Source organism: Heterocephalus glaber, unplaced genomic scaffold (assembly GCF_053883595.1).
Source record: "Heterocephalus glaber isolate CG9 unplaced genomic scaffold, H.glaber_assembly_v1.0 deba00001461, whole genome shotgun sequence".
Classification (NCBI taxonomy): Eukaryota; Metazoa; Chordata; class Mammalia; order Rodentia; family Bathyergidae; genus Heterocephalus; species Heterocephalus glaber.
The window spans coordinates 44,464,678-44,572,296 of NW_028258308.1; the positions used below are offsets into that span (position 1 = coordinate 44,464,678).

The 107,619-nt window shown below is 43.6% G+C and overlaps 3 protein-coding genes and 1 pseudogene across 14 annotated transcripts; 3 read left to right on the forward strand and 1 right to left on the reverse strand.

The window, feature by feature from the left end:
* Window positions 1–11,373: 11,373 nt before the first annotated feature.
* Window positions 11,374–59,862, forward strand: Ikbkb (inhibitor of nuclear factor kappa B kinase subunit beta). Of its 8 annotated transcripts, none has more exons than XM_013076063.3 (22): window positions 11,374–11,459; window positions 11,834–11,955; window positions 22,916–23,010; window positions 24,353–24,470; window positions 26,969–27,038; window positions 36,671–36,759; window positions 37,842–37,931; window positions 40,091–40,215; window positions 44,635–44,742; window positions 46,335–46,464; window positions 46,778–46,972; window positions 47,609–47,723; window positions 49,007–49,130; window positions 49,730–49,881; window positions 50,027–50,088; window positions 51,081–51,190; window positions 52,930–52,979; window positions 53,078–53,177; window positions 53,382–53,529; window positions 55,897–56,024; window positions 57,621–57,711; window positions 58,577–59,862. In XM_013076063.3, exons 2-22 carry the CDS (start codon window positions 11,851–11,853, stop codon window positions 58,640–58,642), a joined length of 2,271 nt encoding a protein of 756 aa, XP_012931517.2. In that variant the 5' UTR covers window positions 11,374–11,459; window positions 11,834–11,850; the 3' UTR covers window positions 58,643–59,862. The 8 variants fall into 8 exon arrangements, with proteins under 8 accessions (XP_012931517.2, XP_021092407.2, XP_021092411.2 ...); XM_087180401.1 differs by having other exon boundaries at window positions 11,406–11,511; XM_021236748.2 differs by lacking the exon at window positions 57,621–57,711.
* Polb (DNA polymerase beta) lies at window positions 40,790–97,479 on the forward strand. Of its 4 annotated transcripts, NM_001310265.1 has the most exon segments (17): window positions 40,790–40,825; window positions 57,195–57,200; window positions 64,950–64,957; window positions 67,790–67,968; window positions 68,244–68,301; window positions 78,393–78,459; window positions 79,712–79,786; window positions 80,938–80,996; window positions 82,177–82,226; window positions 83,699–83,750; window positions 85,740–85,794; window positions 85,890–85,962; window positions 92,177–92,247; window positions 93,152–93,238; window positions 95,000–95,064; window positions 95,622–95,761; window positions 97,233–97,476. In NM_001310265.1, coding segments are annotated over 14 exon segments (1,008 nt in total). In that variant the 5' UTR covers window positions 40,790–40,825; window positions 57,195–57,200; window positions 64,950–64,957; window positions 67,790–67,907; the 3' UTR covers window positions 97,328–97,476.
* Window positions 86,294–87,380, forward strand: LOC147826817 (DNA damage-regulated autophagy modulator protein 1 pseudogene; annotated as a pseudogene).
* A 1,498-nt stretch (window positions 97,480–98,977) lies between the features above and the next one.
* Window positions 98,978–102,558, reverse strand: Dkk4 (dickkopf Wnt signaling pathway inhibitor 4). 2 transcript variants are annotated; one of them, XM_021236747.2, is made up of 4 exons: window positions 102,373–102,558; window positions 100,906–101,056; window positions 100,303–100,449; window positions 98,978–99,387 (listed from the first exon to the last, which is right to left on the reverse strand). In XM_021236747.2, the coding sequence occupies exons 1-4, from the start codon at window positions 102,376–102,378 to the stop codon at window positions 99,143–99,145; spliced, it is 549 nt and encodes a 182-aa protein (XP_021092406.1). In that variant the 5' UTR covers window positions 102,379–102,558; the 3' UTR covers window positions 98,978–99,142. The 2 variants fall into 2 exon arrangements, with proteins under 2 accessions (XP_021092406.1, XP_004855503.1); XM_004855446.3 differs by lacking the exon at window positions 102,373–102,558 and adding an exon at window positions 101,987–102,163.
* Window positions 102,559–107,619: the final 5,061 nt, after the last annotated feature.

A 107,619-nucleotide genomic window follows, 5' to 3' on the forward strand; every position in this document is an offset into this window, starting at 1 on the left:
TTGCTCTTAGACATCTCTGAAAATTTTCACTGCTCTAAATCCTGCCTCTTTGATGCCTACAGGCCCAGAAGTTAGCCTCTCTTGTAAACGAGTCATCTCTCAGACCTATGCAAGCAGGCAGGACATCAGTCATCTGACCCTCCAAGACCCTGAGGAAGTGTGGTTCACTGATGGAAGTAGCTTTGTCCCAGAAGGACACTGAAAAGCAGGTTATGCAGTTGTCCATTTTCAAGAAGACATTGAAGCTAAACCTCTTCATCCAGGAACTTCTGCTCAAAAGACAGACTTAATAGCTTTTACTCAGACATTGATAGTAGGAAAAGGCAGTTAAATAGCTACACAGGCTCTAAATATGCCTTTCTGTTTCTACAAGCTCAAGAAGCAACCTGGAAAGAAAAAGACTTACTGAGTAATAAGCAATCATCTATAAAGCACAAGCAGGAAATTCTACAACTCCTAGAGGCAGTGCATTTTCCCAAGCAGATCACAGTCATGCACTATAAAAGGCACCAAAGAGACATGTCTGAAGTCTCCTTGGAAAATCAAACGGCTGATAAGGAAGCAAAAAGGGAAACCTTACAGCCTCTTAAGACTCTAGTTTTATTCCCACTTCCTGAGGAACCATTAAAACTATTCTATCCTCGCCAGGAAGTTAAATGGACTTTAGGACAAGGGGAAATTAAAAAGATGCTCTGGTGGTACTTATAAAATAAACTGGTCCTTCCCCAAGGGACATGGTGGAAGGCTATAAAAGCACTTCATGATGGCTTCCATATGGAAATGGAATTGTACAATGTAGAAATTCCTTCTACACTGGAAATGATCACTCAAGTTTTCACAGGAGTAGGACTAGTGGTAAAAACCCTCTTATTTATCTCAAAGTAACACTGTAATTAAATACTGTAATTAAACCTGAATACTGAGATTTTAGTTTAGAAAAAAACAGCTCATACATTACCATCTTTTGTCTTAAAAGAAAAACACAATAACAGTTTTCAATGATGCAAACAGCCTGCTGTGTGCCATAAGTTTGCCACCACTGACTTAAGGAATGTCTGTATTATAAAGTTTATTAGCCCTAAATTTACCTATCCTATCTCATCCCTCTTCAAGACTGAGGACAACAAGATAAGAGTAACTAATTTTTAGGATTTTCAGAAACATCTAATTTCTAGTTCTTATAATGTCCAGTTCCAGACCCACCTCCCCCTGCAAGGCCTAGAAGTCTCCAGCCATTGTCCTAAACCTGTGATTACCTTGGGATCCAGGAAAAGCAGAGCCTTGCAGACCACCCCATGATTAGATCACTGTTCCAGATGAGAAAAAAAATCACCTAATGGAAACCAAATTTCTCCTTAAGCCATATGGAGTCCTCTGGATCTAAGAAATGAAACCAGGATTGAGCCGATGGATCAACCAGACCAAGACTGTCACAGCACAACATAACGTAAAATTGGTCCCTGCTCTTTTGTTGTCATGCCAGTCTGATCCTCCTCTTCAGACCTGTGTCCCTTTCAGTTCCTCAGACTGAATCCCCTTCCCTATTTTCTTCTACGTTCCTGTTAGTGAGTGGCTTGATCTTTGTCAGAGCTGCCTCCTACCCTTGAACTTCATTTTCCCATTAATGCCTTTTGCTTGCAAATTCATGCCTCAGCTTTAATTTCCATTACCAGTGGGTAAGAACCTGCACCAACCAGTAACAGAGCCAATTGATTATGTTTTGAAACCTCCAAAACTAGAGCCACGTAAACATTTTGTCTTTATAAACTGATTATCTCAGGTATTTAATACAGTATGAGAAAGCTGACTAACATAGTAGTTCAGTCCATTTATACAGTTGCATCTTGGTTTAAGAGATGGTGCTACAGGGCTGGGGATGTAGCTCAGTGGTGCCACACCTGCCTGGCAAGAGGAAGGCCCTGAGATTTTTCCCTGGTACCCCCCCTCCCAAAAAAGAGATGCTGCTGCAGGTGGGCTTCCACTAAGCTAGATTTCTATCTAGAATTATCCATCATTTAACAAGAGGCATTGCTATGAAAAGCAAAAAACAATTGGAACAGAATATAAATCCAGTTTCTGAGTCTGGAGTCTGCCCATCAAAATTTCTAAATGATGAGTTGAAAGCATCTTCTGCAGTTTGAAGTTCCTGGTAATGTCATTGGGTGTTTTGGAAAACTCTCTGGATGGCCCATGCAGAAAGAGCCATATGTGAGCTCTGGTGATTTCTCTGAAGGATATACCAATTTGTTCAGATTCAGCCTCTTGGGCTTAATGAAAAGGATGGGTTTTGTTCTTGGTGATCCCAAGTGAGATTGTTTCAGAATGTTGGAGAGTCATAGCCAAATATGGAAGAAGGCTAGAATAATTAAGGACTCAGCACAGTTTGCAGATAAATAACAAAACTCCGAAGACAACAAACTGACTAGAATCTAATTATAGGTATACTAGAGTTTCCCATTAAAACATAATCTTTCTAAAGTCATCATATTTCTTTTCCTTTCTTTTTTTTTTTTTGGTACCAGAGATCGAACTCGGGTCCTTGCGCTTGCGCAGCAGGCAGCGAAACCACTGAGCTAAATCCCCGGCCCCATCATATTTCTACTAATATAATAGATGTAAGATTAATTTGTTTGCATAAATTTAGACTCATTAAACTAGGCCTGATTACTACGTAAGTTAAACAAGTGATTGACCATATAAGCTCTTTTTAGCGCTGCTGTGTTAGAACTTTAATAAAGAATTTTAGCTTAGACATTAAAAGCCTCTGAAGGGTAGGAAGCTAAGCTGGGAATTTGTCTAGCTTATCCAGTCTTTGCCAGCAATACTTGTAGGTGTAGGTGAATTCCTCTTCTCCCAAGGGCCACAAAATATCCCCAGGTTCCTGGGGCTGCCAGCAAATAACCTTTATTGCTCATTTGTAAGACAATCATGTGAAGGAACAACACACCTAAGCTACCAAGCCCGCCCTCCCTTCCCCCAGTGCTAGGGAGAGAACTCAGGGTCTCATACATGTTAAGCAAGTGCTCTACTACTGAGCTACACTCTCAGCCTTTTTAACTTTATTTTGAGACAGGGTCTCACTAAATTGCCCAGTATACCCCTGAAATTTTGTTTGTTTGTTTTTTGTATTCAGTACTGGGGATTGAACTCAGGACCTTGAGCTGGCATGTCAGGCGGTGGAACCACTGAGCTAAATCTCCGGCCCCCTACCTGAAATTTGAGATATGGTCAGAAAAACTTAGATATGGTCAGAATTTAATTCATTTTCAACTAAAATAATTTTTTAGTTCCTGGAGCAAATCCAGTAAGTAGTTCAACCTCCTGGAGTGTCTTAAACTTCTTCCGGCACTTAGGTTCACTGCCAGAAGCCTTAGAAGGTGTAGGGTGTTTTGGCGGCATGTTAGGGCTCTTAGGGCTTTAAAAAGAACAAACCTGGGAACACTGGAGATAACCTATTTTGACGAGGAAAGGCTGGTGTATCCGCAGCAGATGGGTTACAGGGCAGCAGCCAATCAGCAGCAAGGAGAATTGACTAATGCTCTGGGATTGGCTACTTGCAAACTTCCCATCCAAAAAAAAAAAAAAAATGCGGGGGATAGTTGCGGTTTTCACGTAATTGCAAGGCTTTCCGCGAACAATTATTACTTAAGTTCTAAGGCAAAATCCGCCAATGAGTGAGGCCACGAATTCTGAACCAGGACTTCTCCGGTGCCCTGGAACCTCACTGGCTTTTCCCAAATACTAAAATCTCCCCAAACCGCCTCCCTCAAGTCCTCTGTTTCCCAAATCTTCTGCCCTTCCTCCTTCTTTTGCCGCCTTCTGTCTTCATCTCTCTTGAGTCCTGACTTTGCCCTGTTCAAGCCTCCACTTTCTCCATTGCTCTGCCCACCTAGCCAGGCTTTTCCCTTCTCTCGCCAGTCCCTGAACCCCTTGAACATTGATCGTCCCTGTTCTCAACAGACTCAGATCTCCCAGGAGCAACTACCTGAGGGTAAAAACGACAAGAAGTAATGAGAATTGGGCTGGCATTTTACCCACTCAGAAGTCCTCTGGATACATTGAGTCAGCTGCTCGGAGTCTTCTCAGGCACTGCCTAAGCTCGCCCTTTGATCGTGTGTCCCCAAACTCTTCTTGGGGAAAACATAAGTCCTTTCTCTGTACTTTGAGAAGTCCATTTTCTGAATTGTTTTCTTTCTTTTTTCTTTATCTACCTTGTTTTCTCTGAGATCTGACAGGCATCTCGTTGAAAGGTAAATTTTTGTTTTTTGTTTTGTTGGTACTGGGGATGGAACTCAGGACCTTGCACTTGCGGGATAGGCAGCAGCACCACTGAGCTAAATTCCCGGCCGAAAGGCAAATTTTTATTATAAGGGGGAAAGGCCATTTGAAAACAACAACAACAACAACAATAACAAACAAATATCTTTAGTCATTTCTAAAACATTGGTTTTATTTTTATTTAAGACAGAGTCTCATGAAGTTGCAGGACTGGGTTCAAACTTGCAGTCCTCCTGCTTCAGCCTCCTGAGTATACGGGACCAAAGGTATGTGCCACCATGAGCAGGAAACTTTTTTTCCTTAATGAACTACCGTCTTAGTCTGTTTTTGTTGCTATAAAAAAAATACTGCCAAGTAATTTCTAAAGAATAGACATTTATTTAGCTCATGGCTCTGCAGACTGGAAATTCAAGAGCAGGTCTCCAGCGTCTGGTCAGCTTCCGGTGAGGACCTTCTTGCTGAGCATAACATGGTGGAGCACCTAGCAACAACAGAGAAAGTACTTGTGTGGGTCTCTCTTCCTCCTGCACAGCCCCAGTATACTGCCCCAAAGACCTCACCTCCAAATATTATTAATGCAAACATAATTTGGGAATTAAGTTTCAAATGAATGAGCTTTTGGGGGGTAGAATGTTTGCATTCCCACTAATGGTGGCTGAGAGTTCCTTTTCTGTGTCCTTGGCAGAGCTTTCTGTCTTTTAGATAATAACTATTCTCATTGGGGTAAATGGTATCTCATTGTGGTTTTGATCTGCATTTTTCTATGGATTAGTGATGTTGATTATTTTTTTACATGCTTTTTTGGCCATTTGTATAGCCTCTTTGGAGAAAAGTCTATTCAGGTCAATTTGCACATGTAAAAATTGGATTATTTTGGTGAATGTTTTGTTTTGAAGGTTTTTTTTGTTTTTAAAAATTACCATTATTATTATATTGATTTATTTTTTGCTGTTGAGTTTTCAAGTTCCTTATTTATCCTGGAAATTAATTCCTTGTTGGATGAATAGTTTCAGTGGTTCTTCTCACTCTACAAATGTGGATTGTTTCCTGTGCTGTACAGAAGGTCTTTTTAGTTGAGGCAATCCTGTTTGTCATTTTTTTCTTTTGTTTGCCTGTCTTTTGAGGGTCATATTTTTAAAAAAATCTTTAAAAAAAATCTTTGCCTAGACCAATGTTCTAAAAAATTTCCTTCTTGTTTTCTTTTAGTAATTTCATAGTTTGGGGTCAACATTTAAGTCTTTTATCCACTTTGAATTGTTAAGAATTCCCTTGAATCTGTAGAATGCTTTGGGTAGTATGCACATTTTAACAATAAATGTCTTTTCATTTTTTTCATGTCTTCTTCAATTTCTATCATCAGTATTTTGTAATTTTCATTGTAGAGATCATTCACTTCCTTGACTAAATTTATTCCTAGCTATTTACTAATTTATTTTTTAAATAGATTTTTGTAGAGGATGAGCGATCAGAGACTAGATTCTTTTTTCTGTATATGAATATCCACTTTTCCCAGCACCATTTATTGAAGAGATTTTCCTTTTCCAATGTATATTCTTGCAGTTGCTGTCAAAAATCCATTAGTTGAAAATATGTGGGGTTATTTCCAGGTTTGTTATTCTATTCCATCTATCTATGTCTATTTCCCCCCAATACCATGCTGTTTTGATTACTATAGCTTGGTAGTGTATTTTGAAGTCAGGTACCATCATGCCCCCTGTTTTGTTTATTTTGTTCAAGCTACTAAAATTTTAGTAGTTCTATATAAATTTTAGGAGGTTTTTCCTATTTCCGTGAAGAACATCATTGGGTTTTGACAGGAATTTCAAAGAGTGGTGGCTAGGGCACACAAAGAAACCAGACACTGTCCAGGGCTTTGGTCACAAAAAGGAAAGGTGCTAAAGGAGTACCCAGCTGGTTTGGGGTGGGTTGTATCAGCCTGAGAAGGAGGAGGGGCTTCCTATCCCCTGGGAGGCCAGGACCTTAGCCATCAGCCGATGAACAAGGCCCCTACAGATCAGGCCTGGCATTCTGAACGAATCTGTGGCTGCCGGGCTGCCACCTTAGACCTCAAGGAAGCATGTTCTCAGGGGCTAAGGAGAGCTGGCTGTTCTGCAGGAGAAACAGGAGAGATCTGGTTGCTTATTAAAGTGCAAGTGGCCTGAGTAGCTGGGCAGGAGATGGGAGGGGTGGATGGGGCTGCAGAGGGGCTCATGGGATGGGGACTTGGAAGAGAAGTCATCTGATGTTTAATTTCTGATGGTTTGTAGCACTGTGATGTCAATCCTCCCACCTCTCCACGATGTTATGCGAGTCTGTCAAACACCAAGTCTCATTAGTTGAGATCATGGAAAAGGACTGACTTCTGCCTCTGGGTAGAAGGAGCAGGATCCACCAATCTTAGATAGTAAAATGATCCATTAACAGATCAAATCGCCCCTTAAGTAATTTAGAGCATTGTTAACTTTTCATCACTGTGACAAAATACTTGCAATAAACAACTTACATGAAATGCATTTGCTCTGGTTCATGATTTCAGAGGTGTCCTTGTTGCCCTGGGCCTGGGTGACCTGGCTCACGTGGACGGGAGCTGTGGAAGCAGAGCTGCTCACTTTATGCTGTCCAGGAAGCAAAAAGACAGGAAAAAGCCTAGGTCCCTTCAAGGGCACACCCTGGTGATTGGAAAATCTCTTGTTCCACCCAGCTCTTCGAGGTCCCATGACTACGGACCAGGTCTTTAACCCATGTGCCTTGGAGGACACTTACCAAAACCATAGGAGGCACCTACTATTCAGCAGTGAATATTGTTATTGTGAGAACCAGCATGAAGCAACACTTACACAGTTGGGCACAAAATACACAGCAGGGAGCTGACAGTATTGAGGGAGATGGGCAGTAAACAAGGGACAAATATAGTATTAAAGTTAAGGATAAGAGCTATGAGCCATCAGAACAGAGTGGTGACAAAATAAGCCAGTTGTGGGGAGGAGGATCCATTTAGAAAGGGCAATTAAGAATTTAGCAAAAGAAGGAACTCTGAGTCCGATGTAAGTAAGAAACATACCACTTGTCTCCCTGACAGCAGCTACCCCATCTCAGACTTCAAGCTCCTAGTGAGGTAGGAAAGGTAGAAGTCAGAGACCTTGAACTTCAAGGGAAAGGAGGGGGATACCTGAACACATTTTGCTTCAATCCCAAAGGATGGGGATCTCAGCTGACTATAGGTTTTTGCAGGGCTGGCAGTGTTGCTCAATGGCAGTGTTTCATGCACAAAGCTCTGGGTTCAATCCTTAGTGCCCCTCAGCACCACACACACACTCCCTCTCTCTCAAACTATATAATCATAAGTAGGTTTTATTAGCCTCCATTTTACAGAATCGAAAACTGAGGCTCAGTGAGGTTCAGTAAACTTCTCGGGTTCACAGATCCAAAGAGAGCAGATTCTGGGTTGGATTCCATGTCTTAAACTCAAGAGATCATGTAAAGTATAACCAAAAGCTAGAGTGCAGAACCACCAATCTTTGCATTGGCTAATTCCATCATTCATCCAGTAAAAATGTAATTGAACACTCATGATGTGCTCAGCACTAGAGATGCAGCAGTGCACAGAATCTTTGTTCCCAGGGAGCAAAAGCAAGTGCTCAGAACTGAGCTAAGCTAAGAAATACACCTGCTGAGCAGTATAAACATATATGCCTCCTCCCTCGATAAGGGTTAGGTAGTTGTCCTTTCGTGATTTCTTCCTCTTTGATTTGAATTTACTGGAATAAAAATGTGTAAAAGTAAAGGGAGTTTCTCAAGTGACTTCCTCTCCCAAGCTATCATTCCTCCAAGGAGGGTGACTCAGGGCCCCAAATTCTTGGCTTTCAGTATTTGATCCCATTTGAGACCCAACTCCTCTTGAGGTTTTACTGTTGGCTGAGCACCTCCTTAGAAGCTGGCCACTCTTTCTTTCTTTCCTCTCTGCAGGGCTCGGTGCTGAGTTATGGGCTGAGTCAAGGCTCACTGTCACCACCAGACTCCACCAGCCCACACCTTCTCCCACCAACTCCCAGAAAGAAAGGCAGATTTCTTCATGCCCTCCAACTAAACAAGTTCTTCCAACTTTCCCGGCAGAGGAATATTTGTTGAAGGAGCAAGACCTGACTTGCAGAGTCCTCTCTCTGCAGGCTAGGATAAACATTCTTGGAAGGCTAGTGAAAGAGTTGAAATCACAGAACCACAGCTGACTCTGGGAGCTGGGAAAAGAGTGTTCTATCCTCTTTGCTTCCTGTCTTTGATATGGGTGCAGGAATAACAGTCCTTTCCTCAAGCAGAGCAGCTCAGCACTGCTTTGCTTGGCTGCTATTAGGGGAGACAGAAGATTTAATCAGTTGATGACCTTCAAGACTGAGAAAGAGGATAGTTGTCTCTGACTTCCTCTAGGAACAAGATTTCATTTTAAAATGCATGATGCTTAGGCACTTTATTCTTATCACTGGCGCTGTATTGTCTCTACAACTGAACAAATGGGCACCCAATTTTACATTGCCTGGGCCTTTCTCTCCTGCTCCATGGTCCATGGAATCCCAGTAGGATTCTAAGTGCCTCAATGTTGAGTTGTGTTTCTTGGATGCCAGGAGTCACTGATATGTAGAGTTGCAGCCTGGCGCAACAGTCTGTTGACAGATATTTTTCAGATGCAGGAAAAAAAGTGTTGTTTTCTTCATGCTTTGAGGCTGAGTGTGCTACTGAGCTGTGACCCTCAGGTAATCAAGAAATTTCTGTCAACAGACTGTTCACATATCCAGAACAGGGCAGAGACCAGACGTGGCAGAGATCTGGAAATGTCTTATCTATGGGGAAGGGCTTAAGATGATAAATATCTTGGGTGGAATACCATAAAATCCAGAGGCTTCTTCCCTGAGCCATCATTAATTTTTTAAAAAATAAAGCCTATTAATATACAATCATATCAGAGAGATTTATGATCAGTTGAAAACCAAGTTATTTTGAGCTAAACAAAATGAGAGCTCAAGTTAGAGTGGTGTAGAATTAGCCTCTAGCCTATCGGTGGATGTCTCAGTGTTTTTCAGAATAGTAATTTTGAGAGGCGATAGGATTAAAGAAAAACCTTTGAGGGCATCAAATAGGAAACAGACTCTACAGAGTGCTCAGCACGTACAAGTGCTCAGTAATATTTTAAAATTTATTAAACAAACACAGTGCACTTATACTCTGCCAAGCACTATTCTCAATGTTTTCTGACTATGGACTCCTATTTCTTTTTCCTCATGCTTTGATGCTGAGTGTGCACTTTAGCTGCAACTACAGATTGATCAAGAAATGCTAAGCAGGGGTCAGGGCTGTGGCTCAGTGATAGAGCACAAGCTTAGCATGCACAGGGCCTTGGGTTCAATTCCCAGCAACGCTGGCACACACACAGAACCAGCACCTGCTTCTGACGCATTACTCAGTTAACTTGGGCTGTTTGGGCAGGAGAGCCCCCTGTCCTCCTACCAGCATCCTGCTTGTCCCTCACCACTCTGCTGGTCTCCTTTGATGACTTACCCGCTCTCCTGTCCTGCTGCTGTTAGTTTCACCCAGATAAATTGCTAATCTTTGTTAGACTGTTTTTGATTTCTACAGTAAATGAGAGTTTCATGTAATTCAACCTAATACTGCCCAGATTTTAAGAAGAGGAAATGAATTATTTGAGTGGTTAAGTAACTTGTCCTGACAGGCAGCCCATAATAGGATCTGGATTCAGAAATTACGTTTGTCTCCTTGTGAACTTCTTGGCATGGTACTTTCAACCAAATATTAAGAACCTGGGCCTGGGAATCAGCTCCCTGGGTTTGAAATTCAGCTCATCTACTTAGCAGCTCTGTGACTGAAGGATAAAGGCATTCCCTTGCTCTTCACAATTTTCTCATTAGAAAAATGGAGTAACAATAACGATGGTCTGGTAGTGTTCAATTTGTAGGACTGTCCTGAGGATTGAACCGAGAACTCTGAGTAGAGTTTAGGATAATGCCTGGCACAAAGTAAGCACTTCACAAACAAGTTTTATAATCTCCAGGTTTCTTTTAATACTTTTGTGTGTATACACACACACACACACCCCTGGGAAACTCAGCAGGGAAGCTTTTGCTATTTGTAGCAGAGGTGCAGGAGAGGCATGTGCTTCTCAGATGGGGCTGTCCCATGACTTCCTGCGGGGCTGGAGCTGAGACTCCAGTGTAGCTTGCCATTGCTCCATATGTTTTTTCTTTTTTGCGGGGGGGGCTGCCACTTCTGTGACTGATCTTCTCCGACCCCAAATTATCTTATGCTTCTGTCTGATTCTAAACTTACTTTGAGTCTTGTGATAATCATAGGACCGGTGGTGTGCTTGTGCGCTAGCTTGTAACAATACGGCTGCGTGCTATAAAACTTATCTTGTGAGACCTTTTGAGAAACTAATAAAAATGTTTTCTAAAAATATATATTTATATCACAAAGAAAAATATTTTTACCACCACAGGATTAGCACACATTATTTGTCCGCCACCGTAAGATTGGCACTGGTTTGTATCAAACTCCACGGCATAAAAATCGAAGCCTCTGGGGCTCTGGGCTGGTGGGCTCTTCCCGCCTGCTCCCCGCAGAGCGTCGCGGCTGCCTGTGGAGTCCCTGCGGTCAGATGCGGCTGTCCTGGGCCTGTTCTCACGGTGGCCCCAGTGCCCTCCAGCTTCCTCGCTCGTGCCCTGGAGGGTGCCCCGTGGTCTCCTAGCGAGTGTGATAAATGCCCAATAGACTGCTGACTTCGGGAGATCGCTCCACTCTCCCTCCGGCTCCTCTGCGCCCCAGGCTGGCCTAACCCAGAGGACCCGTGGGCCTCGGCGCACGGGCCCGACACACAGCCTCCCTCCCCGCGGGGAATTCCGCGTCGGGGACAGCGCTGGGCAGGAGGACGTCCCTAGGCCGCCCCGGCAGCCGCGGGCTGGGGTCCGCATGCCTGTGGGGCTCACTCCGGGCGTTCACCTCGATGAGGTGTCTCCGACCCCCGATGCGGGATCCCGGTCGATGGCCGGGAGGTCCCCGCGGGGCGGGCGGTGCCCCTTTAAGAGCCGGGCCGCGCCCATGACGTCAGAGCAGGAAGTGTTCGCGCCCTCGCGGTCCGGTCCGGTCCGGGCGCCGCCGCCAAGGCCCTCCGGCCGCCCGTGAGTGCTCGCGCCCGGCCTGGGCCCTATTTCCTGCGGCGCCCAGAAAAGGGTGCGCTGGAAGTCGGGGCTCCGGGCGCGGACGCGTCCTGCAGGGGCGCAGGAAGCCCCGCCACTGCACGCTGCGGACTTGCGGCCGTGGGCGGGAGCTGGGTGCCCTCCGGGATGGGGGGCGTGGGCTGAGCCCTGGGCGAGACCCTCCCGCCTGCTCTCGCGGCCGCGGGGCAGGGAGGCCGGTCAGCTGCCGGCCTGGCTCGGGATGAGGCCTGTTTCGGTGCTTCCGCTCTCTCGTGAAGAGCAGAGGTTCTGTCGTCCACCTGTGGACCCCACTTGTGTCTCTTAATCTCTTCTCCCCTCTCCCACGTTGCTTGTAGAGTTAGCAGTCGTCAGTATGAGCTGGTCACCTTCCCTGCCGACGCAGACATGTGGGGCCTGGGAAATGAAAGAACGGCTGGGGACAGGGGGATTCGGAAATGTCATCCGCTGGCACAATCAGGTAGGGAGCTCCCCTACCCTGTGGCCTGGGAGGCTTGAGAAAGGAGGCTGGGCAGGGGCTTCAGGCGTGCTAAGCTGACTTTCTAAGCTTTTCTAAGCATGGCACTTAAATAGTAAAAAACCCCAAAAACTCTCAGTCCCAATTACATGTTTTAGATCATAGGATTTTGCTTACATCAGAAGATCACGCACGAATACATTGTATACTGGGATGTGTTATAAAGCCTAGAAAATAAATAGAAAAACGTAAGAGGATGACAGTAATGAATTATCTCACAAAACACTTTTAAACATTTATTTAAAATATTTCATAGTTCGATCCCCGGTACCAAAAAAATAATAATAATTTAAATATCTGCTAATTACGATCCCTCTCAGTATTGTTTGTACTACTGTACTATGCAAAATACACAGATCCTCATGAAAGTGAGAATTATCTATTTTTAAAGATAATGGATGTCGGTTTGTACACACCTGTAATTCCAGCTATTCAGAAGACTGAGGTGGAGGATCCGAAGCTGGAGCCCAGTCTAGGCAATTTAGGGAGATCTTGTCTCAAAAACCAAAGAAGAGTGGGGTTGTAGCTTAGGGAAAAGGCCCCGGGTTAAAAATTCACAGTGTAGGTAATTTTTATAATTTTGAATGATTTGGACTGATTTCTTTTTCCATCTGATTAGAACCTTCCTGTTTGGTCCTTCTGTATCTGATAAAACTTTCTCACATTAGAGGTCTGAGTTCGCCCATATTTGGTTTGCACAGGTGTCAGAGGGTCTAAAACTCTCTGCAGAAATCTCTTTAAGGCACTAGTTCATTGTACAAGTTATTTTACCAAAATTGCATGATCTGATCTATAATCCCACCTATGTAGGCATGTAACCTGGGGCAACTCCAAGCGCCTATCCACCCTCCTCCTTGTGGGATGCCTTTGGGTACCTTGAGTACCAGATGTGCACATTGCCTGTGATGAATGATCAGAGGAGAGTGCCACATGAAAGCTCACTTTTATTTATTATTTTGGATCGCAGCCTGGGGTAATACGTGGAGAACACATACCCAATTTGGAAACTATTGCTCTAGAGACCCCTCACTCATCAAAGAGCTAAAATTAAGTTCCTGATGTGAAATTCAAATCCACCAATTCAAGTCCTTGAAGGAAGCACCAGTTTTAGTCAAGGACTGTTGAGCACCTTCATAGCCTGAGGGGCCGGCAGACTCCTCACCACTGCATGGGAGCAGCAGAGAGGGCCACACAGAGGGCCAGTCCAGTCGCCTCCTATGTCCTTTAGTTGGAAGGTACCTTGGGCCATGCCTCAAGTGCGTGCTGGGACCCCTGGAGGAATGTGGGGACTGGAACTGGCTGGTAGCATATGGCTCCACAGGTAGTAACATTCACACGCCCAACTTGAAAACTGGGATTTCAGCACACCCTAAGAGTGAGAAGGCTTTAGGAGTGTAACTGTCTCAAGTTTGTCCCGATTATAGTATAGTCAGGGTCCTACCAATAAGACAGAAGAGCCAGCTTGATCAATGGCCCCACATAAACCTGGGTGGGGCTGCTTCCAGACAGCCTAGCACTTCTGAAAGTCAGCTTAGCCAGAGACATTCTGGTTTCCTTCAGAAAGATTGTGTCCACGCATGGCCTTTGCCTCCTATCTCTAGCTCAGAGTAGTCTCCGTCTGTTCTATGGGCTTGGAAGGAGATTGCCAGATGGAATTTATGTTTGGCTTTATAGATAGGGATGTGTATGTATGTGTGTGGCTTAGTCCCCAAAATTACTGCTCCCCAGTTCTTTCTCCTTTTCTAAAGCTTTAATTTGTTCTTTACTTTTAAAAGCCAAAATCCAGACTCCTGTCATTTGAGGCCCATCCATGGTTGTCCACACCCTACCTCTGTCCAGTGTTACCTTTCTTGTTGGTCTAGGCAGTTGGGTCCTGACACGGACAGGCCTTTGATGTGTTGTGTAAATTCTGCCCACTCCTTCAGGACCTGGGCCACCTCCTCCCAAGCCCTCCATAGACCATTCCTTCCTTGGGAATTCAGTCTTCTCTTGAACTCCCTGTCTCTTGGCCACCTTCCTCTTGGCTTTGTGTAAGGGTGTTCCATCAGGTCTCTTGGTTCCTGTGAGCCAGGGCTGCATTGGGCTTTGGATTTTTTGATTCCCCAGTAGCAGAGATGTTAAATATGTGTTAGGTGCACACAATCACACAATCCATCCATAAGTAGTTAGTGACTGTATTTTGAAGAAGAGAAAAAACCATTAATTAATTATAAATGGACACTCCCACTTATAAGTGTGACTGAGGAGAGGACCCAGGGCTATGAGATCTTATTCTGGGGTGGAGAGGTGTCCCCAAGAAAGTGGCACTTGAAGGGGCCAGGACTGAAGGGCTGGTGGGACTGGAGGGGGCCAGGGCAGCCGGGTGGCTCAAGATAGAAGGCAAGTCATCTTGCAGGGAGTCATTGGCAGTGTAAGCCGAGGAAGTTTTCCTTTGGTCTAAAGGTAGAGAGGTGATGGAGGCATGAAAGTGTTGAAGGGAGGTTCCTTCTTACTGCAGAAACAGATTAGAAAGGGCCTAAGAACTGAGTGGCATTGCAGAATTTTTGCCAGCTTCTGAAAAACTGGGAATAGTCGAGGTGAGAAACTGGGCTGGAGATGGGGGAAGTGGGAAGACTTAGAGATATTTTTGGGGTAAAATGCACAGGCCTGGGTGGTGGGCTAGAAGCCGAGGAGGGGGAGGGGAAGGGAGGTGTAGAATGTGACAGCTACTCAATGATGCTTGTTGATGAACCTGCTCAGTCCAGGAAGCTCTCTGCCCTCCTCCATTTGGCCATGGGTTCCTTAGTTTGGGAAGCCCTGAAGGCTGACTTGAGGGCTTGGGAATGTCTTTAGTCAGCATCCAAGATCAGAAGGTGAGCAGAAGGCACAGGTTCTATGTAAAGCTTCTTGGATGCAGCTGAGGTATTGGTTACCTAACTCTGGTCAAGAATAAGAGCATATGCAAACACATAAGTACATACTTAATGTACATACTTAATGTGCTTTATCTTGCCTACAAGCGAGAGACTATTTGTAGTTGTCACAGGAGAAATTACTTGGAAGAGCCTATGCATTGGTATCCTCAGTCAGAAAAGTGGGGCCTGACATTCAGACTCATTGTTTATTGAGATTCTTCTCTATACTAGCATTAGACAAAGTATCTTACATGCTTTTTTATCATCCACTGCTGGGAATTGAACCCAGAGCCTCATGCATGCTAGGTAAGCATGGTACTAAGGTATTGCTTGGAAGATGCATCTCTTACGTGCTTTATCTCCAATTTTCACAGTAATTCTCAAAGGAACTATTATTGTCCATTCCCATTTTATAGCTGAGGAAACAGGTGCAGGAAGGTCATGGAATGTACTCAAAGAAGCTAGTAAATAAAGAAGTTGGAATTGGAACGTGCATCTTTTCAAATCCCAAATTCCTCCTTGTGGTTTCTCCAGCTGAGGGACCAAGGTTAGAGACACCCCCAGCACATTCCCAGTGTTTTGTAGGTATTCCTTTGTCCTCTGCAGTCATTCTAAACTGTTTTGAAGTATTGACAGAAAAACCCTTTGGAAGGCAAAATACAAAAGTCTTCTTTGTTAAATAAAGAACTCCAGCATGGAGTTGTGCATTCGTAATCCAGAAATGCTCTAGAATTGGACTGCTCGAGAACCACATGGCACCCCAAGTGGACTGTTCCACACCTGGACTCCTGACGTGTCACAGTCAGAATGCACAAACATTGCAAATATGTATAAAATGATCGTCGGGCTATGTGTGTAAGGTGTTGTGAAACGTAAATGAATTGAGTGCTTAGATCTGGATCCTGTCTCAAGATACTTCACTATGTGTATGCAAATATCCTCAAACCTGAAAAAATCCAAAATCTGAAACTCTTGGTCCCACATAGCTTGGATAAGGGTACTCAGTTTGCATTTCCCAGTGAGGAAGGGTGGTGTAACAACTGCTTGCAACCCCACTTCCCCTGGTCCCTGCCTCCTACACAGTGTGGCTGGGACAGTCCCTCCTAGGTCTGTAAGCTCTCACTCCCTGGCCCAAGCCTCAGCAGTCCATTCCTTGACATAGAAAAGCTGATGTTTTCAATAAGCCCTTGTTATGTATGAAGAAGAAAGGAGATGACTGCAGAAACCCCAGCCTGCAGCAACTTTTAGGAGTGGTGGGGAGAGGGGCTCACCATCACACAGACCTTGGTTCAAATCCCTACTCTGCCACTTGCCGCCTTCTTTGGGTCATAGTTTCCCACATGCATTGTGAGGTTCTAAGATATTGATCCCTTCCACTCTGGAGCCCCAACATAACTGGCAGGACATGGGGCAGCTCCTCTCTGGAAGTGTCTGGAGACTTCCCAGGATACTTCCCAGTGTCTGTTCTCGGTACCTGATAGTGACCAGGAAGTGTTGCCTGAGGCCTGGGGTCGTGCTGAAGGTGGAGGAGCTAATGAATGCACCGGCTGTTACAAGGCAAGGTGCTGTCAGTGCTCTTTCCTGTGAAGCAGTACTGACTTCTCCTGAACATAAACTCACTGCTGCTTATCTGTGTATTTTAAAGTTCAGAGCTCTTTTCCACTCCTAGAGATTATACCTCTTTACATATGAAGCTACATCCCCCACCCTTTTCTACTTTATTTTGAGATAGGGCCTCTCTAAGTTGCTAAGTTGCCCAGACTGGATTCAAATTTGTAATATGCCTACCTCAGCCTCCCAGAGTGCTGGAATTACAGGCATGCACTACCACACTGGTTTACTAATAATTTATTTATTGGTCATGAGCCTGAGCTTTGTTTAGGATACAGGGGGGAAAAGAGAAGACTTTGTCCTTTATGTACTTATGTTCTACTGTGGTGATAAAATGAATGCATAGGAATATAGTGAGTAGGTCTAGATGTAAGCACTAAGTTGTGTGGCAGTAATAACTGCTCATCATTTATGAAGAGGGTGGAGTGCAGATCTGCTAGGTGCTCGTCATGGTCTCTCTGTTGAATGCTCAGAGGCAAGGGACTTCTTGGAGGAAATGGGACTTCAGGATTTTGAAGGGAGTTAGACTTTGGATAACAAGGCAGGAAAGAAAAAGACAAGTCAGGTGGGCAGAGCAACATTTATATTGCAGCAGAGAAAGGAAGTGATAGTTTGTCCAAGGCTCACTGTGGGTGAGGTCATAATTCACTTTAATTGGCATCATTGGAAGGGTTGAGTTGCTTCCATTATGGTGGAACCCAAAGCCTAAGTAGTGTCCCGCACACCTCACATTTGCCAGGCAAGGGAAGAGGGGGTCATACATTTGTCTCAGAGCCATGCTTCTGGCTGCTGTTGGTGAGATCAGAGGCCATTGGGCCTAATGGGTGTCCGGACTGTAGTCAAGAGGGTTGAAATCACAGCCCTCTTACAGTGGACTGGTCAATGCTGAGAGAAAGCGTGTTTTCATTATCTGTCAAGAAAGGGAGGGGCTAGGGATTTAGCTCCGTGGTTCCGCCGCAGCCTGCCTCGCAAGTGCGAGGTCCCGAGTTCAATGCCTGGTACCAAATAATAATAATAATTTTTTAAAAAAGTTTATTTGGGGCCGGGGATTTGGCTCAGTGGTTCCGCCGCCTGCCTTGCAAGTGCAAGGTTCCGAGTTCGATCCCCGGTCCCCCCCCCCCAAAAAAAACTGATTAAGAAAGGGAGGAAGCTACAGCCAGCCTCCCCAGCTGGGCTGTCCCCACAGTCTCTTGGGGGCCAGCTTTGTACCTTCTTTCTTAAACACCCATCCCAGGGATCAGAGTCAGAAGGAATGGAGGGATTATTATTGATTGCTCCTTATACCACTATGGCCTGGATGGATGGTTCCCATAGTAACACAACTGAATTTTCTGGGATAAGGGTCTCGATGGAGCTCTTAGCTTCCTGCGTGTTTCTCTGGGCTACTAAAGCTAACATCAGGGCTGGGCCAGCCCTTTGTTTCCCAGGCACGCTGCATTCTGCTTACCTCTGCCAAAGCACCTCTTGGTAGCTTTCAGGAGTCTGAGGTGTGTGTCCCCTCACTCCCTACCTTTTTTATACCTTATAATACACTTGCATTTATATACAAGTTTTATGTTTTCTTGTATAAAAGGCAAAAAATTGCAAACATTATGACCTTCAAAGTCAGCTACACTTGTACAGATGAGTACTATTGGCTCCCTTCCCTATTTTCTCAAGATACAAACCAATTTTAAATCTTGTCCCACCAGAGTAGCCTGCTTACTAGAAGGCCAGATACTGAGGTGGTGCAGGCCAAGTCTGAGTTTCCACAGAACTGAGCTAAGACTCCCTGGGGTTCTATACAAAATAAAGTCAATCCACTGCTGTTTGAGTTTCTCTCCTGACAATGAACAAACTCCCCAGTGTTCATAATCAGTATTCAGAGGCTATTTTTGTACCATTCAGTTGAATTTTGCTTTTGGAAGCAGGTATGTTTTTAGTAAAAGAAAGTCACTCTATTTCAAATGAACTATTACTCATGGAAGAACTGGAATGTGTTGGAATATTTTCAGAGGCAGATGAGGGCACTGAGTGAAGAAAAGTTTGTGTGTCTTTGTCTCAGCCATCCCAGGCCTAGGAAATCACGGTTTCCTCTCCAGCTGTAGGACCACACTGAGCTCTTCACAGGTTGAAAGTCAGTCTTGGTCTCTGCTCAGTTGTTCTAAGGCTTGTTCAATACACATATTGCTAAATTTATTCAAGTTTGAGTTTGAAGATTTAAGACCAAATTGTCAGTCTTTAATATCAATTTTCTATACAAAAATCTAGTCCTGGCTTCTGAGTGGGGCCAGTGACTGCTGTGTGTTAGGACCAGTATTTGTGTTGGGCAAAAGACTACAGTTATCTTGGGCTGGGAATTTAGCTCAGTGGTTCCGGCACCTGCCACGCAAGTGCAAGGTCCCGAGTTTGATCCCCGGTACCAAAAAAAAAAAAAAGACTACAGTTATCTGATATATAGCCTGACAGATTACCTCAGTCGCTTATGCCCACCTTTTCTGTTATCTGTCATATGTTATGAAGGAGGTGTGTTATTATTTGTGATATACAGAATAGTGGCTCCCCACCAAAGATTTCTGTGTCCTAACTTGGGGATTCCTTGAACCCGTGACAGTGAGGCTGCATGGCAAAGGGAAATCAAGGTTGAAGACTCAAGTTGCTAATCACCTGGTCTTAGACAAGGAGAGTGTCCTGATTGTCTGGTGGGCCTAATGCAATGACTGGGTCCTCAGAAGGGCAAGGGAGAGGCAGGAGAGGCAGAGGCAGAGCAACAAGATGAGAAAGACTCAACTGGCTATTTCTGGAGCCATGAAACATGGGCAGCCTCTTAGCTGCAGAAGGCAAGGAAACATTCTCCCCTGCAGTATCTAGAAAGCAAGCCGCTGTGCTCATGTCAGGTATCTGCTGTAAGGATAAAGTTATGTTGGTTAAGCCATGTTTGTGATGATTTGCTGTCACCATTCTGTGTGTTGAAGTTAGATAAGTACAGATTTTCCAGTATCTTGGTTTAAAACCTCAGAGTGCCAAGGTAGCACATCACAAGTTCCAGTTTCTTACCATTGTTTGTGGTATTGCCATGAAGGCCCTGCCTGAGGGAGGGACACTCTCGCTGTGTCACCTGCCCTGATGGCCTGGTGCTGTAGCCCTCTCCCTGCTTTCCCTGTGTCTGCGTTTCTCTAGGGATCACTCCCAGCTGGCGGCCAGCATCTGGAGCAGTCTGTTCTGTGCTGCTGTAACAGAATTCATGGAGCTAAGGAGGCTGGGAAGGCTCAGACCAAGGCACTGGCATCTGCCCAGGGTCTGCTTACTGCATCATCTCCTGGCAGTGAGGTGACAGGGACCAGCTTTACCTCATATGGTGGCCTACGTCTCACCAGTGGCTGCCCGCGGCCTTGTCACCCTTTTCAAAGGTCCCTCTTTTTACTGCCATTACAAAAGCAGTTAAATTTCAATGTGAGTTTTGTAGGGGATACACATTCCAAGGATAGCAAATATCATTAGTCAGAGCTGCTGTTCATGAAGCTATCATAGAACTGCGTAAAGGTTGGAGTCTGCACACTGGGCATGGTGGTACACACCTGTCACCCCCGTGCTTGGGAGGCTGAGGCAAGAGGACTGCAAATCCAAGGCCAAACTGGACTATGTAGGGAGACCCTATCTCAAATAAATTGGAAGGAAGGAAGGCAGGCAGGCAGGCAGGAAGGAAGGAAGGAAGGAAGGAAGGAAGGAAAGAAAAGTAGAATCTGAACCCTAGTGGGAAGTGAAACTGGAAACCAAATTCCAGTTGCTTGGAGAACAGACAGCATCATTGGGGAAAGTTGCTGATGTTGAGGGTGCAGTATTTTAGGAGTTGGGTCACAGTCTGCATGTTGACTGGGGAAATGCTGTTCTTTTGAAGTGTTCTCTAACTCTGGAAAAGCATCAGGTGAGACTTCTGCCCAGGGTCAATTTAAAACAAGTTGGCTCTTCTTCAGAGAGAACTTCAGAATTCAGGCCAAAGATCAGGGTCCTACTAGACAGAAGGAGAATAATACTGAGGCTGACCTGGTTAGTCACACCTGCTGCTACAGGCTGCACTCTGCACTCTGGAGGCCACTGAGCTCAGAGAAGTGGACATGTGACCACAGCATGAATGGACTTTGAAACACTGTGCTGCATGAGAAAAGCCCGTCTCAAAAGCCCACATCCTCTGGGACTGTATTTACATGAAACTCCCAGAACAGGCAAACCCCTAGACTGGTGGTTGCTGAGGGCTGGAAGAACTCAGGAAGATGAGGAAGTGATTGCTAATGGGATGGAGTTTCTTTGCAGGCTGATGAATGTGGTCTAATACTGTTTGTGGTTTTGGCTACACAACTCTTAAGTATCCCTCACCTTTGAATTGTATATTTTCAATGGATCCAGTAGTTGCATCTTGGAAAGCTTAAAGCAGTATTGAGCTTTGATAAAAGCAGCTTCTGAGAGTTTCAGAGGTACTGTATCTTTTCTGGAACTGGAGCTATCATGGTCAAAAGATGCTACCATCTTCCTTCCTTCCGATGAGTTCTTGAGTATGCTTAGGATTGGTTTATTGATTGGGGAGGCGGTGGTCTTGCTAGACAACTTCTGCTTGTGTTTGGAGATTGCCCTTGTTCCTGGGCTCATGGATGGCCTTGGTCCTCCAGGTCATGGCCAGTTTGGTGACATGAGACTGTGATGCACTTTGCTATAGCTGTATGTATTTTGAGGTATTGTGTGTCCTCTGCATGTCCTTTTAAGTCTCACATTTTCATAAAATGAGAAACCTGGAAAAATGGTCTGACGGGACATCCAATGTGGTTGATTTTGAAGATGCAATTGTTTGCCTTTTGTACATGGGAAGGGAGATCCGTGTTGTGAAATCTGTACAGTTTTGGTAGTTACCTTGCCATCCAGCTGGCTGTGGCACATTCCTAGACCTTTGGTTTGTGTAAGGCTCTAGGGATGAAGATACAGGTCACTTTGCTTGGAGGTGCTGGAATCACCTGTGGCTAGGGGCACTACTGTCCCTCAGCCATCCTAGAGGACCCCACGGGCCTGAGGAGAGGGCAGTGGCTTAGTGGTGGTGGCTAGAGTGCTTGATCCAGAGCCACTCCCTGTGTTGCCTCCAGCACACAGCCTCAGTCCCCAACCTGCTCCAGTGTCCCCTTGGCTTCCTGGTGTACCAACACAGAGAGGCATTAATCCTCAGGAACCAGTTACTCAGCTAATTAGTCATTGCCTTCTTGTCATTCAAGAAACCACAGTGGAAGACATTGTGCTAGTTCCTGGTGTAGACACCAAAGCCCACAGAGATGGACATGTCTATAATTTAACAAAAGAGGAGGAAGGAAACCTGTCACCCAGAAGAACTAACTGTAAGAGTGCAGTGAAGGAACCACCTCTTGCAGGAACACAAAGGAGGTGAGGTCCTGTGCTGTGTGCCCAGAACAGATGGTCTGATCTGGGCGAAGTGGCACAGGCCTGAGCCGTGGGAGACTGGCTAAGAAGGCAGATGGGAGCCAGGCTCCTGAGGATTTTAAGTGCAGGATACCTGCATTGTGACATGGGTCATCCAACACCTGCTAAGGGCTGGACACTGCTGGTGTTCATCTCCATGGCAGCCTGGCGGATGGCTGTCATTGTTACCTTTCTGTAGGAAAGCCAGTGAGACGATGTGATTTACCAAGATATTGTAGCTGATATGAGACAGAGTTGGAATCTGAGCTGGCCTGCATCCTGTCTACTCTGTTATCTTGTATTCTTTCTAGAGACAAAGCTGTTACATGAAACAGTGAAGATGCTCAACATGACATTAGGTTGAGACATATGGAAATGCAATTTTTGTAGGTCAAGATGGCCAGTTCATAGGCATCCAAGCATGGTAGCACATGCAGCAATAATCCTAGCACCCTAGGAGGCTGATGCAGGAGGATCTCAAGTTGGAGCCCCACCTGGGCAACCTAGTGATCTAGCAAGACTCTATTTCAAAATAAACAAATAAAAAAAGGTTGGAAATGCAGCACAGTATGAAGGGCCTGGGTTCAGTCCCCAGTTAAAAAAAAAAAAAAAGGTGGCCAAATATTAGCAGCATCATGTGGTTTAACCTAATACAGAGTGAGATGGGGCTCAGAGAGAGAAATAGAAACCTCTGTGTGCAGGCATGGTTTTGCAGAGGTTTCATGGAGGAAGCAGGGACAGAGCAAGGGTTTCTTGAATGGCAAGAAGGGTTTGAAAGGTTTCTAGACTCCAGTTGGGTAGAAATGGGGCAGGAGAAGCGCAGGCTGAGAGGTGTGTGGTGCAGATACTCCAGGGGCCAGGGGCCAGGAGCCTGGGGCTCTATGTCAGGGAGACCTGTGAGCCCTCCCAGCCTCAAGAGGTGTTCACATGCCCCATTCATTCTGCTGGTCCTCTTCCTGCAGGAGACAGGTGAGCAGATTGCCATCAAGCAGTGCCGGCAGGAGCTCAGCCCACGGAACCGGGAGCGCTGGTGCCTGGAGATCCAGATTATGAGAAGGTAAGGCCTAGGCACAGAACTGCCAGACCCACTTTAGCGGCTTGGGAACATTGAAGTGAGATCTACACTGTCGGGACCCCAGCAGGGCTGTGCAAATACATGGTGTTAGCTGTCCCATCACTGGGACAAAATACTTGATACCTGTAACTTAAAAGAGGAGAGGTTTATTTTGGCGCATGGTTTCAGTGGGTTCAGTCCATGGTAAGCCAACTGCAAGGCAGAAATGGCATGGAGGGAAGGCATGGCAGCCGGAAAGTAGAAGGAGGAGCCAGGGACAAAAATATACCCTTCCACGTCATGCCCCTTGTGACCTGCCCCTTCCGACTAGTCCCAACCTCTGAGCACATGAGACTTTTGGTGGATATTTTAGATTGAAATCGTGACAGATGGTTCTCCCCTTCTGGAGACTCCTGACAGAGTGGCATTTAAAGAGGTCATTGAGCCTAATAGTCACATTTATTTCTTGTAGTAAATAATTTAAACTAGTCATTATAGCTAAGTGCAGCGACACCCACCTGTAGACCCAGCTACTTGGGAGGCTGAGGTGGGAAGATCACTTGATCCCAGGAGTATAAGGCCAGTCCTGGGCACATAGCAAGGCCGCATCTCAAAAATAAATAAATAGGGCCGGGGATTTAGCTCAGTGGTTTCGCCGCCTGCTGCTCAAGCGCAAGGACCCAAGTTTGATCCCCGGTACCAAAAAAAAACCAAAAAACCAAAATAAATAAATAGTTACCGAGGTGAATTTTCCTTTGTCACCAAAAAAATCCTCCCCCTATGTTTCCAGTTCTGGGGTGGTATGTGACTGCTGTCAGCCTATGGCTAGTATTTGTTGCTAATAGAGTGGAGACAGAGTCTGTTGCTTGCCAGGTGGATGCTGTCCTCCTGGGCTTGTGGGGCATGTAGGTGAGCACTGTGCATCCCCTGTAAGACAGCAAGCAGGTGCTCCCTCTGCCAGCTCGTTAAAAGGGTGTGCACATGCACACGCTGACCCTCCTAATCAGCATGAGCTTGGAAGTCCCTCTTGTTTTCTCTGCTTTTAGAAGCAGTTCTGTAGTACAGTGAGGATGTGAGACAGGCACTCTACAGACTCTTAAGTGACACAAGGTGCACTGACAGGGTACCTGAGCTCAGGGTGCTAGAAGTAGAGCTGGCGGCTGCTGCTGACCAAGGTGCAAAGGGAAGCAAGTCACTGGGCTGGGCCCTGCTTTTCTGTGTCCTCCAAGGGCCCTTCCTTGTCCCAGGCCTTGGCTGGAAGGTGAGCTTGGCTGGGACATGAAGCAGGAATAGGTTTGAGCTGAAGCCCAGGTTCTGCTCTTACTGGTTTCTCTTCCCTTCCTAGGCTGAACCACCCCAATGTGGTTGCCGCCCGAGATGTCCCTGAGGGGATGCAGAACTTGGCACCCAATGACCTGCCCCTGCTAGCCATGGAGTATTGCCAAGGAGGAGACCTCCGTAAGGTGAGGTTTCGGGGTCTTGGAGTACTCGGCCTGGATGGGATGCCGGGGATGGAGAGAAGGGGATCTTTGCACCGATGTCATCACCAGCAAGCTCAGGGAGCCATGGTGACTTCAGCAGGCTTATCGTTCTCACACCCCCTCCTCCGTGCTTGCTTTTGGGTGTTTATGCGTGTGAATCAGGAGCCTTGATGAGGAAGCCAGGGAGGAACTCTGTATATCCTGCACCATGATCACTAAGATGACGGGGAAAAACTGTCATCCAAGCTGAGCCACGAGGAGAGACTGGACACGTTCCAACTCAAACTTCCCCTCCTTCAGCTGTCATGGCCACCTTGGGCTTTCAGGGTCAGCCTCACTGCTGTCCTTATGAGGAGGGGCTTTCTGCAGGTGTGACAGTGGGGCGCAGCATAGCAGGAAGGGAGCCGGTTTAGTCATCTGGGAACCAGGCTGTGGTTCAGACCTGGCCCTGACTCACCTGGAGCTCTGCCTTCTTCCTCCTCGCATCACCTCTTCTGTGCGAAACCCAGAGGGTGACAGCAGCCCTCGCTGACCTCAAGGACCGTTCTACGTGCCACCTCCCAGGTGTACTCCACAATCTGCTTTCACCTAGCACCATGGTTGTGGTCTTTAACAGTTGTGGTCTTTAATCTTGGTGCGTAGATGTGATTGTTAGGTTACAGACAGGCACCCGGGCCCAGGAGGGCAGGATGACTGCCGGGCCTCACAGCCCCAGCAGGGCTTGGGTCTGTGATTTTGGATGATGCAGTGTAACATTATGAAAAGACAGCTTTTTGTTTTTCTTTTTTAATCTGTTCTTAGCACAGTTCTTCTCAGCTCTTAATTTCAGAGGGTCTGTGACTTGTGAGGGGCAGGGGTGGTGACTGCCTGGGCATTTGTTCCATCTGGACATGGCAGTTCCCAGGGCACACTGTGTGCTTTTCTCATTGCTCTTATCTTATAAAAGGGAAATTTCCATGAGGGTTGATCTGCATGAGTGACTGTCCCACCATAGGTGGTAGGCATATCCCTGGAAGGATGCAGTGCCGAGCAGGATGTGAACACAGTGGTTGGCATAACCCAGGAGTGGACTGATAACCGATAAGAAATGGGGAACTTGACAGTTCTTTCTGTGTGTTCCTGACCTTGTGGCACTCATCCATCACTGACTGTGCTTGTGTGGAGATAAAGCCTTGGTGTAATAGAGTGACCTGGTCTGTGAGGCAGCAAAGAACCAGTGAGCCAAGGATGAAGATGACGAAATGTCAGCATGACTGCTCTAGCATGGGCTGTAGGCAGGTCTCGGGGAGACCCGAAGAGAGGGCATCCTAAGGGGCCTGTCCTTGAGGTGCAGTGCTGGGGAGGGTGCTGTAGCTCAAAGTTCTTGTGATCTGTGGTGCCCATTGTTCCCCAAATGAGGCAGCCTGTCTTCCTCCTCTAAAACACACAAAATCTGTACCCGTGGGCACAGAGACACACTTGGCCATCACGTAAGCAAATGCCAAGGTCAGAATTGACTTAAAGAATTAAGTCTGGCAAGAGGGAGGATGGCTTGAACCCAAGAGTTCCAGGCCAGCCTGTCAACATAGCAAGAACCAGTCTCAAAAAAGACTGGAAAAAAAGACCCAAAGAGGGCTGGGGATTTAGCTCAGTGGTTCCGCCATCTGCCTCGCAAGCGCAAGAACCTGAGTTCGGTCCCTGGTACCAAAAAAATAAAAAAAGACCCAAAGAGAATGAAGACTTGAGTGCTGTATAGGTTAAACAGGCCCTTAAATGTTCAGGAAGATAAATGTTAACCATGGCTGAGAGCCTCAGTTGGAAAGTTACTTTCTCTGCTGTCTCTGTTTGAGGTCAACTTGCAGCAGCATGCTGAGCCTCTCAGCAAATGGCAGGCCTGGCAGGCCAAGGGCTAAGTGAGGATGTGGATCAGGAGGTCTTGGCTTCTGCTTCCAGCCCTGCCCCTAATCCTGTGTTTGCTGCAGACACTGGACTCTTCTGTTCTCAGCTTCCTCATCCCTGCTCCAGAGAGCCCCGCAGTGCTTAGCTTCGAGGGCACAGGGAGATGTGGGAGGATCCAGAGGTGAGCCCAATGCCGACTCACAGCAAGTGCATACTAGATGCTCCTGCCTGTCACTACCTACATGGCAAGTTATGTCAGGGAAGTGTCAGGGTGGCCGTGGGACTCCCCAGAGCTGACACTCAGTTGCAGCTGAGCTTAGACTCTGTCCTCCTTCTGACCTGTCGTGGCAGGTGAGGCTTGAAAATTCCTCACCCTGGAGTGAGCCAGATGCCACCTGCCAGGGCCCATGCTGTGGACATCTGAGGGCCTCTGGGGACTGCCTCTGCCTCCGCTCTTGTACTTCCCAGGGCATTACAGAATCAAGTCCCCAGGCCTGGGGCCCGGTGCTCACACTCAGGTGGCCTCAGCAGGTGGTGCACTCTGGCAGGTTGACTGGTGACTTGTGACCACTCCCACTGATTTTCTTTCCCTCTCTTGGCAGTACTTGAACCAGTTTGAGAACTGCTGTGGCCTGCGGGAAGGAGCCATCCTCATCTTGCTGAGTGACATTGGTAAGCCCCAGCTCTAGTAGGCAGTTGTCCCCACAGAGAGACCGTGTGGGGCCTTGTGAGCCCCTGCAGAGCACAGAAGGGAGCTGGCCCCATCCTGTGGTCTTTACAGAGAGTGGACAGGGCATGGAGGGCCCAGGGGGCGTGGAGGTCAGCAAGGGGCTGGTCAGGCCGGCCTGGACTCAAGTAGCTCTCCCTTCCTTCCAGATGAAATCATGGAAAGTAACAGATTTCCTTTCCCATTGGGAGCTCTGCTCCCTGCTTTCCTGGAAAGGCCAGTGATGGAGGTGGTTGTCATTTGTGTGAATTCCATCCCTTGGCCATGAATTTTTCCACTCTGTGTTGCCAACTACAGGTATAGGAAAAAACTTTCCCCGTTTAATCCTTTGGTCCTGCCAGCATCCTCAGAAGAGGTTTTGTGGCACTCTGAGAAGGCCAGGTGGCTCTGGGAAGAAGGGCTGTCTCACAGGAGAGTGTCTCCTAGGCCCTGGGGCTGACTCCAGAGGGTGGGGCTTGAAGGTCAATGGCAGCCCTGGCGTGGGGAAGTGGACAGCACAGGTGCTACTAAAACCTGCTCAGGGCTTTTTAAAAAATAATTTCCAGGGATATTGGTGTAGGTTGATAGCTTGGATCTGAGGGTCAGAGTTACCCAGAGTTTATCTTTGAGTATTTGCCCCAGGTTTGAGGATGATACCATTTTCATACCTCTCCATCTCAGCCTTTGAAAGCTCTGTGTACCTTTCATTTGCTCAAATCTTTTTTTTTTTTTTTTTTGTCAAATGGTCAAATATATTGAAAAGTTAAAAGAGTAAAGTGAGCAAACTCAGATACCTCTCAGCTTCTTTACCAGGCATTCACATTTGTCACACATGTAAAGCTGTGCCCTGCGCCTGTAGAGAGGAGAGACCTCTCTTGACACTCATGCCTTGTGAGCATGAGTTGTGTCTTCCTTACTCTGGCGCATTGGCTGGAGGGCAGTGAAAAGGAAATAAGGGGAGAAGTCACAAAATGACATGTATAAGACTGAGCCAAACAGTCTGACATAGAAAACACCCATCTCCCTCTGTATCCTGTCTCTGCCTTTTTGATGGAGCTCATTTGGAGGGCAAAGTGACATAACCCCATTGTGACCTTCCCGGTGTGGCGTTCTCCATAGGCACCTGTGGGAAGATCCCTTACTGCCTTCAGGCCCTTGTGCAGAAGTCAGGAGTCCACCTTGCCTCCTGGCTCCCCAACACATTTTGCTTAGATATTTACTTCATTGTAGCTTTTAAAACAGGTTACTAGGTTGGGGAATATTCTTTTATTCTTCATGGTCAACTTCTGTTAGAATTTATAGGTTTTTGTGTTGTGGCACTGGGGATTGAACCCATGGCCTTCGTGCTGAGTTACAAGTTGCCCAGGCAAGGGTCAAATTTGTGATCCTCCTGATCAGCCTCCCAGAGTGCTGGGATTACAGGTGTGTACCATCGTGCCGGCTAAGAAGTTCTTTAGAGTATTGGCTCAAGTACACAAAACTGTCTACTGCCTCATGATGCTTTACTTCTAGTGATTTTCTACTGGAACTAATCGTGCCTCCACTGACTGCAGATTCTTTTGGTCTGGGTGCATTTTGAATCCATTTAGCTCTTGGCTTATGTGGGAGCTTTTGCATTATCCAAATTGCTATGTGTGTGTGTGTAAGTTATGAGAAAATCAGATAAGGAAGATAGGTGAGCGCTGAAGTGCTAATATGGTACAGCTGTCCTGTGGATAGTGGATATTAAATTCTTTTTTTTTTTTTTTTTTTTTTTGGTATTGGGGATCGAACTCTGGACCTTGCGCTTGCGAGTCAGGCAGCAGAACCACTGATCTAAATCCCTGGCCTAGGATATTAAATTCTTTAGGTCACTGATCCTTTGTTGTTCCTCTCTGTGACCCCAAATTAGAAATAATTAGACTCTGAAGGACTAGCACACTAGAATTTTAAGTTTTGTTTTTATGTTCTGTATCATTGAGCTCCTCCCCCAGCCCTGGATTAAACTTCTTAAAGGCAGAAACTTTGCTTACTCTTTGTCTCCAGTATCTATAGCAATAGTATCTTGTATATATTAGCTTCTCTATAAATATTTATCAAATAAATGAAATAAATCCCAAAGTAAATTAAAATAAGTAAGGACTTATTTTTTTTTCAAATCCAGATGTCCACATATTATTAACACTCCCACCTCACAAAGCCGCACTTCCACTTATTAACAGTATGACCTGGGATGTGTTACTTGATTTTTTGGAATTTATATTTCATTGGCGGTAAAAATGTGAGTGTTGCTCACCTTGTTGGATTATTATGAGGAGAAAATGAGGGAATGTACATGAAGCCCCGGCACAGTGCTCATTCCCTAGCAGAATGGACATGCTGCAAATGATCCTTCCTTGCTCATCGGGTTGTGACCTGAGGTTGATTGGCAGACCTCACACAGGCTATCTCTGGAGGCTCCCTTCCTGGAAGTGGCAGCCTCCCCTTACATTCCCCTCTTCATCACCCACAGATGCAGTCACTTCCTCTGAGTTTGTGGGTGAGGCTCAAGTCCCTGCTCAGTTTGTATGTTACTTTTATTCACATTTCTGGTTTATGTATAGGACCCATCAGATTTATTTCTTTTGAAAGGATTTCATGACTGAGTCAGAGTTCTGCAGCTGTATGGAGCAGTCATCTAAAAACTTTTTTTGTTTTACACATTTCCTGAGCATATTTTGTTCCAGTGCTGGCCCCACGCACCTTTTGTTGGAGCTGGCTGTTGTTCACTGCCCGAGTGGAGTGACTTCAGATAAGGGAAGAGCCACACCCTCAGCCAGTTCATTGCCTTCTCTGCTGGTTTAAACTTGTTTGCCCCTAAGGTGCTCTGTGCCCCTAAGCTTCAGGGATGCCTGCTCAGAGCAGCAGCAGTAGACTCAAGTAGGATTTGTCCAGCAAGTGTAACTTCTAGTGAGATCCTGCAGAGCACCCATGGAAAGTGAGCTGGTGGCTGGCAGGCACAGGTTGTCAGGCCTTGCCCCTACGCCTGCAGGCAGCCAGAGATTATTCAGACTTCCATGTAATGAGACCCGAAAATAGCTCACAGAAGAACCCTATTTAGAATCTTGCTCCTTATCCTTTGGAAAACACTGAGTTGTGTTTCTTTTCCTTCTACCAGTGGAGGGGCAGCTTCTAGGCAGTCAAGGGCAGGGGCAGTGGCAGCTTACCTGTGCTGGAGTGGGGCTGGAGATCCTACTGACTGAGGCTGGCTGGGCAGGTTGGGACCCAGCTGTGTGACCAAGGACCATCAGGTTCTGTGTTACAGTCTCTAGGTCCTGGCTGGCTGTGCTGACTGGCAGTCAGCTTTCTGTTACTCTAACAAATACCTGAGATAAGCAATTTATAAAGAGAAAAGGTTGTTTGGCTCACAGTTTGCAGCTTTAGTGCATGATTGTTCAGCTTATTCAGATTGTTCACCATTGCTTTTGGGCAGAGAGTGTGTTCACTGCAGGACCAGGATGCGAAAGAGATGGAAAGAGTCAAAGGGAAAACAGCTGGGGTCCCACTGTCCCCTCAAGGGCACACACCCAGGAGCTGGAAGACCTCTCACGAGTCCACCTCCCAGGGCTCCACACCTCCCGGTAGTGCTGGGCTGGGGCCCGAGCCTTTACAGGCAGCGCTGGGAGAATCCGAGCCAAGCTGTAGCCCCAGCCTTGTTGCTGTTGAGAGTCCTGTGTCACCATCTCCACTCCTGCTGGGCATCCAGAATGTCAGAAATGAGTGGAGAGGGTGCCAGGAACACACAGCCTGCCTGAGGAAGAGAGCTCCATGCTAGGAACTGGAACATTGGGTGCTCTGTGTAGGGTTTCCCTCCTCCTGGATTTTCCTGCTGATTCTGTTGAACACATTGATCTGACTCCACTGTCGATTATAACCAAAAGATGATTACTTGATCTCAGATCATCTGTCTAGAAAGTGAGTTGGAAAAACATAACCAGATTAACAAATATAATAATAGTAGTAACAAAAGGCAGGATGATGGCTTTTGCTCCTAGCTCTGTAACCTTGGCACAAAACTTTGTGGACTTGGGTGTCCTCATGTTCAGAATGCGATGTCTGGGCCTCTGCGTGATTTCCCGGGTGCCTTCTACCCTACTGCTCTCACTTCACTCAGATAGCTGACCTTTGGGATGATTGCCCGAAGTGTCATTGAGGGCCACTCAGCCGTCCCAGCCCAGCTACTTCCCCCTGACTCGAGCCTTAACTTATGTGTCATTGCCAGGAGCTTTGTCTCCCTAATTTCTGTTCGTTCTTTCTCTATTTTGTTTGGCTTTATCTGCCCTGGACCCCTGGCTCTCTGCTTCCTAGCACTCTCTTTGCCAGGCTGTTCTTGTGATGTCTTTGTCAAATATATCCCTCCTACAATCTGCTCTCTGTCCTGAAGTCTGTATCCATGTCTACAGGATATGTCTTCCAAAGTTAATTCCAGATTGAAGTCCTAGGCATCCTTTTTCTTGTGCCACTAGACCCATCTTTCTGCCAGTCACTCAGATACAAATGTCACAATTTTGCATCTTGTCTCTTACTAGAACCTACCCCTGTTCCTTTTCCATACCCCCCATTCAAAGTGTTTGTGGGAGTCAGGGTGCGCCTCAGTGGTAGAGTGCTTGCCCAGGATGTACAAGGCCCTGAGTGCATCCCCAGCCACACACCCACACAGTTTCCAAATCCAACCCTCCTCCCTTGTTCTATATACCCGCTTCCCTATCTTCTGCTGCTATCTCCGCTAGTTCGGTATAGAGCAGATCACTGCCATGACCTCTTACACTTTATCTGCCTTTTGCTAATACATCTTTCGTGCCTTTGAAAGGACACTTCTTTCATAGTTCACTGCTAGCTAATGGCCAAACCCCTAAATGGTGCATTTCCCCCTGCCCATTGTGGCCCTTGTGTGTGTACCCTACCTGACTCTTGGAACCACTCTCCAACCCTCCAGCGGCCTGCAGGGTTCCAGGGACCTTCAGCCATTCTCCTTTGAGGCACAGCTTTAGATCTGGGCCTTCACGCAGTGACTGTTTCCTGTGATTCTGCTGCTTGGTAAATGGTTACTGAGTGGATGGGAGGAGGACTTTGTACTTTCCCCTTAGGCTTGGTGTTGCTGCCCTGCCACAGTCCTCATTAGTCATGGAGCCTGTTTTAGCCAAGAAGCCTTGCACCAGACTAAGTCTTTCTCCACATGGCTACAGTTGGCCTTCCAGTCTGTTTTGTCTGGCAAGTCCAGTGGCACACAGTAGACACACAGTCAGTTTTGATGAGTGTATGAACATCCTGTTGCCTGTGTACTCAGTGGTGACCTAGACCTCCAGTTGGTGACAACCTTTTCTTCTGATGTCTATCTTGAGTTTTCAGTCCCTCTCTTTCCAGTTCTTCTCAAGGGAATGTATCTCGAACAAGTGTTCTGAAGGGAGCTTAGCAACGCTTTGGTGCCTGTCACATGATGGGTAGGGACTCATGGACACAGCCTTCCAGCACATCTTCTTGCAGGAAGTCCAGGCACTCCATCTGTTCCTAACTTGTGTTTTGTCATCTGAGAAAATACACAAGCTGTTATTTGGAGTTCTGGTTCATCAGGAATAACCACAGGGTGTTCACATTCTTCACTTAGGTGTTCAATCTGCCATAGCAATGAAAGGAGAGCTGGGGCAGCTCCCTGGGGGTCGTTCCTAACTAAGATGACAGCAGCTGTCACTTCCTGTGGTGAATTCTTCACCTCTCCTCTCTGCAGTGTCTGTACTAGGAGATACCATGGTGTCATTGAATCAGCATGGGGCAGCAGTGCTGGAACCCGGACCTCACCCCTTCTAGGCAAGTGTGCTCTACTGAGCTACACCCCCAGCCCGTGTGGTGTAATTGGAACATGAGACGTTAACCATGTGTTGTGATGACATGCTTTTCAACTTTTTTTATAAGTGCATACTATCACTATTACCAGGGGTTTGATTTTTGTATTTTGCAGTCATGCAGATTGAATCCAGGGCCCTCACACTGAGCTATATGCCCAGCTCTCATTGTGTTTTTTAATTTTTACTTGGGTAAGTTGACAAGCTGTCCAAATGGAGCTCAAACTCTCGATCCTCTTGCCTCACCTCCCGGATGTTCATCCCCATATCCAGCCTTGCTAGGAGCTTAGATTTTTTTCATAAACTTCCAGATAGATGCAGCCCTGTTTTTCTTAATCTCAGTATCACATTTTCCATCCAGTTTAAGTTAGTTTCTCTCAGCTTGAGGTAGTTTCCACCATCCCCGATCCAGCTCCACAAGCGCTGTTTTGTGAACTGTAGCACAGTCAGACAGAGGTGCTGTGTGTGAGGGAATCCTCAGGAGGCCTTGGCAGCAGAAGTTCTACTGCTGTGGCTCTGTCCCATCCTCTCAGCTAGGAAACCATGTCTTCCTGTGCCAATCAAACTCTTAAATCTCAACTTTATTAAGCCCACAGGAATATGGAAAATAAATGACTCCCTTGAAATGAGGCTAAGAATTTGTTAAGTACAGTTACTTAAATATCAGAAAAGATGGCTATTGATAGTCCTCAGGGCATAGGGCACCAGCTGCATCCTTCCCTCTGAGATCTGGGGCAGCTCAGCACCATCATCCATGTGCAGTTTTTCCTCCTCACCAGGGGCCGGGTGGATGCCCCACCTGTACCTGCCCCATGGTGTCCCCCTAAGATGACATACTTCTGGCTCCAAGGTCCTTGTCGTAGTCTTGGCCTAGAAACTTGCTCAAATTACAGTAAGTCTCAACTTTCATATATTCTGCTTTGTTCTAACAAACCAACTCACACTTTTGTGCACAGTGGTACCTTGGTTCATGAACTTAATTTGTTCTGTGATTTTGGAAAAGATGGCCATGTTTGTGTTTGTATAGGAAAGATGGCCATGGTCATGTTTGTCACCCGATGCAGAGTTTGCAAGCAAAAACAAAATTTTACCAAATGCTTCTGTTTGTGAACCAAATTGTTTGCAAACAAAAGTGTTCATGAAGCAAAGTACTACTGTATTATATCCTCATCTTCTCTAGCAGTGTGTCATCTACCAAAATGGGTCTTTTGTGCATCCATCACTGAACAGACTGTTGTGTTTTTTGCTTGTTTTAGTGGTACTGGGGGTTGAACTCAGGGCCATCACATTAAGCTATATCCCCAGCATGCCCCCTCCAATTTTAATTCTTTTATTTTAAGACAGGATCTTGCTAAGTTGCACAGGCTGGGCTTGAATTTGTGGTCCTCCTGCCCGAGGCTCCTAGAATCCTGGGATTATAGACATGCGTCACCACTCTTGGCTCTGACAAACTTTTCGAGTTATCACATGGCTCCTTGGTGATCAGTAGCTTAGATTCAGTAGTACTGGCATCCCTATCTGCAGGGTTGTGTAGGTGCAGTTGTTAGAAAAAGTGCTTTGATGAAACATTGGTCTTTAGAAGTTAATAATACAGTTGAGAACAAGATGAAGGTGAGTTCTTCAGGCATAGGGAAAACAGCAAGTCTTTGACTTCTTTGATCAGTACTGGGCTTAAACCAGTTTACTGTGTCACTTAAGAAAGTAAAGAAAATAAAGAATAACTAGGAAATGGAGCTTTGAGGCCAAAGCCTGGGTTTAAAAAGGCAGATGTAATTCAGAGTTTTGTCTTAGGGCTTAATGTCTTGATCTAGAACTCCCCTACTAAGATGCACTTGTATTGTGTAGCTGTCTTTCAGCTGCATTTTTAAGAAACGCTCACCTAAGTCTTCACAGAGCTGCTTGAGCCCTCTCTGTCCATGGGCTGCCAGGCTGCCTTGGCTGCTTCTCAGTCTTGCCGGGGTGTGTGTGTGTGTGTGTGTGTGTGTGTGTGTGTGTGTGTGTGTTTACATGTGTTTTGTGAAGGATATGTATGTGTTTGTGTGTGTGCTTAAGTGTGGGCATGTATTTATGTATGTGTGTTTGTGTGAGGGCTATGTGTATGTGTTTGTGTGGGTGTGTTTATATGTGTGTGTATATGTTTATGTGTGTGAAGTATGTGTCTATGTGGTGGTACAGAGAGGGCTTGTTATTTAGCCTCTCAGTGTTGTTTTTACTTTTGCTTTTTATTTACTTTGTTCCCCCCAAAATAAAAACCGGTAATACCATTTACTTGGTAGTATATCATTGGCATCTTCTGAGTCAGAAACTACAGACCCAAATTATTTTTAAGGAGCTGCCTATTATAATGTGAACCAACCATAATTTGTCCAGTCATTCCGTTATGGTTGACATTCACTTTATTTCTAGTTGGTTTACTTCATGCTGTGCAGAAGGTGTACTATCCTTATACTTGTGTCACAATGCTTTTGATTTTATAAGCTGGAGTCCCAGCGGTGGAAATAATGGTTAGAATAATTTTACAATTTAATAGATGTCTCCATGTTACTGTACTTAAAAAAAAAACACCTCACCCATTTTTACTCCTTCCAGCAATGTAGAATAATGCCTTTTATTTCTCATTTTAAATTCTTAATGGCTGAAAATGAAAACGAAAAAAGGCATTTCATGTTGCTTTCCCTTTGCATTTTCTGACTACTGGTGAGCTTGAGCGACTTTTCAGCTAGATAAGCTGACATAGAGCAAAGCTATTGACTTGTATATGTTTGTTTTGTTTCCAGCCAACTTACTAACACTCCAGTTTTTAGTCTATTGAATTCTCTAGTCACATCCTCTCCCAGTGAGGATAGTTTTCTCTCTTTCTAATAGTGCATTTTTCTCTTCTGCAGTACAGTTATCTGGGACTCCATTGAAGCCATTAAACTGCTCTTAAGTACAGTAACAACCCTGCCTTGTTGCGGTCCAAGCTGCCGATGGACAGATCCCCGTAGCTGTGAGCCAGGCCCTTTCTCTTCTCCCATCTTCACATGGGGACAAGCTGTGGGTGTCAAATGGCTTCACTGAAGGGCAGCACAGAATGCTTCTTTCCCTGGTAGATTCTGAGCTTTCTAGAGCTGGGGACATAGCCCTGTCATATCTGCAGAATCTACCAGGAAACTCAGCGCACTGTAATACACATTGAACTGTCCAAAAAGTTGAAGGTTTCCCTGCTCTGTTTTCATGTTCCCCACTTGTTCCTTGAAGCTAGCACTTACTACTAGAAGTAGTCTCTGCCCAAAGGGCCCTTCTCCCTTGCTCACCTAAAGAATTTAGGCCTTTGTCCCAGGGCAGCTCCCTTCTCAGATTTTATTAGCGTAAGCATCACCTGGAGATTTAGGATCCAGTAGTGAGGCCTGAGAGTTTTGCATTTCTGACTTCAGTTGCTGTGGTCCATGTAGCATGATGTGAGATCACTGCCTTAGACAGTAGCCGGTGACCTCATGGATACAAAGTTAAACGCTTTTGACTTTTTTTTTTTAGGGCACAATAGCATGAAGAAGCCAGAATCTAGTGGTAGTCAAAGTTCTGCTCATCCAGCCAGGTCCCCTTCATTCTGCCCAAGGAGCATCTTCCCAGGCCTCTCCCTCCCCTGGGAGTCTGTGCACCAACAGTCAGAGTGTGCTTCAGGACACATAGTAGGAGATTCTGAAGTGAACGGCATTTCCTAGGCCTAATAAAAACTCACTTCCTTTCCACCCTTCCAGCATCAGCACTTAGATACCTTCATGAAAACAGAATCATCCATCGAGATCTAAAGCCAGAAAACATCGTTCTGCAGCAAGGAGAGCAAAGAGTGAGTGACCCTCAGGAAGTCTTGGGGTGCCTCGGGAGGTGCCTGGTAGAGACGGAACTGTGCTGTAGGTTTGTTTATGTTCACATTTCCTTGAGTCATGGTTTGATTCTCTGGCAGTGCTTTTTGATTTGAAACAAAACTCAGCAAAACAGTTGTTGCTTGAAGACTGAGGCAGGTTTGAATGAATCACATTGTTAGTTCCCTGTGTTGTAGGAATCTGAGAAGGAAAATAATGTTTGTTGTCCTACCTCTACCCTCAGCCTCTGGGATTAGCATTTAGAAACAGACTTTGTTTTCCATTTGTTTTTTGATTCTACAATGGAACCCAGTGTAAGTTGGTTGTAGATGTGGCTGAGAAGAAGCCCTTGGACGTAGTACCTGTTTATCTCGAGCCTGCTCCAGCCTGCAGTTTCCTCAGAGCTCTCTGTGGCCCTCTTGAGAGGCACCCTGCGTAGGCACGGTGGTCGCTGGGGCTCACCCTTGTGTTTGTTACCTCTTTTTTTTTTTTTTTTTGGTACCGGGGATCGAACTTGGGTCCTTGTGCTTGTGAGGCAGGTGGCGGAACCACTGAGCTAAATCCCCGGCCCATCACCCTTGTGTTTGTTCAGCAGGGGTGAGGAGTAAGGCCCAGTGAGTGGAATGGACTAACTCCGAGGCCACTCAGCTCTCCTTGGTAGCACTTTTGTCAGCAACACAGACCCACCCGAGCTATGACTGTGACAGGGTCATCCACTCATTTTTGCTGGTAGTTCCAGAATTTGAGGACTGTTTCCTAAGAAGGGGCTGGGGTCTCTCACATTAGAAATCCAGGCTTGGTGCTCTTGAGGGCTGGTTTATAGCCTGCTAATGTTGGCTTCCCTTTGATGATCAGAGGCAGAGCAAGACAAAACATATACCTAGAATTTTTACAGTGTGCGTTTTCTCTTGCCCTGAATCTGCCATGTTGAGGGCATTCTCCTTTGTTATGTGGTGGCTCTTAGGAATCTAGGATCTCATACCTCCTGGGAATTTAGAAATATCTCTGCTCTAATGGAAAGACAGTGTGTTCTTATAACCCATAGATTTCTACTTCCTTTTTTCAGTTAATACACAAAATTATTGACCTAGGATATGCCAAGGAACTGGATCAGGGCAGTCTTTGTACTTCCTTTGTGGGGACCCTGCAGTACCTGGTAAGAAATGGGATTTATGTGTTTGCTTATCAGTTTCTCTGGTGGCATGTTTGTGGGGCTCCATTCTACCTTATTTTCCCACATCTTGTCGGCTCCTTGGATGTTTCTTAAGTACATAGGAATTGTCACGTGAGCTCATTGTAGAACCATAATCCACTCGAGTCAGCATTCTCTGCCAACAGATGCCCTCTGTCTTCTCTGATGTTGTATGGGCTGTGCTAGTGCCCTTACACAGATCCTGCAGCCTGGCTGTGCCTCAGTATTTTAACTGGAAATACAGAGATTTAACTAGACTCACACTGGTGTAGAGGCTACTGCTTTTATAAGGCTGAGCTTCTCCCTTCCCTCCCTTTATATCGCCTGAGGACCAGGCCTCTTTATGAGTTTCTCATTTATTCCGGAATATGGACTGAGTGTAGTCTGTGTGCCAAGTGCTGGTGAGGCACTGGCAAAGAAAATAAGCATTTCCCAGCTTTGCAGGATCTTAGAGCTTGACTAGAAAACAGGCATTGCCATGATATCCACAAAACTCAGAAAAATCACAGGGCACTCTAGAACTCTGTGTTGGAAGACCTAGCATTACCCACACCCTGCAGGATCAGGAGATGGAAGGGCTGGAGAGTAGAGCAGTTAGTGGTGCTAGAAGAAGAGGGGGTTCTGGGCAGAAGGATGGTGCATGGGAAGATTTGAGTGTGGCCGGGACCTAGAGGAAGGAAAAGAGGGTCTGGAGTTGAAGCTGGGGAGGGAGGCAAGGACGGATTAAGGGTCTTGTAGCTGGATTAAAGCTTTTAGGCTGTATCTTCAAACTTCTGGAGTGACATTGAAGGGCTTTATGTTGGAGAAGGCCCAGGCTGTGAAAAGACCACTCCAGGAAGTATCATGTGAATAGTGAACTTCATGGCACAGGAGTGAGCAGCGGGTGTGCAGGAGGAGGAGGTTGCTGGTGACCCGTGCAGACTGCGGATGACCATGCAAGTGCAGTGATCAGGTACTTAGCAGAGCACACACAAGACTCCACCATAGGCTGCTTGCTGCTGACAGTAGCCAGGCACATTGTGATTGAAAGTAGGGTCTGCAGTTGAAAACAAAGGAGGTTGAGAGCCATGGGCTAGATGGGCTTAGGCATGCCATCTGGCTCTTAAATAAGAAAGGGCATGGTGGCTCTTCGTCTGCAATTGTATTTCCTGCCCGTCCTACCAGCGAGGGGAGTGGGCACCTCCTCTGAGGAATGAAGGCATTCTGGTGTCCAGGTGAGGTGTCACCACATATATCCTTCTGGGCCCCCGGCATCCCAGCAGCTCAGCAGCAGCTGGCTGAAAGTAGCCTCACACTCTGACCAGGATGCTGAGTCAAGTTTTCAAACATCCATCCCTAGCCACACCTCACCAGTGTCTGACCATCCCCACACTTCTCCAGGTTTGGACTCTGTAGCCCTTTTGTAAATGTCAGATTTCCACACCAGCCATCCCAGTCCCATCTCTGTGATGGCCCTCTCTGAAATGTGTCCTCCTGAGCCTGGTCTCCGTCTCACCTGGGCCTTGTCACCATCCTGGGTCACCCCAGGTCCCTCAGCCTTGACAACAAGTTATGCATTTTGCTTTTTTCCTGCCTGATTGTAAATACCTGTGGCATGGATCTATTTAATGCAGCTTAGTAGCATTTTCCCGTGCTGTACTAACCTGTCTTCCCATCTCTACATGGCACCCAGGACTGGGCACTACATTGAGTTAGTTTTCAATACATACCTGAAATGCTGCAGTCCTTCAGCTCGCACACACACTTGTGTGTGTGTACTTGCTCACATGCACACTGGGGATGAAACCCAGGGCCTCATACATGCTAGCCAAGTGCTCTCCCACTGAGCCACGTCCCTAGCCTCTAACCATCATTTTTAAAGGGGACAAACTGAAGCACAGGAAGTCTGTACTGTGTGCTCCTCTACTCTAAAGGGACCCCTGGGGCCCTGACTTATGCTGTCTGCCAGAACTGAGTGAGAATGTGAGGTGTGCAGGAAGCCTTAGGTCACATCAGCTGAACTGACTGGTCACTTCTACCTGAGTGGACACGCTGTGCCAGGATGGAGCCTGGAAAGTGTGGGGCATGGTGAGATGACTACTGCCCTTCCTGACACGACATGTCTCTGCCTTGTGTGGCTGCAGGCCCCTGAGCTGCTGGAGCAGCAGAAGTACACAGTGACTGTGGACTACTGGAGCTTTGGCACCCTAGCCTTCGAGTGCATTACTGGCTTCCGGCCTTTTCTCCCCAACTGGCAGCCAGTGCAATGGTGAGTGAGTGTGGCCTGGTCCTGGGGGCTGCCCGAGGGAGAGGCCCAGCTCTGCTCATCCTTGTATTCCTCCTGGCTCATCCTGTGCCCAAGGCTGCTGAGCTGGTTGTGTTGGGAGGTCCCAGTGGGACCCACATGTGAGCTCCACAAACCCAGGAGAACAGAGCAGTTGTTAAGTAACATCTTTAAATATGTACCAGACCAATATCATCTGCACTGCGTTCAGTAACAAGTTAGGACCTTGTTACTTCCAGCACTTAAACTGGAAATGCTGTGTATTAGTAAACAGAAGTAAAGATGACGTGTGCAGGCAGACCTGGACAAGCTGTTTATGTGAAAACTTAACAATGACCAGTTTGCTACACTTGGATATAAATGTTTTAAAAGCATAAGAAAGTGGCTTAAAATGTGAACCTAAAAAATTATAAAAAGCTGTTTTCTAATTTAAAAATCAACAGATACAATTAAGGTTTTTAAAACCACTTTCTTAACTTTTTTTTTGAGATGAGGTGTCCCTAATTTGCTCCTCTGGCTTCAAACTCACAATCCTCCTGCCTTAGCCTTTCAAGTAGCTGGAATTACAGGCATGCACCACTACACCTGCCTTTTATTTACTAATTATAAAAATAGTGTATTGTTTATAAATATGTTAATCATCACAAAAAATTATAAGTACATGAGGTAATGCATATGTTACTTCATTCTACAATGAGTAGAAAACATGTATACAAATATGTGCAAAGTACGGTGTTGTACATGATAAATACACATGGTTTTTATCAGTTAAAGTACTGGGGGGAAAAGAAAAGAAAAGAAAGTTGACTCTTGCTGAAATGGATAACTTGAAAGCTAACATTCTCTCAAATCAGTTAAATTTCAGTCAAGATTTTTCCTTAAGAAGCCACACTAATTTAAATGAGGCTGATGTTGCTCAAAATTTTTTGGAGCAGTAGTAAGTTTGCATGGTTTACACTTTAGAAGTAGAAAAAAATACGTAGTAAGAAGGAATCTCCTACCAGTCTCCCAACCCTGTGGCCTATTCCCCTTGGGGACTTGACACCCTGGTTTGTGTGACATTTTATACCCATTCAATCAAGTTGCCATATATTTTTCATTTATGGGCTCTCCCTTTTTTTACACCAGTGGTAGCATGGTATGAACATTGTCACGCAGATGTCTTTACAACTTTTTTTTTTTGGTACTGGGGATTGAACTCAGGTCTTCGCGCTTGCGCAGCAGGTGGCAAAACCACTGAGCTAAATCCCCAGCCCTCTTTACAACTTTTTTACAGTGAGAATTTTCTTCAGAGCCAGTTTATAACGCCAAAAAAAAAAAAAACAAAAAACCTTGTCTTGAGCCTAAAAGTATGTGTATTTTATCCTTTTTTAAAAAAAATGTTATTATTTACATTCTGCTATAACCTGCTTTTCAAAGTAGTACTGAACGTTTCTATGTTTTCCATGTCATTTGGAATGTCTGTTAGTAATTCCACTGACTGGCTTGTACCTATGTCCTGTGGCTGGAAGCTTGAGTGGTTTAAACCTTTGGTTTTGAAAAACAAACAGTACTAAGAATAACATCCTGGTAGGGAAATCCTTGCACACCCACAGTTATTTTTCTAGGACAAATTCCTAGGAATGGAATTGGCAGATGAAAGAATATGCATGCTGCAAAGGCTTTGATGTTCATACACTGCCCACCAAAAGCTGGCATAAATATGCTTCTCCCTTTCACCCCACATTGCCCACACTGGCTGTTCTTTCTAAATACCTTTCTGGAAGTGGTAAAAGCATTAACTTTTCAAAGGACAAGTATTTATAGCATGAGAATGTTTATCCAAAAGAATAAAGTGTGAGTGACCTGGGAAATCAGTTCTAGGAGAGTGATTCCCCTATGTGCCTAGACCTGGGGAATGGGAAGGGGCGCCCTGTGAGGCAGAGTGCGCCTCCCTGTGGTGATCACCACAGAGCAGGCACCTGCTTCAGGTGCAGAGATTCTGAACGTAGGGAATTAGGTAATTCATTAATGGTCACACTATTGTAACCATCATAAAAAATAGTTCTGAATTATTTGTACATCGGTAGCGGTTTTAATTAACCAAGGGATTACTGCATTTGTTTAGTACAAATATTAATCTTTTCCATGATTTCTAACAAGATGAGTTAAAATCCGTTAGAACTGCAAGAGCAAATGCTGCTTGGAAATAGTTCGCTAGTGGTTGAGCATCTTCATAGTAAGTCTGCTGTCTGCAGAATCTTCTTTCTAGAACTTCCCTCAGAGGCATGGAAAGCTAGGAGTGCAAGTGGGCTTCTCCAAAACCCAGGAAGAAGCAGTTCTGTGGACTAGTTCATGAGAAGAGCCTCTATCATTGGCTTTTTAATGCTTTAGACAATTTTTTAAAACAATTTCCCTCCCCATCTAAGGAAGCAGGTAGATAGTAATTTCAGGGCAGATGCAACTTGGATTTTATAATTCTATTGCAAACCTACTTTGAAATCCATTTCAGGACTAGCCTAAGCAGCATGTGTTTTATTTTGTATGCCCTTTTATAATTACACACTGCCAGACTAACTTTTCTGTAGCAGAATTGTCCGCTTTAATTAGAAAGCCTTGGGCCCAACTTCCCCATCACAGTTTCCCCTGGAGTTGTACACAGCGGCCTCTGCTGGATGTGGCTCTTCTAGGTCTCTTGTGCGATCGCCATAGACCAGGTCCCCACTTGCCAGTGACTCTTGGTCACTACTGAGAACACTTTTTATTTGAATTTCCCAACTCTTTTGTTGGGAAAAATTTATTTGGACATTAGACAAAAGAGAGAGGTGCTGCGGGCCAAGCCTGAAGATGGTCCTTCGCCTCATCTCTACTTCCTTTCTCCACAGACTAGATTGTAGACCCTGGATGGCACAGCCCCAGCAGACATTACATTATGTATTCTTCCTTGTTGCCTTTCTCTGCATGCCTCGATCATGAGACAGTCATGCTGTGTTCAGCCTAGGCCACATAGCACTATTTACCCTGCCTTCTCTCCTGTTTGTCTTACATTAAACAAAGAGTGCATTGGACTCTAGGCAGCCATTAGCTCCCGACAGGCTATGGCTCCACCTGGTCCCAGCTTTCAAGCATACTCTTTGTGTTTTCATTTTTCTTCATCTCCCACCACTCTCACCTGCTTCAGACCCTATGCAGTGCAGGTTGAAGCAGAGAGGACACTGGATTTTGAATTTAAGTCCCCATTTTTACCACTTGGAGAGATGACCTCATCTTTATTCCCTCACCACTAAGTGGCAGACTACATGGGATTTCATAGTGACTAAAAGAACCAAGCATATAGTTATCTGTGAGGCATTATCCACATTTACATTATTGTCCTTGTTATCAGGAAGGCTGGAAGCCAGTTGGGTTTAAAATTTTTTCCCTTCAAATTCTTTTTTTTCCCCTTCAAATTTTACTTCAGATATATCAAGAAGTCCCTAAGTTGGGAAAAGTAAAAGTTCATTTATCCTTAAAAAAAAGATACTTAGCTGTGTATACTCAGAGGGGAGTTTGTATTGCGTGTGTGTCATACCTATTTCATATGAATATGTCATGCATGTATAATCCTGGTTTGGAATCCCTAATTCTACCCTCTGTCAAAATATGAGCACTTGTATAGAGGAAACGGAAATTAGGGAAAAGGAAAAGCCAAGGATGATGCAGGGGTCAGCAGTACTGTCTACAGAACTCAGGGCATAAAACGGTCAATGGATCTGCTAGGCTGTCCTTCAAACACACACTCAGATGTACTGAGCCTTTGTGTTGTTATTGTTTTGGTGAGTCTGACATAGCCTCCATCACTGAGCTATACCCCTAGCTCCAGTACCCACCATTCTTAAACTCTTAGAAAACCAAGTGTCTCAGTTACTTTCTCACCAGTGAGATTCAATATCTGACACCTACAACTTAAAGGAGAAAAGATTGTGGCTCACAGTTTATAGAGGTTCCAGTCCATAGTTGACTGGCTCCAAGGAAGGTGACATGGCAGAGGGCCACTGCAGAGGGGCAGAGCAGGCAGGAAGCAGAGAGAAGGATCAAGGGAGGCAGGAGGAAGATAGACCTTTTCATGCTACCCCCATCCCCAGTGCCCACTTCCCAAGTCACATTTAGCTGTAAATTCATCAGTGGACTAATTCACTGATGAGTATCATGCCTCATGACCCAGTTACCTCTCAGAAGGCCCACCTATGAGCATATGAGGCTATGGGGGGACATCTAGCTACACTCCGTAACACCAGGCTGTTGACCATTATTCCAGAAGGTTAAATATCCATTGGGAGCAGGGGGGTGGTGTCCTGAGTCTCCTGTAGAGTTGTGATGTCCTGTTACAAATGAAGTGGGCCTTGACCACTGAGTATGCATACTTAACAGATGGCTCATTTGCAGGCATTCAAAAGTCCGGCAGAAGAGTGAGGTAGACATTGTTGTTAGTGAAGACTTGAATGGAACAGTGAAGTTCTCAAGCTCTTTACCTTACCCCAACAATCTGAACAGGTAAAGCCCAGTGGTCTGACTCTTGTACATACTTGCCTTCCTTTTGCAGAAATGCAAATCTGAGGAGACATCTGATAACTTTTAAGACTGAGAATTTGCCATAATCCATCTCAAATTTAGATTCCCTTCCCTCATCTCCCCAGAAATCATCTTTTCACTTCTTTTCTTTTCTTTTTGTGGTGCTGGAGATGAGACCCAGTTCTGGCCTTTTAAGGACAGGAGTTATACTTTATTTGCACTCTTTGGCCTAATACTGTGTCATAGTCAACAAGTAAATCTTCAGTCTAGTCTTAGAGCCAGAATGTAAGCAGATAATTAACATATCAGAATTGGGTCACCTTACAAAGGATATTTTCAAGGCAGTCACACATAACTGCATTGCCTGGGTAATGAGGACCAGGAACATTTGAAGATGGGGAGAGGTTTTATGTGCAATGATGGAACTTTTGGGGAGGCTCTGAAAAGTTGTGTAGAACATGGGCAGATGACAAGGGTAGAGGAAGAAAACGCAAAGGGTAGAGGTTAGGACAAGCTGAGGCTTGCTAGGGAGGCGGTGAGTAGATGTTGAGGCCTCTGGGAAGGGCTTGATGCATCCAGGAGGCAGGCACAGGGCCAGGAGTTTGAAGTTTGTATGTGCGCCCACCAGATGCTCCTGAAGGTTGGATTAATCAGCCCAGCAGCCTGGGGCCTAGATCAGCAGGTCAGCCTTCTGGCAGCAGGGACTGGTTTCATGGAAGACAGTTTTTCCATGCACTGGTTTCAGAGTGGTTTCAGAATGATTGCAGTGCAGCATTTCCTGTGCACTTCATTATTACCCTAGAGTCTCATAAGGAGCTCACCACCTAGGTTGCTCACAGGTGCAGTTCACAATAGGAGTCAGCTCTCTGACCTGACAGGAGGAGGCGCTCAGGCAGTCATTCAAGGAATGGGAGCAGCTGTAAATGCAGATGGAGCTGTGCTTGCTGTCCTCCCAATCACCTGCTCTTTGGCCCTGTTTCTATCAAGCCATAGACTAGTACTGTCAGAGGCCCAGGCCTCAGAGCCCGGGTCTGGATTGTGTGTGTGAAGGGATTGCCTGGACGTTGGGGCAGCTAGGAAGTGCTCCCACCTGCCCTGCGCCACCCCTGGCTCAGTGCTGGGAGTGTAGCCAAGGCTATTCACCTTACATGCTGTGCAGTACTATGTGTACCACTGAGCTGCCTCCCAGCTCCACGGTGCACATTAAAGCCTTCTTGCATGTCATTGCTACACAGCCAGCAGAGGTTATTCTGCTGCTGGTCCATGCTTGGAATCCCTGTGGGGGAGAGCTGTTTTAGTAAAAGGCAAAAGATTTATACGATTTGAAGAGAAACCAGAGTATTGGGAGAGGTGTTTTAGAGGGAGGTTAGAAGAGAGGGATAAGTATCGAATAGTTAATTGGTTGGAAGCATTTCAGCTTTTTCTCTCAGATCTGTCCATTTTCATTTTCAATAATCACTTATGGCTGCCCTGGGTGTCTCAGACAAGACACACCCCAGGCCACACATTCAAATCCCTCTGTGATGTGCCTGAGCCTAGATGGAGGTGTCGCCTTCACTCTGCCCTCTTCCTAGTGTGCTGGCCAAGCGACTGGAGAAGTGGCTGCAGCTGATGCTCATGTGGCACCCCCGGCAGAGGGGCACAGACCCCCAGTATGGACCCAACGGCTGCTTCCGGGCCCTGGATGACATTTTAAACCTGAAGGTAAACATGCAGCCCAGGGAGCCCTAGGAACAGTGGGGCGAGGAGCAGGTTTATAGGACAAGCTCACCATGCCCAGGTCGCTGAGTGGGGAAGTAGAGGGTCCAGGGAGAGTCTGTCTACACGAGTAAAGGATGGGACCACTGAGTAATTAACACTTGGGGACAGGCCATTGCAGTGGACAAACAGGAATATTGAAGCCTGGCTGCTCACACCCTTTCCTTGAGCTAGGCCCTTCGGGGAGTAGTGGAGGATCTCGACAGATAGATGGTGTTGCTGTAAAGACAGTACTTCTAACATCTGCGTTGTGTTGCAGCTGGTTCATGTCTTGAACATGGTCACAGGCACCATTCACACCTATCCTGTAACGGAAGATGAGGGTCTGCAGAGGTTAAAGACCAGAATCCAGGAGGACACAGGAATACCAGAGAAGGACCAGGAGCTGCTGCAGGAGGCAGGTCTGGCCTTGATCCCGGACAAGCCTGCCACTCAGTGCATTTCTGATGGCAAGGTGAGCACTGGCTACTTGCAGGCTTCCCTGCTCTTCGCTGACTTTGTCTCCTAGGGAACAAACCACACAGTCTGATTGCTCCTTTACCATGGGAGCAGTGTGTTATCCCACAGCACAGGTGCCCGCCTGTTACTATGAGATGGAGTGTGGCATCTCCTGTGCACCCCAGACAGACATCACCCCATGCTTGGCTTGTTTCTTCCAGACCATGGAGAGTAGCTTTCATTTGTCATTTTGCAAAAGCAAAAGTCTTTTATGGTTACCCATGGATGGAGTGGTTAAGTCCCTGTGTTGTCTGCGGCAGTGCAGGGCGGAAGAGCTCCTAAGTCAGTGTAATGGATGGAGTTAACATAGCAGAAACAGTCACTGCATAGGGAACTGAGCTGCATGTGAGAGGCATTTAGAATAAAACAGAACGTGAAGCATTGTAAACAAGGTGTAGCTTCAGAAAATCAGCAGAAAAGAAATGGCAGTAAGGAAGTGTGTGTGGGGTCGGGAAGAAAAGCATTGTGCGTGTTCTGTACCTGTTGGCCTAAGATGATTATTTTAGGGAAGTGCTCTGAAGCCTCTTAGGATTAGTTGGAAAAGGGAGGGGTTGGATCCACACAACCTCATTCTGTCCTTGTCTCTTTGCAGCCAAATGAGGGCCGCACATTGGACATGGATCTTGTTTTCCTCTTCGACAACAGTAAAATCACCTATGAGACTCAGATCTCCCCACGACCGCAGCCCGAGAGTGTCAGTTGCATCCGTAAGAGCATCATTTCTTTAAAAATAATCAGTTCTGGGCCGGGGATTTAGCTCAGTGGTTTCGCCACCTGCTGTGCAAGCGCAAGGACCCGAGTTCGATCCCTGGTACCAAAAAAAATAATAATAATAATCAGTTGTGATGCTTGGGACAATGGGGGTGGGTAGGGGAGGGGCCTCCAGGGAAATCTGGGTGCCTAGTCCTCAGGGCACAGAAGGAGTGGCCCAGGCACACAGGAGGAAGGGAGTTTCTCAGTTTATGTCACCCTCAGAGCAGAGAATACTGTCTGCCTGCCTACTAGCCATTTGATTTATTTTTCAAGTTGCATATATATATATATATGTTTTTTGTTTTTTTTTTTTTGGTACCAGGGATCAAACTCGGGTCCTTCTGCTTGCGAGGCAGGCGGCGGAACCACTGAGCTAAATTCCTATTCCAGTTGCATTTATATTTTAATAATTAATGTATGTACATGATATTTTTAAAAACTCAAAAGATACATGAGAATGAATATACAGTGAGAAAGAAGCCAGTCTCTCCCCAGTTCCCCAGCTGGTGAGTTCCTCTCGCAGGAAGAGTGTTGCTGTGAGAATCTTAGGTGTCCTTCCAGTGCACTTTCCCCTTACACAGCTGGTGAAATTCAACATGTAAGGCTCTGTTTCTACTCTTTTGACTTAACGGTGTGTTTTCCAGATGTTTCTGCCATTGGTGCATATAGAACTGCCTTGTTTTAATGGACGATAGTGTTCCATTGCATGAATGTTCCATGAATATTTTAATGCCTCTGCCACTCCTGTGTCCCCAGCCCACCCATACCCACACACTCAGAATAAATAGATCTTAGAGATCTCCAGCTTTGTCTTCAGTACTGCTGACTGATGCCGCCTTTTTATAAAACTCAAATTAAATTCAAATGTCATGAACGTTGAGTTTATGTTGAAAATATATACAGGGAGCCAAGTGTGGTGGTACATACTTGTAATGCTAGCTCTCTAGGAGGCTGAGGCGGGAGGATCAGTTGCAAGTTCAAGCCCAGCCTGGGCAGTTAATCTTAGGAAGATCCATCTCAAAATTAAAAATAAAAATGGGCTGGGAATGTAGCTCAGGCAAAGGCCCTGAATTAAATCTTCAGTGCTGGGCAGGGCGGGGGAGGGGCAAGGCATAACACCTGACAAGTTGTGTGGTAGTGTAGTAGTTAACAGTTTTTTGAGGGCTGGTAAGTGACAAGGGAGGATGTGCCCTTTTGGAGGAGAGTCATTCTAACAGTTGCTTGTCTCCGTGCGCAGTTCAGGAGCCCAAGAGGAATCTCCCCTTCTTCCAGTTGAGGAAAGTGTGGGGCCAGGTGTGGCACAGCGTCCAGGCCCTGAAGGAGGACTGCAACCGGCTGCAGCAGGGACAGCGAGCTGCCATGTACTGTGCCCAATGTTCTTGGCGTGGTTCATTTAGGATTGCTTAGTGGCTTTGGCTCCTGGGAGGTAGCTGAGGCAGGGCCAGAGGCAACTGTTTTGAGAGACAAGAGGGAGACACTGGTTTGGACAGGCGTGAGGTGGGCGGATGGGCCAGCTGGAGGGAGGCCCCTTCTGCCTGCGAAGAGCCTGCGAGGTGAGTGTAGTTAGCACACAGAGCAGGAGTGCAGAACCGAGGGCTGGGTGGGCCAAGCTGTGGGCAGAATTTGGGCCTTGAAGAAGCTCATTGAAATTTGGGTTGGCAAAATTGCCCTGATTATTATTATGCAGGGGACTTGCTACTCTGTCTTCGGTTATGACAAGTTTAGATTATTGACCCTTTATGTAGTACTTTGCCTAATTCCAATTTTGGTGCAGAGCCTCATGAATCACTGAAGCCTGGGAAATTGTCCATACAGTAATAAATAGCTGCTTTGGTAATAGTAATGGTGGGTGTTATTATAGTGAAGACCTCCCTTGACATTTGATGAGGTTTTGTTATTGTAGGAAATGGTATTTGGATCCCAGAGTTCTCCAGGATCCCATTTCTTGTGGTCTCTGCAGGATGAATCTCCTACGGAATAATAGCTGCCTCTCCAAGATGAAGAATTCCATGGCCTCCATGTCTCAGCAGCTCAAGGCCAAGTTGGATTTCTTTAAAACCAGCATCCAAATTGACCTGGAAAAGTACAGTGAGCAGACTGAGTTTGGGATCAGTGCGTATTCCATAATGAGTTTAAGAGACCCTTTCTTTTTTTCTTTTTGAGATTTTTTTTTTCTCCTCTTATAATAGAGTTGCATATTCCTGTTTTGGTTTTGTGGTATTTTCATTTTGTTTTCATCTCCCCAATTTTTTTCCAGCATCAGATAAACTGCTGCTGGCCTGGAAGGAAATGGAACAGGCCGTGGAGCTGTGTGGGCGGGTAGGAAACTCAAATTCAGTCTGTGCTTGTGTGGGTGAGGCTTCGTTCTCTTTCCACTCTCTTGTCAACACTGCCTTGGTCTTCTGTGTCAGAATTCAAGTTTTCCTCACCATCCCCTTTGACTAGAACCAAACTTTCCGGAAACAAACAGAGCATACAGGAGCCCTCCTGTGGCAAGACTCTAGAGCGCTGTCCAGAGGGACAGAGATGTTCCACATTTAAGTAAGGAGCAAATAACCATGTGCCTGAGGAAGGGCCTAGAGCTCTTGCTCTGAGGAAGAGCATTGAATGATGATCAGCGCTCCCTCTTGTCAGAAGTGTTTGCTTAATTTTGTTGGATGTGAAATCCATAAGAAAAAAAACTGAGGCAAAAAGTCTCAGGACACGTAAATCACATGCCCCTGAAATAGTAATCATAAGCTAAGGGAAGTGAGCATGACTCCATGAACCTTGAAGAAAAACAAGACCCCAGGCTCTAAGACTTCCCAACTGCCTTCTCCTGTGCCCTTATGTCCTGGTTGGATGCACACATGCTCTGGGGGGACATCCTATAGATGGTTCCTTAGTTAACCGTAGCATGGGGGTGTGCTTCACCAGAACTTGGCTCTCACATCATTGAAATAAAGGGGTCCAGGCCTCCCAACATGGGTTAGCATTGGGATGGACAAATTAAGAGGGGACAGAGTAATGTGCGTTTGGCATCTTTTCTGTGCCAGATATTTATTTAATCCTTTGGCCCAATTAGAAGCCTATCTCATTGAAGCAGGAAGTGCAGCTCACATGTTAAGTAACTGCCCAAAGGCCCCCCGATTAGAAAGTGGTAGATGCAGGATACAAACTCAACTCTTTCTGATGCTAGAGTTCATATTACTTCTGGCCAGTCAATTGAGAATACCCCGAAGTTAGGAGGGTTTTCTCCTGCTGCCCCTGGTGAATCTTGCATCTTGATGGTCTTCTCACATCAGTTGACATTAGCACAGCCTTTTCATTAGGAGAATGAAGTGAAATACCTGGTGGAGCGGATGATGGCCCTGCAGACCGACATTGTGGACTTGCAGAGGAGCCCAATGGGTCGCAAGCAGGGTGGCACACTGGACGACCTGTGAGTATACCCAGCAGAGATCTGTGTGTGTGTGTTGGCATAGTCCCAGGAGGCGGTGGGACCATCCTCCTGTAGAGCCCATTCCCTGGTCAGTCGTCTGTGCATGTTTCAGAGGTGAGCCAGGGCAAATCACTGTCACTCTGAGCCTTAGTTTTTTGGGGTTTTTTTGGTACCGGGGATCGAACTCAGGTCCTTGTGCTTGCGCAGCAGGCGGCGAAACCACTGAGCTAAATCCCCGGCCCGTGAACCTTAGTTTTCAAAGCTGTTAAGTGACAAAGAAACCCCACTGACCTCACAGAGTTTAAGGATCCATTCACATAATGGATTTGAGAAGCAGTTTATAAAGGCTATAAAATGCAAGTGCCCTTTACCATCCTTGTTGACATCCCTGCTCAGCCTACCTACCCCAATCCAGATTTTGAGGCTCAAAGAGCAGAACTGTTACAGTGAAGGGGAAGCCTGGCAAACCTAGTAGTTTGGACATGGACACTGCTCATTTGAGACTTTTTCAGGTATCTGGCATTGGCTCCATGAGGAGATGTGGCATCAGGCAGACCCACACTGGCTGGAGGAAGTAACTTGTAGCCCCTGGTGTGTGGATAGGCCGAATCAGCTTATTGAGGGCTCTGTCAATTTGAACTCAGCAGTGTTTCCTGATGCCAGGGTTCTTAGGATGATAAATCTGAACAGAAATTTAATTATTTGTTTTATATGTCTTCTAATTCTTTAGCTCTTATTTCCCTAGTTTTCAAATCAGTCATGGAGGATGTTGCCAGTCTCACACGTGTTAGGGGAAAGGCATAGAAGTTTGTACCCCTCTACAGGCGCAGGTTCTCAGGGTGGGCATGTTTTACTGCTCAGGCCCAGGCAGGGTACCTGGAGTTGTATCGTAGAAGCCATTGGAATAGGAATTCAGGATGGCATGGATATTCCTTCCTCATTAAACCTTGAGAGTATTTGAGTTTTGATAATGAGGGCTGTCACTTGGAGTCAGTCTTGATACCAGACCCAGGCTGGCTGCTCACCGCACAGCGTGACAGTAAGTTGAGAGATGAGGTTTTGAGGCAAGAAAGCACCTCCTGGCTGGCCAGGAAGATGGAGAATTCTTGTCCCAGTCCATCATTCAGGAAGCTGACTTAGTGGTGGTTTATATGGGCAGTGGTAGGTGTTGCCAGACTGTTGGGCTCTTGCTTACAGAGAGGGGGCCAGAGGATGCAACTCTGATCTGAATTGTGGGTCACAAGATCGAGAACAAAGGTCCTTATTTTCTTGGTCTGTCCTCCTCTCTGATTAGTGTGCCCATGTACAGTTCCTGGCATATTACACAATGGACAGGGCAGAGGGGCACTGTCCCACTACCCTTATGCTGATCACCAAACTCAAGTAATGAGACATTATTGGCCTGATTGTTGTGGGAGACAAGGTTAAATTAGATTAAATAGATATGCAGTTACAACATCTGGTTTCATTGCTCGGTTTAAGTCTTTTGTCTGGAATTCAGTAATTGTGCTGGCAAGAAGTGACAGTGTTGGGTGGGTGTGGTGGTGCATGCCTATAATCCCAGCACTGGGAAGGCTGAGGGAGGAAGATGACTGTAAGTTCGAGGCCAGCCTGGGCTACATAGGGAGTTCATGGCCAGACTGAACTACATAGTGAGACCCTATCTCAAAAAAAAAAGAATTAGTGCTGTATATTTGCCTATTTGGCCTTGAATCTCCACAAAGCTGCTTGTTTTTCAGAGAGGAGCAAGCGAGGGAGCTCTACAGGAGACTGAGGGAAAAGCCAAGAGGTAGGTGGTCTAGGTTGTCTTTACCACCTTCCCATCTCATTTCTGAAGCACTGGTCCTCCTGCCAGCCTCCCGAAGCAACTGTGCCACTCTCCCCCAGACCAGCGAACAGATGGTGACAGTCAGGAAATGGTGCGGTTGCTACTTCAGGCCATTCAAGGTTTCGAGAAGAAAGTGCGAGTGATTTACACACAGCTGAGGTACGAAGGCCCTTTTCCGCTTGAGGGAAAGAGGTAGAGCAGCAGTTCAGCTACAGGAAGGCCTTTGCTGGCTCTTGCTCTGCTTGGAGCCATAAGTTTCAGGGAACCTGTTGTATCTCTTCAACAGATCCCAAGCTTCTGGGGATGGTGCCATGCGTGCTGCAGCCCAAACTCACGGGAGTGCATCCTGTTTGTTCTTGACAGTAAAACTGTGGTTTGCAAGCAGAAGGCGCTGGAATTGCTGCCGAAGGTGGAAGAGGTGGTGAGTCTGATGAACGAGGATGAGAAGACCGTCGTCCGGCTCCAGGAGAAGCGGCAGAAGGAGCTCTGGAACCTCCTGAAGATCGCGTGTGTGAGTGACAGTGCCCACTGTTAACCCAGGTCCCACCTGTGGGCCACAGGGCCACCCCAGGGCCCTTGGCAGCTGCTGTTCACAGTCACTCCCTGTGGTGTGGAGCGAGGGTTAGGTGAGAGGTTAGAGGAAGGGCTGCACCTGTTTTTATTATTCATGTGGCAGCTGTCATAGTCATAGCCAAATGGCTTCAGCAACAGAGATTATTCTCTCAGAGGTCCTGAGGCCAGAAGTCTGAAATCCAGGTGTCAGCAAGATGGTGCCCCTCTGACTCTGGGGAGAATCCACCCTGGCCTCTTCTGGGTTTTGGGGCACCAGCCTTTCCTTGGCTTCTGGCTGTACTACTGTGATCTGTTTTTGTCTTCCTATGAACTCTCTGTGTCCCTCTGGACACTGTCACCAGACTTGGATCACACTTGAATAGCTCAGGATGATCTCTCAGGATCCTTCACCCAGTTACCTCTGCAAAGACCCTTTTCCTAAATAAGGTCAAGCCTCAGGTCAGGGCAAAGGCCATAGCTGTTTTAGGGCCAATCCTCCCACAGTGTGTGCTGCTCTAGCAGTGTAGCCTGCACCTGCCACACATCTGCCTTAGTGCACCTGTGACCACCCTGACAGTCCCCAGGAGGACATAGAAAGCCAGACAGGCAGAGGAAGGGGCAATAGAAGCTAGAGCTGCTGGAAGGTAGCCCTATTACAAGGGGCTGCAGAGAGGTGGGAGAGGAGGGAAGAGAGCAGTTCTGTTAGCAGAAGCTTCAAGGGCAGAGGGAAGGAAGCTGGGCAGAGGGAAGGAAGTTGGGCAGAGGGCTACTTGTTCAAATTGGCCTGAAGACTGACCCTGTTGGAGAGGGGACAGTTGATGCCCATGGTCCCGACCAGGAGCATGGGTAGTGGATTTGCGTTGCGTAGTGGTATTTCCTCCTATAGGAAGAAAACAGGAGCCACGATGAGGTCTAGAAATTAGAAGTGGAGGTGCATGCAGAGGAGGAGGCTCTACCTCCTGGGGCGCTACCTGTCTCAGAGCTGGTGGGACACAGACAGCATCCATAGCAGAAAGTACTGTAAAGCTGTGTCCACGTGAGCAGTGGAGGCAGGGGAGGGAAGAAGAAAAGTTTCTGAAGGAAGAGTAGGAGTTAGGTGGCAGGATGGCTGGCTGGAAGGACATTCCAGAACAATGACCTTGCTTTATCAAAGGCTTGGAGGCCTGGACAAGCCTGATGTCTTCTGGGTGGTAAGAGTGGCTTGGAATGATCACCGAGGATGAAATGAGAGGGGTCAGAGGTGGCTTAAGAAACACCATCTGGTGAAACTAGGGAGGGTTTCGGATCAAAGGAGCTTATGGGATGCTGCGATCCCATTCGTGTGAGAGATGTCACCTGTGTCAGCTAAAACTGGATTGAGTGAGGGCTACACAGTGGGGGTGCTGGAGTTGCGCGCTCCTGGGTGCACAGAAATTTGGAAAGCAGCTGACCCCAGCTGTTTGGGAACCAGTTAGCACAGGTACGGCCTGGGTCAGAAGTGGAGGAGTGGATGGCTGCATGGCTGTTGTTAAGTGGGGAGGCACAGCAGGTGGAGGGAGGAACAAGCTGGAGTTGATACACTGGAAAGACTGGTTTAGCTGGAGAGGAGGAGATAAGCCCGGTGAGCCCCCAGCTCACGGGCCACAGGCTGGGCTGCACTGAGGGCAAGGACCAGGGACAAGGAGGAATTTATGAGGCAGGCAGGTAACAACTGGCCAGAGGATCAGCAGGGGAGGTGGCTTGAGGTGCTGAGAAATTGGCAGTAGGCCACATTTATGGGCTGAAAGTATGAGGAGGTGCCAGAGTGGGAGCCCAGTAGCTGGAGTGGCCACAGCACCCCCAGAGCTGGAGTATCTCAATTTCTCTTTGCTGTACCAGAGTGGGTGTGAGTCATGTCTCCTCGCCTTTTTGTGTAGCTCAGTCTTCTGCTTGGAAAAGGCTAGAAATTGCTCACCTTGCTTTCTGTGTAAAAGTTTACTAAGGAATCACATGAATGAAATAAAGTCTAGCAGTACAGGTACCCATGCCTCCCAGCATTTAGAATCCTTCCCCAGAAAGCACACCTGTTGCCACAGAAACTCTTTGAGGCTGAATACAAAGTCCCACCGGTTATCACAGACAGATAGGGGCTGGTAGTTGTTTTTTTTTGTACCAGGGATCAAACTCACGACCTTGTGCTTGCGAGGCAGGTGGTGGCATCACTGAGCTAAATTCCCAGCCCTGGGCTGGTAGTTTTGAAGAATATCTGTGGTGTCTTATAGCAGAAATACTCTGGTCTGAGTTTAAAATTCGTTCCATCACTTGGCTTTAAAATTTTGTGGGCTGACTTTCTGGTTTTATGCTTCAGAGCAAGGTCCGTGGTCCTGTCAGCGGAAGCCCAGACAGCATGAACACATCTCGACTTAGTCACTCTGGTCAGCTGATGTCCCAGCCTTCCACTGCCTCTGACAGCTTACCTGAGCCAGCCAAGAAAAGGTAAGCTATAGTTAGCAGTGCATGTTCCAGGGCACATCAGGAGATGCTGGGGCCAGCAGTGTTTGTCGTCATTGATAAACGCTTGTCTGATGATTTTGTGCCTGCTTCTCTATGTTACATATGTGCTATCATTTCTTGGCCTTATAGCTAAGATCAAGCGTAGTGTATGCTAGGCCCTATGGGCACAGAAGTGTTCTAAAACTAGAAACTGAAATGATTGCATACCTTGTACATAGCCTAAGGCCGTATATTTGGCTCCTATGGTCCCTTGTAACTTGCTAACTAAATAGTTTCTTTGTCCAAGGGTTGGGTTACTAATTGCTTAGTGAGGATACTGAAAGTGCTGTCGTTCTCTGTGCTGCAAAACTAATAGCCCTTCAGAATGTGTCCCCTTCTTGAGCCCGAGTCCTCTGGCCTCTGACCTCCTGCCCACCTCCATTTTGAGTTACCAAGCTACATTTTCCTCCCTGGTGCCTTTCATTATCCATTCATCCTTCCACTGCCCACTCTTGCCTGGGCCACTGGCAGAGCAGTGAACAGAACATTCTGGACGCTTCCTGGCTGGGCTTTCTGCCTCCCACGTGTCTGTTCTGCCGCCAAGCCCTAGGTCCTCACAAGATGCCATTCTGACCTAGTGTTACCTGTTCAATGATTAGCGATGGCTTTCCACTCCATTCTAGACTGAGTCTAAGCTTTTCTAGGCATTTGCAGCCACCTCAGTGTGGCCCTGCATATAACCAGGGCTCACACCTCTCTCATTGGCTGGCACCAGGCCTCTAACCTAATAGCAGGTGAGGCTGAGAAAAACATGCTGTAGAGGCCTAGTGCATAGCTCCATGGTGGAACACTTGCCTAGTGTGTGCGAGGCCCTGGGTTCTATGGCCAGCACTGAAAAAAAAAAAAAAACAGCCTTCCCATGTAGAATGTCACATTTTATAGTGACGTGAGTTAAAAGGCACCGACACCCTGTCCTGGGCGTTTTTCCTCCAGTGTTATTCTCAAAGCTCAGAAAAGCCATCCTGGAGCACAGGGCTCTGGTGTCTTTCCATGTCACAGAGCTGAGCTCAGAAAAGGAAGAATAGTTTATTAGATTGTCCTTGTCCCATGGTGGCCCATTCATGATAGGAGACATGTAATTCTTATTATAGAGAAGAGATAGCAGACTGGATTAAATAAGTTCCCAGAACTTTGCCTTTCACATTGGAAAGAACTATGGAAACCTGGTGTATTGCTTGGTCCATTTTCTTTTTCCTGTCTGTTTCAAAAATTGGAAAACAGGTGACTTGGGAAAAAGCTTTAGATTTTTTGGAAGTTTGGAGAGAATCTACTAAGTAAAAAAGAGCTCTTTTGCTTTTTATTCTTAGAGATTTATTACTTTTCTTATTTTGAACAATAATGCTCATGACTGGATTTGGGCTTCTAAGAAGTACTTAACCAGATGAATGACATCACTAGTCACTGATGTGGTGTTTAGGCATTCAGGGCCAGATTAATTGCTACTTTGTTTTAAAAATAATTTCAAAAGCTCTATGGCTTATTTTAAAGCATAGTAATATCTGCAGTGGGTGTGAATGACCACTCAATTGTTGCCCGCAGTGAAGAGCTCGTGGCTGAAGCACACTCCCTCTGCTTCCAGCTGGAAAGTGCCATGCAGGACACGGTGAAGGAGCAGGACAGAAGCCTCATGGTAACTCCCAGGGAATCCCAGCCCTCCTGGGCTCTTTCTTCTGCTGCAAAACAGAAAGAAAACAAAAAGCCAACCAGTGTTAGCCTTAGTCTCTATAGCCTCGGTATATACTTAGGACTTTCTGGTATGTTTTAAATTATGAATAGTAATTATGGCTATTAATTATTGCATGCTATAAGCACATTATGTGTATTATTTTATTTAATTAATCTTTATGAAATTTTAAACCTGGCAAGGAGGCAGCATTACTCCCGTTGTGGCCCCCTGCACCGTGGGTACCACTGCTGCCCATCAGTGTGTGCTGGGTGCTCTGCTGGGCTCCAGCAACAGGAACCTGTCATGGCTCTGCAGCTCAGAGGTGTGGTGCCCAGCAGTGCTCAGTGTTAAACAGAAAGGTACATTAAGGCAAAGTTTAAATTGCTGAGAGGACCCTAAATGGTTCCCTTGACCTTGAGTAAACTGGTCATCTTCTCTATAGTGTGTGGGCTCTCTGTCTCTTGCAGCTCTTCCCCTCCTACTATATTGATCATTTCACTGCTTACTCACATTTTTGCCAGAGGAACAAAAAGTCTTCCATACCCATTTCCTCTGTAAGGCTGGAAATCAGTGGCCGAGCTTAGCTCTCCTGCCTTCAGCAGGACTAAAGTTACCTTCCAGTTTGCACAGTCACAGGACTTCAGTCCACAGGGAACAGCCCACACAGTTCTGCACATGGAGCTCAGCTCAAGGGTGCACTGCAGTGTCAGGCCCACTGTTGATGAATGGTTTAGCCACACTTTCACATTGTGCTGCTTGCCTTCAGGAGAGGAGAGATGAGCTGAGGTTTACAGTGGCCACTGAACATTTAACATGCCTGTCCTTTCAGGCTCTGGACTGGAGTTGGTTACACACAGAAGACGAGGAACAGAGTGGCCTGGAGCCAGCCTCGTGACTGGAGTTCCACACTTGGCCTATGGCCCTCCCACGGTGGCTCCTGCTGCAGTGATGTCCTGGCGCTCTCCAGCACCTGGTTGGAGGTCTCACTTCCCTGCAGCTGCTGTGACATTCACCCTGGCCCAGAGCATGGCCCTCTGCAGGCAGTGCTGGCACTGTGTGTGCAAACTAGAAGGCCTCCATCAGGGCCCAGTGTGTGTCAGTGCCAATCATGAGTGATGGGGAAACAGAGCCTCCACAGCTGCTTCCTCTGCTCTGCATGTGGTTTATCACATGGACTGCCAGACAGAAGTCTGCCTTGAATGTTTCAGGACAGAGCTGAGATGGCATCTGGTGCCAGCCTGTCCTCTCCTGTCCCCTTCTTTCCTCCAGAGAGGCCCTGACTTGTCTGCCTCACTCATCTTAGAGCTAGGGTTTCATCTGGATTAAGCTTCTATTCAACAGATGTTTTTAATCATAGATTTGGCGTGGCCACATCCTCTCTTCTCTTTCACTTCACTGCTGCTAAAGTTTTATTTTTACCTACCGTGTTGGTGGTCATCCTCTTTTGGCAGGGTTGTAGAGTGATGCCAAGCTCCCTACTGCATGCATTCAGCTAGACTGACTTACTAGAGCCAGCCATGGGTCACCTGGGAGTCAGTTGTCACACAGAAGAAGGGAAGAAGCAAAGAGTGCCTGTTGGCCAGCAGCCCGTGCCCCTGCCCACCTGTGCCTGAGTGCCTGGGTGGGATGGGGTGTTCCTGCCTTTCACATCACCCAGCAGTACTGTTAAATTGCCTGTTTTTACAAATAGTTTCTATATATTTTTAACAGGACTCAAGTGTTACTTACATGGGATTCCACAGTCCACTTTTATAACACCTGTGGTTAGGGCTTCTGAACTCAAAATTCAACGAAATGTGAAATTTTGTAAAATTGAGTAGTGCCTGGATTGTAACAGTACAGTAGCACTGCTTCTTCTGTATTTCACAAAACTTTTAAAAACATGGACAGAGCAGGAGAACAAAACTAGTGCTGGTGATCAGAGACAGATAACATATGCTTGGAGAAGAAAGTTGGAGTAGAGAGGTTTCACGAAGTGGCTTTCATGTAGATTGTATGAAGCAGCTGGTGAAGTAAGTTTAGGAAATGCTTCCTGCTTTCATTGCTTTTTGGAGAGTCACAGTGAACACTTATCTGAAGAGGCTTATAATAAAAAACTGGCTTAATTTATATAAATCCATTGTTTTCCTATATCATTGTACCACAGAACTCTGCTGCCCCTTTGTTAACGTTCCAAAGGATCTAGAGCCTGAGAAAGCACGACTTGGGATCCTAGGTAAAGGACATGTAGGAAGTAAGGCTAGGGGCAGACTAGGGAAGCAGTGAGTGCTGGCTAAATTGGGGCTGTGGATGTGGTATTGGCAACGAAGTTATTCGGTTTCTAGCAAGAAAATTACATAACCAAAGCCGTGATTTAAAAAGTTTATTGCTGGACCATTCTGATTAACTGAAAAAGTGGAAACTCAGGAGTTAGGACTTCTTCCTTCCAAACAGATGAAATAGATGTGCTTTTAAATGCTTGGACATTGTATATAAGCAAATATAGTATAAGACTGAAAGGCAGAGAGGAGGTGACTGTCCTGGGACCTTGGGAGCTGAGCAGTGATATGGGCAGTGAGTTTCTGCATTTGTTTTTGTTTTACATAGCCCAGGTTGAATGCTAGAGGAGCCAACTGATGAACGGCCACAGACAAGAGCCAGAAGAAAGCCTGCTCTGTCTGGCTGGTGTGAGTTTCCCCAGCTTAAGACAAGAGTTTATTCTCTCAGCTCTGAAGGCCAGAAACCTGACACCAAGACATCAGCTGGAGGCCAGGAATGTAGCTCAGTGGTGCCCCCCTGCCTGGCAAGTGCGAGGTCCTGAGTAGGATTCCCAGTTAAAAAAAAAAAAAAGACATCATCTGGACCAGGTTCTCTGAGGCTCCAGGGGAGACGCTGTTCCTTGCCTCTGCCCATCTCTAGAGTGCCAGAGTAGCTGACCTCACAGGGTGCACCACAACACCCATCTGTAATAGTTTTCTTGAGGAAATTAGGAGTACTGTTATTTTTTCCCAATTATGGTTAATCAGACTAGCCATAGATTTCAAAATACAGTGTGTTCTTTGGGGCCAGGGATTTGCTCAGTGGTTTCGCTGCCTGCTGAGCAAGCGCAAGGATCTGAGTTTGATCCCCGGTACCAAAAAAAAAACATACAGTGTGTTCTAGATTGTCTCAAGTCCATGCTGATTTTTAATGCACAAGAATTAGATACAAAGCCAGGTATGGTGGCACATATCCATAATCCCAGCACTCAGGCTGAGGCAGCACAGTTGTGAATTTGTGGCCAGCCTGGGCTGCATATCAAGACCTGGTCTCAAAATAAGAAAAAAGGAAAAAGGTATGAACTCTTAAGTTGGAACCCTCAGCAAAATAGAGTATTTATTGTTCAGTATTTCTGTGGAAACATTTCATTGTATTACAGAAATTCTGGGCTTTAGTAAAAAGAAAAAAGTTAAACTTTTTAAAAAAATAGTGTTTCTTACAACCAGTGGATTTTAGGTTGGTAATAGTCTTCTATAAACAATTCTAATGAGACAAGTGCTCTTACCATTATCATAACTTCTTTTTTTGGTACCAGGGATTGAACTCAAGACTTTGCTCAGGACTTTGTGCTTGCAAGGCAGCCTGCGGAACCACTGAGCTAAATCCCCGGCCCTCATTATCATACTTCTATCCATGGAGAGATCCAATAAGGTTAAATGGAATTTGACCTCTGAGGGAGGGCCAGTTGGTCTCAGACGGATGCTCTTCCCCAGTATTCGGCAGTGGGAATGGGGCAGACATCAGATTATCCTAGCACTTAACTGTCCCTTGATTTATGGTCATGAAGGTTGTCATGGCCATGCTGTGCTGTGGCACAGATTACTGCAGGGATATTTGGATATTTTGGGGTTTTCACTTTTTATGATGGAGAATTTGGAAACTATATAAAAACAGGCAAAAGTATGAAGAACTATATTCCATTTTCCTAGATTCAACAGATTTCAACACATGTACTTCTTCACCTTTTATTTTATTTATGAATTAGATCTCAGATATAACACTTAACCTTCATATGTCTGTAATTCCAGCACTTGGGAGGCTGAGGCAGGAGGATCACCATGAGTTCGATGCTAGCCTGGGCTACATAGTGAGTGAGTTCAAGGCCAGCCTGAACTACAAATAGGCAACTGTCTCAAACTACATATAACTACTGTCTCAAAAAAAACAAAATATGTAACACTTCACCCATGTGTATTTCAGTATGTATCTCCAAAAACTTAGTGTGTATGTGCGTGCACGTGCACAAGTGCATGCTGGGGAAGGGACCCTAGGGCCCCCTACATACTGAGCAAATCCTCTACCACTGAGCCATACCCCAGTCTCTACCACTTTTTGTTCTCAACATAACTAGTCCCACCGTCATACTTCTTTTAGTCAAGGTCCAGTCAGGAATATAAAACAGTAACTTTAGTAAAAAATGCTTAATATAAAAAAACCACTTTACAACAGAGAATTGGCTTCTTGTGCATGAATAACACTCTTAAGAATACAACTATACATATATATATATATATATATATATATATATATATATATATATATATATATATATAAAATGTTCTACACCACTGGTCATCTGAGCGATGAGATTCCATCTCATTCCAGAGAGAATGGCTAATGTCAAGAAATCAACCAATAACCAATGCTAGCAGGGCTGTGGGGAGAAAGTAACCCTTCTCCACTGTTGATGGAAGTGTAGACTGGTACAACCATTGTGGAAATCAGTGTGGAGATTACTCAAAAAACTAGGATTAGAGGTTCTATTTGACCATCTATTATTCTTGGTATCTTCTCGAAAGAATTAAAAGCATCATACCACAGCGATATATGCACACCCATGTTTATTTTTTTTATTTTTTGATTTTTGTTAAATTCTTTTATTGGTACATTGTAGGTATACAACACAATTACATTTCTCATTGGGAATTGTACCTTTACATAATGCATCTTGGTTCTTGTTTTTTCCCCATTCCTAGCCCTCCCTTCACCCCCTCCACCCTTCCCTATTTACAAGGACTTTATTTCCATTTTTTCCATTTCTCAGCATTTTTCCTTTCCCTTCTTTCCTTTCCCCAGCCCCTCCCACTACCCCTACCCCTTTGGACCTTTTCTTCCTATTTTTCATTATCGATTATTCATTCTAATCATTGGTACATTTTAGGTATGCAATATAATGACATTCATCATTGGAAATTTGCACCTTTACATAATCTCTCTTGGTTCTTATTTTTCACCCTTGCCCAGCCCTCCCTTCAACCCCTCCATTCCTCCCTATTTACAATGATTTTGTTCCTATTTTTCCATTTTCTCATATTAATCCCTTCCCTTCTTTCCTTTCCCCTACTCCTCCAACTTCCCCTTCCCCTTTGCCCCTTTTCTTCCTATTTCACATTACCTATTATACATTTTAGTCCTTATTTACACTTTCAGTTTCTCACACCAGAGAAACTATTCAGTATTTATACATGTGTGTCCTATTTATTTCACTTAAGAATATTGCCTCAATGTGCATCCACTTAGCTATAAATGTCTCTAATTTCTCATTTTTTATGGCTGAGTAGTACTCCATTTTATAAAAAAACCACATTTTCTTTATCCAGTCCCCAGTTGATGGGCATTTGGGCTGTTTCCAAGTTTTAGCTATCACAAACTGTGCTGCTATGAACATGGGCGCACATATATCACTGTGGTATGATTCTTTTAATTCTTTGGGGAAGATCCCCAGCATGCACACCCATGTTTATAGTGGCACAGTTTGTAATGTCTAAATCTTGGAAACAGCCCAAATGCCCATCAACTGATGAATGGATAATGATGTGGTTTTTCTATACAATGGAGTACTACTCTTCCATAAAAAAGCTTGAGACATTTATAGCTAAATGGATGTTCCTTGAACATCCATTTCTTAAATAAATCGAACACGTAAATATTGCCTCGTCTCTCTGGTATAAGAAACTGAAAATTAAATAGGGACCAAAATACGTAACAGACAATGTGAAATAAAAAATCATTCAATAGAAGGGGGAACTAGAGAGGGGAAGAAGGAAAGGAAGGAAGGAAAAAATTAGAAAAGGAAAATATGGAAATGGGGCTTTGGTAAATAAGGAAGGGGAAGAGGGCTGAAGGAAGGGGAAGGGAATGGGGAAAAAAGGAATCAAGATACATCATGTAGAGGTACAAATTCCCTACAATGGATGTGATCATTATGTAAATCTAAAGTGTACCAAAAAAATTAAAAGTGGAAAAAAAGGAATACAACAATAGCAGAAACAGAGCAGTGGCTACCTCAGTGGCTGAGGCAGAGGATTCTGAAGAAACAGATCTGAAAGAGCTGCTGCTCACATCTGAGATCCAGATATCCCTGGAGAGGGCGTGGCTCTGAGGAGCTGTGCTGGCAGGCAGACTCACAGGAAGTGGCATTCGGTGCAGACCCACAGAGGTATGGCCCATGGGGGAGTGTGTGTGGAAGCCCCCTTTGTGCTGCCAATGTCTCTTCCTGCTGGCTGCAGCACACTCCAGCAGATGGCCTCCCAAACACCCAGGAAGAAGAGACCTGCTTCCTTCCAGGGTCCTCTCTGAAAATGCTTAGCATTGTTCCACTTGGCAGGGGAAAAATGTCCCAGTAGCCAAAGCAAGACAAGGAAGGGTGGATTTTTGGATTTAAGAGACAATAATCAGTGACCAGCACAGTCCACCTTTTTGGCTTCCATATGCGTCTTTCTACACACATTTAAACCAAACTACTGAATGACTATGTTTCCACCTAGCAGTATACAGCCAACTTTCCTAGAAGTTAAAAAACAAATCTCATCCTTTCCCCAAAATGAAAAACAGCACGGACCCAGCAGTCACTGTACCCACTGAGAGCTACATTAATTATTCACAAAATTGAATTATTCAAAATTGTAAGGTTTATCCTTAGCTAGTTGTATATAAAACAATATTGGGAAAGAGAAAGTGGATAACGTACAAATAGGCAGTTACGTATGACAAATAAAATTTTTGAAAAGCTACTTACTGCAGTCCCTGTTTTTGTAATTATCTGTCTTCCATGAAGCTGTAGCTGATAGCTATTGATTTCTTTCCCTTGCCCTCAGCCAATAACCTCAGCTTGTTCGAATTCTTTATCCAGTGCATAATTCAAATTGTCATTCCTAAAAGAATGTGAGTCCATGATCATCCAGCTTTTTATTTTTGCACTTTCCATTATTATTATTATTTTTATTTATTTATTTTTTTTGGTACCACAGATCAAACTCGGGATCTTCTGCTTGTGAGGCAGGCAGTGGGACAACTGAGCTAAATCCCCCCGGCCCCTCTTTCCATTATTCTTAACTATGGCACAGGAGTGTATAAAGAGATGACCCAGATAATCCTCTGGGATCCAGACACAGTCCTCACTGTATCACTGCTCCAACTGTGTAGCAGCAATCCAGTTCCCCTTGGCAACCAAGATCAACCATCCCAAACAAGCATTTTTTTTTTTCTGCCTATTGGCCCCATTGCTGTAGGGGGTCCCAAATGGCATCTCACCTCCCAAGTCAATGGAACTCGCATTGTACTCTTGACCCACCCCTTGAGCACTAGCCTCTCTAGCCAGCAGAGTTCAAGATTGCCAGCATGGGAAATAAAAATTTTCTGAGAGTTTTTGTATATGCAGTGGGTTAAGCCACTCCCACTTTCAGCCTTTGATCCTCAGACCCATGTATTCTGATTGTTGTGTGAGGTGTGGCCATTTGCTTCTTATAATAGTATTAGATCCACTGCACATACTTCATCTTTTAAGACATGGTATGTTCCAGCTGGTGCTGTAACTATCTTCATTAAGCCATCCCAGTTCCAGTTCTCCAGCCACTTCTGGATGGTGGGCACATGTGGTACATACAGTTAACTACCTGAATGTAAGCCAACTTCTGCACTTACTTTGCTCAGAAATGAGATCCTTGATGAGCGGTGGTTTGGGTCCACAGATGTGGTGCTGGGAGAGCAGGAAGAGAAGACAACTCCATATTCAGATTATGTATCTAATCCAACAAAGCATGACAGGGTGAATCTGCCCCTCCCAGATAAGAGAGGTCCAATATACTCAGCCTGCCATCAGATTGCTTCTGGGGGAATTGAGTGCTATATTTGGTAGATTCAGTGTTAGTCTCTATTGGTAGATAACAGCACAAGCAAGATCAGTTTTGTAAGGGGAAGTTCATATTGTTGAACCTGCACATAGCCCCCATTCCTGTGCCCGTGGCCACTTTGTTCATGACCTGTTGAGCAAACCCTGTGGTGGCTGGAGAAAGAGACTGACATCCACTCACCATGTAATGTTGTCAACCTTATTAAGAACCTCCCATGCAGATGTCCCTTGGTGGGTATTCACATAAGATATAAATGTCTTCAATCTATGTCTTTTCTGAGACGTCTACCCATGTCTCTGGTTCATTGTCACCAATCTTTCAATCCCATTACAAAACTATACAAAAGAGTAAGTACTGTAGTAATATATTAAAAAATTTAACAAATGAGTAACAAATGCCCCTATTGTGATTTGGTTCTGAAATGGCCTACTAAAGTCTCATGCACTCAGAGGCAGGCCTGTGGAAGGTGATTAGTGCTAAAGGTGACCCACTTGCTGTTAGGAGGTAGGACTTGGTTTAGAGGCAGGTCCCTGGGGGGGAACCTGGAAGGATGTATCTCCCTCCCTAGCTCCTCCTTCCTCTCTGGCTTCCTGACCTGCATGACTTAAGCAGCTTTATTACCCCGGACCTTTCCACCATGCCCTTTCTGCCTGGAGCTAGTGGACAATGAATTGAAACCTAAAAACCATGAGCCCAGATAAACCTCTCCTCTAAGTTGTGGGTGTTGGGTATCATGTCCCAGCAACGAGTTACTAAGACGACCCCCAAGGAAACTAAGCACAGGATATGAGTAGGAAATTAACAAAAAAGAAATACACATGTTAGTAAGCATTACTTAAGATTTATGCTGATATTGTAAAAAGGCAAAGAACCATAACCAATAAAAGAAACTAATCTGAAGGATTACTTCTTTATTTTGTAAAATAGAAATTTTAAAAGAACTGTATTAGAAACCTAGAAATGTTGCCGGGGATTTAGCTCTGTGGTTTCGCCCCCTGCTTCGCAAGCGCAAAGACCTGAGTTCGATCCGATCCCCGGTACCAAAAAAAAAAAAAGAAACCTAGAAATGTATGCCCCAAAATATAAATAAGACAAGCTGAATGGTAAGACAAATAATCACTAATACCAATTTTCTTCTTTTATATACTTTTCAGATTTTTCAATAGCAACTATGTGTCATTTTGTAATAAAAATTTTAATTTATGCACAAAACAAGTGCCTAGAATTGCAGTAGGGATGAACCCAAGAGTTACACTTATAAAATCAAACAATGCGGATGTCATGTTTCATTCCTCACGTAGACTGTACATTTCTCATACATGGGCCCTCGTGGTATAGTGAGGGCTCGCTACCCGCTGTCCAGGTCACACAGCCCTTTCTTGTGCTCTTTTCATCTGGGACCTGACCACAAGACAGGGGAGTTGACAACACCCTAGCCTTGGGCTGGCAGAAGTGCGGACAACTCTGCCTGGGAGGCTGCCTGGGCTCCGCCCTTTGGGTCCAGCTCCCGCGGCGCCCGAGGCCCGACCCCGACAACACCGCCCCCTAGGGGTGTGGACAGGAACTGAGCTGCCGGCGCGGTCTCCTAACCTTCAAACCACGTCCCACACCCCGCGACTACGGGCACCTACAGGTCGACAAGAGCAGTCTTCAGTCTTCTGGGCCCTGGTCCCCAGGCCTGCCGTCTTACAGATTTAAGAATAAAATCGGACTCCTACAGCATCACCCGCTCGGCAGGGAAGGGAGTCCAGAGAAGCCTGGGAAAGAACCCACAACCCTCCGGCCGTCCCTACCCCGCCCCTTGCGTCTCTGGCCCCGCCCCTTGTCTGGCGCCCTGACGTCACAGCGCGAGCCGAGCCCTGCCTCCTGTCAGAGGCGGCCATTGTTCAGGGTCGCGCTTGCTTCCCTGCCTTGGCTGCTTCCCTGCCCCAAGTCCAGGTCCCTCGGTACGATTGGGAGAGGGGATCGGGCCCAGGTGCTGGACAACTGGGGTCCTCCGTGCAGGCCGCTATGAGTAAACGGAAGGCGCCGCAGGAGACGCTCAACGGGGGAATCACCGACATGCTCATGGGTGAGTCCTGGCCGCCCCACCGGCTTCCTTCACTCTTTCATCCACGGCCAGCCTGCCTTCTGTCCAGACTGCCCAGTGGAAGGTCAGCCCCTTGCAGGAGATTCCGCGGCGTCTTCCTTGGTTGCCTGATCATAGTCCTCTGGGACTCCTGGTCACCGCCGGCGCGGCCTTTGGTCTGGCCTGGGAGAATTGGGTGGGCATCCCCTAGAGGGAACCCAGTTCTTGTGTGTTTACTCGTGGTTCTTGCTCACCCGATCCTCTCGTTGCCTTTTCAGAACTCGCAAACTTTGAGAAGAACGTGAGCCAGGCTATCCACAAGTACAATGCTTACAGGTGGGACAGTGTGGCATTGGCTAGTAGCATGTGTTCTGGCATGCTCTTGTTTTGTGTAGCAGGTAACAGGGTTGAGGGTCCAGTAGATATTTGGGCCATCTTCAAGAGGGAGAAAACAGCTAAAATTTGGTGGTACTATATTTGACATTTTCAGAAGTTTGATAGAGCTCTGTAGGATCAATTCAGATAAGCTGAATCAATGGATATAGCCTACATATTTTTCCCACCATCAAACGTGACTGTCTGGATTTTAAGTGTGATTTTAAGCGAGAATAAAAGACAGATGAGGTCTGTACTGTGAAATAAATGTGGTTCAAGGAAACATCTGGTTGGCCCCTGGTTGATTCTGTCACATTCATGAGATCCCATCCTTGTCCATCACCAAGGTCCTCAGGACGAGGCTTTCCTAGCCATTGTGCCCACATCCACCTGCATCTGCTCCTTAGCCTGTCAAAATATGCTCAGGAGCTCTTTAAAGTAAAACCAAAGCCATTTTAACTTCCTTTAGCTAGATGCTTATCTCTTTCCTTCAGTTTTCTTGGATAATCTGTTTCATGTGTGGACTTTTTCCTCTGTAGTCATTCCTTATGTCATTGTAGTATAATTTTCATCCTACCATCTCTGAAAATATTCTCATCTATATCTGATCTTACTGCACTCTCAGTGGCATTCACCACATCAAAGTCATTATCTTCACTCCTGTGATAGTATTCCTTCTGCCCTCTCTTCATCTGTCTTGTATTCTTGGTATTTCCAGAAGTCTGCCTATAGCCCTCTTCTCTCCCTTTCACTCTCTTTCTTGGCCTACCAGATATCCAAGTGGCTTACAACCTGAATACCACTTCTATCAGTGACTCCAAAGTTGTGTCTCATTGGGCTTCTCTTCACAGATTTTCCCTTCCCACTGAACATATTTCAAAACTTACTACGCTTCCTCCATTCATTACTTCCTATGACTTCCTAAAGTAATTGAACTATCATCCATATATTGGTAATCTGGAAGTTAGGGAGACAGTCAACCCTATATCTGTTTGTGTCATAGCAGTCAACAGGCATAAGGTGTTTAGTCTTGAAAGAGCTCATCATTGGTTAATGAGAGGAAAAGCAACCTAGACAAAGGAAACAAAATATACCAAGGCATTGAGACTTGAAGCCAGTAAATCATTTTGCTTAAAGGGTATGGCATGAATGGAAAATAAGTCCAGAAAAGCAAATAATACTCTACTACCCCTGCATGCTGCTTCCCATACCTATATACATTACTGTTGGTTGTGGCTAAAGCAATCTTTTGACCAATCCTGTCATTCTTCCATTTTAATTAAATATTTTCTCTTTACCTTGATAAAGCCCTAATACATTGTGGCATATGAATCCCCTTCCCTTTAATGTGGTGCTGGGGATTGAACCCAGGGCCTCACACATGCTAGGCAGGTGCTCTGCTGATGAGCTTCAATTTTATTTTGAGACAGGGTTTCACTAAGTTTTCCAGGCTGACCTCTAACTTGTAGTTCTCTTGCCTCAGCGTCCCAAGTAGCTGAGACTGTGGTGTGTACCATCACACTAAGCTCAAAAAGTCTTTCATGATCTAATTTTTCTTCCTTGTCAGGCTCTGTCCCATAGTGCCAATTATCTGAACCAACTTCCTTTTCCTGAAATAACTTTCGTAAACTACCTTCAGCTTGCTTCTTAGCCTATGAATATGTCCTTTCCAAACTCATCATCAGTCATGTACTAACAAAGGAGTTGAAATCCAAATTTATTTGTTTATATGTGCTAGAAATACAATGAAAATCCATGGTTCCAAAGATTACTCAGTGTTTATGTTTTAGACTTACCTGTATTGTTGCTTTTTAAAAAAATCAGTACATGTTTGTAGTACATAATGTTTACATTCATTATGTACATGTACATAACATCTACGTTCATTATGTACATGTACATAACATCTTAATTCTTTTTTTCATCCCCTTTCTCTTCCCTCCCCCACTCCATCCATCTCTTGATACACATCCCCTTTTTTTATTTTGCAGTACATATTTACATTTCTTATGTGGAATTGGTACATGTACATAATACATTTTAGGGTTAGGGGTACCACTCTTCTATGTCTCAGTCCCCTTCTCATTTGAGAAAGGTATATCTCCCTACCTCCTGTTGTCTATCTTGTATTTTGTTCTTTATTTATACGTTGTTTTTCTCATGTAGGAGAAACCATTCAATATTTGAGCATGTATATCTGATTTATTTCACTTAACATTATAGTCTCAAGGTGCATCCATTTTCCTACAAATGATTCAAGTTTATCTTTCTTTATTGCAGTTAGTATACCATGTTTGTAAATACCACATTTTCTTTATCCATTCATCTGTTGATGGACATACAGGCTGCTTCCAAGATTTAGCTGTTTCAGTTGTGCTAGTATAAACCTGAGTATCACTATAATATGATATCTAACTCTTTGGGGAAGATACCTAGAAGGGAATAACTGGGTCAAATGCAATTTCTAGTTTCAGTTTTTTGAGGAAACTCTGCAACACTGATTTCCATAGTGGTTGTAGAAGGGTTCCTTTTACTCCACAGCTTCTCCAGAATTTGTTGGGGTTTTTTTTTTTTAAACAAGAAAATATATCTTTTTGTTTGTTTGTTTTTGTTTTTGTTTTGGTACCAGAGATCGAACTCAGGTCCTTCTGCTTGAGACTCAGGCGGCGGAACCACTGAGCTAAATCCCCGGCCCCAAGAAAATATATCTTTATTAAACCAATAAAATTTATTCTTCCAATAAAATTCTGACATTTCCTCCAAAAATTAATATGGAGTTAGTTACCTTCTGGTCCAATGATTTTACCTTTTGATATGTTTTCAGGTGAAATAAAGTAATGATATTGATTTAGGGGAAAGAGATGTGACTCCCAAACCTACTAGATATCCGAAACACGAGTTTGTGTTCTCTGAAATTGAAGAATGAATTCTAGGAATAATGGAGGTTAAAAGTAGGAAAAATTGGGCCGGGGATTTAGCTCAGTGGTTCTGGCACCTGCCTTGCAAGCGCAATGTCCCAAGTTCGATCCCCGGTACCAAAAAAAAAAAAAAAAAGGAAAAATTTATTGAGAGAAAGCTTCTGTCTAAGAGACAGAAGTGGGATCCAGCATTTGCTATTATTTGATTTCTTGTTGATGTCCGTTCATTCTGGAGTAAGATGAAATCTCAGTGTTGTTTTAATTTCCAGTTCTCAAATGCCAGAGATGATGTGCATTTCTTCATGTATTTACTGGCCATTTGTACTTCTGTGAAGTGTCCATTCATTTTAGTTTCCATTTCTTGATTGGGTCTTTTATTTATGAGGTTTAATTTTTTGTTCGTTCTTCTTATATTCTAGATATGAGTTCTCTTTCTGAGGAATAACTGGCAAAAAGTTTTTCCATTCTGTTGGTTGTCTTTTCACTCTCTTTTTGTTGTTGTTGTTTTGGTACCAGGGATTGAACTCAGGACCTTGCACTTGCAAGGCAGGCGTGGCACTGAGCTAAATCCCTGGCCCATCACTCTCTTGATTATTTCTTTTGCTGTCCAGAAGCTTTTTAATTTGATATAATCCCATTTGTTGATTCATGGTACTATTTCCTGATCAACCAGGGTTCTGTTCAGAAGGTCCTTGTTCAGCTTATGACTTCGAGTTTTATCTACTTTGTCTTCCAACAGGTTGGTTGTATTTCAACATTTAGTTCTTCGATCTATTTTGATTTTAGTTTGGTACATGGTGAGAGACATGGGTATAGATTCAATCTTCTGCATGTGGATAGCTAGCTTTCCCAACACCATTTATTAAAGAGGCTATCTCTCGTCCAGTGTATGTTTTTGGCCTATTTGTCAAAGATCAAATAGTTGAATATGGTTGGGTTGTTTCTTCATCCTCTATTTTGTTTTTTCTTTTTTTCTTTTTTTGGCACTGGGGATCAAACTCGGTCCTTGCACTTGCGGAGCAGGCGGCAGAGCCACTAAGCTAAATCCTCAGCCCACTTCATCCTCTATTTTGTTCCATTGATGCTCATGTCTGTTTTTGTGTCAGTACCCTGCTGTTTTTATTACAGTAGCTTTGTAATACAACTTCAGGTTGGGGATTATGATGCCTTCTGTTTTGCTCTTTTTGCCCAGAATTGCTTTCACTAATGCTGAGTCTCTGCTGGTTTCATACGAATTTTTGGATTGTTTTCTCCAGTTCTGTGAAGAATGCTGTTGAAATTTTGGTTGGGAGATTGAGTTAAATCTGTATGTCAATTTTAGAATTATGTTTGTGCTAGTTCACAGGCAACTGAGGTTTTGTTCATAAAATCTTTTCCTACACCAATGTCTTCAAGAGTTCTACCTAACCTCTGCTCCAGCCTGTTCAGTGTTTCTGTTTTAATATTTAGATCTTTAATCTATTTTGATTTTAGTTTAGTGCATGGTGAGAGATATAGGTCTAGTTTTAATCTTTGGCAAGTTGAAACCCAGTTTTTCCAGCGCCATTTATTAAAGAGGCTATCTTTCCTCCAGTGAGGGTGTTTGGCTTCTTTGTCGAAGATGAGGAGGCTGAGTGTGTCTGGAGTTGTTTCTGCATCTTCTAATCTGTTCCACTGGTCCTCAGGTCTGTTTCTTTGCCAGTACCATGCTGTTTTTATCACAGTAGCTTTGTAGTATAGTTTCAAGTTGGGGATTGTGATACCCTTTGCCATGTCTCTGTTACCTAGAATTGCTTTTGCTATTCTAGGTCTCTTCTTGTTTCGAATGAATTTTTGGATCGTTTTCTCAAGATCCATGAAGTATGCTGCTGGAATTTCAATTGGGATTGCATTGAATCTATATAGCAGTTTTGGACGTATGGCCATTTTCACTATGTTGTTTCTTCCTACCCAGGAGCAAGGGATGTCTGTAGGGAACAGGGAAGGGGGACATTAGTAGGACCTCTGCAGTAAGTCCTAGTCTCCTACGAGCCACAATAGCACAAGGGGAATTGACTTATTATACAGGAAAGGTAGAAAAAAATGAGACTGAGAAGAAGCTGAGCTTTGGGCCTTATCAGTGCTGCTCTGACCCGCAAAGACGAAGGCCCCCAAGCTTGCAGTACCTTTTATTCAGTACATCGGGAGAAACAAATGTAACAGGTAACTCCATTACATCAGGAGAAACAAATGTATGACTGGAGAGCAGGAGAATTCCTAGATCAATGAGGAACTATGCAGATGAAGATTTATTCCTCCCAGAATGTCTTCAGCTGGTGTAATCTTGTCCCGGAGCATCACAGCATCACCGGATCATTGAGGTCTCAATTGTGACCAGAGGCTAAAATGGAATTATGTCTCCAAATGCCATAGCTGGCCTGTGGGCAGGAGAACTAGGCCTAATCAAATGATTTTTCCCCAAAATTATGTAGCTTTGCTCCCGACAAATGTCTTTCCATTTTCTGATATCTTCAGTCTCTTTTCAGAGTGCTGTAGTTTTCAGAGAAGAGGTCTTTGATTTCTTTTGTTGATTCCTAGGTATTTCAGTTTTTTGAATGCTATTGTGAAAGGAATTGTTTGTGCTATTTCTCTCTCAGTGAGTCTGTTGTTCGTGTAGAGGAAAGCTATTGATTTTTGTGTGTTGACCTTGTATCCAGCTACTTTATTGAATTTGGTTAATAAGTCTAGGAGACTTTTGGTGGAGTTCTTGGGGTCTTCTATATAGAGTATCCTATCATCTGCAAATAATGACAATTTGACTTCTTCATTTCCTATCTTTATTCCTTTTATTTCTTTCTCTTGTCTAATTGCCGTGGCTAATGTTTCCAAGACTGTATTGAACAGGAGTGGTGATAGTGGGCATCCTTGTCTTGTTCCTGATTTTAATGTGAAGGATTTCAGTTTTTGACCATTTAGTATGATATTGGCTCTTGGTTTTTCATAGATGGCTTTTATCAGATTGAGGTAGAGACCATCTATTCCAATATTTTGTAGGGTTTTTTTTTATCATAAATGCATGTTGGATTTTGTCAAATGCTTTTTCTGCATCTATTGAGATGATCATATGGTTTTTATCCTTGGCTCTATTGATATAGTGTATTACATTGATCAATTTGCATATGTTGAACCATCCCTTCATTCCTGGGATGAATCCCACTTGGTCAGGGTGTATGATCTTCTTGATGATCTTCTGCATTCTATTTGCCAGTATCTTACTAAGGATTTTTGCATCTATGTTCATTAGTGAGATTGGCCTATAGTTCTCTTTTTCAGTTGGGTCTTTCTCTGCTTTGGGGATCAAGGTGATGCTTGCTTCCAGGAATGAATTCAGGAGTATTGCTTCCCTTTCAATTTCACTGAAGTGTTTAAACAATAGTGCCAGTAGTTACTCTCTAAATGTCTTGTAGAATTCAGCAGTGAAGCCATCAAGACCTAGGCTTTTCTTAGTTGGTAAATGTTTAATTACATTTTCAATTTCATTGGTTGATATTGGGTTGTTTAGAATTTTTAGGTCTTTTTCATTCAACTTTGGTAATTCATATATATCTAGGAATCTGTCCATTTCTTCTGTGTTTTCCATCTTATTGGCGTATAGGTTCTGGAAGTAGGTATTGATGATCCGCTGGATTTCTGCTGGGTCCATTGTAATTTCACCCTTTTCATTCCTATGCATGGATTTGGGCCTTTTCTTTCCTTTTTTTGATAAGGTTGGCTAAGGGTTTGTCAATTTTGTTTACTCTTTCGAAGAATCAGCTCTTGGCTTCGTTGATTTTTTTGTATCATTCTCTTAGTCTCCATGCATTGATTTCTGCTTTGATCTTTATAATTTCCTCCCTTGTATGAGCTTTGGATTTGTCCTGCTCTTCTTTTTTTAGAAGCTTGAGGTTCAGCATCAGGTTGTTTAATTGGGCTCGCTAGCACAATCAACAAGTGGGATCTCTTATTAAAAAGCTTCTGCAAGGGCTGGGGATTTAGCTCAGTGGTTCCACCACCTGCCTTGCAAGCAGAAGGTCCCAAGTTCCATCCTCGGTACAAAAAAAAAAAAATCTTCTGCACAGCAAGAGAAACCACCAACAGTGTGAAGAGACAGCCCACAGTCTGGGAAAAAATTTTCACCTGCTGTTCCTCAGACAAAGGTCTACTATGCAGAACCTACAAAGAACTTTTAAAAACTCAGACATCCCAAATTTAAAGACCCAGTCCAAAAATGGGCATCTGAAATGAACAGACATTTCTCACACAAAGAAGTAGAAATGGCAAATATATGAAAAAATGCTCAACATCAATGGTCATTGGAGAGATGCAAATGAAAACAATGCTGAGATTCCACCCCACCCCATAAAAAATGGCTGCTATCAAGAAATCAACCAACAACAAATGCTGGTGGGGCTGTGGGGAAAGAGAAACCCTGCTCCACTGCTGGTGGGAGTGCAGACTGGTACAACCACTGAGGAAATCGGTAGCAACACACATGTTCATAGCAACACAGTTTGTAATAGCTAAAACTTGGAGGCAGCCCAGTTGCCCGTCAACTGGAGACTGGATAAAGAAAATGTGGTTTTTAAAAAAATAAAATGGAGTACTACTCAGCTATAAAAAATGAGAAATTAGAGACATTTATAGCTAAATGGATGCACATTGAGGCGATACTCTTAAGTGAAATAAATAGGACACACGTGTAAATACCGAATAGTTTCTCTAGTGTGAGAAACTGAAAGTGTAAACAAAGACTAAAAGGTATAATAGATAATGTGAAATAGGAAGAAAAGGAGCAAAGGGGAGGGGGAAGTAGGAGGGGGAGGGGAAAGGAAAGGAAGGAATGGAATTAATATGAGAAAATGAAAAAATGGAAACAAAGTCTTTGTAGATAGGGAGGGATGGAGGGGTTGAAGGGAGGGCAGGGGAAGGGGGAAAAATAAGAACCAAGAGAGATTATGTAAAGGTGCAAATTTCCAATGATGAATGTCATTATATTGTATACCTAAAATGTACCAATAAAATTAATAAAAAAATTTTTTGGAAGTGTGGCCATTTTGACTATATTCTGCCTTTCCAGGAACAGGAGATATCTTTCCATTTTCTGAAGTCCTCTTGGATTTCCTTTTTATAGTACTGTAGTTTTCATTGTAGAGGTATTTTATTTCTTTAATTATGTTAACACCTAAGTATTTAATTTTTCTTGGGTGCTATTGTTAATGGTGTTTCTTCCTAATTTCTTTTTCAGTGGGTTCATTATTAGTGTACAGGAGCACTATTGACCTATTTTTTTTTAGGCAGGGTCTCACTGTGTTGCCCAAGCTGGCCTCAAACTCACAGTGACCCTCTTGCTTCCACTTCCCAAAGCACTATTGATTTTTTTTTTTGGTATCAGGGATCAAACTCGGGACCTTGCACTTGCGAGCCAGGCACTGGAACCACTGAGCTAAATTCCCGGCCCCAGCACTATTGATTTTTGTGCATTGATTTTATATCCTACATTACTGAATTTGGTTGTTAATTTAAGAGGTTTTTTGTTACATTTTTCTCGGTCTTCTACGTGGAAGATCATATCATCTGCAAATATTAATTTGACTTCTTTTCCTGTGCATATCCCTTTTTTTTTCTTTTTCTTCCCTAATTGCTTTTGTTAATGTTTCGACTACTGTGTTGAACAGGTATGGTGATAGTGGGCATCCTTGTCTTGTTCTGATTTTAGAGTGAAAGCTTTCAGTTTTTCCCCATTTAATATGATGTTGGCAGTAGATTGGTCATAAATGGCTTTTATCACATTGAGGTACGGTCCTTCTATACCTATTTATTTTTCATCATGAGAGGATATTGGACTTTGTCAAAAGCTTTTTTGTTTATTGAGATGACTGTATGGTTGGTGTTCTTGCTTCTGTTTATGTGATGTTATGTTTATAGATTTGTGTATGTTGAACCATCCATGCATCCCTGGGATGAAGCCTACCTGGTCATGTATGATGTTTTTGATGATTTATTTCATTCTGTTTGCCAATATCTTGTTGAGGAATTTTGCATCTATATTCATTAAAAAGATTGATGTACAGTTCTCTTTTTCGTATGGTTTTGGAATCAGGGTAATCATAGCTTCCAGGAGTGACTTTAGGAGTCTTCCTTCCTTTTCATTTCATTTAAAAGCTTGGGGAGTATTGGTGCTAGATCTCCTTTGAAATTTCTGTAGAATTCAGCAGTGAATCTGTCTGGACCTGGGCTTTCTTAGTTGACAGGTTGTTTATTACTGCTTCAGTTTCATTGCGTGAATTATTTAGGGTTTTTACATCTTCTTGGTTCAGTTTTAGTAATTCATATATATCTAGAATCCATCCATTTCTTCTGAATTCTCCAATTTATTGGTTTATAGATTTGCAGAGTAATTGTTAATAATCTTTTTTGTTTCGATTTGACCTTTTAATTTCTTTTTGGTTTTTTGAGACAAGGTCTCACTATGTAGTTCAGGTTGGCCTTGAACTCACTATATAGCCCAGACTGGCCTCAAATGCACGGCAGTCCTGCTTCAGCCTCCCTAGTGCTGGGATTAAAGGCATGCAACACCACATCCGGCTACCTTTTTAATTTCTGATTGCTTTGATTCTTGTCTTTTCTCTCCTTTTTTTGTTTAGATTGGCTAAGGATTTGTCTATTTTGTTTATTCTTTTGAAGAACCAACTTTTCAATTCATTGACTCTGTATTTTTTTGTCTCAATTTCATTGATTTATGCTCTGATTTTTATAATTTCCTTCCTTGTAGTTTGTAGTAGCTTTGGGTTTGGATTGTTTTTGTTTTTCTAGGACCTTGAGATGTATCATTAAGTTATTTATTTGTGCTGGCTCTGTTTTTGTGATGTAGGAATTCTCAGCTATAAACTTCCCTTTTAGGACTCCTTTCATTGTGTCCCATAAATTCTAGTACTTGTACTAGCATTATCATTTAGGTATAGAAAGGAACTTCAAGATACTTTTAAAAATTAAAAATATAGTAGCTGGTCTGTCAGCTATCTAAGTTTTAAGTTTTATATGAAGATGGACAATTAGTTATCTTAGAATATAGACATCAATTAAAGAAAAGTAAGGGCTTGTTGGACTTAATTTATTTTGTTTCTTTTTCTCTCATAGAAAAGCAGCATCAGTTATAGCAAAGTACCCACACAAAATCAAGAGTGGAGCAGAAGCCAAGAAATTGGTAGGTTTAGTGAGCACTTTGATGGAAGAGTTCACGTATATACAAATTCTGGGTTTCCACAAAACTAAACTCATCTCTCTGAAGTTGCCTGACTCACAAAGGCAGGGTTTGCTGTTCCTAATGTCTTGGAATAAAATTAATCCTGTATCAAGCATACTTTCTAACTAAAGTGTTTTTTATTTGGAGGGAAGGTGGTTTAATATTTTAAAAAATTTATGTAATTACAGCTTTATTCTCTACTTTGCCCTGTATGCATGTAGTCACTCTCACATTGAATTTCACCTTGAATGTGACTCCTTAAGTAGACCTTGGTGTCCAAAAGTGATATTAGCATATGTGGTTCTTAGCTATTGTTCTTTGATTCCTAGCTGTAAAAACTTATGGGAGTTAGTGTCCCCTAAAAGCTGTCACCTGCTAATAAGCACATGATTAAGCCCTTTCATGTTTTGGCAGTTAGCTCTGTTCTTTGTAATTTCCATGAGGCCCTATTTACTAGTAGTGTCACAGTTTCTAGAGGGCTACATCTCCTGGTAGTTTGTAACAATACCACTAAGAATATCCTGAGAAGGTCTACCTATTAATAGATGTTCTTTAACCTAAATCCTACCAAATGATTTAAAACTCCTCAAATTTATTGCACATAGCCTCCTTATTATAGAAAGATTTCTGAAAAGCTCTGATAATCTTCAAATCTGAGCTCATGGTTTTTCCCTAGTAGTAATACAAAAATATCTGAGACTACTTTTACATTAGATTAGACTGAACATAAAAATTCTTCATTATTCCTTTTCACTATTATTTAAACAATCACAGATGTACTATCTAGCCATATGAGGGCTCTGCAGTAATTCCAGAAATCTGAAAAAAAAAATTTCTAGATATCTGTCTTTTCTTTCTTAATGGTAGGTATAAGAAATAGTTTGGGTCTAAACTGCTTGAGGTCAGTATTTCATGGAGTAAAATTTATTGTAGTGATGCTTGAAGTCAGTATGTTATAGAGTAAAATTACTGTTAGCACTACTATAAATTACCTTTCTTTTTTATCATCTGATACAGGAAGTGAAAAGCTTAAGTAGTTTCCCTTTACTAATCCCTCTAGACCTGTTCATTTCTGCTTGGTCATTGCTCTTTTCAGAACTTGAATATGCACTCAGTATGAACTCATTTGTTTTTCATTTTTCACTTTTTATTTTTTAGTGACTTGGTAAATGTTATATTTATTTGACTTTTATAGTTTTAATTTTCTTTATAGCCTGGAGTAGGAACAAAAATTGCTGAAAAAATTGATGAGTTTTTAGCAACTGGAAAATTGCGTAAACTGGAAAAGGTAAAATTTAACTTGTTTACTTACATGATTACAGTATCTTTCTTTATGACAACTATCATGTGTCAGGGTGTTTGATGTCATTCAATCTAGTGAGACTGAGAAGGAAAAGATATGAATGACCTTTATGGCTTTAAGTATTCTATTTCTAAAAATGTAAATACTGCTATGTAAAATTTTCATATATTAGTCCAGTATAGTGTATATTCCTGAAGTTCCAGATGTATTTAGGAGGCAGAGTGGGAGAATTACTTTAGCTCATGAATTTGAAACCAGGGTTGGCAGTGTGATGAGACACTATCTAAAACAAAAAACTATGCTTATGTACACACACACACACACACCCTTTTTTTCTACTTTATGTTACATTTAAATGACAGCATTGATGGTAGTGTTGGCTCTTCATTTTCAGTACCATTCAGAAAAGAAATTGTAGGAGATTATAACTCTGACTAAAAGATCATTATCATTATCATTTAGAATTTCTATGCTTAAATTCTCCTAAGCGTTTTTATGACTTTATTTCACCCTAATGATTTTCAGTCTTTTACGAATAGGACTTTTAAAAGTATTTGGAAATTGAAAATGCAGAGAGTGGATGTTAAATGTTCTCACCATAAAAATAACTATGAGAGGGGCTGGGGATTTAGCTCACTGGTTCTGCCACCTGCCTCGCAATTGCAAGGTCCCAAGTTCGATCCCCGGTACCAAAAAAATAAATAAATAAATCACTATGAGAGGTGATGTATTTGTTAATTAGCTAAATTTAACCATACTACAACATATGTATACTTCAAAATATCATATTGTAATGATAAATATGTATACATTTTTAATCTGTCAATTTAAAGGAAAAGAAATTTATTTAATTGTTTGGTCCCGGGGATTGAATCCAGGGCCTGATCCATGCTAAGCATGTACTCTATCACTGAGCTACACCCTAGTCAAAAATTTTGGAAAGCATTGACTAAATCAGAGATGGGACACCCTCTGTTACCTGTAACTATCTATGTTAAATATGAATACTTCTGTCTGGGTTATCCAGGCAAATGTAAATGGCTCTTCGCCTCTTGTAGCATACTGGTGTATTCCCAATGAGATCATTTACATTCTCAAGGCATTCTTAAATCATAGTTGACCATTTTTTTCCTTAGATTCGGCAAGATGATATGAGTTCTTCCATCAATTTCTTAACTCGAGTTAGTGGCATTGGGTAAGAACTATTAAGCAGACACAGTTGTAGATTGGTTTTATTTTTTATGTCAGCCAACCAACATTCTGTTTCCCTGTAAAGCCTGTGCTTTTACAAACTTAGATGTTGTTTCCCTTCAAAAACCTGTATTTTATGTTTGTACTATTGCCCATACAATGCATCTTCCAATATGGTCACCCTTCCTTATGGTCCAAGGCTAGTCGCCAGATGCTACCTTCACTGTAAAAGCATGTACCAGGCAAATGTCACCTCCTTCATGAACCACTTTGATTTTCCAGCCAGGAACAATCTCTTCCTCTAAACTCCACTTGCTGAGTATGTCTTACTGCCCACTCCAGGTCCTGCCTCTTCTGCTTCTCTGAGCATGTTTATCTTAAGGGCTTAAGCTTTTATCCATAGCACATTATAATTTAGAACAATCTTTCAGACAATTTTGAATGAAAAAAATGTTTATCTTAAAATTTGAACTAGCAGAAAAGGTAGCTTCTTTGACACTGGACAAAGATTAATATTGAAATATTAAGGCCATAATGCTTTACTTACCTCTCATCTTTATGAAATAAGGCATTCCTTTAGGTATATGATTGTTCCTTTTAAATGGCTGCATTTCTGATGAAAATTATTATTAGGTATTGGTACCAGGGATCGAACTCAGGACCTTGCACTTGCCAGGCAAGTGCATTGCCACTGAGCTACATCCCTTGCCCTGATGAAAGTTATTCTAAAGTGTAATAAATTCTTAAACATAGTGTACTGAGAATGGGCATACTCCTTGGGAACTCAAGACTACTGGATATAAGTGGATAAAGGCTAAGGTTGTTATTTGTCTCATTTATGCTATATCTTCAGCAGAGTATTTGTTGTGTAATAGGTTCCCCAGTAGATCTTAGTTGAATGAATGAACAGTTTTCAAGTGCTTATATGTCCATACAGTATATGGCCATTATGAGGGCTAGCTGCTTAGATGTCTTTTAATGCCCAAGTGCATGGTTGTCTTCCTAATAATTAAAGCTTCAAAAATTCTTACTTTGGATAAAATTGAACATTACTAAAGTAACCATTTTAGCAGGTCTTGTTTAGCTTAATAACGGTTATGTTTGACATAGAAGACATTTGGTTATTTGTTACAAAGACCTTGAGTTTCACCTGATATTGAAATGATGTGTTTCTTTCTTTATAGTCCATCTGCTGCAAGGAAGTTTGTAGATGAAGGAATTAAAACATTAGAAGGTGAGTGAGTAATACCACAGGTTACTAATTCCAGGTTAAATATGGTCCCAAAGGACTGTTTATGCTGTAACAAATGCGAACTTGAGAAATTTGTTTTCAATCAATACAGACTTTCTTTTTAACTCTGCAATACGGAATAGACATAGGATATAGTTTATATTCCCATCTTAAACATTTTAAAGTTTATAACTCAGAAAAAAATCAGGAAGAGCAAGAAGTGACTTTTTAAGGCAATGAAATAGTTATAATTTGCAAACTGTTTTTTCAAAACATTTCTTGGTACATTTTAGATATACATAACGGTAACATTCATCATAGGGAATTTGTACCTGTACATGGTATATCTTGCTTCTTTTTTTCCCATTGCTCCCTCCTGTCGACCCCTCTTCCCCTCCTTATTTACAAAAGCTTTGTTTCAATTTTTTTCTTGTGTCCCTTCTTTCCATTCCCCCTCCCCCTCCCTTGTTCACCTTCTCATTTCAACATTTCTTCCCATTTATAATTTGCAATTTTTTAGAAGATTTAAATTGCATTTGTTCCTTTAATAAAACTTTAGGCAAAGTCATATAGCAGACTAAAAGTTATGTTATATATATTGACAAAGATTTTTGTTAGAGATTTATAATGCTAATTGAAGGAATTTTTGCTTTCAAGGAAGTGATAAAAATAGAGCCCAAGTCAAGTAAGTTTAAAACATTTTCCTTAAGCCTAATACAGTAATCATATAAATTTAACTTGTCCATTCATGCTTCCCAAGGAAGGGCATATACTGTATGTATGGATTCATTACATCTATGCCATTTAGGGTTTAGTGTTTGGGTTCAGCTACTTACAAGCAGCTCCAGTGTGAGTCGCACACAGTTAATCATAAAGTCTTCAGAAGTTGTGGTTACTACTACTGCGATGAACAATAAATTAAATAACAGTGGTTCTTCTAGGTTGCTTTTTGCTATAGCCAGTAAAATTTGATATAATTCCTGGTATATTTATCTACTATTTCATGTAACTCTTAACTGATACTTTGATTGAGCAAATAAAAATGATGGTGAAATCAGCTGTTACTTTTACATTGATTTGAAAAGTCATTTTATCTAGTTTTCATGTCTGAAATTTTTTTCTCTGTTTCCAAAATCATTTTACCTCAGTAGTTCTTTGTAAAAGGGCTATGGAGGGCAGAGGATTTAGCTCAGTTGTGCCATTCCTGCCTTGCAAGTGCAAGGTCCCAAGTTTGATCCCTGAGTTTAATCCCTGGTACTGAAAAAAAATTTTTTTTAATTTAAAAAAATAATGGGCCAGGGATTTAGCTCAGTGTTTCTGCCGCTTGCCTCGCAAGCGCAAGGTCCCAAGTTTGATCCCTGGTACCCCGCCCCCCAAATAAATAAATAAATAAATAATAAAAAATAAAAGGGCTATGGAGTTCAATTTTTCCAAAAAATATTTAAATTAACTCCTCAACTTTATCTTTTATTCAGATCTCAGGAAAAATGAAGATAAGTTGAACCATCATCAACGAATTGGGCTAAAGTAAGCGCATTTTCTTTTGATACTTGAGAAGTAAAACTAAAAATTTTTATAAACATTCTTTGTATATCATAATTCTTCACACTTAGCTAAATATAACCTTCTTTTATTTTAACAATGCTAAATTCATTGCAGAATCTTGTACACTTTTTTGCCCAAGTTCACACATTTTATAATTGCTTTGTGGTTTGTTTACATGTTTTTGAGGATTTCCCTCATTCTGTTGACTTTAGCAGGGAGCTTCTTCCTAAAATAAGTAGAACTGAGTTCATCAGGCAGATGGTGGTGCTTACTTTGTGTTGTACAAAGCTGTGTGCTTTGTCTGGGATAAGGTTATTAGAGATTCAGTGTAGCTTTTAAGGGGTTTATAGTCTGCCTGAAAAGAATATCAAACATGAAAAATTAAATTAAAAAGAAGAAACCACAAACACATAAGTAACAGCATAAGAATAACTAATGATCATGTTTCTGTATTAGTATCAGTAATTATTTTGTGTGCTAGCTATGGATTACTTATGATGACAGTGATTAAGTCCTATATGTACCAATGGTTGGTGATTCAGTCCCAATAACTGTCTGAACTTTCCTGTTGATGCCTTACCAAAATGTTTTTAAACTTACATTGCTAGTCTAAGAGTAGTATCAGTAACACCAGGATGGTGTGACTCTCACTTTCTTTGCATTTCCATAGGAAGTGAGATCTTCTGAAGAACCTGTTCTTTGTGAAAATTGGTTTTCAACAGGCACATCATGATTTTTAGATATTTGCTTAGACATTATTTCAACCTAAGATATCTTTATAACAGCCTTGAGATACAATTATATACAATTCAACCATTTAAACTATAGAGTTTAATGATTTTTGCTATATCCATAGAGTTGTGCAACCATTATTACAGTCAGTTTCAGGATATTTTTATTATCCAAAAAAACCCCGTGCCCTTAGCAGTCATTCCCCATTTATCCCATGCACATTGCCCCTCAGCCTACTCAGCCCTAGACAACCAGCCACTCATCTGTCTGTCGCATAGATTGCCTATTCTGGATGCGTCATATAAATGAATCCACTGTGGCCAATACATGTCTTTTTGTGACTAGAGTTTTTCACTTAGCATATTCTTATCTGAGTTCATCCATGTTGTTAGGATAATATTTTAAAATATAATTTTGCAGGGCCAGGGATTTAGCTCAGTGGTTCCGCTGCCTGCCTCGCAAGCCAAGGATATGTGTGTATGTGTGTGTGTGTGTGTGTGTGTGTGTGTGTGTGTTTGTGTGTGTATATATATATATAATTTTGCAGAGTTTTTGTGTTATTTCTTAATTTAAATTAATTTACTGATACTTAAGAACAAAATAATATGTATTTGTGAGGTGTGATGTGATGTTTTGATATATGTACACACTTTATAATATGTAAGTCAAGGTAAGCATATCTCCTCAATTACCATTTCTTTGTGGTGAAAACGTTCAAAATCCTTTCTTCTAGCTTTTTGGCATAAACTGTGTTATTTTTATCTATAGTCATGATACTGTGCAATGGTACACTAGCACTTCTTCCATAGTTTTTTTGCAAGATTCATGAGCAATAAACTATAATCCCTTGACTTACCAGTAGAGAGTAATCTGCTTTGAAAACATGTACTTGTTTAAATATACCTATTTTCCTCTATCATGTGAACCTGCCGCAAATATTTTAGATGGAGTCTCTGAAATATTACAAAGAATTAACTTCAAAAATAGACATCCTAGGGCAGGGATTTAGCTCAGTGGCACCTCACCTGCCTTGCAAGCGCAAGGTCCTGAGTTCAATCCTGCGTACCACCACCAAAAAAAAAAAAAAAACCCTGCCCATTTTATTTTTGCCTTCTCAATGTATTCTATACTTGATTTGTGAGAATTATGAGAATGATCTGTGGGTATAAGGATACTTAGTATGTAGGTAGTTTAATTTTTAAAGAGATTTAAATTTACAAAAATCTTTCACCCTTATAGATACTTTGAGGACTTTGAAAAAAGAATCCCTCGTGAAGAGATGTTACAAATGCAAGTAAGAGTGTACTGAATTGTGTTCTTTGATTGGTATTGAGAATGTTACTGTGAAAAGCCATTTTTGGAATACTGACTTAATTTTTTTTCTATTAGGATATTGTACTAAGTGAAGTTAAAAAACTGGATTCTGAATACATTGCTACAGTCTGTGGCAGTTTCAGAAGAGGTAATACACTTCCTAATCCCAGCCTATTCATGCTTTGATGTTACAATTGCCAAGTGATATGAATAACTTGGATTAAAAAGATACATTGTCTTACTTCAGACTGACTAGATCCCCTTTGTACTGTATTAGCCAAATTTCTTTCTTCATAAATGGGACTATGTATAAATAGAGGATACTCATTCTAACTTTATTATATGATGATATTTTAATGACTAATAAAATTGACATAATGACTTTAAGTATATTAACATGCTAATAATGATTGTCTTTGACTAGATGGTAGTGAAACTGGTTAGGTTTTTTTTTTTCCCTACGTTTTCTATAATGGATCTAAAGAATAATGACTCAAAAAAACTGTTCAGGCCAGGACCCTGTGGCCCACTGGTGCCCAGCATCTCACTTTGTGACCTCACAGTGTGGCAACAGCCCGTCCCACCTGCCCCCTGCTCCCTGCGTACTGGTCATACCCTGTCCTGCTTCAGGCTGCTGCCTCCGCCTACCAACAGTGACAGCACCCCACCATGTGGTGCTTCCTGCAGGGCATGGCCTTCCTCCCCTTCTTGTTGGTGACCTGGTCGTCGGCCACAGTCATTATCTCCTATGTAGTAGCCATGCTCTCTGTGCACATGAACCCCTTCCTGCCCTACCTCACCGATACAGGAACAACCCCTCCAGTGAGTATTTTTGAATTCATGATAAACTTCTCTGCATTTCTTGGTATGGCCGCAATTTACATGAGATACAAAATCCTAGAGAAACCAGCTATTTCAGCACTCCTGTCCTCAACCTGGTGTCGCTAGACCTTGGCCTGGTGGGCTGCATCGGGATGGGCATCGTGGCCAATTTCCAAGAGCTGACCTTGCCTGTGGTCCATGATGGTGGCGCCCTGCTGGCCTTCGTGTGTGGCATAATGTACATCCTCCTGCAGTCGGTCATCTCCTACAAGTCTTGTCCCCAGTGGAACAGCCTGTCCAAATGCCATGTGCAGATGGCCATCTCTGTGGTGTCCTATGCAGCCGTCCTCCCCATGATTGCCTGTGCTCCCTGATTTCCATCACCAAGCTGAAATGGAATCCGAAAGAAAAGGATTATGTGTATCACCTAGTTAGCACCATATGCGAGTGGACTGCAGCCTTTGGTTTCATTTTCTACTTCCTGATGTTCATCCAAGATTTTCAGTGTGTGACCCTGAGGATATCTGTAGAAACGAACGTGGACATCTGAGGATGGGAAAGTTGTGTCTTGCTCAGCGCACATTGCAGACAGTTCCTAGAAGTGGCACAGGAGGGACAGGTGTCAGTGCAGCCCAGATCGGATGTGTCTGGGGCACGTGACATTGTATCAGTTTTTATACTTTCCTAAGCAGACACTTTTTTCATATTAACAAAATGATACACAAAAAAAGATAAGGTGATACAGAAAATGAAGAGCTTCTATTTTTGTACAGATTCTGAGGGTTTGAGGGGAGGGTTTTATTTGTCTTTTGTTTTTTGTCTATGTGTGAGTGATCTGTAGAAATACACTAAATGAGAAATTTAAGTTTGGTGTATTTATTAAAAAATAAAATCAGGGGATAGTCATTTTAAAATTTCATTTTCAGAGGATGAACTGTGTAATTTTGTTTGTTGAGATAGGGCCTCACGAACTAGTTCAGGTTGGCCTTGAACTCATTGTGTAGCCTAGGCTGACCTGGAACTGGTAGTGATCCTCCTGCCTCAGCCTCCCAAGTGCTGGAATGACAGATATGCACCACCATGCCTGGCCATGTACTATTCTTTTCATTATAGGAGCATTTATAAAATTAAATTTATAATAATAATAGACCCAAATCTTAAAGATTTAGTTAATAAATTATAGCTAATATACTCTGATTTTTAGCTGAACTAGGCACTCTTTCTGCCACAAGGCTGACACATTATGCACATTAACTAAGCAAGTAAGGACGGATTGCTGGAGCAAGGGGTTTGGCCTCCTTTTTTCTCCCTGTGAGTGTCCACCAGCCATAGAGGATATAATTCCAGGTGAGAAGGATTCAGCAAGGCTGATTAGGAGTCATACAGTGTACTTTGTTATGACTTCATAACTTGACATAGAGTCTAAGCCCAGAGCTGTGGCCCTCATCTGGAATTTATCCATGCTGGCAAATGTGGGGAATATACTTTGTGGAGACAGGGAGGAAGGAGAGGGGCAGTTGGCACTTCTGGGTATGAGTGCTGTTTGTGGGCTCCTCCTCTTGTTTTTTGAGACAGCATCTCACTATGTAGCCCAGGTTGGCCTCGAATTTGCAGCAATCCTCCTGCTTCAGCCTCTTGAATGCTGGTATTACAGGCATCCACCACCACACCTGGCCAGACTCCTCCTCTGAATACCCTTGGCCAGATGTCCCCAATACCACAGGATGTAGGAGTCAAGCCCTGTAGTCACTAGCACCCCCAGATGCTTCCTCTCTGCCGGAATTGCCAAGGATGATGGAAAGCAAGTCACCCTGCAGGAGGAAGTGGTGGGAGGAGGGGTGGTGCCTGGAGCGCCCTGTGTCTGGCGAGTAATACAAGGTGGCCCCTGAACTCTTAGAGGAATGAGGGAGGGGTGAGGCTGGACTGCTGCCAGTTGTAGCTACTTCCAGCAGGACACCTGTGTCCCAGTACGCTTGCAGGAGTAACTGTTTCTAGGCTGCTGTGACTGTCCTCACACTGGGTCATTGCATCACTGGGACTGAGAGACCAGGACCAATCCATGTGAAGCAGAAGAGGAGCCCACTGAGCTTCTCCAGGACCCCACAGCAAGAGTCCATGGCTGTATGTGTCCACCAGCACTGCTCGGAGTACACTGTTACTCTATTCTTGGTGTGGTGACACTGAGAGCCCTGCACGGGTCAGGCTGTGCCTTCATCTTCACCTCTGTCACTTGGCAAATAGCACAGTGCCACCTGGTATATCCTAGGTACCTAATAAACACTCATTGAATGCATGAATAAACGGAGGATAACTAAGCGTGCTTTGGTGATTTGAGACAGGGTTTCACTGTGTAGTTCAATTTGGTCTTGAACTCACTGTCCAGAGGATCCTACTGCCTCAGCCTCCCAGGTACTGGGATTACAGATGTGCACCACCACACCCAGCAACTAGGGGTGTTTGAGGTCCTGTGTCATGGGATTCATTTACTCTTGTTTATTATTTTGATATAAATAAATGGTCTGTGTAATGTCACTATTTTGCTTTGTTTATTATACTCATGATTCTGAGTCAACCCTCTCTGGACAGTGTTCCATGAACTGTTCAAAACCCATTCTTAAACTTACCAGTTTTTTCAACCAGATCCCCACTTAGTGTGTGAGTCCAAGCAAAGTGAATCACATAGGCCTGACTCTTACTGGCTTAAAATTTGGAAAGGCTAAAGAAGTTTTAAAATATTAACTTTTAGGGCTATGGGTATATAGCTCAGTGTTAAAAGTGCATACCTACCATGCCCAAAGGCCTGAGTTCAATCCCAAGTGGGGAAAAAAAGAGATTGGGATAGAAAATTTTTATTTGAAACATTTTAAAATACAGTAGATATGTGGACTGCATCTATGGCCACGATAGAGTTTTGCTAGGAAGTAGGTGATGGGCTATTTGAAAAACTCACATAGTAGCTGCTATGAGAATTTAGAGTTGAGGAGAAGAAAAGAATGAAATCCATAGTTGCCGATAAGTAGAGAGAACTTTGGATCGGGTAAAAAGACCTGGTTCTGAGGCCAGATCTACTCACCATTGTATGATTTTAGTGAAGTCATGGTTTTCATATTTGCAAAATGAGAGGATTGGTGTTAACTTGTTATTCAATAATGTCTGCATCAGAAACACCTGGGAAACTTAAAAATATATACATAAGTTGGGCCCAGCTATAAACCTACTAAATAATCTTGTTAAATGGGAAATTGGAATCTCTATTTTCAAAATTAAATTTTGATGTTCAGCAAGCCAAATGTCTGCTGTACTGGATATGACAACCTTCCTGGATTTATATATTTCTATTTTATTTTTATTATTGAGCATGTTATATGCATCTATATAAAAAAAGTATATGCTGCAAAGTCTCACATTACCTTGTCGACTCTGTTTCCTCCCTTCTGCCATTGTCCCATTCATAACCACTTTTTTGTGCATGAATATATCAACTGAATATGACTATGCATCCTTGGCTTACCCCTCCCCTTTTTTCACCAGTAATATACCATAGTATATGTACAATATTCTCCATTACTTTTTCACTTGAAAATGCGTTCTGGAGATCTTTCTATATCAGTGTATAAGATCATCTTTATTCTTTTGTTTAGTTTTATAGCATTTGAATGTGTGGGTGTACCATACTTTACCCTGTCCCTCATTAATGGACCTGTGGATTGTTTTCTTTTGCTCTCTTTCTTTTTGCTAATATAGTTTATTATATTTTTAAAATAAAACATTTTTGGTGGTGGGTGGTAGATGATAAAAAGACATTCAGCTTTTAGGAGAAAGAAGAAAAGACAATAGAATTTTCTTTATGAAAATAGCTTCTGTAGATGTCCAAGGATCAGTATACATTCAGTCTTGTCTTCATTATGTTTAAATACAGTAGTCCATCACTGATCCATAGTTTTACTTTCTGAGGTTTCAGTTACTCAAAGTCAACCAGTCTGAACATATTAAATGGGAAATTGTAGGAATAAACAACTCAAGTTTTAAATTGCACACTGTTGTGAGCAGTGTGTTGAAATCTCCCACTCTCCTGCCCAGGATAAATCCTCCCTCTGCCCAGCACCTCTGACCTGGATATGCTGCCTCCTGCTGGTTGTTTAGCACCTGTCTCAGGGACTAGGATCAGATGTCTGGGGATTAGTAGTCCACAGTGCTTGTGTTCAAGTAACCCTTACTGTATTTGATAATGGCACTACATCACAACAGTGGCACTGCTTGCAACTTGGAGATAGCAAACAGAAGCTTTAAAGTGCTTCCTGGCTTGGGATGTAGCTCAGTGGTAGAGTGTTTGTCTAGCATGCACAAGGCCCTAGGTTCAATCCCCAGTATCCCCCCAATTTTATTTTAAATAAAGTGCTTCCTTTTAAGTCAAAAGGGGAAAAAAGTTCTTGAGTTAATAAGGGAAGGAAAAAATTTGCATGCTCAGGTTGCTAAGATCTATAGTAGGAACAAATCTTCTGTCCATGAAATTGTGAAGAAGGAAAAGAAATCCGTGCTAGTTTTGTTATCCCACCTCAAATTGCAAAAACTGTAGCCACAGTGTGATAAAGTGCTCAGTTAGGATGGAAAGTGCACCATGTGGAAGAGTTGGTACTATCTGTGGTTTCAGGGATCTGCTGGGAGTCTAGGTATCCTCTGAAGACCAGGGCAGATGACTGTAATTGTTAAAGATTGTTGATGTGTAGTGGTGATACAAGAACTGTGGCCACCTTAAGTAGATACTTAATAGACACTGCACTGATCAGTGTGAAGGAGAGGAAACAGATTATGCTGTGTACCAGGCACTGTGCTAGATGCTTTCACCTATGGTCTTGTTTAGGTCCACAATGGCCAGATACCGTTTTCAGTAGTTTATGGACATGGACACTGAAGTTTAGAGGAATGTAGGGTTTTTATTTGCAGTCCTGGGGTGGGGAGAGTTTAAAGTGGAAAAAAAAACTAAGTGGAGGCAAAATTTTATGATAAGATTCAAACAGCTGTGTATAACTTGCTGAAGTTACATGGTTGTAAGATTAAAACCAAAGCCCCAGTCATTTTAAAGTTCTATGTTCCTATCCACTTATGATACCAGTGTAGTAATTTTACCAATATTTATTAAATGAATTCAGTCATAAGAATTAAAATAAGCTTTCTGATTAACTTTTATGGAGTTACAGCATATTAAGATTTTTAGCTATCTCATTCATAGATGTATTTTAAAGCTGTTTCTAACTATTGTTTTTATTATCGAGTGATTAGGTAAATTTTAACACAGATTAATAAATTGTTTGCAATTTATATCTAATGTTAATTACTGTTATTGTTCAGATTGTGGTGTCTATCAATATGCCTTCATAATTAGAAAATTGAAATTTTCAAGTAATTCTGAATATGAAGCACAGTGCAGTAGAAGGCTGTAAGAAGTAAGGCTCTTCTCTGTGCACCCTTTGTTTAGCTCAGTGTTGGCCTACTTGATAAATTTACACAGAGAGCTCCATGTGTATTCTTTGGTGTCATAGGTGCAGAATCCAGTGGTGACATGGATGTTCTTCTGACCCATCCAGACTTCACTTCAGAATCAAGCAAACAGGTACCTCAGAGTTTATAATCGAATGTAATTAGTTTTAACACAGCAGTGAATACCATTTCCTAAATGATACTTGGGCATTTTCACAGTAAGGTTTATTTTAATCATTCTGAAAAGGCAGTGTTCTGACTGACTGAATTCTGGAAAGGGATATATATGATTTTTCTTGGAGGAATTGGGAAGACAGTCTAACATTTGAAAGACATGACATTTAATAAAGTATTTTCATGATTTTATACTTTCTACCATAGCTAGTTCAGAAATATTCAGTGTAATATTCAGATTTTTATTAAGGGAATATTTTTTTCTGTTAAATAAAGTATTGAGAAATGACTTTTTTTCCCCTGAGAAACCTTATTTTTATTAGAAAACTCAGGAAGCCAAAAACACTATTGATTTCAGAGTATATATGCCATTAACAGTGAAGCAGCTCTTTGATTTAATAGAACATAAACACAAATTATATTTGTCTTAGGATATCATGAGATTGGTGAAAACTGGTTTCTAAAAATATATTTCATCTGATAAGATGAATTTTCTGTTAGAGGGGAAAGGTACTTACTAAGAATATTAAAAAGAACAAAGAGGTCTGGGAGTGTAGCTCAGAGCAGAGCACTTGCCTGACTTGTGAGAGATCATGAGCTCAATACCCAGCATGAGAAAGAAAAAAACCAAAAGCCAAAAAAAGAAACCAACATAAAGATTTCTCTGTAGAAAATCTGAAAACTCATGTTAAAATTACTTTTTTAGCACTGGAACTCTGGTAGAACATAAGGCCTTGGGTTCAATCCCCAGTATCCCCCCCAAAAAGTTTTTTTGTTCTGTTTTTATTTTATTTTACTTTTTTTTTTTAAACCATAGCAAGGTAACTGCTCTTTTCTTTTATTCCCGGATTATGATTCTGCAGCCAAAGCTATTACATCATGTCGTGGAGCAATTACAAAAGATCCATTTTATTACAGATACTCTGTCAAAGGGTGAGACCAAGTTTATGGTGAGTTCTCATTTGAGTTAACACCTCTAAAAAACTGTTGGAGACTGTTCAGTAACCATCTGAGTTTGTGACTTCACTGTGCTTTCTATTACAGTCAACAAAGAGGCTAGCCCTGAGACCAAAGGGAAGATAATTAGCAGGGTTCCTGAATCTCAGAGCCACTCTTAGGATAGTTTAGTAAAGAATTTTCTTTTAAACTCCCCTTTGTAAGTATACTATCAAAATGAATAATTAAACATAGGCTGGGGATTTAGCTCAGTGGTTTCACCACCTGCTGCGCAAGTGCAAGGACCCAAGTTCGATCCCTGCTACCAAAAAAAATAATAATAATAATAATTAAACATAATTTGCTTTTTAAAAAAAAATCCACAATGACTTTGACACAGCAGTTTTTCCTGAAAATAGCAAATCATTCTTGTATTCTCTAAGAATTCTTCAGTGAAGTTAGAAATGACTGAAGAGTAATAACACCAAAGAGGGAGGAGGTATCAAGGTCCATAACCCAACACCCAGAAGAACCATGTTAATGGAAAGATAACAGGGAGAGGGGAGAGGGGGCACTGGCCCAGGCTTGCCCAATAAAGTGTCGAGATGCCTGTCAGAATCCAGTGGATTTCCTACAGCACTGAGATTTAAAACTTCTAGGTGAGTGAAGAAAACCAGATTAAAAAATGGCCCCGTGTAGTAACCCACAGGAAGTCAGTAGAATCTAGGCTCCAGAGTTTTCTTAGGGTTACCTTTGTTCTTAATTTCAATGGTTCCTTTGGATCTCGGCTGTCTGTCCCACTTTTCCTGAGTTCTGTGACTGACAGGAAGAGGACTGTGCTTCTGAGGTGTGGACTTGCTGATAATTTGAAGAGTCTCAGAGTGCACAGACTTGACTGTGCTAGCTAAAAGTTGGAAAAGGTGGTTGTGAAAGAAAATGCCAGTCATCCAGAAAGCAGGGTGGTGGATGGTAGGACTGGGAAGGTGGTATTGAATAGAAACAGTCCCAGTCTCCAAAAAACTTTAAAATAATAATAAAATTATTTTAATTTTTCTATTTTGTTAAGTGAAAAAGTATGGCTTTTAGTGATGTGTGTATTAATTTGATACTCCTTGGGCTCAGAAGCCTGTCGTTTGTGTATTTTTCCTCCAAAGGCATTAGCTACTTTTAATTTGAAGTTTGGTGATATCTGTAAGCTATTTTCACAAATGTATGGGTTGCTGCCCAGCCCAGAAATTTTGCCTATTTTTCTGGAAAGGGAAAAAATGACAAGTAAGACTGATAATTTTTGTTTGAAAACTGTAGAAGTATAATGAAAACTCACCTATAGAGAAGAAAGAAAATGATCCTCTCATTTTCTTATCTTTTAAATTAATTGTTCTTATTTTCTTTCTTACTTTCACATACATTTCTGAGATATTTCTTCAAACTCTTCTACTTCTGCTATCTCATTTAAACTTTTCCTAAGTGTTTGTTTTCTATGGTATTTTGTCTCTGTCTTTTCATGTTTGATGCTTTCCTTGACTAGTTTCTTGTTTAGAATTGCATAAAGGCCAAACTCTTATAACTAGAATCCCTGTCTGCTGTTTCATGTAGTTCTCTAATTATCATGAAGTACAATGGGAAAGCAGTGGTAAGTAGGGAAGCTACTCAGTTGAAATGCTTAGAATTCTGAAACAGCCACTGTAAAAGACAAAAGCAGCCTCATGCTCAAAATTTGATTAAAACTAAGTCTGAAAAACTCTTTAAACATTCTTTAAAATGTCCATTTTTAGGGTGTTTGCCAACTTCCCAGTAAAAATGATGAAAAGGAATATCCACACAGAAGAATTGATATCAGGTATTACTCAGACTTTATCATCAGCTTTTTCCCCCTTGAATCCTTTCCCCCCCTTTTATTCTGGTTTTTGTTGTTGTTGTTGTTGTTGTTTTTGGTACCGGAGATCAAACTCAGGTCCTTGCGCTTGCGCAGCAGGCGGCGAAACCACTGAGCTAAATCCCTGGCCCAAGCCCCTTTTATTCTGAAGGGTCATATGTCCCTACCAAAAATAATATTTAGCCTGAAATATATAAAGAATGATAATCTATAGACTCTCTTTCTCTAGACTTCCACCTCATAGTTACGCCTTCCACAGCTCAAAAGTAGTTTCAGGGTAAGGACAGTTCATGTAATAAGTGATACTTTCATTGCTGCACATTTCTTGCAGAGCCAAATTTTCCAAAACCTAAAGACATTGCAAGGTTGGGTGCTTCCAATGGTCAACCTAACAATAATGTGCTCTTCAGGCTATTAGATAGACTTATTTTAGGTACTGTATTTTGTTCATTTTGGATTTTAGGGGTCCTATATTTGCTAAATCTGAAATTTGTATAAAATATTTGCCTATATTTTTGTAGGTTGATTCCCAAAGATCAGTATTACTGTGGTGTTCTCTACTTCACTGGGAGTGATATTTTCAATAAGAATATGAGAGCTCATGCCCTAGAACAGGGCTTCACAATCAATGAATACACTATCCGTCCCCTGGGAGTCACTGGTGAGTGTTGTTTACCTTAGAGATAGTCTCTGCCATCTGGAGAGAAAGTTCTCTCCAAGATATTTTAGGCTAGCAAATTTATTTTCTCTAAAAAGCTTTCTAATAACTATGCCAGTTAATTGGTGTTAATTGTTGTTTCTTTATATTTTTTTGTCCCTCCTACAGTAAGAGGTACATCCAGGCCCTTAATTGATGGCTATTAAGCATGGCTATTAAGGCATCTAGCTCTATTAAAATGAATTAAGTCCATTTCTACATATGATTGTCATTAAAAAGTCTTTTATGGTCAGTCAGATATGGTGATGCATGCTTATTTGTAATTCCAGCACTCTGGGAGGCTGAGGCATAGTCGACTTAGTCCCTTAGCAAGACCCTATCTCAAAATTTTAAAAAGGACTCAGTGAGAAGGCCCTGGATACTGCTAAATGAATGAATGAATGAATGAATGCTCAAAGATTTTATTGGTCTAACAGACCAATATTTGTTTTAATGACTTAATTCCTTTTTTTTTGGTGCCAGGGATTGAACTCGGGTCCTTGCACTTGCGAGGCAGGCGGCAGAACCACTGAGCTAAATCCTCAACCCCAATATTTGTATCTGCAAGACTTCTGAATAACTGAAGTACCATTGCTTTTAGTTCTACTTAAGACCCAAGTACCTGAGGATAGGAGTGTAGCTCCATGGTAGAGCACATTCTCACATAGTACATGCAGAGCCCTGGATTCCATCCCCAACACCAAAATGAAACAAAACTGGGCAACTGTGGCCCCAAGCTTTAAAGTTTAAAGAATATGGACTTCTGAATTGATGCCTTATGGATCTTTTTAACATTTTACAATGTACCATGTGGCTTATTATTCTTTGCTAGGAGAGTGAATGTTTGCTTTTTTGTTCTAAAAGCATAAAATAGAGCTTCCACTTGCAGTAGAGCAGGGTGGTGCTTTTCATATTCATCATGTGTCCACTTTCACTTGGGTCCTTGGTGGAGGCAGATTCTGTGTTCTGTGGGCTTCTTAAGTGGGGCTTGCTGTGAAGCTCCCAAGTCACATCAGTGGTGCCAGTCCAGAACCAAGAGTGTTTTATATAATACATAACATAGCAAGGACCCAGGGGAGAGGAAAATCATGGACGAAGGTGACTTCCAGGACCATCATTGGGATGTGCACAGCACTGAAAACGTGACATAGCTCAGACACAAACTCCAGTGGAGGATGGGGCAATCAGTGTACAAGTGTTTTACTGGTGTGGTTACTGTTTTCTTTTTTCTTTCTTTTCTTTTTTTGTAGTGCTTGGGGTAGAACCCCAGGCCTTAGGCAAGAGCTCTGCCACTGAAGCACACCCTCGCCGGGTAACCATTTTCTTTTTCTTCTGAAAGCAAGCCCCACATGACTCTCAGTTCTCTATAGAAACCTCTGTAGCCAGATTCCACAACTGGTTTTTAAAATTAGTTTCTTTCTCTCTGTATGTGCAGGAGTAGCTGGAGAACCCCTGCCAGTGGACAGTGAGAAAGACATCTTTGATTACATCCAGTGGAAATACCGAGAACCCAAGGATCGAAGCGAATGAAGACTGTTCTCCCTCCCAGGCACAGCCCAATAGAAGTCTTAATTTATTTCTTTGCTATGTAAGAGTGTTTAGAGTTTTTAACTTTATTTCTCCTTCATGCTTAGCTTGCCTTAATAAAAAAGCCTTCAATAAAGCCTCTTTCACTATTATTAGATGATGATGTTCTTATTTTCTTAGCAAATGTGTTTAAATTTTATGTTCTTGATCATACTTTACTGTGGGTGTAGGAGTGAGAAATAAGAGATGAGATGATAGCAAATCTTTTTTTTTTTTTTCGTGCTGGAAATCGAACTTGGGACCTTGTGCTTTCAAGGCAGGCGCTGGAACCACTGAGCTAAATCCCTGGCCCTATGATAGCAAATCTTAATGGAAATTTTTATTTCCTAATTTTCTGCCATATGCTATAAACTATATTACTCCACTACCTTCCCTGCCTGCTGATTGCAAATTAATCAGTCAAGGTATACCCAGAGGCTAGCCTCTGGTTTTAGAAAGATGTTTTAGAAACTAGTAATCTTCAAAAATTTAATTTTTTTCTTTGGCTTATAGTCTATTTTGTAATATATATGTATAACTTAAATAGAACAGGTGTTTGATGATTGAAATCCATCAACTTCCCTGAACAAAACCACTTCTAATATGCACACAGTATGGCCTCTTAAACTTTAAACTAACAAAAAATTCATTTCTAAGTTTTCTTCCAGGTAACTTTTACCTGGATGATCAAAATATGTTTAAGTCAAAACACTCCTGGAAAGCCCTGGCTTTTAAATATAAAAAGTAGGGCTGAGGATTTAGCTCAGTGGTTTCACCGCCTGCTGCACAAGTGCAAAGACCCAAGTTCGATTCCCGGTACCTAAATAAATAAATAAATTGGGGCCGGGGATTTAGCTCAGTGGTTTCAACGCCTGCTGCGCAAGTGCAAGGACCCGAGTTCAATTCTCGGTACCAAAAAAAAAAAAAGAAAAAAGAAAAAATAAATAAATAAAGTATATAGATGTAAAATATAAGAAGTTATCAACTGGTAAGTAAAGTTATTGAAAACAAAGTATGTGAAAATGCTCTGTAGCTTACAAAGGATTATCTAAACTTAACATTACCTTTGAATCTTTTTCTTCAGTAACCAAATTATTTTGTATTTTGTAGTGAAATGTGATTTTGCTTCCAAGAAATGAAAGTAAATAAACAATGAAGTTTTTAAGGAAAAAAAAAAAAGATAGTGTTTGTTGAGGTAATTTTGTATTTGTTGAGATAATTTTGGTAACTTGGTAAGCTACAAGAGTTCATTTATTTGTAATATCAGGTACTAAGACACTGTCAGGTACTAGCCCTTTATCAGAAATTACTTAAAGGGCTGTAGATTTAGCTCAGTTGCACTGCACCTGCCTCACAAGTGCAAGGTCCTGAGTTCAATCCCTGGTACCAAGAAAAGAAAAAGAAATGACTTAAAGATTTATGGGGATGGATATGTTAATTAGCTTGACTGTGGTAATTAACCATACATATATCAAAACATCACACTTGTACATTTTATGCAACTATTAAAAGAGATTTATTTGAACTATAAGTAGTTCAAAATTAATATTTTTTTCTTATGGAATCACATTCATTTTGTGAAGTAATAAGACAAAAAAACCAAATCTAGTTTCCATTCCTCGCAATACAGCATCTCATAATTCTCTAGTTAAGTCTATTGCTGTTGCTAGAAAATTTGATTTTAAGAGATATTTGTATGGAAGTACTTTAAAGTTAGTGTCTGAGATTCTGCTTGAATACAATGAAGATTCTTCTTTATTCTGAAATGTTTATGGCTTTTTACATTTTTTGGCACACTCTTAACCGTGTGTGTTGCCGACTGCCCTGACTTTGACATGACAGACCAGGACCACAGTCACAGCGCTGGAAGATTTCTGGAGCTTGTGCAGTATCTTTATGGCCTCTCCTGGAGCAGACCTGTCCCTCCGATAGGACTGGTTTACAGATCTTAGTCCAGAAATGACGAGCACAGCAAAGTGCAGGGCCACAGTCAGAAGTTCTAAGACAGCTTTCTCCTTCTTGTCCTGTAACAAGATGAATATGAAGGCCGGGGATTTAGCTCAGTGGTTCTGCCACCTGCCTCGCAAGCCAAGGACCCGAGTTTGATCCCTGGTACCAAAAAAAAAAGAAAAAAGATGAATATAGGCTTCAATGGGGAAAACTGCATGGGGTGGGGGTGGGGGGCTGCTAATGGAGTGAGATCAGGGATCCAGGACTGAAGGCCTCAAGGTAAAAATGAAAACAGCCACCAGGAACCATAGAGATGGGCCTTACAGTAAAATCAATAATGAAGTGGAAATTCTAGCCCTACATAACAGGATTTGTCTGTCTTACAAAGTTAAAACATTCAAGGAAAGATGGGATTTCCAGGCTTGAGAAATTAGTGTCACAATGGCAATGATTTATTAAGTGGGATTTACAGTGCTATGGAAACATCTTTACTTATAAAGAGCCCAGTTAACCTGAAGACATTAAAAAAAAAAAATGGTCACCTCTTTCAAACACTTTGGCTCTGTTGTGTCACAGACTGGAATTTGAGACTACAATTTTGTTTTTGTTTTTTTTAAATCTTAGTTTGTACAAAGCTGAAAAGTTAATGCATCTACTTCTCTATTTTGTATCCCAAGGATCTATGAAGGAAAACTGTGACTTGCTAAAATTACAGTTTTACTGTAGAATGGTTGTATGTGTGTGCGTGTAATTGAGCTAACAGTGAAAGCGCTTCTGGCTTAGTTCCCTAATTACAGTGATTCCCTATCTTCTTGGCCTGGACTAGCACACACACACACACATCTCTGCATCATCTCACAGAGATCACACTGGACAAACTCCCTGTGTGTTTCTGGGAGGGAGAAGCAGAAAGTTGGTCTCAGTCTATCTTTGAGAAGGTGGGAGAACTGTTTTCCTTAAACAAAATGTGCCCACTATGCTATTCTTACCCTTACTGCCTTGTGATTTCTTGATATTTGGCTTCCCTTTGGGTTTGTTCTTAACTGGATGCTCAGTTGTTCCTGTGGCATCCAGGCCATCTGGGTCATCAATCCTTTCCAGCACCGGGGTTGCATCTTCCATGGTAGCACAAACGTCTGAGGGACAATTGGGGGTAACAAGTTACTACCTGAGGGAGCAGAGCCGGACATACTACTTATTCTGTTAGGCATTTTGGCAGCACCTCTGCTTGCTCATTATATATAATCTTCATGCCCTAGCTATTTACATGCTCACCTATGGCAAAGAAGATAAGTGATTAGTGGAACCCAAGTGAGAATGGAAGGGTTGGAATCGTTCCAATGGGAGTCTTTCTTTTAAAATCGTTACCGCCAGTAAGTGATTTTGTGTCCTCAAGAAAAGGAGCTGCTGACCGGGGATTTAGCTCAATGGTGCCACCACCTGCCTTGTAAGCGCAAGGTCCTGAGTTCGATCCCCGGTACAAAAACAAACAAAAAGAAAAAGAAAAGGAGCTGCACAAGTGCGCTTCCATTTCAACTCCAACAGCCCTGGGGAGTGCCTGTGTCACCACACCCTGGCGGGCGGCAGCTCACCGTTCACGCACAGCGTCCCGGGGCAGCACATGGCGCTGCGCTGACACCTCCTCCGCAGCCCGCGACACGCGGCGCAGAACGGCTGCTCCTCGCGCGGCGCCAGGCAGAATCTCCGGGTGTTGCAATCCTTGTCTGACATGCACGGCGAACCCTGTGAAGAAAACCGCGTCTCAATGCTGGAGCGTCCAGCGAGATAAAGGTGACTTCAGGGGCGGAGAAGCAGCATCTCCCCGTGTCCCTGTCACCGGCTTCACACAGGAGAGATCGTATGCCTGAGCAGAGACCTCGGTGCTGCCAGCTCTGTGTGAAGAAGTATCTTACTCTGAAAACTCGAGTTTAATTTTCTAACGTTCTTTGGAAAATGTCTCCTATGTGACTTTTAAAACACGTCTATGAACTTCAGAAGCTGTGCTACAATACGATGGAGTACAAGGCTGGAGTTTGTAGCATTCTATTGGATTTTTTGCTGTAATAAATTACATCAGCCCCTGCATCTATTCCGTCCATGACCTTTCCCCAGTGAGTCAACCTTTGATCTCAGCAGTCACTCATCTGTAGGGAAAAGGGGTGGCAAAGATCGAGCTTTTTCGTCCACAGTTGATGCCCTTCATACATCTTAGACACAGTGTATCTGTACTTTATACTATAATACTATGTATGCTAGGTACTCACACACTGTGCCTACAGACACAGTATAACAAGTGTGTGGTGATCTCTGAGTCTGCTCCGGGAAGTGTTGGTGACAATGACAAGGCATCACGTCGCTCTGAGTTTAAACTAACTCCTGTGTTTACTGGCTGTGCGGCCTTGGTTAAATTTTCTTCATCTGTAATCAGGAAGCCTGATCTCTGCCTGAAATTGTGGAGAATATTAAACGAGCTACTGTTTAACGATGTGGCACCTAGCGGAGCATTCTAAGTGTCAGTTTAATCCCGGGTTTGTAGGCAATTTAGAGCCAGACGACCTGGAAACACTTTGTCCTTTTATAAAATCTATCAGCGCTGAGCCACTGGGTTCTGCCCCTCAGCCCCAGACCGCTCAGCGCGCCCCCGCGCCCCCCAGCCTCGAGCCCCGAACCGACCTTGCGAGCGCCCTGCGCATCTGCAGGGCTCTTGATGCTGTTGAAGTCCAGGACCAGGGCGCCCAGCGGCGCACAGAGCCCGCCGAGGCCCAGCAGGACCGCCAGCGCCGCCCCGGCGCCCCGCATGTCCCGTGCTGCTCCGGCGGCCACCGGCCGGGACTGTTATAGTTAGTGCGCCCCCCCCACCCCGTTTCCTTCCTTCCCCGCACACAGGCCCCGACAAATCTTCCAGACCCGTTTGATCAATAGTTCAAAACAAGGGCTCAGTGGAGGAGAGGCAGAGCCGCCTCTCGCCTCCAGGGGCGAATCCCCCCAATTATTGCATATCAAAGTCAGTTCAAAGGGCTGGGGCCAGAATGCCGGTATCAAAGGCGGCCGGTAATTACCTGCATTTCCGACCTCGCTAATCCAGAGGCGCGCTGAAATCTGTCCTCACAGCTGTGTTCAGAGAAGGGATGAGTCGGTCGTATTGGCCGATATGCGGTGGAAGATACCAGAAACTAACGCTACCAAGTCGGCGAGAAGCTTTAAGCCACCTGAGACCGCGAAGGCAGAGGCGGGAAGAGCTTCAGATCACCTCTGCATCCGGATGTGAGACCAGCGCACCTGCTCTCAGGGGCAGCGGGAAACCGCGCGCCGACAAAGAAGGGAACTGTTTGGACCTGGGGATGTTTTAGGAGGACCATACTAGGATACACGAAAATCCTATTTCCAAATAAATAGGTTTTAAATAAATAGGTTTTAGATTTCTAAATAAATCTGAAACACATTTTGGATGGAGGAGAACCACAGAAAGCCTGTTTTATACAGATTTGTACAATTCAGTAGGAAGCTTTGAATTCATTTTAGGAGCAACACATTTAATTTGTATAGCTTTCCAATTTCCGGATTTGGGGGCGGCACAGGGGATGGAACTCAGGATGCTAGGCTAGTGCTCTAACACTAACAAGCATTACCTGTCCTAATCTGAATGTTTTACAACTTCTGCTTCACTCCCCTTTGTTTGGTCTGATATTTATTAATTTGTTTGTGTGTGAGTGGGTTTCTGAGACAGGGACTTGCTATGTTGCCCATTCAACTGGCTGGCTTTGAGCTCCTGGGCTCAAGTGATCTTCCTGCCTCAGCCTCCTGAGCAGCTAGGACTATAGACATGAACCACTGGGCCTGGTAGTCTGATTGTTTTTACCCTACCAGGCTGACAACAGAAGCCAAGTAATTGGCCTCAAGTGTTTTAAGGGTAGAACAATCTAGATCTGGGTCCAAAATTCCTTTTTCATTTTTTCGTTGTTTTCATTGTCCCCTCACAATACGTGAAGGATGTAAGGTTTTATTTAACATCTAAAAAGGCAGATTCCCTCTGCTGTAAGTGGAAATCTTAGTTTTACTGGGTCTTCCTGCAAGACAACCTAACATCAGTGCATTGTCTTGTATTTGGATATCATCTTGTATTCAGCACCCAAGCGGGGTGCTGGGGATGGGACCTCAGGACTTGGACACAGGAGACAAATGCTCCGCCATGGGGCTACACTCTCTGCGTCTCACTGCTGAGCACTGTTGGCTGTCTGCGTCTTTGCTACCTGGCTCTGGTCCACTGGGGTCCTGCTTAGGGCACAGTGGGAGATCCTTCTCCCCTGAGTGCTGTTTTTCATCACTTACACTGACATGAGATGCCCCTTATACTGTGACGAGCCTGCTGGGTAGAGATGCTGCAAATTTGTTTTGAAATTTGTGGTGGATTAACTAATGAGCAACTTGGAACGCTCAGCTGAATTGAATCAGCTGGTTGGGCATGGAAGACCCACCTGAGGATTGTTGCCAATTGGCATAAAAAGAGAACTGGAGGGGAAGATCATTGGCTGTTGTTTTTCTAGGACAAGCTTGCTGTGTTCAGTTTTCCTGATGCAAATGTGTCTGTTCTAGTTGGAAGAGGAGCTCAGGGCTTCGCTATTGCTGGAATGGCTGCTATTCTCATCAGGGGAGCTCTGATCTTCAACGTGAGCTTCACTTTCTGGGTCCAATGTAGAGCCCTCAGCCTGGTGGCACAAATCCTTCACCCTAATGGAGCAGGTTTTCTGGCTTCCACCAGTGACCTTTGGGCCTTCTGGGTGCAGATCCTCTATACAGACAAGCACGAGGCATTGCTGTGGGCTCTAGGCCACTGGACTCGCGGAGTCTAGGGCACTAGGGCTCAGACAGGACATCACCTTGGACTCTAGGGCTTCAGCTGGACTTGTGGGGGACACTGCTATGGGATCCAGGCCCTTGGTTAGATTCTTTGGGTCTTTAGTGTGTGGTTAGATATCTTGCATTTGACTTTTTGGGTGACTATGATAAAATAATTCTATAAATTATGTGTCCTGTATTAAATCTATTTCCCTTGCAAACTCTAACCACAACAAAGTTGAACAGTTAGGACCCAGGATAAAGGTGAGAGCCCCACAGTCCCCAGCAAGGCCTCCACAGACACTCCTTGAATACAGCTCCCCAAGGACCCACTCCCCTAATCCTGGCCTCATTTTCAAAGAAGACAACTTTCTGCCTCTACAAGGCAGAGCACTCTGGATGATAGTGGGTAGGTGAGGTTAAATTCTCCCTGGAAAGTGACTGGATAATTTTTCAAACCCACCATGACTGCCTGTGGACAATCACAGTGCTCCTCTGTGGGGGAGCAACCAGCAAAATGAGATGCCCTCATGGCAACATTTCCAGTCCAAAGCTGCATCTCAGTTATTTGGGGACGAGATGCAATGAGGCAGTTGGAAGAGGAGAACAGGGAAGGCTAAGGGAGGAAGGGGAAAGCTTTAAAAATATTTCTGCTTAAAGAGGACCTTTGGCTGAGTTTGGTGGTGCATGTCTATAATCCTAGCACTCCTGGAGGCTGAGGCAGGAGGATTGCAAGTTTGAGTCCAGACTGGGAAATTTAGCAAGACCTGGTCTGAAACAGTGAAAAAGAAAAAGAAAAAGCTGGAGATGTAGCTCAGTGGAAAACCCCTGGGTCCAACACACACTCACACACACAAAACCTTTCTCTTCTCTGCTCTTGGTCTCTGCTTCCAGGCCACTGTGAGGTGAGCCACCTCCTCTTTGTCCTCTCTGCAGACATGGCCACGAAGGACTTGCAGAACTCGTTCAGCAAGAATCCCTTAGCACCCACAGCCCTGCACTGCCCAGTGCTTTGCCAAGTGTCACCACCAGGCCCTGCTCCTGCTGAGGACAGAGGGAGCCCTCCTGTGCCTTCTGGCCCCCAGCTCACCATGTTGATACCCCTGGCAGAGATTAACTGAAACTTCAAGCTGATCATCTTAATTTTGTAATGAACACCTGGACCAAAGGAACTCTAAAACTGAGAGCTATTGAGTAAGCTCAGCAGAAGTGAAAATTCCTGAGATGCTGGTTTTGGCTCTGTAGGTCTGAGCTCACCCCAGGGGCCTCCCAACTGGGGTGAGAACTGCAGGCTGGTGTTTGGGGGCCACACCTGTAGGTTCCCCTCACAGCTGCTGCCCTTCAGTCAAAGGCATGGTGTCAGAACTGGTGATTTATGTTCACTTGGGAGTGGAAATCTTTGTTATGGCTCTTGTGTCAAAACCAGTTTGATTTCCATAAATTTTGCTTTTCTTAGAAGAAAATCAAAGTAACTGAAAAAGCAGGTCTTTGGCAGAGGCTCACAGGAAATGTTCAATAAAGTCAGAGATGAGAGAGGGGTGTGCTGATGGGAGCAGACAGATCTTGGGACATAATCACAGAGCCAACGGAACTGCTGCCATTTAGTTACCTGGGGTCAGGAGGTAAAGCGAGCCACTCCTCATGGCGATGTGCCACAGCTCCAGAGCAGGGAAACTTAGGCCAGCCTCTTTCACCAACCATGTGGCCTTGGAAAGGTTGTTGGCTTCTAGCCTCCATTTCTCCTGATCTTGGGGTCTGTTACACATGATGTTCTGTGCCCTGACCCCACACTGCCCAGCTGCAAGATGCACTTTTCAGACCAAGGGACCCCTTCTCTCCAGAGCTTTTCTCCCAGTCCTTCCTCAAGGACAGCTTCTGCTGTTTTTGGTCTAAAACAGAATTAGATGTCATTTCTCGTGATTTTATAAACCCTGCAGGCCATCCTCATCCTGGCTCCTCCTCTCTCTTGCTTCTCCAAGTGGAGCAGAGCTGATGTCCCCAGCACAGGAGCACTTGGGGCTGACACAGACACTCTGGAAAGGTAAGGAGAGGAGGAGGGAGCTACAGTGGTCAGGAAATATGGCTCCTCTGTGGTTAGGAAGGAGGGCAATGTGCCAGTGAGTGGCCTGGTGCCGGTGCTGCCCAACTCTGTGACCGGGTGTCTTTGCACCAACAACCCGGTCCTTCCCACAGCAGCTTACAGGCCACATGGCCATGTACATACAGATTTTGTTTTTGAGGCATGAGGAATGGAACCCAGGGGTGGTCTAGCACCAAGCTGTATCCCCAGCTGCCTTTTATTTATTTTGATACAGGATCTTGCTAAGTTGCCCAGGCTGGCCTCAAATTTGTGATCCTCCTGCCTCAGCCTCCCAGGTAGCTGGAATTCCAGATGTGCACCCATTCCCAGCTGATGTTTTATTTTTTAAACTGAATTATAGTTATGTATGTTCTAAGGCTATATCATGGCTGACTTTCTGAGACCCCTTCTGCCTTGTGGTTCTTTTTTTTGGTACTGGGGATTGAACTCGGGACCTTGTGCTTTCGAGGCAGGTGGCAGCACCTCTGAGGTAAATCCCCAGTGCCTTGTGGTTTTTTGCATCTGTCACATATGAAAGCATCTATCACATATGAAATGTCAACTTGGACAGCAAAGTGTTTCCCCAGAGTTCACTTTGATGTACTGTCTTCATTGTAAATACCATACCAGAGGGAGAGGCATCAGGAGGATAGAAATCTGCTCAACCGAGGAAGCCCATTCTTTTCCATGAAGTCATTGCCTTCCTCTTACACCCACATCTCTCAGTCTTTCTCATTGGCCTCACTTCTCTTAATTTTTTCTTCCTTTTGCATATCTACAGCTAACCCTATTTGTTCTTTTCAAGATCCTCTCTTGGATTTGACGATATCGTGGTGGCATTTTGACCCTGAGGGGAATGGTAAGCTGATGGTCAGCTCTTCCTTGGGCCCTGTGGTGCCAGGCTGGGGTAGTGGCCCCTCCAGAGCTGTGACTGAGTAGCATGGAATATAAAGGCAGAAGGGCCATGGAGGGAGGCAAAGAATGTAGACGGCACAGCAACTTGTGTGGCCTGGGGCATGGGGTGGACATCACGCATACTCTATTGGTCTGGTGCCAGGGAGGAGCCCGAAAAGAGGAATTTCCTGGTCTGCAGCCTCTTCCCCAGCAAGAGACCAAATTCTGCCATGTTTTGGCCTGGATACCATGATGTAGACCAAACTGGGTCTGTTTTTTCCCTCTCAAAAGTAAGGGGTGAATCCCATTGCATTAGAAATCCCAAACTGCCTGAAGTGCCAATTCTAAAGAAGTTTTTCTTGTTGTTTGTTTGTTTTGTATTTTTCTGGCACTGGGGAATAGACTCAGGGTTTTGGGCATGCTAAGTAGGCACTCTACTATTAAGCAACAGCCTTAGCCTTTTGTAGTTGTTGAGACGGGGTCTCAGAAAAATTGC

Excerpts from the sequence above, each read along its gene's own strand:
- Dkk4 (XM_004855446.3), bottom strand. The coding sequence starts at position 102,112 with ATGCGGGGCGCCGGGGCGGCGCTGGCGGTCCTGCTGGGCCTCGGCGGG. Across the intron at positions 101,057-101,986 it reads ATGCGCAGGGCGCTCGCAAG|GGTTCGCCGTGCATGTCAGA; the intron begins GTCGGTTCGGGG and ends TTTTCTTCACAG. Across the intron at positions 99,388-100,302 it reads GAAATCACAAGGCAGTAAGG|GACAAGAAGGAGAAAGCTGT; the intron begins GTAAGAATAGCA and ends ATCTTGTTACAG.
- Polb (XM_004855279.4), top strand. The coding sequence starts at position 67,908 with ATGAGTAAACGGAAGGCGCCGCAGGAGACGCTCAACGGGGGAATCACC. Across the intron at positions 85,795-85,889 it reads AAGAGATGTTACAAATGCAA|GATATTGTACTAAGTGAAGT; the intron begins GTAAGAGTGTAC and ends TTTTTCTATTAG. Across the intron at positions 95,762-97,232 it reads CCGTCCCCTGGGAGTCACTG|GAGTAGCTGGAGAACCCCTG; the intron begins GTGAGTGTTGTT and ends CTGTATGTGCAG.
- Ikbkb (XM_021236748.2), top strand. The coding sequence starts at position 11,851 with ATGAGCTGGTCACCTTCCCTGCCGACGCAGACATGTGGGGCCTGGGAA. Across the intron at positions 46,973-47,608 it reads AGTGCATTTCTGATGGCAAG|CCAAATGAGGGCCGCACATT; the intron begins GTGAGCACTGGC and ends GTCTCTTTGCAG. Across the intron at positions 52,980-53,077 it reads ACTGAGGGAAAAGCCAAGAG|ACCAGCGAACAGATGGTGAC; the intron begins GTAGGTGGTCTA and ends ACTCTCCCCCAG.